The 130,809-nt window shown below is 38.9% G+C and overlaps 3 protein-coding genes across 3 annotated transcripts; 2 read left to right on the plus strand and 1 right to left on the minus strand.

The window, feature by feature from the left end:
* Positions 1 to 9,762: 9,762 nt before the first annotated feature.
* Positions 9,763 to 17,629, plus strand: LOC309405689 (alpha-1-antiproteinase 2-like; the record flags this gene model as incomplete). Its single annotated transcript, XM_082000532.1, has 4 exons — positions 9,763 to 10,863; positions 11,862 to 12,132; positions 16,652 to 16,799; positions 17,435 to 17,629. Exons 1-4 carry the CDS (start codon positions 10,215 to 10,217, stop codon positions 17,627 to 17,629), a joined length of 1,263 nt encoding a protein of 420 aa, XP_081856658.1. The 5' UTR covers positions 9,763 to 10,214.
* Positions 17,630 to 39,021: 21,392 nt separating this feature from the next.
* Positions 39,022 to 46,402, plus strand: SERPINA10 (serpin family A member 10; the record flags this gene model as incomplete). The annotated part of the gene is given in 7 exon segments (XM_082000379.1): positions 39,022 to 39,048; positions 39,052 to 39,076; positions 39,079 to 39,080; positions 42,574 to 43,312; positions 44,803 to 45,076; positions 45,772 to 45,919; positions 46,211 to 46,402. Coding segments are annotated over 7 exon segments (1,407 nt in total).
* A 2,598-nt stretch (positions 46,403 to 49,000) lies between these two features.
* Positions 49,001 to 119,457, minus strand: PPP4R4 (protein phosphatase 4 regulatory subunit 4; the record flags this gene model as incomplete). Its single annotated transcript, XM_081999943.1, has 25 exons — positions 49,001 to 49,025; positions 55,881 to 56,019; positions 56,784 to 56,854; positions 57,305 to 57,398; positions 57,740 to 57,814; positions 58,219 to 58,294; positions 60,598 to 60,672; positions 60,764 to 60,805; positions 61,699 to 61,843; positions 66,393 to 66,540; positions 67,341 to 67,446; positions 68,202 to 68,384; positions 69,686 to 69,769; positions 71,180 to 71,257; positions 73,097 to 73,216; positions 74,281 to 74,450; positions 76,974 to 77,096; positions 79,495 to 79,616; positions 83,842 to 83,949; positions 86,394 to 86,500; positions 88,676 to 88,749; positions 89,459 to 89,606; positions 95,203 to 95,305; positions 118,778 to 118,851; positions 119,344 to 119,457. The coding sequence occupies 25 exons, from the start codon at positions 119,455 to 119,457 to the stop codon at positions 49,001 to 49,003; spliced, it is 2,604 nt and encodes an 867-aa protein (XP_081856069.1).
* Between the last annotated feature and the right edge of the window lie 11,352 nt (positions 119,458 to 130,809).

Genomic DNA, 130,809 nt, shown 5'->3' on the forward strand with positions numbered 1-130,809 from the left:
GGGGCTCCAGTTTTGCCTCTGGAGAGAAATGTAGTGTCAAATCAGTGTCAGTGGAGCAGTACTCCAGCAGTCCCATCTCTGGCCAAAAAGTACAGCACAGCCACCTTTGTCCTGGCATTTTCTAACTGCAGGAGTTTGCAGTTAATGTGTCCTGCCGAGGTACCTGGCATGTAACAGCCCAACCAAAAGTCCCGGATTTTATCACCTGCAGTATCCCATGCTACCCGTTTCTAAGGTGTCTAAGTATATAATAATCACTACAGATGGTGGATGGGACAAAAAATGAAATTCTGGAGGAAGAGAAGACAATGCAAATGCTGGAGCAATCAGCCTAACACACAGGTGATGGTAGACTTAACGCGGTTCAAAATCAAGCTAAAAAATAAGCTAGTTTTCTGTCTGCTGGGTATTTCTGTAAGTGGCCAGTCTCAATTTCCTAGCCATTTCAGAGGCATCTAAAGGCATCTTGGCAGAGGTGATGTGATTTTTAAGGAGGGATTTGAAAGAAGAAAATGTTTCCACGAAGTTGGCACCCCCTGAGCAGCTTCCAGCATTTAAATCTTTTATGGATCATCTGACTCACAGTGCAGGGCAAGAGGAGTGCAGACATTTTAAACCTGCAGAAGCCTAGGACTTTTCTTTGGTGAAAGAACCAACCATTATCAAAATAAAGATCCAACACTGAATATGTTCAGACCACATCATTTTAGAGCATAGAAGCAACAGGTTCACTGAATCTTCCTCTTTCCCACGGTTCTCCAGAGGGAACAATTGCAAACAGACACAGAGAGGAATGAAATTTGCCCAGATAAAAGGTAGAGAACTGTCAACATTTGTTCTCAGACCCACTCACATATATTGTTTATTCATGGAACAAGAAAACAGAACATAAGTCTACTCGATAATAAAAAAAATGTAAATGTACAAAACAAATCAGTGTGCATTTGAAAATTTTCCAAACTCTGTTCTTCTGTGCTAAAGGATTTTGTCAATAATCAGACAAAGCTCTCCCCACTGCAATCACACAAGTTCATCCTTGGAGATGCTTTATCTTGTTCTGAGGCTAGAGAGCAGAGAATCAGACCTGCTGGGACACACACAGTCATGCTTCTTGTGTTTCTAAGGAAGAAAATGGAGTTAAATCTCAACAGCTTGAATGCCCCACAAAGGTCACATCTGAAAACTTACCATCTTAATGGAGATATGTGAAGGAAAATGACAATATCAAGTGTTTCTTTGGCAGCAACTTACTTCTAATTTTGAAATAGCCCTTTCAAGGTTGCCTATTCCAAGGTTCACCATTTTCCTTCTCCCCTCCCACACAGGCCTTTAAAAAGCATATTATTAACAGCTCTTAATTACAGGCAGGTCTAGAGAAATCAAGGCAGCTACATGGATCCCTACTGAGATCATGATCAGTGCTGGAAACTTTCAAAGACTCTGAGGAGAAAAGCACAGTCCTGTGGCAGCATCACGGAGAGGTGCGTGCCACCCGCCGCGGCTGTAGCGTGCTGGGAGCACAGCAGATGGTCCACCAGATTTGTTTGTTCCCGGTGTGCATATTGCGTGCTGTGCTCTGGCAGAGCCTGCATCTGGGCAGCCGGGGGAGAGGCTGTCTGCTTGCCTTGTGCTGGCTCTGCCAGGGCATGCCAGAGGACGAGGAAGATGACACCTTCCTCGGGGCCTGAGTGTTGTGGGGAAAAGCCTCTGGAGTCATGCGGTGAGAAGCAGAGGGAGGTTTCTCTGCAGGGCGTGGGCGCAAACCTGCAGTGCGAGTGGAGACAGGGACTCCTGAGAGCATGGTTTCACAGTCATTTTTATTACGGAAGTACAATAATTTAGGACGGAAGGCACCTCTGGAGGTCATCCAATCCCACCACCTGCTCACAGCACCACCAGGCTGGAATCTAGCTCAGGTTGCTCAGGGCCATGTCCAGCCAGGTTTTGGATGCCTCCAAGAATGGCAATTTGACAGCCTCACATGGTGACCTGCCCTTGTATTTCACTTCCCTGCGAACATTATTTTCCTCATACCTCATTTGCATTTAGCTCGCTGCAGCTTGCGTCCCCTGCCTTGCATACTACCACTGTGCATCTCTGGCTCCATCATCTCTCTAGTGTCGCCCATTAGGTAGGGGAGGACAGGACATACAGCCTCCCCTTTCGCCTTCTCTACTCCAGGCTGAACAAGCCAAGGTCTCCCAGCCTCTCCCCACTTGTCCTGGGCTCCACACCCCTGACCATGCTGGAGAGATAGCAGGGATGCAGGAAGATGAGACACCTCTGGCAGTGGCATCATGCACTTTGGTCAGGTTAAAGCAATTGTGAAATCACAGCCTGAGAAGAGGAGGAAGCGGACTCAAAGACAAATTTTGGAAGTGACAGAAAGCAAGAGTCTCCTTGGGACCTGGAGGGTCTTCACTGCACTGCAGAAAGAAACTGATGCTAGAGTGAACGCAAGGGGAGGGACTCACTGTGGTGGCTCAGGGGACAGTGCTAGGTGTGCGTTCCCTTATCAGGGCTGGAATTAGCATCTGAGCAAGACAGTCCCCCTTGGAGTGAGCCCGGACCTACCCTTTGGGGCTGGCAGGCAGCAAGACCAGTGTACAGCATGAAAGCAAGGAAGAAGCAACTTCAAGGTGAAGGTCTGCCATACCTTCGCTTAGAAGGACTGGAGCAAATTCTTGACACAGTTGTACCTGATCTGTATTGACACTGTGGGTAACTTGTTCCAGCAGGTCACTGCTGAACTGTTCATGTAACCAGGAATGCATTTCCCCTTGAAACACAGCAAGAAACAGAGCTCCACAAATCAAACACAGCCTGGCAGCAGAGAGAAAGATACAGCCTTCACCAGCTCCACGCTGACTTTTAATCTCAGCACTATCGTATGAGGGACTGAGTACTCCAGAGGTCATCATCAGAACAATGACCCATCATGTTTTAAAATGGCTTTCAGGGTAATTAGTTAAATATTTTAAAAAGATGAAAGTGTTTCTCTGCCAGAGAAGCAAGCATACAGTTCTTCTAATTTAAATAAATAATTCTTTTTGGACTACAGCCAGCCTGTTTCCAAGGGAATTAAGGCCGGATGACTCGTGTTAAAGTTGCCAATTTTCTGAAAATGAAATAGCGTTATTAAGATCTTGCAATAATAATAATAATAATTTTTTTTAACAAAGTAACTTGGTGTTCAAAGTAATAAGACACCTAATATTCCAGACCAAGAGGAGCAAATGGAAGGATTCCTAACAGCATTGCTACTAACAAACTGTCTTTCAAAAGATCAGAGAAATGCCTAGATCAGCCCGTTGCACACGTTGCCTGCACAGAAAGAGAGCTGCAAGTTCATATGCAACGTATCTTGCTATCAAATATTGAAAGAGAGTCTCTGCAAATTTCAGAATAATTTACATGATTGGATGAAACTGTTGTATACATGAGAGAAAAGAAATCGGGTATTACACTGCATATAACATTGGAGATTGATATGGACTAGATTTTATTTCATTCATTTTCCCTCTTGCAGTCCCATAGAAATGTCAGCAGGTAAAGGGCACTTTCAATTGCAAGACTAAAGTGCTCTTAAATGAAGTCATGTTAAGTTAATTGTTTCTTTCTTCACTTTTCTCAGTAACTTTACTCATAGCTTCACTTTTTTTCTTTAATTCTGTTCTTATTTGTCTCCTGGTGCACGTATTCTTCATCTTCAGTCTGCACATGTTCTAGGTAAGGCTCTGTAACTTCAGAGGCTGTTTTCATTTGTTACTTTAAGGAGAAACAGGCTGCAGGTACCCAGCCGCTGTTTTACCAGCTGGTAAACAACTCAAACATATGTTCTAGCAGCCTGGATCAAAACTCATACTGAACTGCTCTGCTTGCCTTTGCACAGGTGAAAGGCACCCACAGAGGAGAAAGAGAGGAGAATCCAGGAAAGAAAGGATTTGCAGCAGCTCTGACAGCCCCGTGTACATAGAACCCTCCATGCTGCACCTATGGGTAGTTTCACATGTGCAAGGATACGTGCTAGAAAACAGGAAAATAAATGCTTCCATTTGCTCCTAACCCCTGAGGAATGTCCCAGAGGAAAAGCCCACCAAAACAGTTATCCCGTTACTGTAAAGCTTTTCTTTCTGAAAGATTCTTCCCTTGAAGTACACTACAAAAAGAAAGAAGACATTTTCACTACGAGAAGGACATTGAGGTGCTGGAGAGTGTCCAAAGAAGGGAAACGAAGCTGGTGAAGGGTCTAGAGCAAAAGTCTTCTGAGGAGTGGCTGAGGGAACTGAGGCTGTTTAGCCTGGAGAAAAGGAGGTTCAGGGGAGACCTTATCAGTCTCTACAACTACCTGAAAGGGGGGTGTAGCAAGGTGGGTGTCAGTCTCTTCTCCCAAGTAACTAGCGATAGGACAAGAGGAAATGGCCTCAAGTTGTGCCAGGGAGGTTTAGATTGGATACTGGGAAAAATTTCTTCACTGAATGGGTTTTCAAGCTTTAGAACAGGCTGCCCAGGGAAGTGGTTGAGTCATCAACCCTGGAGGTATTCAAAAGACATGTAGATGTGGTGCTTAGGGACATGGTTTAGTGGTGGACTTGGTAGTGTTAGGTTTATGGTTGGACTTGACGATCTTAAAGGTCTTTTACAACCTAAATGATTCTATGATTCTATGATTCTACGAAGTATAGCACCTTTTCTCCTGCAATCCCCTAACTCCCAAGGGCATGCTCATCCTAGGTGGAAGGTGTTCAGCTGGGCACTGAGCTGTGAGCTTTTCCCAGTCCCTCAGTTATACCCACATTAGCACAAGCCTCTGTTGTTGCCCCTCCATAGGTGCTGCAGGAGCACCACCTTCTGCATGGAGTTTGGCTTTTAAGGGGAGATCATGTAAAAACACAGGTGGCCCCAACCACATGAGTCCACCTCTGTGTGACAGCATGCTCTGGTGTACCGGCCTGATGCTTCCTTGCGTGCATTTCAGCAGTGCCTGCACCTTGTACCAGCCCACACTCACAGAGCACAGGGCAACAGTTTGTCCTTCAGTCTGTCGCTGCATGGTACCAGGTGACACCAATCTGGCTGGGGTGTGCTGGGTACCACGGGCTCCTGAGTGACCACCTCTGCCACCATGTCGCCATCCCTATACCAACCCTCAGCCACTACAAACATCAGTACTACTGTTTCAATTTTAAGTTTAACTAGTGATGTCCCCAAAAATTGACCCTTATTAATGTCAATGTAGATAATTAAGAAACAGTGGATCATTTGAAACAAATATGCTAAATAAAAGCCATTAAAAGTCTGGTGTACAGGAAGCAAAATATCTCTCTGCAAAATACTAAGATGAGATCAGGCTGAAGCACGCATCCACCTGTCTTTTCCTTAGGCTCTTTGTATTATTGTATTATGTATGTGTTTAATTTTACTCATTTTAGTACTCCTGCTGTATGAATTAATGCAGTTTGCAGAGGTTAATGATGCATGTGAAGTGTTTGCTAGAGCGAGGGGCTGGATTCCCAGCAGGAGGATCTGCAGAAATGCAGGAGGACTGTTAGGATTCTTAAGACTGTTGTAAGCAAAGGCAGGGTTTGGCCATGCATATACAGCAAAAATCAGGTGCCTCCCCCAAAAAAATTTTCTTCACTGTTTACTCTGCACCATTCCTAAAGTAATAACATTCGTCTGCCCTGGTTAATGTTTTCTAGGGGACGCTTTGCTTTCATAATGCTATTTAACAGTATAAATAAGAGAGGGAGCTGCAGGGTAGTCCTAGTGAAGACAGCAGGACCCTTGGAAGCTGCTGTAAGTAGCGATCTTTTTGTTTCCTATAGAGACTTCAAAAATGTATCCTCTTGCTACATGCAATTGATTTTAAGTCTTGCCGAGGGTTGTATCTTATATTGAAATCTGTCTTAGGAATTGTGTGATAAAGAGGCTTTTATTGGGTCAGCTGGATATAAAGGACATAGGCATCACAATTTAGGCATGGAGTTGCGTGCATATTGTCAGGTGGCTGGCAAGAGGAGTAAGAATCTAAAAGCCAGAGTGGGGTGTCTAGTTGCCTTGGAGGGAAGCAAGGAAGCAAAGCCTAAGCACCCAAAAGTGAGTCTTTCCCAGATGTACCTCCTGCTAGAGGAAATAGGCTCTGCTTCATCAAAAGCCTGAGGATGGGTGCTTAGACCTTTTCTTTTTTAATGTATTGGTGATTCTTTTTAAGTAATTCTGATGATTTTTAAATTCAAGGTCTACAAGAAATACGTCTGCTTAGGGAATGGGATATCTAAGGTCTGCTTCCCTTTTAGATGAGACTTCTGCTTATTGCTCTCATCATCAGATTACAGGATCATTGAGAGGGAAGGAGAGAAAATTGTGTTCTCCACATGCTATGGGGCACTAAGATCACAGTGAGGCCAACATGTTCATGGAGCCAGAGACCGGGCAGTTGTCAAGTGCACACTAGAAAGTAGAAACTGGGAACTTGGTCTGATCTGTTCTTGGGACTGGTGCTGCTCTGTAGAGAAAAGAAAATCTCCTCTGTCCCACCTGACTGCCCTAACCACTGAACTGGTTCTTTTTTATCTTCTTTTTTATCCTCTGGGCTCAGTGATGCTTCATCCTTGAGTACGTACAGTAACTCAGGTTCAACAGCAAATGCTGACGGTGGCCTAGTAGAAGAGTGAGAGCTCATGTTCACCTGTTTCCAGGTAAAAGGAGGCCTAGAAATGGGTGATGTCACTCTTGGTGGGTGCGCTTCCCAAGTGAGCTCTCCAATGCTAAGATGTCTTACAGAAGATAGATGACACCGGGGACACATGTCAACAGTCACATGTATTTCTAAAAGATAGTGTAAACTTGGCTTCCATGTTTCTGCTGCAAAAGGAATTGCTTTTAATGAAATAGTTACAGTGACTGGATTCTCTGCAGAATGCAATGCCCTTGGCTTGTGCTTGCAGTGTCCTCTGGGGCCTCAGGCACAGAGGTGTCAAACATCTGAATGACAAGAAAAGTAAATATCTAGATGATCAGTCTGGAAAAGCTCCTGAGCATGTCCAGGTGCGTACAATTAGGTACGCAGAGACCTTTCTGGCCAGCCAGGAAAGCACATGTGAGTTTGTGTTTCTCCTAAGAGTAAGTGGTCCTGGACAGTAGGCTTCTGAGTTACTTTTCTCAGTCACAGATGTGGCTAGTCAAGCCTTTCTTTTGTGACTTTTTTGTGTGTTTGAGTGATTTCTTTTCTTTATGGCCCTGAGCAGCTGAGATTACTTCAGCAGCCACCACTGGTGGTGATGGGGCCATGTCTTGATGTGCTTGATGCCCCTCACAGCGCAGCTTTCAGCAACAGATTTTTCAGATTTCCTTATTTAGAAGCAGTCAGGAGGTAAGCAGCACCATCTGGTGAGCAAACAGCTTTTCTATTTCATGCCTGCATATGTTTCTGAGCAGTGCAAATTTTCTTGTTGTCTGAAATGACATTATCAGTGCGGACCCCTTATGGGAGAGGCATGGGATGAATACATATCTCCTGGACTACTACATGGGACTCTAAACACAGAAAATTGTCTTCAGAATTCTCTCTGCAAATCATAGAGATAAAAATCAGCCCTAAAGTGGACAAATTAGCTATATCCACAAAAAGCAAGTTCTGTCACTCACAAAACTTAGTCCAGCTCACTTCCAGGGCTTCTGGTGGAATTATTCTAGGGTAACTTCAGCTAATCTCTGTTTTCTCCATTTTCTTTCTAGGATATACTGTCCAAAATAAGTACTGCCATTCTGGATTGCATGGTAGGGAAGATTGTGTGATAGGGAAGAGGTAATATATTCAACAAGTGTTATCGACAAGTCTATTACAGATAAATTGCTTAAAGGAACACTGTCCTCCAGGTGTTGCCATGCTCTTATGCCATTGCCTGGTTTGACTGAATGTTCTTCATGAAAACAACATTTTCTTGAATGCCACAAATATATTGTCATTGCGTAACAAAGAAAAAGAGAAGAAAAGAGGCAGAGAGGTAAATGGGTTTTCTTCCAGGCTATTCAACAAGTCAGTGTACATTTAGAATTAGAATTGAAGAGCTTTTCACTTCTACTCCCATGTTTATGGACAAACAGTTTTTCTGGAGATTATATGAGTAAAGGTCTTAAGATCAGAAGCTTCCTGCAAAATTAGCCCCTTCAGATGATAGCAAATTCCCTAAGGTCTTTTTAGCACAGGTTCTCAGCTCTTTGCTTTTTAAGCAAGTATGCTTGGTAGGAAAATCCCTCAATAATTAAGACGATATGCATTTTCTACTTCATACTGAAAGGGTCTCTGTTGTCAGTTTATTACTGGCTGATCACTTGCTAACCTAGAAGCCACAATAATATCAAATGGAATAGTAAATATCGAGTATGAAGTAACAATCCCCAATCATATTCTAAAGGCTTACAGGACACAAATTCTATCACAAAAGTACCTTTAGATTTCAAAGAAGGGCCTAGTAGAGTGGGCCACTTGTATCTTCAAGGCTTAAACAACAAAAAAGACCTCTACAAACTGCAGCTGCTGAGTCTTTTATAATTCTATGATTTTAAAATCAATCATTATCAAGATTATTGTGAGGGTTGACTCATGAGTCTTGACTGTTTGTGATTGGCCAGTACTGAGTAACAGATGGATGATTCAGATTCAGATTGTATTTAATTAGCTGTGAATTCAGAGCTGTAATAAAATGAAATTAATTCCATGAAAGTACATAAATTAACCACAAAATGCAAACATGTCATAACTATATAGAGCAAAAATATCAGGATAGGAAAAAAACCTTCAGAAAACTGCAACCAATATTTTACAGAACCCTTACAGCAAAACTATGCTGTATCTATTAGCCATAATTTTGAGGCCAGGTCAGTTAACTTCCATGTCTACTCTGCGTTCCAAATAAATAGAAATTGGCAGTTCAATGTGTATATAGAAAAGTCCATCTACCCGTTATGTTTTGTAATAAATATTAAATGTGATGAGATAGGGAACAGATGGTGACATGTTTAAAACGAACTGCTTCATTCTTTGGTATTCATGTTATTCTTAATAAATTATGACTGCAGCTGAGTAAATAGTTCACAGTGAATAATTTATCCAGAGGCACCTTCTGAATTGGCCTGCTGGATACGTGGAAATAGATTAGGCTTAGTTCTGATGCTTGTTTGGGAGTTGATTTCTATTCAAAGTCTGACTAATGCATTGGCTCACTGAGCAGTTTTAAATATTCAGAACTGGAGCTCTTATGTTGAGTTACAAGTAGACAGATATGTTGAGAATTATCATTTCAATGTCAAAATCAGAGGAGGCCAAACTATAATTTAAAGCTACTATGCACAGTAATTGAAACTGTAGTTACCAAGAACCTTTATTGTTCTACCATTTGTCAGTAACACAGTAGGTGTTATTGCAAATAGGTCTGCTTTTTAGAAATACTTATATCAAACACAAAAATATTTGAATATTTGATTATAGCTCGAAAATGTTTTGCAGGTCTAACTGTAACTGGATATTCAACTACGAATACAAATTGTTCCCTCTGATGTTATGGAGAATGCAGGACTGTGAGCACCTATTCCTTAGAGACATAGGGCTTTATATTTGGTTTGCTACTGAAAAACAGCCGCCACCATTTGTCCTCTCTTGAAATAGGGTGCCTTATCAATCTGATCAAACGTTTACTTAAAGATCTCCTTTATGCTTGTTTGCTCAAATTCTGTTTGTATGTAGCTACTCATTGCTGCCCACTTGCATGAATTTCATCTTTCTCCCTTTACTCACAAAACATCCAGACATCTTCAATGATGTTCTTTCCAGGAATTATCTTAGAACTTTTGCGTCAAAGGCACAGGGGTATCGCAGCCCTCCAGTGATTAGCCATGGTGTGTTTTCTGGTGGGATATGCTCTGTTCTCTGTCCTGCTGAGGGTGCTGTGTATTCAGCTAATCCATGCTGAATTTTGCCTTTGCAGATATTTAGGATGAGGGTAGCAGAAAGAGTTGGCAGAGTCTTGCCAGGAGGCCTGGGAAAAAAAAAAAAAAAATCTGTCAGAGTTGGAGAACATGGAAACTGAGGAAAAAAGAAAAAGATAAGATTTCTTATTTGATGGGAATGACAGAATAAGTATTTCTACTCAATTAATTTTCTTTCCTTAGTAATAGCTTCTCTTTTTTTCATAGGATTTTAATACAAGAAGATGAAGACCACATTCTACGTAAGTTTGCTACTGGCTGGTCTTCATGCTGTTGCTCATGGTGAGCTCCCACCCAACCGCCACAATGGACATGATCCAAATGAACCTAGACATCACATGCATCACAGAGGTGAAGCTATCGCTTGCCTCAAACTAGTGCCGAACAATGCTGACTTTGCATTTCAATTTTTTAAAGAGGTTTCACTGGAAGCACCTAATAAGAACATTTTCTTCTCTCCTGTAAGCATCTCCACAGCATTTGCGATGCTGGCCCTAGGGGCTAGATCAACCACTCAGACTCAGATCCTGGAAGGACTCGCCTTCAACCTTACAGAGATTCAGGAGAAAGAGATACATGAAGGCTTCCACAACCTTGTCCACATGCTGAGCCATCCACAGAGCGAGGTCCAACTCAACATGGGGAATGCCATCTTTCTAACAGAGAAGCTGAAACCTCTAAAAAAGTTTTTAGATGATGCCAAAGTTCTGTACCAGCTGGAGGCTTTTACCACTGACTTTAACAGTCCCACAGAGGCTGAGAAGCAGATCAATGATTATATAGAGAGGAAAACACATGGGAAAATTACTAATTTGGTCAAGGACATGGATCCACAGACTGTAATGCTTCTGGCTAGCTTTGTTTTCTTTAAAGGTAAGTCCTCTAGGATTCACATTCATGTTATTTATTCTTATCAACAGATCTAATGTCAGCTACCTCCTTTGGAAATTGCTCTGGGGGAAATTTCAAATGCTCTTTGCTGGGCCAGAAGAGCCCCTAATGGCTTACTGGAGGTGGTGGAGAGGTGGCAGGACCCCACTTGGCATGGGGAGGCATCCAGGGGCCACACAGACTTGGTTCTCTTTGTGGCAGCCGTGGGAAGTCTGCTCCAAGCCGCTGGCTCCCGTGCAGCCTGAGCTCATTTTTGTGGGTTTAGCCGTAACTCCAATTGCCCCATGTTCTTCTAATTTTCAGTGAAGGTGCTGAGACACATGCATGACCTAATCCTTTTAATGCCTCCATTTAAAAGTATGCATGATGCAATGGCCTACTTTACTACATATTATTTTTTATTTCCCTATCAGAGTCCTTTATGTATACACAGTAACATATTTATATATGGAAGAAGCTATTGATGAACAGAGGAGGACATTTTAAGGAACAAAGTGGAAACACAGTGCGTTTTTGCTGTGGGTTAGATGATGTGCTCTTAAGCCTGACATAACAGCACTCAGATATGAGATCCTACATTAAATTTATCTACAAATTGAGGCTTATGATTAAAGTCAATAGAAATGAAATGCATACAGTATATGAGTATACAGATGATGTCAGGTAAGCCCTCAAATGACAACTTACAGAGAGTCCCCTTACGTTACCTGAATAGAAAAACAGTGGTAGGTACAAAGAAAATGCCTAATTATTTCATTACTGGTATCTGAAAAATGAAGTGAAATTGGAATCTAACGCACTCTTTTGACCCGTTAAAAGATTCTTTCCTTACTATGATACACATTTTAAAACATTATGTTTGAAAATTCTGAATTTAACAAATGGAGGAATAGGTGAATATTATTACAAGTTATATAAAATACAGTTTATGCTGGGATGGGACATGGGATATTCAGCTGCCTTCTCCTTCTCTGTATCAGGCAACTGGGAAAAGCCTTTTAAACCAGAGTATACTGAAGAAAAGGAGTTCTTTGTGGATGCTGAAACTACTGTAAAAGTCCCTATGATGCACCAGACGGGCAGATTCGACTTCTATTTTGATGAGGAGCTGTCATGCACTGTGGTACGACTTCATTATAATGGGAGTGCTACTGCATTTCTGGTTCTGCCAGCAGAAGGGAAAATGAAGCAGTTAGAGCAAACTCTGGTCAAGGAAACCATCCAGGAATGGTCAGACCATCTCTTCCAGAGGTAATCTTCTGCCAGTCAGCTGCAGCGGCACCTAGATTTATAGTCTTTTTTTCTTTTTTGGGAATGCAAACACAATGAACTTGCTGATTCTGGGAACCGAGTGAGTTATTTTTGGCTTGTGTGCCCTAGCTGTAAAAATCTTACAGCTGGTTGGTATTTAACTATTCTCTTGTTGATGCCTGAGTGACTTGCTTCTCCCCCCACCAGAGCAGAGACCATCTTGATGGGCTTCCAGGAGTCCTGAATAGCAAGCCTAGATTGGTTTCTAAAACAGTCCATTGACTGAATGGGAAGATGGTAATTCTAAGGCAAATCTCACTAGGTTCCAGCTAATGTGTTTTACCTCTGTCACTGACACACAGTGACTCAGACTTATGTCTAAACCTTAAATAAACCATAACTTAAATGGGTTGTAGTAATGCATACATACGTAGTATGTCCTACACAAATATCTTTCTTACAAGAACCGTTGCAGCACACAGTGGTTGTTAGAACAGGTTAGTGATTAACTGTGGGTGTCCTGATTTTCTGGCATTTTTGTTTTGAAACTATAAAAATCTAGTGAGGTTCTGTTAGCTCCTACCATAAGACACTAACATAAGCTAAGATGTTTTACAACCTTGTTTGTCTGGGAGGGAAGAGATCTTAGCACCAGTAGATGAGTAATATCAAGTTAATGCATGACTAATTTACCAGGCTCTGCTCTGATTCACAACTAATAAGGCTATGGAGTTCACACCCATGATTCTTGGTGCATCATTATAGAAATGCCAGCACAGTTAATAAAAACATAATGGGTAGCAAATTGGATGTGAGCTAATAATGTGACACATCAAATACGAAACATAAAAATGCAGAATTCTCAGCTGCAAAAGACTGGAATGCAGCTACCAATGGCTACAGGCTGTTCAGAAGGGACAGGCAAGGAAGGAAAGGCGGAGGCATTGCCCTCAACAACAAGAAATGGATAGAGTGCAAAGAGCTGTCTCAATAGCCACGAGCAGGCTGAAAGGTTATGGGTAAGAATCAGAGACCACGGCAACAAAGGGAACCTCGTGGTTGGTGTTTACTACAGGCCGCCCAATCAAGGGGAGCCTATTGACAAAGCTTTCTCACTCCAGCTACTCCTGTAGTAGTGTATGTAGTAGTATCATGCTCGCAGACTCTCGTCCTACTGGGGGACTTCAACCACCCTGATATCTGCTGGAAAAGTAGCACAGCGAGCTGTAGGCAATCCAGGAGACTCCTGGAATGCACAGAGGACACCTTCCTACGCGAGGTAATGGGCAGCCCTACCAGAGGGGATGCCATACTAGACCTGTTGGTCACCAAAACAAGTGAGCTAAATGGTGACATCAAGACTGGAGGCAGCCTGGGCTGCAGTGATCATGCACTGGTGGAGTTTGCAGTCCTGAGGGATAGGGGGCAGGTGAAGAGTGAAGTCAGGACCCTGAATTTTAGGAAAGAAAAATTCCAGCACTTCAAGGAGTCAGTCTATAGCACCTCCTGGGAAACTGCCCTCAGGGACAAGGAGGCAGAACAGAGCTGGCAGATCTTTAAAGGACTCTTTCCATAGAGTGCAAGAGCTCTCGATCCCCAGGTGTAAGAAATCAGGAAAGGAAGGCAAGAGGCTGGCATGGATGAGTTGAGACCTGCTGGTCAAACTAGAAGGTAAGAAAGAAATGCACAGGCAGTGGCAGCAGGGACAGGTATCCTGGGAAGAGTACAGGGACACCCCAGTTGTGTAGGGATGGGGTCAGGAAGGCCAAGGCATGGCTGGAGCTGATCTTGGCAAGTGACGCAAAGAATATTAAGAAGGGCTTCTACAGGTATGTCAGCCAGAAAAGGAAGGTCAAAGAAAGTGACCTGCTGGTCACAAAGAAAGTGATGTGCTCCGATGAGCACGACTGGTGAGCTGGTAACAATGGATGAGAAGGTTGAGGTACTCAACAACTTCTTTGCCTCAGTCTCCACTGGCAAGCTCTCTTTCCGCACCTCTTGAGTGGATGGACTGCAAGATGAGGACTGAAGGAGCAAAGTCCCTCCCACTATAAGAGAAGATCAGGGTGGAGACCACCTGAGGAACCTGAACATATATAATAAGCCTATGGGACCTGATGAGATGCATCCCAGAGTCCTGAGGGAACTGGCTGATGGAGTTGCCAAGCCACTCTCCACACTGCCTGAAAAAGCCTTGGCAGTCAGGTGAAGTCCCTGGTGACTGGAAAAAGGGAAGCATTGCACCCATTTTTAAAAAGGGTTGAAAGGAGGATCCTGGGAACTACCAACTTTTAAGTCTCACCTCTGGGCCTGGGAAGATCATGGAACAGATCCTCCTAGAAGCTATGCTAAGGCACATGGAGGACAGGGAGGTGATTCAAGACAGCTGGCATGGCTTCACAAAGGGCAAGTCCTGCCTGACCAAACCAGTGGCCTTCTGTGATGGAGTGACCACATCAGCGGACAAGGGAATAGCTACCAATGTCATTTATCTGGACTTCTGTAAGGCCTTTGACACAGTCCACCACAACATCCTTCTCTCTACACTAGAGAGAAATGGATTTGATGGGTGGACTGTACAGTCAATGAAGAATTGGTTGGATGGTCATGTCCAGAGGGTAGTGGTCAACGGCTCAATGTCCAGATGGAGATCGGTGACAAGTGGTGTCCCTCAGGGATCCATATAGGGACCTGTACTCTTTAATATCTTCATCAGTGACACAGTGGGATCGAGTGCACCCTCAGCAAGTTTGCAGATGACACCAAGCTGAGTGGTGCAGTTGACAGGCCTGAGGGATGGGATGCCATCCAGCGGGACCTGGACAAGCTTGAGGAATGGGCCTATGTGAACGTCATGAGGTTCAAGGCTAAGTGCAAGGTCCTGCAGGCGGGTTGGGGCAACGCCCAATGTCAATACAGGCTGGGAGATGAAGGGATTGAGAGCAGCCCTGCTGAGAAAGACTTGGGGCTACTGGTGGATGAAAAGCTGGACATGAGCCGGCAATGCGCGCTTGCAGCCCAGAAGGCCAACCATATCCTGGGTTGCATCCAAAGAAGCGTGACCAGCAGGTCGAGGGAGGGGATTTTGACTCTCTGCTTTGCTCTGGTGAAACCCCACCTGCAGTGCTGCGTCCAGCTCTGGAGCCCTCAGCACAGGAAAGACATGGACCTGTTGGAGCGGGTCCAGATGAGGGCCACAAAAATGATCAGAGGGGTGGAACACCTTTCCTGTGAAGACAGGCTGAGAGAGTTTGGGTTGTTCAGCCTAGAGAAGAGAAGGCTCTGGGGAGACCTTATTGCAGCCTTCCAGTACTTAAAAGGGGCTTCTGAGAAAGATGGGGACAGAGTTTTTAGCAGGGCCTGTTGCAATAGGACAAAGAGTAATGGTTTTAAACTGAAAGAGGGCAGATTTAGACTAGAGATAAGGAAGAAATTTTTCACAATGAGGGTGATGAAACACTGGAACAGGTTGCCCCAAGAGGTGGTAGATGCCCCAACCCTGGACACATTCAAGGTCAGGCTGGATGGGGCTCTGAGCAACGTGATCTAGTTGAAGATGCTTATTGCAGGGGAGTTGGACTAGATGGCCTTTAAAGGTCCCTTCCAACAAAAACTACTCTGTGATTCTATGAAAATCAGGAAAATCCTCATCTACATAGGAATAAGTTCTTCATGGGAGAGGTTGTAAGAACCAAAGGGCAATTTCAGTTCCACTATTATGTTGATGCCAGTGCTAATTAATACACTTGGTCCCATTGTCTTCTAGTGCGCTGGGCAGTATCACGTAAAGGCTACAGCAGTAGGGTTTGGATCCCATCTGTTTTGCTATTCAATCCAAGATGTCTCTGGGCGAGGAAGCAAAAGACTTGAGCTAACTACAGGGTAATCACTACAGTAGGTGACTTGGAGGCTCCGAGGCTCCCTAGACAGTGCATGAAGAATAATCGAACAGAAAGCATACTAAGCAGGAGCTGCCTACAGATAGCTCACAGCCAAAGGCAAACTTGAACGTGGCCAGCCCCTGGGAGGAAGACAATTAGAGGACAAGGTGTCCAAAGGTACAGGCAGCAGGGCACAGATCTTCCCTGAAGCCATGGCAAATGCCACAGTTATGCCAAAAACACTGCTTTTCTTTGAAGTGCTGGGGTTTGCTACACTTCTCCCTAAACAGAATCTGTCTATGCCTCACTTTATGTCTCCACCTGCTTGAGTGACATGGGCTGACACCTCTGCACCTCATCTTCTCTGACTGTAAAAAGGGGCTCTCATTACTGTCCTTTGCAGAGTGCTCTCAGATTTGATGAAGCAAAACACCAGATAGATATTACTATTATTATTAAGAATGCTAGTGCTTGTATCACCATGAGAAGCACCAGCAATTGAATTAAGGCTCACCGTACATTCAGGGTCCAGCCTCCTGGGGTTTGACACTCATGGGAATTACACAGCTTTCTCACCATCACTTACCTCAGTGAAAAGTACTTCTCACCACCTTCTGTGTTTCTCTTCTACCTAACAGACTGGTGAGCCTCTACTTCCCCAAATTTTCTATTTCTGGGAGCTATGAAATAACAAACACCCTTAGCAAGATGGGAATTGTAGATGTGTTCACCGACCAGGCAGATCTCTCTGGCATCACTGGCGCTCCAGAACTGAAGGTTTCTAAAGTAAGTCCATGGCTGTTGACCCTCTCCTTTCTTACACAAATACACAGGAAAATGCTTCTGCGGTAGCATCCAGAAACACCAGCTAAATTCAGCTCCCAGCTTGCCTGCAGTTGTGCCCACCCTGGCCTCAGCATGCAAGCCTACAAGAGGAGTTTAGCCCTTGGTGACAGTGGAGATCAGATTAGTTTGCTGCAAATTTCTTTTTTTCCAAGGCTGGTATTGGCCAAGATTTCTTGGACAGTATCTAGAACATGAAAGGAACATCAACCCCCGGCTCTTCGAGGGGAGCTGCTAATGCCCCTGGGCACACCACAGCCTGTCCTCCCACCCTGGAGACTCAGTTTCAGAGGTGCAGACAAACTCTTAGAACTGGAACCTCCATCCTTCATCCAATCTTTGGGACAGAGGAAAAACAGCCTGGGATTTCTTTTTTTTTCTTTTGAGGAGATTTCTGTAGCTCTGTCCTGGTCCTCATTTAAAGCAGCCATGACTACAACAACACAGCTCACATCTCTGCTGCCTCTACTCACTTCTCAGTGGATCCTTCAAAGCAGGCCTGCTTTAAAAGGGGTCTGATTCATCTCTCAGGTGGCTGTTGTCTGCCTAGAATGACTGTCTGTTTTCTTTCTTCCTAGGTTGTTCATAAGGCTGCTTTGGATGTTGATGAGAGAGGTACTGAGGCAGCAGCAGCAACTGCTGCTGAAATAATGACAATGTCTCTTCCTCCAACCATTGAATTCAACCGTCCCTTCCTCATGCTGATTTTCGATATAGCTACAAACAGTACGCTCTTCATAGGAAAAATAGTTAACCCGACTATCACTAGCTGAAGTGACATATGAATTCTGCGTGCTCTTACTGATTAAAGAAGATGTGAAAATGCATGATGTGATTTATTTCCATTTGTATCAGCTCAGTATATGTTCCTTTTTAGCAAGAGTTTTCATTCTATGCCATTATCAAAAACTATTGGTATTGACCATGACACTTGCTTAAGAGGAAGCAAGGCAAATGTTTTAAATTCAGCTAGCAAAGAATGCCTTTTTTACATGACTGAAAGCCAAGTAAAGACCTAAGATTTGCCAGCATTCAGAAAGAGACATTTTTATTACAATGGAAGACTCCTGCTTAATATGTGGTTGTCAGCCAGAATAGCAGATAACATGATTAACACTCTTGCAAACAAAGCAGAAGTGGTTGAATTTACCATAAGTAAATAAACAAGAGATGGGAGGAGTTGGATAAACAATGCAATATCATGGGAAACTGAAGCTTCTAGTGGAGACAGCACTGGGAATGTGAAAAGCTGTCTTCAATATAGAAAGAAATCTGCTTTCTCCACCAGAAACCTTTTAACATTTTTAGTATTAATCTAGCAGCAAATCTTCCTGAGTTTCTTGCAGCTCAAAACAGAGCAGGAGGATCAAATCTGCTCTTGAACCTGAAGACATTCAACCATGTATTGAGAATTCAACAGACTTAGATAGCCTGTGCGAGTAGCTGACTTCTCACACATGTATCCATCAGTGGTCAGAAGGAGGATGTAGCTGGATGGACAGGTGAGGTATTTGCATGGTGATTACACAGGCATACTGTCAGCTGACATCTGTGGAAAATATATAATGAACATCTAGAAAATTGTAGATATTTCAAGTGCTGTTCTTTTCCAGCCAAAAAGTAGGTAGAGGGCACCCAATAAGCAGATTGCCTGACCCAGGTAGGTGGCAGGCACCCAGGTAGGACATAGGGCAGCTTGAGGGCTGGCTGGTAACCGCTTTCAACAGACCTGCCTTGGCAACAGGTACCAGAAAGAGCACAGTTGCCCCTTTCTTAGCTACAGTTGTGTTTTTTGGAAGGAGATGAAATGGTGTCACAGCATCAGGAATCACGTTGGGAGAGTCAAATGGCTTGGGAAGCCAACACAGCCTCAGCAAGGTCTTGTGCTCTCTGTGAAATTAACAGCAAGTGTGGTTTTACCCTTCTGATGCAAAGCGCTGTCTCTCCTTTCACAGTCAAAAGGAAAGTCCCCTTTCTGCTCTGTGTTCTTAGTAAAAAGCTCCTGTTTATTCTCATATGTGGTGCTTGACGGTGTTTTTTGACTACATAGAGACAGTCTCTGTATAGACAAGCGTATGAACAACTCACAAGTATCAATGGCAGGACTCCTAGTGAAAGAGATGCATGTGCGCTACGTCTTCCCGGTTCCTTCCTGCTCTCAACTCCATCTGTGTGGGTGGCTTTGTGGCCTGACGCCCACACAGTGATAATTCATAAGGCACCCTATCTGACTGTGCAGGTTTCTTGTCTTCCTGAAATACGACTGCATGGTGCAGCATCGACAGGATCAGTCTTGGCCGTTATCACTCCTACTGTTAACTGCTGTTAAAGAATGGGCATTCAGAAAAGCAACAGTAAAGCCTTTAGGGATGGGGGAGCTTGAAGAGGTGAGATCCTTAGCTATGTATTGAGAGTCGCATCGATTTGCACCAGTTGAAAAACTGCCATAATTGATTTTAGTAGAGTGATCCTCAATTTACATCAATAAATGTGGAAGAAACAGAGGTCCCAGATGCACAGTTACCTGTGACAGCTGCAAGACTAAATATTGCTTGCTCCCTTGTAAACCATTTTGGAGTGGATATACATAGAAATACAGCATAGTAGGAAGAAGGTTGTCCCCATGTGGGTCTGGGAGAGATCTGAAGATCAAGAGAATCCCTCACATCAGATAAATCAGCTTTTTCAGGTTGTTAATCCATATTTTGGGAAGGAGACTCCTTTCTTTCCTACCCTCAGTATCTTGGTGCTCTCACAAGACACATGCCTCCTTCAGAATCAAGGTGGGGGAATTCTGTTTTCCTCCTGCACTCCAGGAACGTGAGCCCACAGGGCCATAGGAGGGAAGTGCAGGGGCAGACATGTTGCCATGCAGAACTCTCAGTCCACAGCTTGTGCTTCCCCTCTCACTGCACCTTCTGTACGATCTCTCTGCATTTGTAATACTGTATTAGAGGGGTTGTAGGGATGGTGGGAAGGCAGAGCAGTGGTGACAAAGGGTGTCTGCCATTCCCACAGGGGATTTCCTGCCAGTGTCAAGATTGGCGTCCGCGAGCCGTCTGCCAGACTTGCTTCATCAGGCAATAACTCCTGGTGTATTGACATCATGCCGTGATTTTCCACTGCAGGATTTGCCAGAGACAGTGTTGAAGAAGAGGCAGGCACCACACTTAGCACAAAAGAGCAGCAGACAGCTTGCTCCCTGCCTACGTCCGTGCTGCGCTGCGCCATTTGTTGCGTGGCCCGTTCTCATTTCTCCCCCCATCCACCAAGTCCTACTCTCCTAATCCTGCTCTCGTTGCCGCAAGCAACACCAAACAGATTTTCCCTATTACGCTCGCTCTTCGCATTTCCTCTCTGCACCAGATCTTTCTCACAGCCTCCCACTCTCCCTCCTGCAGACTAACATTTTATCCCTCCCACCCGGCAGAGCCATTTGTTCGTGCAGGAGGTGGACGCTGCCAGCTCAGCTGTAGCGCCTGCTCCACCAGCAGGTCCTGCTTTCCTCCTTCCCAAGAGATGGAGGGTGGCAGGAAACAGAGCTCCTTGCCTCCTGCAGACCACCTCAAGGGCACCTGAGCAGAAGTGGGGAAGGCTGAGCAGAAAGGCAGGGCTTCAGGCCACAGAGATATTCCCATTTGGTGCCATGGGCAATGCATGGATACAAAGGAGCCAGAGGTGCATCACTGGAGCAGTCAATGACCAGGTTCATTAGCCATTGACACAGCTGCGCTTGTGGCAATCCCAGGTTTGCCTGACCTGGTTGTTCCCTGGCCAGGCAGAAAGCCCTGTTTCATTGATTGCGCCAGGGCCATGCCATCGGCCGTAGCCCAACAGCCTCCAGGTGCTCCAAATACCACGTCCCAAGTCTGCAACAGCCTCCCTGACTCACACACCGTTTCTGGAAGGAGGCATTTGGGGTGTGTTTTGTTCTTTTCTCACCAGCATCCAAGGCTATACCTGGAGGAAGGGAACTGAAACTCCCCTCACTTCCCACCCCATGTCCTTCAGCCCCCCTACAAAGAGGATTCAAGGGAGAAACTCCCCATTTACGCTTCAGGCAGGTGTAACCTGATAGCTCTTGTTCAGCATGAAGACAGACATGGGTCAGCATAACCTTTAGCCTTGCAAATACAGCAGTCTTGTTGCTTGTAACAAGCTACCTGCTTTGTGTTAAACTAACACCGCAGGCCTCAGGTCTCTGCACTTGTCAGGCTTTGCTTGGACTTGACCTAGCCTGCCTGGGGTTTTGTTTTAGCTTCTTTGTTTGCAACAGTAATTATCCAAATATCAGGTGTTATTACCTAACTTGTTTGATTTTTTTCTTAGCTTTATATAATTGTATCGTATAATATTCACATATTGTTACAAATATAGGTATTTCTATAATTAGGAAATATTAAGAGCAAATACTCATTCTGCATAGAGTGAATTGTCTATGGCCCTAGAATTAAAAATGAAGGAATACAGGCATGTTGGGATGATAGCAGAGGACTTTGCAGGAAACAGTGAAGGACCTGTTAAGCTACTTGGATACCCACAAGTCTATGGGGCCTGATGGGATCCACCCGAGAGTACTGAGAGAGCTGGCGGAGGAGCTTGCCAAGACACTCTCCACAATTTATCAGCAGTCCTGGTTAACAGGGGAGGTCCCAGACGACTGGAGGCTTGCCAATGCGATGCCCATCTACAAGAAGGGCCAGAAGGAGGATCCCAGGAACTACAGGCCTGTCAGCCTGACCTTGGTACCAGGGAAGATTATGGAGCGGTTCATCTTGAGGGCCTTCACAGGGCATGTGCAGGACAACCAAGAGATCAGGCCCAGCCAGCATGGGTTCATGAAAGGCAGGTCCTGCTTGACCAACCTGATCTCCTTCTATTACCAGGTAACCTGCCTAGTGGATGAGGGAAAGACTGTGGACGTTGTCTACCTGGACTTTAGTAAAGCCTTTGACAGTGTCCCCACAGCATTCTCCTGGAGAAATTGGCGGCTCATGGCTTAGACAGGTTTAGTCTTCGCTGGGTGAGGAACTGGCTGGATGGCCGAGCCCAGAGAGTTGTGGTGAATGGCGTTAAATCTGGCTGGTGGCCGGTCACAAGCGATGTTCCCCAGGGCTCGGTTCTGGGGCTGGTCTTGTTCAATATCTTTATTGATGATCTGGATGAGGGGATCGAGTGCTCCCTCAGTAAGTTTGCAGATGACACCAAGTTGGGTGGTAGCATTGATCTGCTGGAGGGTAGGAGGGCTCTACAGAGGCATCTGGACAGGCTGGATCGATGGGCAGAGGTCAAGTGTATGAGGTTTAATAAGGCCAAGTGCCGGGTCCTGCACTTCGGTCACAACAACCCCATGCAACGCTACAGGCTTGGGGAGGAGTAGCTGGAGAGCTGCCCGGAGGAAAGGGACCTGGGGGTGCTGGTTGACAGCCGGCTGAACATGAGCCGGCAGTGTGCCCAGGTGGCCAAGAAGGCCAACAGCGTCCTGGCCTGTATCAGAAACAGTGTGGCCAGCAGGAGTAGGGAAGTGATCGTGCCCCTGTACTTGGCACTGGTGAGGCCGCAGCTTGAATCCTGTGTTCAGTTTTGGGCCCCTCACTACAAGAAGGACGTTGAAGTGCTGGAGTGTGTCCAGAGAAGGGCAACAAAGCTGGTGAGGGGTCTGGAGCACAAGTTTTATGAGGAGCGGCTGAGGGAACTGGGGTTGTTCAGTCTGGAGAAGAGGAGGCTGAGGGGAGACCTCATTCCTCTCTGCAACTACCTGAAAGGCGGTTGTGGCGACGTGGGTGTCAGTCTCTTCTCCCAAGTAACTAGCAATAGGACGAGAGGAAATGGCCTCCTCAAGTTGCACTAGGGGAAGTTTAGACTGGTTATTAGGAAAAATTTCTTTACTGAGAGAGTGGTCAAACATTGGAACAGGCTGCCCAGGGAAGTGGTGGAATTACTGTCACTGGAAGTGTTCAAAAATGTGGATGTGGCATTTCGGGCCATGGTTTAGTGGGCCTGGTGGTGTTGGGTTGATGATTGGACTCGATGATCTTGAAGGTCTTTTCCAACCTTAATGATTCTGTGATTCTGTGATTCTGTGATTCTGTGAGCTGAGAGTACCAGCACAGGATGTTGCTGGAGGCTCATCAGTGCTCAGTTACTGGTCATCAGAGGATTGAAGCCTTGGGAGATGGGTAAAACCAGTTTGGGGGATAACTAGGAGAAGAGAGATGGAGTACCCAGTGTATGTAAAACACAGCACAGGTAGTAAACTAAGGTGTAATGTGGATCTGCAAACCAATGAAGGAAGAGCAGGGGGTACAGCATGTGAGCAAATGTACAAAAATGACCCCAAGCAGACCCCAGAGCACAGAGGTTGCACCCACCACCCTTGTACTCCTCCTGGCAAGGATGCAGGATGTGGCCCTCCTGCATCCCCTTCCCTTATGGCTGAAGCCATTGAACTGAGGAACCGGTGCGACAGAGAAAGGGTGAGCTTAAGACAAGAGAATGGGGAAGATACTAAAAAGTTTGTGTGTGTTAATTTTAACTATACAAAATCTGAATTGTAAGTCTTAGTATTATAACCAGACTAATAATTCTTGGGTAAGACTGTTAAGATTTTAAAGATACTACTGATAAAACCTCGTCTTTGCATACAAGGCATGTTTTTTTTCAACATAACAGGATTTTGAGTATAAGAAATTGGTGGGAATTCAATCCAATTACTCTATTACTCGGATGCAAAAAAAATTGGTAATATCAGCGAGTCCCCTGCACACCTGGGTAGAGTCGAAGGACGGAACAGCCCTATTGCTTTCTTTTTTCCTATATAGTGCAAAGTAATCTCTGAAACAAGTGGATCTGAAGGAGGAGCATGACCAAAGCCCCAGCCTTTCAAGAAGAGATAGTGCTGCCAGAAAACATAGCACTGCCCTGACTGAGACTCAAGGTGGGGGCTGTTGCAGGCCACAGATATGAACAAGCATGACTAATATCTCACATGCTCTCTGCCATCATGATTACTGCGGGTTGTTAGAGACACCAATCAAGACCTGAGGACTGCAGAAAATGGGGGCTTTCAGCATGGAGGCATGAGCACCCATTACCCCAAAACTGTCTATAGCTTCTCTTCCCTCTGCCAAGCGACACCTGAAGGGCTGACATACCACATGCAATGATGTATGAGAGATAACAGACCTGTCCAACTCATCCCTTTGGCAAAAGGGGAAGGCAGCAGGTGAGCAGCCCCAGGGCGCACCAAGGCTGCAGCACCAAAATCCCTATTTCAGCAGTAAGTTGGAGGATGCCACCACCCATGGGGAAGCAGAAAACAGCACGCAGCACACCAGCCATGGGAGGATGACCCTGGAGTTTACCATGGGCACAAGCCCATGAAATACCAGAAGAGACTCACGTGTGGCCACATGCTGGGTCCAGAAAGGGAATGGTAAAACTTCCCTGGATGACAGTTTTTGTGGTATTTGGAGCAGGAGCAGGAGTACATCATGTGTTTACCCAAAGGGCAGTGTTTTAGCACAAGATCAGCTTCACAGAGTGATACCAGTGTCCCAGAGGGTCCCTTCCCTCAGTGTCTAGGTGGTGGCATATAAAGAACTGATGTTTTGCTAAGAAAACATCCCACCAAAACACACCCCGTTGCAGTCAGTCAGTGAGCTCTGCCAGCTGCCGTGTGCTTAAAACCTAGTGGACCAATATGGGACAAAAGGCAAAAGTTGGTGCAAGAGGAGGAAGAGGGATTTGAGGCAAGGAGACAGCCAGGTCCCCATTCCCCTCCAAGGAGCATTGCCCGGCCTGCCCTCCCATCGAGCTCCCTGCCACGTGTCAGACCACAGGATGTCCAGCTCTTCCCCACAGCTGGGTGGCAAGACTGTAGGGGAAGACTGGCATAGGGCCAGCCACGTCATGGAGGGGCAAGATCTGGACAGCTGCAGGGAGGAGACCCTGATTGCCCCCACTCCCTCTGGGTGCAAGGGGACAATCCCAGGCAGGAGGCTGTGACCAGCAGCCCAGGGACCTGCTGGGTGACCACTCCGGTGTTAAGAGGCTCCCATCCACTCTGTTGAGGTGGCCAGAGGAGACTTGTCCTGTGGTCAGTATTTCAAACTGCTTCATTAGTTTGAAAGGAAAAACCAAGGAAGGCAAGTACAACAGGCATCAGTACGGCTCCTTTTTCTTTGCCTCCTTATCTTATCTGTTATTACTGATACTGTTATTCAGTCACTAGATATTTAGCAACTTGACCAAAAGCACTTTTTTTTTTTTTTTTCCCTTGGATAGCCATAAGAAATAGGATTTCATCATTATTTATTCTGTCTTATCTTCAGTAACTGAGCCAGTCAGCTACAGGTTAGTGGAAGGCATCAGCATGCCGCGGGACAACAGCTCACCGAGAGGAGCTGAAATCACAGCTAAAAACTCTAATAGGTTGCTTTCTTCATGGTTACATGGAAAAACTATTTAAAAACAATAGCTGTATATGACTGCAACTGTTCTTCTGTGACAGCTACACAGAAACTGCTGTGGCAAAACACCTATGTGCTCATTCACGTGTGTCAAAATCATCACTCCCAAACCACCCAGCCTCGAACCAGAACTGATATTGAAACACACAGTTCTGTTGGTGTTGGGGCACTGATGACAGCCAGCATTTTTAAGGACAGCTTGTTGCAGGCCAGGTGCGAATGTGGTTGTGTGGGTTATTGCTTGCAGGATACCAGCATGAGAATCTGGTTGTGTTTCTGATCTCTCTCCAGGCAACCTGAGTATAAGAATTCAAAGTATTTGTGTTACAGCTTGATGTAGTTCTATCCATTATTTTATATCCCTGGGTTTGCTATCATTTTTTACACAGAGAAGCTATTTGCCTGCTAAATGATGCAGCTGAGAGATTATCAGACTACCTAGAGTGTTGAAATAGCTGGCTTCAAAGTGAGGGAGATAACTGTTTAACTAACATAATGTGTTTGGCCACAGGTAAAAGTCTAGCATGACTTAATATTTGTGTAACATCCGAAACATTAACAAAAGCTTTAGCAATATAAACTAGAGGGATTTATTTTTCATATATTCTCAAAATATATCCTGAATTCCTCATACAGTAGTGGGGAAAAGATACACTTCTGGAATGGCTTTGCAGTGGCAATGAGCTCAGCCTGCCACGCTGGGCAGCAAGGGTGCTGCCGTGCCACATAGCCCACCAGCATCAGTCAGGGAAGCTGACTGCTGACTCAGCAGTCTTCCCAAACTGGCAGATATTGTACACATTTTTCTTTGTGAAGTTGGCTTCCTCTGGTCACAGAAGAAAAATTTTCTAATGATTCCAGATTTTAGTGAAATTCAAATGCAACGTTCAAGAAACAAAGGGTGTGTTTAATCTGGCGGTTGCAGAAAAGCTCAACCTCCCTGCTTAGCACGGGAGTTTAGCTGGGCCTGCTTCTGCCCATGGTCACCAGGACTGGTGGTGCTGTGGCCAAGCCTGGCTATGTGAAAGGCCACTTGGCTCAAGAAACAGGGGGTATTCCTAGAGTGAGGGCTGAGGATAAACAGGAGCTCAGGTGGAAGGAGCCATGGGGTTGTGGCTCCTAACCTCAACGCCAAGTGGAGGGCCACTGACCATGATGCAAGAACTCCAGTGTCATCTGCCCCGTGCCCCTGCCCGTGCTGTCCTTTCCCAGGTAGCACAGATGGGGATGGCACGGGGAAGGAGAGACTCCCATGAAGCTGGAAATCTGATGTCAGGAGTATAAGTATGTTTGCTGCCATATTCAGAGCAACAATCTCCCCTGCAGAAGAAATACCAACTTCCAAATGGCCCCTTTAACTCGAGATGTGCAAAACCCACATTTTTAGGATATGACAACTGGGATCACCACATCATTGCAGAATCAAAAATACACACTCCAAGACAGCCAGCACATTTTGTTTCAGCTTAGTTCTGCCTACCATGTATATCATACTGTAACCAATGCAGATTTTATTTAGCAACACAGGGCAGACCTCAAGGGCTCGTTCAGTGCTTCAAGAAGAGGTGAGCCCCATGCCCCATGCAGATGGGGAAGTGACCAAGACCATACGACAAGGTAGCACAAAATCTGGACATTTTTGAGATTACTGGGAGACTGGCATGACAGCATTTTATAACAGAGTTTTCTCCCCAGCTTAAATGCATCACTGTTGAGATTACAGAAGGAATGGTGAATTTTAGAACTCTGTTCCCTCCTGCCTGCTCCCCCCCCCCCTTGAGCTGTGCTGGTGCTGCTGGGTATGCCAGCAGGGCTGCCCTGGGTGCAGCATGCTCCACCAAGGCGTGCTTCTCAGCTCGCTTCCCCAGACCCATTCTCGGGTTGACCGCAATTAGCCACCGTTCCTGAGCAATCCTGGCTAACGGGCAAAGGGACGCAGCCCAGCTCCTGCCAGCTCTGCACCTCCTCGCTTGACGTCCTGGCATCCAGCTACGTTCAGTGTTATTGTGTTTCTTCCCTACGGATGCATTCACACGGAAATGCACACGCACATGCACACACACACTCATCTCTGTTGTATATTTTGGGGTCACAAAAGTGTTAACCGCTGTTACTATAATTAAACCAAATGACTCTACAGGAGATTGTGGTTAAGACACTCAATGCACAGTGGAGATTCTATGAGAAAATGCTTTGCCAGCTTATATCTTTGTTTTTCAGTCTCCCAGGGTAAATTTAAGATAACCCTCATGTTTGCATTGCAGCGAGAATGCTGACTTTGCACACTTCTTCCACCCCCGCACCCTATTGCTTGATTTTAAACTAGGAGATAAAACTCTGGGCAAAGACTCCATTGCACAGCTTATTTTCCTTTTCAGCAGAACCGAAAAAGAGAAGAGGCATTTACATTTCATGAGTACTTAGGACCAAATTTCCAGCCCGGCTTCAACTTTTGTTTTTGTAGCCTCGTCTGTCAGGGCTTGTTTGCTTGCAGCATCGTGCTGCAGACTGGCCTCAGCACCTGCATCTATCACATCTACTTGAACTAGATGTGCTGTTACCAACATAAACTGCAGCACGTGCATAATTGATTACCAAATTGGTCCTTGCCTGAGCAAGGACAGTTAGACCCACAGCCTGCTCAGTGAAGTAATACAGTCACGTCGTTATACAACTGCTTCGTACCCCGACTGCTTATGCCACTTCCCCCGAGCAGCACGAGCTGCCCCGCCGTAAGCACAGCTGTACCAGTGTAATTGCTCCTACAGTGTAATCCTCACTGGCGCAGCTCTCAGTGAGAACTCAAAACCCATCACACCATGGCAGGTCTGGGCAAGCTTAGGTAAAAGCTGCTCCGAATGTCAGGTGTGTATGGGGGTCACACAGACGGGTGATGTATCGATTCCTGTGGTGCTAGCTAGCAGTGGAAGGTGTGAGTTTTGCGACGCTTCACATGTTGAATTTTGGTCAAAAAGGCAGAAACAGTTGCATTAATTTCCAAAAATTATGTTTGATGAATAATTCCACCTTCACATTAACGCTGTATGCACAGAAAAACAAGGTTCTGCTACGATCCAAAGGATTAGTTCAAAGCAATATAGTTCCAGAGTGAAAACTTGCTGTGCAGAAACTTTTGTTCCGGCATAAGAAATCCTTTTTCATTTGTCACCTGGCAAAGAAGTCACTCTTATGCTGGACTGAAAGTCCACACAAGGATTTAGGGTAGTAACTTTTTCCCATCACAGTTCCACTGCATTATTTCCTCATGTAGACAGCCCTATGTCAGTAAAATTTTCCTGATACAATGATAAAACATATCCATACTGAAAAGACTGATAATTCTCTTCTCTTTATTATTGTAATGGTCTGTATCTTATAGGTTTCTTTCTTCAGATTAAAAACATCAGTTCTCTATTTTTCATGTTCTCTTTAGTGCTGCTGATGCGTCTGCTAGGAGAGGTCCCTCTTCTGTAGCCCATCACGTTCACGCATTACCTGCGAAGAGCAATTTGATCTGGTACACAATAGCAGGAGTCTGAACATCTGAGCACATCGTCACATATGGTCCACATTACTCATATACAAGTCCGAGAAGGAGTTGAGACCTGATGTCTGGAGCGTGTTAGAAGCAAAGACAGACATTTGCTTATACAGTCCAACATGTACGGAGAACAGACAACGTGGATTATCGCTGTGTCTAACATGCCACAAGTATCAGAGTAGGTCCAATGACTATATTTTTATTATAGAAAGGGACTGCAGAACATATTTGTGTCCAAACTCAGATCTTCCAATGCATATTTATGGATACGATGTGCCCAAGATATGAGTTTGGGTGGCAAGTATATGAAATATAATGCTAAAGACTAAAGTCTCTATTCAATCACTCTCTTGATACAGAGCCCTCAATTTCATGCAAATACTGCACTGGTGTTCACAAGAGCACTTGTTTTCCTGCTGGTCAGAGAAAGGAGTCTTGTTAAATATAGCCACTCGATAAAATGTAGTTGAAATATCATATCCACCCTACGTTTATCTTCTACTAAATAGAAATGTTGGCTGACAAGAAGTCTGACCACAGGACTGGCTGTCCTTTAGAAGGACAATGACTGGAACTTGAAGACACCACTGCTCACTGAAGAATGGGTGGTGAATTGTAATTTAAACCTCCTGTCAATGCAAATGTTTCCACACTCATTACAATGCCAAAAAGAGAAATGAATACCGCCATCAAAGGCAAATTATACGATGCAGAAATCTCACATTCATTCTATAATCAGCCACTGACCAAGGTTACTATCATTCAGTATGGAGTTACTTCAGTGGGATCCGAAAATTGTTTCATTATACAGGGAGCAAAATAGGTGCTTTCAATCAAAAATGACTAAGAAGGAACAACTGAAGATGCTAGATGAGGCCTTCTGGGAGGCAAGACGGATGTCTTCGATGTGTTCAGTGACTTATTCTGATCTGGCCACAGACCCAGGAAGTGTCTGAAGTGAGACTGCTCCCATGCTGGAGACACTACTCTCTTTAAAGGAATATATAATACAGTGTATTACAGGCTTTTAAATGCTTCAGTTTGGCACAAAATCTTGACTGTAGGAGACCAGGAATCTTTCCAAGAAAAGGCATATAGAGCAGTGCTGATACCGTGCTTATGGCTGTAGCACTGAAAAGCAAGACTAACCTACAGCTGAATCTTCACAGAGGCCCTGACAGTGAAGGCACTTTAAGTTGGCCCATGCTCCACGTCCTGTGGGAACACAACTTTTTTCTCCAAGTGAGTCAGCATCCAAAGAGACTGCGTTGCCAGTGCCAACCATGTGGCAAAGTGTGGTCCCCAGCCAAGTAACGGACACTGAATGGCCAGTTATGCTTCATGGATTGATGAAATCTTGGGCCACGTTTTGAGCGTCTCCAAGGACAGTTACTATTTCTGAGCACTGTTCAACAAAGTCTCAGCTTCCAGCTACTTTGATTGTCTTCCTTTTCTTCTCCCCTCCTTCCAGTTGTCCTATCACCCTCTGTTTGTGGACATTTCTATAAAACTGCTCAGCTTGAACACATCTCACTACTCTTTGTTATCCAGCAAGTGAATATTAAGGTTTCATTTACGTCCAACACACTGATGGGCCTAATTTAACCAGCATTAAAAAATATCCAAAAGCAAACCTGTGCACTTGTTTTGTATATATAAATGGTTAACTGGCCTACAGATTCAGTGAAACCTGGTTTCCATAGCTACTCTGGTGTGGATTCTCTGACGTCCAGCAAAGACAAGCTCATCCGCTCCTCCCACAGTGCAGGCTGGAAAAGTGTCTCTGTCCTAGATTAGGTCACTCAACTTCATGAAATTTGGTATGTTTCAGACCTTCATCGCTTTGTCAGATTGGATGCAAAAAAAGAATATTTTCAAAATATATAAAATGGAATGGAGAGAAGGCGAGAGAGAGAGAATGAGACAGAGAACGTGTAACCTGAATTTCCTTAAAAAAAACTAGCTGAAAATTCACTAAGTCACAGTTCACAGAATCACAGAATCACTAGGTTGGAAAGGACCTTCAAGATCATCAAGTCCAACCATTAATCCAGCGCCACCATGTTCCCTAAACCATGTCCTGAAGCACCACATCCACACGTTTTTTGAACACTTCCAGAGATGGCGACTCCACCACCTCCCTGGGCAGCCTGTTCCAATGCCTGACCACCCTCTCAGTGAAGAAATTTTTCCTAATATCCAATCTAAACCTCCCCTGGTGCAACTTGAGGCCATACAGTTGCAAAGTTGGATGGCACTTTAGCCAGAAAATATCAGGAACTGGGAAGAGCAACCAAACGCTGTAGTGGTCTAAAGGAAACCTCTCAAAACAACTACAAACTTTTCACCTTGTTCCCACGAGTGAGAGAGATTCATGCATTTGCTCCATTTCCCAAAAAATTTTTCTAATATAAATGGTATTCTCACTAGTAATATATGTGCAACCCTAAAAACTTCCATTTCAAAGATGAGTAAGGTTGCTAAGTGACATTAGTGCTTAAATCAAGGAAATGAATAATTAACACCTCACATCTGGCACTGCCCACGTATTAAATGCAATATTCTTGTGAAACATAAAGAAAACCATATCTGAGTCGCCACACAGCTCATACACAGGGATTACTGTCCATTTAACTATTTCACTGTCTAAATATTTTTCCTTATGGGAAAGAAACAATGGAAATATTAGTTACAAATTTTCAACTGCAGTAGATTTTTAGTGTAATATGTCTGTTTCTTGAAAATTAATATTATATATATGATCAAGTGATAGACACAAGTATCCAATGTCTCTGGCCTTACATTTGAGACAGATCATTACGGATGTCTCTTATATGTAGCAGTGTGTAATTTATTATCCTTTTAAGTCACACTCGCAAGAACTGTGCTTACCATATGACAGCTTCATATGCTATTTGAAGAAAATGCTAATGTCTTCTTAAAGACTTGTTTATCTGCCCTTGCTTCCTCACTTTAGTTGTATTGTTTTCACGTAAACTCAGATACTGTCTTTAAAAAATGTCAAGAAGGGACTGGTCCCGAGACCGGCATGCAGAAATTAGTAGGAGCACATGGATATCTACTTGTCTCACTGAAGACCAGGTAAAGTGCTGCAGCAGTTTAAACAAAGACACCAAGTCCCGTATAAAAACTAACCCTGGTTTAAATACTTTGTGAAAGCACTGCCAGATAGAGACATAGTTTCTCTAGGAAGCAGAGTTGCTTTTGAATACCCACCACATGCAGCCTACAGGAAGCCCCCGCTCAAGCCATGAGAATTAGTACCAGACCTGTAGCAGGTTACTGTATTGACATCCATGCTTAAAATTAAAAAACAAACAAACAAAAAACCCAACCCCACAATGCAGAGCTCTTTGCCAGCCACTCTGGGCACTGTGGACAACACTAACTTGCACTCGTTTGGTACTTAGTAAACCTCAGCACATTTCACAAGTGCAGGAGGGCATCTTTTGCTTGTCTTTTACAGAGGCCAAAGTGCAGAGATTTCCTCATTACACCAGGTAATGGCTTCAGGGCAGACAGTCAAAGAGTGCAAGTCACAGGAACTCAACTTGATTATCGTAGCAGTAAGGAGATGCATGCGCAGTGCATGTAAACATGGAATTTAGATAAGGAATAGTGGGAGAATACATCATATTCCAAGTTCAGAGATTCCAAGATCAGAAGTCATTGATGTCAATATTTTCTGCCACTTTGAAGATGCAACAATAAGTATTTTTCCCCTTAGACATACCAATCTCTTAGACACTGTAATTCCTGCCTTTAGAGTTGATTTTTTTCAGGAATTTAAAATAGAAACACACTTGCATTTCACATCTACTGGAGAAACTTTGAGATGCCCTCCAGGAGAATAGAAATATCTTCCAGTGTCGGTTTTTTAAGTTTGTGTCTCCTGCCTGCTTAAGTTCTGCTTCATGATACAAACTCAGTAAGGCACAGAGAGGCAGATGTCCAAACACACAAAATTATCCTTCTTCCCACCAGAGAAATAAAGGTTCTGATGACACCTGCTGGCTCCACGGGGACTAGGCAAACACCAGCCACCCCCTGCTGCAGCTCTGGAATTCTTGTATGGAAAAACACAGGCCAAATGAATCATTGAGAATGAAAATGTTCCTTTGCTGTGAGTCAGAGAATCACAGGAAACAAGGCTGGGAGTGACTTTAAAATGTCATTGACTCCACCCCCTGGAATAAAGCAGGATTCATGCTACTTCCATCATACCTCATGGATGATTGTTTTACCTGTTACTGAAAATTGATAATACTTCTCTGGACACACTGTAACAGTGTTTCATCATTTTGCATTCCCTATAAAAGCTTCCATAGCAAGATATCCTATTAACAGACAATTATAATTTATTTTATGTGTTCAAGGACAATTAGACAGCGCTTGACCATGAAGTTGAAAATGTAAAGGAGATACTTCAGCCCTACGTTATGAAATACTACAGCTTTACTGCTTTGTCCATCTTGTACAGTAAGGCACCCATCCCACCCCAGGTGAGGTGCAGGAATTCATACATTTCAGAGATGCTTCCGCTACAGGGATCCTCCCATAGGGACAACTGCACAGGCCTAGTTGTCTACACAAAGTGTCGGGTTTACGAACAGTGTAGATATGGAGCCGTCAGGGTGTCTGCATCCAGCTGATTTCAGTTATAATGTGCACTCTTTGAGTGGGAGAAGCAGCAGCCACCTTGATGAATCATCTCGTTGACAAAGTAAGTATGTTCAAGAGACTGTATAAAGAGCTGTTTTATAACTGTTAGAGCATGTTAGTTTATGTCTTATGAGTAATTTCACAGTAAGACTTAGAAGAAATACAGCTCCTTGAAAATCCTCTCTGTGTATATCCTGCACTACTCCTGCTATGCTGGTATTTTGTTTAGTCTAAGAAACGTGGAAGAGGTTAGATCACATTCAGCCCAAAATATTTTCCTAAATTAACACTTTTTACCTTAATTCTTCTCATCAAACTCCTGGACAGTATTTCTAACTGATCTCAACTAGCTCCATCAAGACAGGGGTAAATATCCTGCGTCTACCCTTGAGAAAGCAAATGGGTAGCCACTAGCTGGGGGCAGAAATTGGCAGGGCCTTGAGTGAAATTTATCTCTTTGGTTACTACCTTGGGGGAGCAAGGCAAGAAACTCCATTCCAGAAAATCTCTTACTGGGAACCTCATACAGATAGACTTAACTAAATCACCAGTTTCCTTCCCAGAACCTGATCTCTTGGTAGTGCAGTCATGCCCATCATACCTCATAGCCCATTTTGAAGCTCAGCTGTGGTCGAGTTACAATGGCTAAAATGGGGCACAGCATGTGAAAAAGAGGCATTACTTAAAGAAGCACTATTGCTATACCAAGGAGCTTGTAACTGGAAGGAACCATAGTTAGCACAGGGAACCTAAGACCAAAGCAAACCAAATACTATGATGACTGGTTGCTGCACGGTCACTGAAGGTTTCCTAAACCAGACTGGGGAAAGTAAGAGGAAGAGCAGCCACTGAAGCAGAGGCGTTGCCAGCCCCACAAGAAGAACTGAAAAAGGATGAAAGGAGCTTTTAACAGAAATCCTCTGAATATTTGGAACAAAGCAGCCGAGCCTGCCTCTGCAATATCTACCCCCAGGCACCCAAGAGTCACAGGGCCTTTGACAAACAAGTTGGTGAGAACCTGGGCTACATAATCACTGCCAAGTTTTGCAGACCTGTATATGCATCCAAAAAAAATTGTCTATTAGGGAACAGACGGTCTTTAGCTCAGCTGCTGACATATCAGTTGCCTATTGCCCAGCCTCAGCACTGTGCTGGCACAAGCTCCCAGCTGAGACGCAACTGGGCAGCAATACACATGTACTGCCCTTGCTTGTTCTGGTCCCAGGGGCAGTTTTGTCTTAAACTGCAGAAAAGTGCAATTTTGCCAGTGTGACACACTGGCAATCCTCTCCCAGTAAATCGCTCTGCGAGTATGTATAGTTTGGCAGAGTGTTACCCATATGCTGTGTGGTGTTTTACAGCTCAAAGCTCTGTTGAATGCAAGGGGTGACTGACAATATAAATAGTACTTGGTGGAAGGAATATGTTACTCCCAATAGTGTGTGGAGGATGCTCTCAGCAAGGTGTTACCCAGCATGAAAAACTAGCAAGGGCTTCGTGAGTAACTAGAGAGGAAGACAATTCCCTCAGATTTCTTGTACACAGCCAATACATCTCACAAGCAGCCTCCTTTTTCTTCCGGATAAAATACGATTGATTTGGTTTTTGTGGTCCAGAAAAGATTTACCTGAGACTCTAATACTTCTTCAAACCCTTATTTTCACTACCATCTATATGCAAGACTTCAGCTTTTGCATATTAAATACCAATATTGTTGCATTTAACACTGTCAGAGCTTCCAGTAGGCACCATGCGTGTCAGGGTCCTGGAGCGAGGGCTAAGAAGATGCTTGGTTGCTATTATCACTGCTAATAACAATGCTAATTTTGCTGAGCACAAAAGCCGGGTATGGTTTTGTATGCAATCAGGTTTTCCTTGTATTGTCTTCTTGGGCCACAGTTACAGTACCAACGTCTCCAGAAGATGCACAGATTCAGAAGCACATTGCAGCAATGCAGCTTTGTTCGACCATATCCGATGCAAATCTCTTCCATATAATGAGAAGAAATTTGAATTTAAAATCTAACCGAACTAACCAGGAATAAATATAGACTGGGAAGCAGAAAAAAAATATCCAGTCATCTGGACAGAGAACTGAAGTTCTGGAGTTACTGGTACATTCACAGCAGAGCTTTTTATGCTTAGGGAATAGGCCACGTCATGTTAATAGAAGGCCTTAATTCAGTAACTCCGTTTTATGTTCCTGTGTTCTTTAATACAATGCCTACACTTGGGCCTGTTACGACAGTGATTAGGAAGAACATTTTAAAAGAATTTAAACCAAAGAAGAATTTAGGTAGCATGTGACCCTTCACGTCTCTGTTGAACTTCTTAAGTGCGTAACTCCCACAAGTGCCCTCCAGTGACGTGTCCCTGCAACGTGGGTACAAACCTGGTCAGACCATGGACAGGCTACATTCAGGTCTTAAGCACTTCCTAAGCAAATCTTGCACTTTGTAAGCAAACGCTGTTGTCACTTCTACAGAAGTAATACTCATCAGCAATAAACAAAAGTCTTTTTGCATTGAGTTTTGTATGCCCAAGTCCTTTATGGGCTTTCTAAAATTTCATCCTTTTCTCTGACAATGCTACCACTTAGACTGCAAATAATTTTCTTTTTCAGTTCAGTTGAAAAATAGAGACTAGTCCCCTTATCTCAAGTTTTAAGGCCACATTCTTTTTTCTTTTACAATCCAAATTGGAATGAAATGTTCTGTTTCATTTGGGGGTATTTTAAAAAGTAATTTACAAGCATGAGGGGAAGACAAGGGGTTCCATGTTTATATTTTATTTGAAATTAGGCCAATGATCAAAATAATGAAGAGTTTAGATCACGCCCACACTACAGAAATTGTTCAGTAAACTATCTGTCTTAAAGAATGTGCCTTGCCCAATTGATAATGCTCAAGACCCAAGACTGGTCTGTCAAATCCGTCCAAACAAGACCATTTGAAAGTTTAAAAAGTTTATTCTTATTTCTCTTAGCTCTGTACAACATTGGCAGGAATATCAGCTTCCCCCATTCTGTCTTTTATAGGAGAAACATCACTCAGTGCTTATCATCAGTTGGCTGATTTTGGCATACCGATACGTTACTGACTAGCTGGCACGCTCTTGAAACAGGGAGTGGAGGCCTGGTCTCTCCTCAATAAGGAATGGCCGAATTGCAGGGCGAGGGAGCTGACAACACCCCACAAACGCGCTGTACCTGCTCCCTCCCTCCCTCCCTCGTGTTCCCCCTGCCTTGGTGAATAGCGACCTATTCTTTTACGAAAGGGGGTATTTTAAGCAGGATTGGATGCTGCTTCCATCACCAAGTAGCTCAGAGCCTGCTGGAAAAATCATTTTCATGGGTGATTGGATGTGTGAGGCCAAATACTGTTAGGGTGCTGGAGGGCTGGATGCAAAGAGTTTACTGTTCTGTTGTTTCTCATTAAATATATAATGTATTTACTGGAATAAAACCCTCCCTCATTATGCCATTTATGGGAAACACAACACACAGTGTTTATAAAGCAGTTAATTTGTAACAGACAAAACCAGATTATCACTCTTTGGAAGAGCAAATATTTGTTGAAAAACTTCTATATGGGACAGACCTCTTCATCTTATTTTTAAACATAGAAGATTGAGAGAAGTAACAGAGGAGCTACCTAAAAGGTAAGACAAGATTTACATGAAGCATTTAGATTGTAAAGGGAAGCATTATTATTCTTATATATATACACACATAATTGTATATATTTATCAGCTATTTTCTAGATATGTTTTAAATTGTTCTAGATCTTAATCAGCATTCTAATATATTTTATTTTTATCTTGCTCAAATGACTTCAGAAGAAAAATGCATTTGAACAAGAAACTCTTCTTTGAAAACTGAGACTACTAGAAACAAAGATTTCTTAGAATGGCAAGAATGTTAACTTTGCTCTAACATGTGTTTATTAATGAATTGCCTACTCTATGCATAAAGTGAGCTTTCTAAAATTAGCAACAAGCTTCACTCAGGTTTAAAAATATAGTCTAAAAGACTATAATGTGCAAAAAGATCACACTGTTTCCAGAACTGTTTTTCCTAGTCACATAGGACATGCCTTATTTCTACCTGTTACTAGATGTGAATGATAAGGCTGCTGTAATGTTAACTTCAATTTTTGCAATTTCAGATTTGCAGTGAATGCTTAGTGCAATTGTGAGGTTCTTATTCCTGTGATGTTCATAACACCTAAATCAGTGGCATTGTATATGCCTGAGGATGGAGGACTCTTTTCTTGAATGTTGAATAGTCTGGGATGTGCACGTAAACAAGGGCTTTTGCATCTGCCTCGTCCATTCAGTCTGAAATCTATTTGTGTTCGGAAGGTAGAGCCCTCTGGAAGGCAGCTCACTGCTTTCCCCATTCAGTCCCTTCACATTTCCCTCAGAGGATCTGGTAGCACAACTGAGGCCAACCGTATCCTGGGCTGCATCCAAAGCAGCGTGGCCAGCAGGTCAAGGGAGGGGATTCTGCCTCTCTACTCTGCTCTAGTGAGAGCCCACCTGCAATACTGCGTCCAGCTCTGGAGCCCTCAGCACAGGAAGGACATGGACTTCTTGGAGAGGGTCCAGAGGAGGCCTCAAAAATGATCAGAGGGGTGGAACACCTCTCCTGTGAGGACAGGCTGAGAGAGTTGGGGTTGTTCAGCTTGGAGAAGAGAAGGCTCTGGGGAGACCTTATTGCAGCCTTCCAGTACTTCAAGGGGGCTTCTGAGAAAGATGGGAACAGGCTTTTTAGCAGGGCCTGCAGCAATAGGACAAGGGGTAATGGTTTAAACTAAAAGAGGGCAGATTTAGACTAGGTCTAAGGAATAAATTTTTCACAATGATGGTGGTGAAACACTAGAACTGGTTGCCCCAAGAGGTGGTAGATACCCCAACCCTGGAAACATTCAAGGTCGGATTGGATGGGGCTCTGAGCAACCTGAGAGAGTTGAAGATGTCCCTGCTCATAGGAAGGAGGGGTTGGACTAGATGGCCTTTATAGGTCCCTTCCAACCCAAACTATTCTAATGATTCTACGAAGTACTGTCCCAGACCTCTCAGAAAGAGACGCAACAGTGACATCTGCCAAATGCAGCACTGTCAGATGTTGCACAGGAATTGTACTGTCCCCAGAAAAGATGGGGAAGAGCTGGTGCCCTGCAACGTCTGGTGAGCAGTTAGGCCTGATGCTCTTTTAGTGGCACTGCTGCTGTTGCAGAAAGCCCGTTCTCTGTGACTGAATACGATCAAAAGCAAAATTTTCCAATCCCTGTCTCTATGCTAGAGCTGGCTCTGCAGTGTCCAAGGATACCTCTTTGAAGCAGGGATAATTCCGAGGGGAAAGGACCTCCGTCTTTGCTGCCAGGGCAGGCACAGCACTGTGGCAGGAACAGCACCTCAGTGCCTATGTGACTTCCCACAAAAGTGGGTCACTACGTAAGGAGCAGAAATGCCTTGCAGTTATTGTAATAGCTCTTAACAGCACCGCTTGCAATCCCTCAGGGGAGAGTAAGTACCCTAACCCTGCAGAAGTGGCTGGTGCACCAGCTGGCCCACAAGGCAGCAGCTGAAATCAAGTCCTATCCAGTCCTGCAGAATGCAGACATTGGGAATCTCACTGAAAATAAAGCAGGAGTTAACGGGAAAGAAAAATAAAGAAGAAATATTCACAACCACAGTGATGCATATTTTACTCTGTTCCCTGGCTACCATGCACTGGAGAGGAGGCATAACATTCAGGGAGTTCACTGCCTCCCCATTAAGTCACTACAGCCCACCTGTGTTGCACCAAGTACAGAACGTGACCTATTATCTCAAAAGAAAATAGCACACCACCTGACTGCCAAAAGCACCCTGTGACTTGGGACCCAAATGTCTCAGTACTCACATCAACATACCTTTTCAGGACTAACTCCCACAGCCTTAATCAGGAAAGAATGAAATTCAGCTGAACTCTGAATAAACGGCAATCACATAAAACCAGCTTTCCCATATGCCAAATCACAAATGATACAATGACCGTAATTTGCTGTTACAGATCCTTAACTTAAAAGGAGTAGTTAATAGTTGCCATGTGTTTTCTAGGTTGCTGAATCACTTACTACTTTAATGATGGGCCATATAATCCATCTTCTCATCTCATTTATCCATTTGCGTGCCACTGCTATACAAAAAGGATTCTGTGCAGGCACGGTGGTCTTGAACATCCTGTTTAATTTACAATGGGAAAATGCGCCTCCAAAGATTATAGCCATTCCAGATTTTTCCATAAGGTGCAATTCAACACTGCTGTATGGGAGAGAAATTAATGTATTGCTTTGATGGAAAAATGAATGATAAGCATATTTGCATTTTATGTTTGAAAAGTGCATTTGCATGTGCAAATTTACACGAGCAATGTCTGATGCTAAAGTTTGCCTGAGGATTTCTGTAAGATTGTCCAGTTCTCTCCAAACATTCTGTTGGACAGATGTGAGACCCTGTATTAACTTTGCTCAGAAATCACAAATGTGTAAAATACTGTATTTTTAAGCACAGAACAACCGTTTCATCCTTGTACTATTTGACATTGAAGCATGGTATTTTCAGGGACGAGATGGCACTGACAAACCTGCTTCAGCATTTGCTGGACAGTGCAGTATAAAAGAACAGGGAATCCTACGGCATGTGATCAGGCGAATGATCTGAATGGAATAATACACAACCTACAGCAGAAGGATGAAAAGTAAAATGAAATTGTGAAAGACAAGCATTCCTCACAGTGACACTGTATTTTCAGTCCTGGGCCCCATAATCTTTTCAGGGCTTGGTAAGTATGGGCTGTAACACAGAAATTTCACATCAGCTTACCAGAAACAACAGTTTACACCAGGCTCTCACCAGCAGTACATCAGCAGCTGCAACACCTTGCTCTGCACAGAGACTGAGGTTAGAACTTCAGCCTTGCTCTCTTGCTGAGCTAGAGGCTGGCCCTCTTGATGCAGCCATGTATTAAGACGTTAACCCCAGGGATTCAAACACAGTAGCCCTAATGTTTCCTTGACCACTGCTGAGTACATTGCATACAAAACTTGGTATGTCTTAACAATATTTATGTAGGCTTTCACAGAACTTTGACCTTCTTTTTGGGGTTGCTTTTGGCAGTGGAGTGTCGATCAGGTTCGCTGGCAAAAATTTCCTACGTATAAATCTTTCCTGTTTCTCCAGGGTCACATCAGTAGAGTCCTTCACATTTGTGGAAATGCTTCACCTATTGCTTCTATACTAAGCTGCAGATGTTTTATCGATACTAAAAATGAACTAGATAGAAGGTTTTTTATACTTGTCAGGGGAGTATCTGAAGCCCAGCTCCACAACAATCTATGAACGCAACGTATCAAGGGAAGAGTTGACCGGGCAAGAGGTACAATTACAGATACCATTAAAATCTGCAGTGTGTCTCATTTTTTCCCCAAATGAACTTTTCTGTAAGTAAGTGAACCAAAGAGCAAGATAAACTATAAAAGCACTTAACTCCGGGTTTTTCTAAGCACATCAATCTTTCAATAATAGTCAGTATCCCTGAAAGAATATTTTCTTGACAAAGAGCTACTGGTGCCACATTAACATTAGGATCTTTGTTTTCCTTCACATATGTGAAAATAGCTCACCTTGACTAAATGTCATTACTGGTGTAGCTCCCGGTTATGCTATGGTTACACAAGACCGTGTTTTTCACTTGGTTAGATGAATGAATGGGTCAAAGTCCCATAGGCACAGATTCTGCCTGCCTTAGACCAGCTTTGTGCCATTTATATGTCAGTGGAGTTAATCCTGATTTATTCTGATGAGTTTGCCTTAAAGCAGTCTCTTAAGGAGAGACTAGTTTCATCCCATTTTGATTTTCTACATAACCAGATAAATACATCCTTCTAAAAAAAATTCAACAAGGCCTAAGTTAGATGGCAAAAGTCTGTGTTTTGAAGTTTGTAAAAGTAATTTGCAGCATAGAACTCCAACATTCTCTGAGTCACATCTGAAATACTTAAAAAATATTCATGTAAATAAATATTTTTCTGCATGGTTCTTGGAAGTTACCATTTCTGAAACAAAACCTAGTGGCTGTAGTTTGATTTTTGTGTTTAACGTACAGGTACTTAAGTGTCTGTTTTAAAAAGACAAGTTTTAATATTATGTTCTCTAACTCTCAAAACCAGGTTGTTTTCTGGGTTGGCATTTATCATTCTAGAAAATCAGATACTTTTTGTGCTTCTCAAGTGGTTTTTTTTTTCCCTAGAGAGCTTGTTGATACAGCATGCCACTAATATAAAATATGTAAGGTTACAAATATTAAGGGTCAACGTTTCTACGGAAGGGATGGTAACTGTCAGGCCACTACTGTCATCCAGGAAAAGATGGATCCTGTAAGAATGGCAATCATGATTAAGGTACATACCATGGAGAACACAATCCACCTGCCAGTGACAATGAAGTGCAGAAAGGGAGCTACAGGTCTCCCAGCTCTCAATAGGTTGCCATCTGAATTTTCTAGGATTAGTCTGTGTCAGAGCTCTCCAGGGAAAATGCCATTTCCACCACCGGCTGGCCAGAGTTCTCGTGATTATAGATGACATCAGTTTCACAAGAGCGAAAGCTGCCACACAGGTCCAACAAGGCAATTTTTCATCTTTGAGCTGCATATTGTACTTAAAATCTGAATTTTATTTGGTAAAGAAATTATGAGTTAGCAGGAGAAAATCAGTGAAATACTTCTGACAGGAACCACTAATACTAGGAGATCATGTCATTTCTTCTGGATTCACTTAATGATGTTGCAAATGACTCTCTTTCACTATCTAAATTAGAACTTTCAGATAGGAACCAGATCTTAGAGTGCATGCACTGAAGACGCAGAAAGACCACCTTGCTACATCTGTGACCTTTTGCATCGTGAATAGAACAACAAACTAAAAGTCATTGTGTTGCCTGTTTTTTTTTTTTCTTCCTCAATTTTCTTTACTAGAAAAAAAAGAGCTCATTACTGGATGTCAATATGAAAGCAGGAATTTACCTACTTCTCTTAAGTGAAATATGTGTTGAAATCAGCAAGGCTGGCATCAAACCTAAAATTCCAAAGAAGGAAAAAGAGAATATTTTCTTGGAAAGAAATAAAAATGTCACTATTTCTGAAGACTGGCATTATCCTAAAAATATCTCTAAGCCTTTTGAAGAGCGAGGTCTCGAGGAGTTCACTCTTTACAACTTCACTGAAAAAACTGCGAATTTTGGATTTAACCTCTACAGAAAAATTGCAATGACACATGATCACAACGTAATCATCTCTCCCCTTTCCATATCAGCTCTCATGTCTGCATATATGCTGGCAGCCAAAGGGGAAACACACAGACAAATAGTAAAAGGTCTAAACCTCCAAGCTTTGAAGGACAGAGTGGGTTGCCATCATCTACCAGCTTTGTTCAAACAACTGAAAGATAACATCACAATGAATGAAGAACTTCTCCTTGTGCAAGGTACTCTTTCTTTTATCCAAAAGGACTTCAGACTCAAGGAGTCTTTCCTCAATATATCTAAGCAGTACTTTGATATGGAATTCCTGAGAGTGGACTTTCAAAACTTCACCCAGGCAAAATTTGTCATAAATCAAAATATTAACAAAAGGACCAAAGGAAAAATTCCTGAGCTTTTTGAAGAGCTTGACCGCCATAATAAACTGGTACTTGTGGACTACATTGTCTTTAAAGGTAACTGTTGTTTTTCTATTTCAAAATGATTATTTATTAGAAGAAACAGGACTCTGACTTTATCTACTTTAGGGGAAGTTTAAATGAATTCAGATGTCCTGTCTTCTCTACATCTCTGCCTAGATTTACTTTCTTCTATCAGGTTTATTTAATAGTAAATGATTTTTCATGATAGGGAACTGCAATTCTTCTATGCTTTCTTCCATACAACAGATTCTCAAAGAGAACAAAAAGTCCTGCATCAAACTCTCTCAATCCATCTCTGAGCGATCCCTCTTTATGACTAAAAAAGATGCTTAATTTTTACTCACCAATTAAAATAAAAATCACGGAGAGTTTTTTAAATGCTGAACACTGGCCATAAAAGCATTGAATAATTTTACACAGTACACAAAATCATGAAAAGAAAAATAATTTCTCTATTTCAGTCCAGAATTTTTTTCCCAAGAGGAACCAAAGCAACAAAGTACCCCATTATATTACCTTACAGGGTGAGGGAAAGAAATAGTTGTGATGGACAGAGACTGTGCTGTGGAGAGGTCCTCTACTGCCAAATATCTTATGCTCCTTTCCCTGCTGTTGGGGTCTTTCTGACCACTGGCTGAGAAGATAGATAAGGGACTCCAAAAGGAGGTCCCAGCAATGACAAGCCATAGCCCACCCTTTACTCTGAAACAGCCATACAGAAGCCAGAGACACCTGGTTAGGTAAAAAGCAAAGACAAGGAGCTAAAGCGATGAAGGGGGCGAGAGGAATGCTGTGCATAGAACCCACAGTCACAGCCACTACTCCAGCCCACAGCACTCAGCAGATGCCATCCACAGAAACCCCACTAAAATGCATGCAAACATGAGAACAAAGAAAATTACCCTCAGCCATAAAGCCTCCTGATGGACTACGTTTATTCTTTCATATTTACAAATGTGCAGTTTGTCCAGTGCCAAGGTTACTTTCCCTGGCAGAAAATCAGACAAAAAGAGATAAATGTCTGCGGCTACATTTGAAAGAATGCTAGACATCAGAATCATTAGTATAGAAGAGGTCACATTCCAGTACACCTTACAAGTCAGTGCACTGTTGAATCCCCATCCAAAAGATTGTGTAATTAATTTAAAAATAGGATGTTGAACAGCTGGTAGAGAATTTCAGAGAAGGTAGCATGTTAATAAAAGATGGATGCTCGCATGGCATTCAATAAACAAAAAGGCTATCGGTTCTGAACTTGACTGGCAACTAATCAGCCTCAGAAAAAGATTTCTCTTCTTTGCCTGCAAGTGAAAGAGTTTATTTTGTGGATTATTTCTTTTTCCTGCTGTAAAAAATTTAAAGCATATACACTAAATATCCTGCAATTGCCATCCATTTAACCCAGACACAACTGACATCCACTGCAACTAGATACAAAAATATCCTATACTTTTTTTTAATGGTTTCTGAACATTTTTCTGAACAAGTCTGAATGCACATAATTATTTAATTTCTTTCCTCAGGCAAGTGGGTCTATCCATTTAATTCCAAATTCACAGAAATGGAGACCTTCCACATAAACAAATACAGAAGTGTACAGGTACCCATGATGTTCAAGTCAGATAAAGTTAATTCAACTTTTGATGAGAACTTAAGATGCACTGTGATAAAGCTACCCTACAAAGGGAAAGCCCACATGCTGATTGTCATCCCAGAGAAGGAGGGAGATTACATTTCACTTGAAGACCATTTGACTACAGAGCTTGTGGAATTCTGGCTTGGACAGATGAAGACCAGGTATTGCTTTGACATACATTGGCCTTAATGTCTTTTATGTCTTGCAGCAAAGCAACAAAGCACAACAAAGATTAGCTGCTCTTCCTAGCCCCTTTAACATGCTGGTGTCTCTGTTGCATTAGGTAGACAGAGTAGAGGTCCTCTAATGGCCTACCCACAGCCCAAGTGGCATGTGAAACCTCGTGCTCTGAGGTGACAAGTCTGTGGCTCATCTCAGTTAGAAATATCCTTCTCTCTGAGGGCATAGTCAATCTAGTCTAAGTTCTTCCTTAGGCCTTCTGTCTCCCTAAATTCAGCACTTCCAGGCAAAGCGCACAATAAATCTAGACACACAGTATATATATGAAACATTTCCTACCAGTGGAAACCCAGAATAATGGGTAAATTTGAATATGAGAATGCAAACCCAAATTATTCCTGTGAAATGTGATTCTTGAAGTGACAGTTCTTTTCACTGGTCAAAAGGAAGTGCTGGTGGAAGTATTTTATATAGAGAAGGAAATGATTTCTAGCATCTTTGGCAATCAACAAGTCAGAGATGATATTCCAACAACCTAAATTCCAATAGAGACTGTGTAGTTTTTGACCCTTCTTTTTCTGTGCAAAGCTCAATTCTTGAGTAGCATGCACTTCAGCAGCCAAGTGATCTACTACATAGTCCAAGTTTGCATTGAACTTTTTTTTTTTTTAAACAGAAAAGTGGATATTTCATTTCCAAAGTTCAAACTAGAGCAAAAATACAAAATTAAGAAATTGCTTCATGCTCTTGGAATTAAAAATCTCTTTACACGTATGGCAGATCTTAGTCATCTCACAGATCAAGGATATGTAGCAGTTTCACAGGTAAGCCTTCTAGAATTATTTGCTATTCGGATTATAATAGTGTATAATTGGCCTAGCCAAGCGACTATGTCATGTACACTTATGTAAATATTTAACAGATAAAATCACAGTGATTTTCAGTTTGGTATAAACTATTTCACTTTTGGGAAGTACGACGGCACTCTGCAGCACTTTCTTCCCTTCCTCTTGATCATAAAACTATTTCATGTTGATTCTCAGCAGTTAACTCTCTTGTGTTATTCTGTTAACATTTACTTCTGTCACATACATTATTTCTACATTGCATTTCAGGTTGTCCAAAAGGCAGTAATTGAAGTGGATGAAGAAGGAACTGAGGCCACAGCTGCTAGTGGGTCAGAAATAACTGCATTCACAGTGCCTCCTGTCATCAAAGTGGACCGACCATTCCTTTTTATGATTTTTGAAGAAACCTTTAAAACATTACTGTTTATTGGCAGGGTGGTTGATCCAACAGAAATGTGAATAAAGGTAACAGTTTCTATTCTGGGGTATGTAAGAGGCTTTATTTCTATTTTATTAATTTACATTAGAATAAAAAGACAGTGAAATATGAAAATGTGAAAACTTGTTTTGTCTCTCCACCTAGGAGCAGGTCATCCTATTAATAGATTTATTAATGCCCAAGTAACAAGCTAAATTCACTAAGGCACAAAGTGGCAAAAACATGTCTTCTAAAAGCTACCATGCAAATTAAAAAAAACCCAAAGAACTGAACTTTCAAAATTCAACATTTTAGTGATCTGTCTGAATGAAAACCAGAGATTCGTATGCGAAAATATTCAGGAAGCTCATTCCCAAACACTGCAGCTTGATAGTCCTCCATGTTATCTTCTGTTGTGATGAGACTTAAGAGCCTACTGACCTCAGTGTTAGCAGAATTTCACCACTTACAGAAACATAAACAGGATGAAGCCCTAAAAGAGAATTTTATTTTATCACTGTAGAAATTGCGCTGAGTCTATCATAAAGTCTGCATCATCTGGGAGTGTGACTTCTTTATTCAGAGTATCAAATCACCTAATTTTCTCAGGTTACATGATGTGCCTGCTTTTAAAGTATTATTTGTATTAAAGACAAAATAATTCTGAAAAATAACTTAGGTATCAGGGTGAACTATGTAACAGGACTCTACGCCTGAACTAAGACAGACTTTGGTAGGAAAAACATACCTCCATAAAAGTGGAATAAATCTATTCACAGAGTTGATCCTAAAATCCAAAAGGTGTTGCCAAAATTAATCAGTTAAAAATGACAGACAAATGACCGCTAATAAGAAACAAAAGACAGACTGTATACAGAACTCATTACATGCTTATTAAGGGAAAAAATAGCTTGGATTCAAGTTTCTGAACTTACTGGCTGTTCTGCATTGCTCTAGCAAGGGCATCTCAGGGTCAAGCACAGTTTTGAGTCCTGTTCGGCAGCTGGGTACTGCTGATCTGAGTTTGGTCCCTGGCAGAAGTCAGACTGAGAACAGACTGAGCAGCCTCCTGTGGTCCATGGGAGAGCAGCTGTAGCTGGCATGTTGAGTTAGTTGTCCCTGGGGAACTGGGAGTATCTGTTTTCATTAATGAGATAAAAGCAGAACCTAGGGGGAGCCAGTATAGGTCGTCTGTATATCTGTATCAATACTGCATTTTAAACATCATAATACTTGAAGAAGCTTTTAAAGAAATCTGTGATTTACAAGATCCTACATCAGGCTGCAGTACAAACTGAAAACTTGAGTGTTTCCACAGAATTCAAACAATGTCTGTGACTAAAGACAGAGAATACACCTAAACCCAACTGCAGTGTAAGAAGCTTAAGAACTCAGACTGTAAAACACTGCTAAATCCAAAGACACATTTTGTACTCCACACAAGACAGCATACATCTACCATTATTACTATTTAAAATAAATACCTTCTATAGGTAAATGCTTTTATTTATTTTAGTTATAAAAGATGCCCTGAGAATTTTTTTTCAAGAACATGCATGTACAGAATTGTCCTAGCTTTTATTCTGAGTAAATCATCACTCATATTTTTACATTATAAAAAGTAACCACACACGCATATGCATTCACAAATCAGATCATCTTTATCATACACCAATAGATTTTAAAAAACACATATTTCTGATATCAATATATTTATGCTGCTTTCATTTTGAAATAGAGAAGCTGACAATAGCTTCATAGACTCTCTCTCAAGTATTGGCATAAATAGAACTTTTTAAAATAGAATTGCATGTTTTTCCACAGACAAATTTTGATAGAAACATTAGCATTAAGACAAACAAATGCAGATGACATCACTGAAGCACGATAGTTTGCTATAGCAGCTGATTAAAAACTAGATTCATCATTAGAAATTATTCAAGTGAAAATACAATCTGAAATACTAAAAATTAAAACAAGTATTTATACAACAAAACTTATGAAATAAAAGTTTTTTTGTATCGTCTGGAAACATATATTTTTAGATTGCTTTGAAACTTACACAGGAATTTATGAATTGTACTGAGGACTTGTAAAAACATTACCTCCAAATTCACAGCACAATGCTACTGAAGTTTATGTTTTCTATAGACTGATCAATGGTTCTGGACTTTGGTCTTAAATTAGGTTTGAAGTTTCTTTAAAATGTGGGATTACTTTTTCATATTCATAACAATTCCTTCTATTTCTTACATAAAACATGGGTGCTAATAATTGCTAAAATTTTAAATAAGCCAATTAAGTAACGGATATGCACATTCTAAATCCAAGAATTTGAACTACAAAGGCATAACTGAAGAAAACAAAATCCTCCCTTTAGCTGCAGCAGTTAAGAGCGCATAGCTGGAGTTATATTTCATAACATTTCACTACAACGTTAGAATTCTGCAACCATTACATTACTTATCAGAACATATTTTACAGCTTGGGATTTCATTTAAAAGAGAAAAAGTTTTAACATTGCAAGATGCCTTTTATTCATTCCAGGCATTAGAGAGTCCCATCTGCTGCTTCCACCTTATTGCACCAGAAAGTTGCTTCCACCAGTCTCTGGTTCACTTCTTTTTCTGTCAGAAGATCTACGAGTTTGATTTTCTGTTTTTCCTTCATATAAAAGAAGAAACACACAAAATACATTGTTGCTATATTATTAAAAAATGTAACATAAGAAACTGCTATTGCATGTGACATTTTGATATAACTCTTAGTTGCTGTACTTAAAAAAATTACTACTTGCCCTACTGCACCCACTGAAAAAGCCATATGGACACATTTGGAGGGTATTCTTCACAAGAAGGGTGTATTACTCCTTTAAGTTTTCTACAGAAGGTCATGTAGAGTTCCCTCTAAGTGAGACAGTTAAGGTAGTACAAGCAGCCTACTCATGGCTACAAATGCCATGATAAAATCTATAGAAAGCAGAGACAGGGAGAGAGAGAACCTTAGAGCTCTTTATAGAGTTTTTTCTAGGTCTTCTGTTGACCACAATATCATCTGGGCAATTTCTGCATTTTTTATTGTCTTAACTTTTTAATCTTTAAATACACTGTTCTCCAACTTCACAGAGCTATAGATATGTCAAATAACAACTGTTTGTAATGGTCAGAAATATTTTGAAGAACAGTGCTTAACTTTTAGAACTCTGTGGAAATACTAATTTGTACCAATATTTTACAGTGTCATTTACAAACAATGCAAGATACTGTTCTGTTTCACCCTTTTTAAAATAGCTGATGGAACCTATCATGGTAACATGTCAGGATACCTACTAGCTTCATTTTAGAAATGGGACCCAAATCACATGCCAGTCCCACTGGACCTCAGAACTCTTACCATCTTAAACGGCAGGATGAAAACATGGTTAGAAGCTCTAAGTAACCAACTCAAAGTGTAGTAGGTCAGTAGCAGAACTACTTCATATTGTGCTCAACTTCCTAAGCAATGGTATGACTGGATGAAAGACACTAAGATACTTATGCATTTAATTGTTACAACATGGTCACACACCAACGCAGCTGTCTTAAAGGTCAGTTACGGACATCTTATAAAATCCTGGTATGAATTTACTATTAGGAAATTTATTTCTATGCAACAGTAAATCTACACCCGCTTTTTACAAGATGGAAAATCTGTACCCTTGATTCTTGAAGTAAGTTTTAATTGAAAGTGAAATAAAATGGGGGTTGTTCAGACTGGAGAAGAGAAGGCTCCAGGGAGACCTTATTGCAGCCTTGCAGTACCTAAAGGGGGCCTATAAGAAAAATGGGGACAGACTTTTTAGCAGGGCCTGTAGCTATAGGACAAGGGGGAATGGTTTTAAACTGAAAGAGGGTAGATTCAGACTAGATATAAGGAAGAAATTTTTTACAATGAGGGTGGTGAGACACTGCAACAGGTTGCCCAGCAAGATGGTAGATGCCTCATCCCTGTAAACATTCAAGGTCAGCTTGGATGAGGCTCTGAGCAACCTGATCTAGTGGACGATGTCCCTGCTCCTTGCAGGGCGGGTTGGACTAGATGACCTTAAAGGTTCCCTTCCAACCCAAAGATTCTATGAAAATCAGGCACTATCTGTATGTCTATAGGCAAGATGCAAAATTCTTAAATGCTGTTTCTGAAGTTGGATATTTTTATTGATGAATCTATAAAGTTCTGGAAAATAGTTTTAACTGACTGCATACTGAAATCAGTCTTATTACAGTGATGTAAACTCAAACAAAACAGCAAGTCCTGTCCTAAAAAAAAATATCTTAATCTCACAGAAATGAAAACATTTAAAAGAAGATAATAAGGCTACACAGCATAATCATACAAGATTGGGCTACTTGGTGGAACACAGTGTTTATGAATCAATTCAATTTCTGCGCTAGGATGATTCATGATCTAATGGGCAACTCTTCAACAAAAAGTCAGAAAAGCATATCTGCTCTGCATATCTCTCATATAAGGTCTCTTGTGGGATGAAATACTCAACCAGTGCTCTTTGTGATTCTTTCCTATTTCATAAGGTGCTTAAAATCAGGTACTCCTCTCTTTTGGGATTCCACCATTAAGTTATACAGGTGCATCTTCAGTGTAATTATTGCATTTTCTATTGACTGAGTATTACCTAAGGTCTAGTAAATGACACCAAAGCTAATGGTCATTTTCTTGTCACCTGCTTGTGAGGATCAGGATTGACTGAGATTTTCTTTTTCTTGCATCTCCATGATTTTTAAAATGAGGGAATATTTTAATTGGCACACACATCTCTGAAATAGGACAAACAAAATGTTTGAACTCATGAATATGGTAAACGAAGACCTCAGTTCTTCACCTAAGTACCTTTGGGTGTTGAAAAGTTCCTGGAACAACATGAATATATGAAATCAGAAATTATTCATTCCTGTAAACTGCACTATATTGTCGAAAGTGAACACTTGCCAAGATTCAGTAGAGCCGTTTTATAGAAAAGATTACACTTAAGCAATTAAATAATATTTTGTCCAGACATAAATCCCTCTGAACTCAGAATCATTAATTATCTGTTGATATTTTAGTTATTAAGCTGCCCAATCTTCCACTCTTCACAACCATACATAATTACATAGAAAAAGAAACATTAGAAGTTACCTTACTCACATTGCAGAAGCAATACACTAAAAGCTAGGACTTGCCAGAATTAAGATGGTCAGTGCAATACTTAACTAGCACATAGGTAAATTTACATGATGATATAGTCTAAATATATACTCAAATATTATTTTCTCACAAGTCTCCTGCCTTAGTGAGTGCATAGATTGAGACACTCATTCATGAGCATCTGTTCAATTGCAACTCTTTTTGTACAATTTTCAAATTCTTCTCTCAGTAAAAGTAATTTCTGTCAACTGCTCATATATATTTTGGATATTAAATTTTTCCATCATTCAAGTCAGACAATGTTTCCTTGCAACTGAGTTTTTTGTATTTTAGTATGTGTACATGTAGCACCAGGACTGACTTTCTGAACAAAAGAAAGATAAAAGATGTAAAACTAAATATATCTGCGATCACCAAGGATATGCATATGAATGCATTTACTGCCAACCACCCCTAGATCTGTATCTCTTACTATCTCCTTATTGAGTTGCTCCATTCTTTTAGGAAAAGAATTAAATATTGGGCTAGATTACAATAGAGAAATTGAATCTGCAGTGTAGCAGACATTATACCAACTTGAGATATGTGTTTTCCCGTAAGAATACAGAAAATTAAAACTCTTATTCAGAGCTAAATGTAGGTCATCCTAAGCCTGCTCTTCTGTTTCCAAAATGTTTTTCTTCCCCTAGTATAACCTCTTGGCTTCTGACACTATGCAGTTTAGACACCTTCTGAACCAGAGAGAGCATCCAGATCATTCTGTCTCATCAGAAAGATACCTACTTTCAAATAGTCTGCTATTAAGGTATTCACTTGGGAATGGTACATTGAGACTTGAAGCTGAGTCTCTTACGTTCCACTTTCCTGCCTGAAGACAAAGGTACAAACTGCTCTGTGTGCATCTTTTTCTGTCCCTTTGAATTCAAACAAAAGATAAAGTTTTCTTTTAAGTGACAGTTAGAAAAACCTTTGAAATCTGGAAAAGTTTTATGTGATGCAACAAATGCATCTAACTAATCTTTGCATCTAACTGCTTTGTGAATATTAATCCATTTATTTTCCCCAAATCCTTATGAAATAGATGATTACTTGGAATTTCTATAACGGTTGCTAAAAAGCATTTACAACATTTGAACAAATTTTCTGGTTTTAGAGAGAGGGAACAGAGGTGTACAGCGATTAGGGTGAACTCAACATGGATTTTTGAGCACACCTAATTTTTGAAAGTATGTAGCGCTGTATGTCATTTTATGTACACAAGATACTTGTCCCATTTACTTTATAGATACCTGAAAATGTCAGTATGTCTATAAGCTAAATTTTGTTTTGTTGAGTTTGAAATCATGCACTTTGAAATAAGTGACCACCTAATGAACGCCTATAAAAAGTTGGAAGTACTGCGGGTAATATGTAAGAGAAGGCGTTAGACTCTGGCAAAGACAGGGATAGAGTGCAACTTGACTTGGCACCTTAACGTACTTCTGCTGTGAAACCACTGACTGAACACAAACAGTCCACCTTCATTCACTACTTACGTTCAAACCTTTTCTACACAGAAAATACATTTTTAAAAGCAACAGGTCACTATGCAAGCTTGATTTAATTCCATAAGAAATTTATCTTATACAGTGAAGGTGGTAAAATTCCAGTAGAAAAAATCCTATGTGATCACACAGCAAGAGACTATATCATAATATAATGTATACAAGTAGTAGTATGCAAGCTGTTCAGAGAACTTCTTTTTACATTCATTAAACCTTTGAGTGTTTTATTTTAAAATTTAGGAATTTTATTAACTTAGATCTGTGAGTAAAGTTGGGGGGTTGTTAAGGTTTGTTTTTTAAAGGAACCTGAAAATATTGAAGTGGAGAAATATGAGTTCATATGGTCCCTCACCTCTGTGTCTGGAAAGATCATGGAACAGATCCTCCTAGAAGCTATGCTAAGGCACATGGAGGACAGGGAGGTGATTCAAGACAGCCAGCACGGCTTCACAAGGGGCAAGTCCTGCCTGACCAAACTAGTGGCCTTCTATGATGGAGTAACCACATCAGTGGACAAGGGAAGAGCTACCAACGTTGTCTATCGCAGTCTATGGACTTCTGTAAGGCCTTTGGCATGGTTGCCCACAACATCCCTCTCTCTAAATTGGAGAGATATGGATTGCATGGCTGGACTGTTGGGTGCATGAGGAACTGATTGGATGGTCGCATCCAGAGGGTAGTGGTCAACGGCTCGATGTCCAGATGGAGATCGGTGACAAGCGGTATCCCTCAGGGATCCATGTAGGGACCAGTACTCTTTAATATCTCCATCAATGACAAACAGTGGGATCGAGTGCACCCTCAGCAAGTTTGCAGATGATACCAAGCTGAGTGGTGCAGTTGACATGCCTGAGGAATGGGATGCCATCCAGCGGGACCTGGACAAGCTTGAGGAAAGGGCCTGTGTGAACCTTCTGCGGTTCAACAAGGCCAAGTCCAGGATCCTGCACCTGGGTCGGGGCAATCCCTGGTATCAATACAGGCTGGGGGATGAAGGGATTGAGAGCAGCCCTGCTGAGGACATGGGGCTACTGGTGGATGAAAAGCTGGACATGAGCTGGCAATGTGCGCTCACAGCCCAGGCGGCCAACTGTATCCTGGGCTGCATCAAAAGCAGCGTGGCCAGCAGGTTGAGGGAGGGGATTCTGCCTCTCTACTCTGCTCTGGTGGGACCCCACCTGGAGTACTGCATCCAGCTCTGGAGCCCTCAGCACAGAAAAGACATGGACCTCTTGGAAAGGGTCCAGAGGAGGCCTCAAAAATGATCAGAAGGATGGAACACCTTTCCTATGAGAACAGGCTGAGAGAGTTGGGGTTGTTCAGCGTGGACAAGAGAAAGCTCCAGGAAGACCTTATTTGCAGACTTCCACTATTTCAAGGGGGCTTCTGAGAAAGATGGGGACAGACTTTTCAAAAGGGCCTGTTACAATAGGACAAGGGGTAACTATTTTAAACTGAAAGAGGGCAGATTTCAACTAGATAGAAGGAAGAAATTTTTCACAATGACAGTGGTTAAACAGATTGCCCAGAGAGGTGGTAGATGCCCCATCCCTGGAAACATTCAAGGTCAAGTTGGTCGAGGCTCTGAGCAACCGAAGATGTCCCTGCTTATTGCAGGGGGGTTGGACTAGATGACCTTTGAAAGTCCCTTCCAACCCAAACTATTCTATGATTCAAAGATACTTAATTCACCAAAAAGGACCACTCAAGAGATATCATTACCACTATTGCTTCTTTTTTCTACGTGGCAAACCAGTGTAAGGTGTTTTTTCTTTCCTGTCTCTTGCAGGCTGCATATCTCAGCTCCATTATCTTTGACCAGGAAGTCGTAGCTTCACATTCTGGACTCTCCTTTCATTCTTGGTCTCTTATACCTATTCAGACTTCCAAGACCCAGCTTGCAATTCCCCCTACTTTTCAGCTTCTAGTTCTAGTTTCTATTACACCTAAGCCTACTTTCTCAAACAACCTCCCTTTCATGCTATAGCTGGCTCCTTTCCATTCTCCATTCTGCCTTGGCTAAGAACACAAATCTCTGATAGCAAAGAAAAATCTCAGTTTGAGCACCCAAAATTTACAGCTAGTCCAATGACAGTAATTTAAAACTACAAGTTACAGTGTAAAAGGAATCTGCCAGAAATTAGCTGCTAGAGTCTACAAAAATTTAACTAAGTACACATCACAGCAATTTTCTAAGACTGTTGCACTTTTATCATAGGAGCAAACAAATTAATCTTTGATTTTGTTCTTGCAAAACGTTGAACAGTTTAGGCTGATGTTTAAACAAAACCAGCCTGAGGCAGATGCCTAGCACTGAATTTTTTTTTATCTAAATGGTTAAGGTAAGGCAAAAAAGGAAGCCTTAATAACAAGTAGCAGTACCAGTTCATCATAACTCTCAAAACTCATCATGACATTGTTACACAATAATACATAAACATACATAAGCATATAAAAAGAAAGAAAAGGAAAAAATAAATCATCTAACAATACATACATTCTATTTCTCCAACTACAGGCAGCTAAATAGCTGTGACTAGTTACTACGTATCAAATGCTCTAACTTTCACTTTGTCCCACTCTACCAGGAACAATGTGAAAGACTAATTAAAACGGAACACAATCGTAAAAACACTTGTAATTGCACACATCACATTCCTACCCTGCTATTTTAGTATTTCAAAATCTGGGTGCAGAAGTATCATAAATATAGGCTTAATTTTACATAGGTTTTTTGAGTTCCCTTTGAAAATGTTACCCATAAGCTTGATTTAAGCTCTTGTCAACCACCTACATGCTCATCTTTCGGGACTGACTCTCCTTATTTCCATTGTTCTTTTGGTCAGCTGAGTTAAATAAGTTGCGAGAAGAAGAACTGGAAGGGAAGGCAGCATTCCCACTATTACCAGTAGAATGAGTCCGGAATGAATCATCTGAAATAAAGAGTTGCAATTTAGACAAAGAAGAGAGTAAACAGAATGAGCTGTTTTTCCTTTGGCAATAGTGGCATATTTCCTATGGCAATAATCCAAAAGTTTAACTTTCTATAAGGGAATGGTTTCAGCTTAATATTTCTTCAAGGATTTTTATGGGGGGAAAAAAAAAAGCTAAATAATAACAATCAGAAGACACATTTTGGAAGATAAGACTAATACATTTAATATATAAAAATAGTGGGATTTAATTGGCCAATCCTTAGCTGCTTAAAATTTAGCTATTTCATCTAAGCTAGTGTCGAACAGAAAAAGACAGGTTCCTCTACGAAACAATTGATGTTATTCTAATCTTTAATCATCCAAGCTCTTCAACAGCAAATGGAGAGAGGGGCATTTCCAGGGAGCAGTTTCTCTCCCGTAATTCAGCAGAAGTTGTACATAATACCCCTCTCCTCCCATAAAATGGGTGGACACAATTTGAAAAACCCTTTTTATGACATCCCAAATGCCAATCAAGAAATGCTGAACTCATTTTACTTTTACCACTTTTAAATGTGACTTTAAATGAACTTGTAACAAGAAAAAAAAAAATCTGAAAAATAGACTAGACTATCATCAATTAAGTGCTCAAACGATTGGATATCTATTATTCTGCATTCCTTAGGAGTATACTGTATTACAGTATGCCTGTTTAATGGGGCTCACATATTCAACATCCACACACAAAACTAATGTAATATATGATGCAATAACCTACTTACCACTAAAGGATAACATACAACTCTTTCCCATTCCTGATACTGAAGATGTATATCCTGTAGCAGAGCTTTTACTTAAAAAGCAAACAAAACCAAATCGCTTATTACACAAAAGTGTTCTTCACAGTTGTATCATCTTGCTGTTTAATAATATTGGAGGGTATTTCTGAGTTTATATGAAAAAATTACATGAGAAAGTTATGCTGAAATTTCTTTAAGAAATGTATGAATTTAGATTTAGGAGTTCATATTGAAAAATATTTTTAATATATGATAAAAGGTTACATATATTAACTTAAAAGGAATTCATAACAATTTGTAGGCCTCAGCATACCTTAAAATGTATTTCTTCCCTCAGTTCAAAACTGTATACCTTAATGATTTAAACAGAAAGCTAAAAATTTAGATCATGATTCAGTGAGCACATCACTACTTTCATAGATTGATGTGCATAAAATTTCTTAACAGTTGCCTATTAGGAAAACAGTTGCCCATTAGGTAAGCAATGAAGATAACAAAGATACTTAGGACACTTGTCTATGTTGCAGTATTTTGGATGGAGTGCTTGAGTACTGAAAGACTGGCTTCGAACCAACTTGGATTTCTTGTCTTCTTTGCCTAAAATTGTAAGTAGCAAAAATTTTTAACATGGATATCATTGTATTTCCTCAGTAATTAAGAACATCTTTAAATATAATTTTATGTCAACCTATGCTAGCTGAAGGAACTGATTTAAATACCTCAATAACAATAAATAAACCTTATGTCATGTATTTATACACTAAAGAATGAAATAAAACTCAAAACCATAGTAAATACATCCAGTTCGAGGAGTGGAATGTTTTCCTATGTGCAGTAGGTGAAACTCTGACCCACAAAGGCCAACAGCAGCTTGTCTGGGTTCTAACCAGCTGGTGTGAGATCAAAGCGTTCTAGAAGATTTTTTAAAGAGTTCTTACCTGCTGCTGTACCAGAACTTCCAGGAACAGACAGAGTGATACTTTTTGCCAGCACTGATGATTTACTGTCTCTACCTAAAAAAAAAGTCTAGTATAAATACTTCTCTCTTAAAACTTAACTTTAAGTAAAGAAAGAGGACATAACATATCATAGGTCTGGGGTAAACAGTAATAATATATAAACCAGTACTAATAACACTTCAGAAATACCACAGACAAGTACTTACATTAGATCCCAAAATGAAAAATACTAGAGAACTAAAACTGTTATGTATTTTACTTATAAAGCCAAAAGTCTTCCTTCTAATACAAGGCTAGTTTTCATAAATATCTTTAGAAATATACAGAAAAAAAGTTTTATTGCCACTTTCTAAAACTCCGCTATTCATTGTATAAAGTGTCTCTTTTCTGCTCCCTTCTATTCTACCTTTGTAGAAGAGTAACACATGCATAAATGATATGTACACAAATAAACTTACGCTTCTTTTCAAACATTTTATCATTAATAGTTGTAGATCTTCCTTCATTTTGCTGCTTCTCTTTTTCTAATTGTTCCTAAAAAAATGAATAATTTTCTTAGGCATTAGTTAGAAAAAAATTAAATAAATTATGTTTCAATTAGGGATGCTTCCAAATCATCCAAATAACAGTTAATTTCTACTCTCACCTACTATTAGTACAACCCTTAGTGAATATCCAGAGAACCAATTAAATAGTACAGAATGAAATCAGGGTACATAACCTGTATAAAAATGACACTAAAAAATGTTGATTTTAATTATGAAGGAACCTCAAAGTTGAAGTTCGCGTTTATAACTTATTAAAATTATGCCTGGCCTTTTCTTTTTTAATTAAAAAGATACAGAAATTGGCAGCTGACAACGTAAAAATTTTGTGCTACTCAGATAATAGAACTGGCAATTTTTAGTTTCAACATAGAATTCAATTAAAAAGTTTTTCTTAAATGGTAAGGTGTGTCACATATGCTTGAACTTTTTAAAGGTCTAAAATTAACATCTACAGTTGGTAAGTCTTTATGCAAAACGAAACCAAGTATTACAACTTGAGTTTAAGGAATTTATTTGCCTTTCTGTAGTATCAGCTAGCGTTAGAATAACTTTTGAGAGCACATCCATAGACAGAAGACCGTGCTAACACAGCTACATCAATAATTTCAAAAGCAAATACTCGCTTCAGGATTCTTGGTGAATAGGTATCACTCCAATTTCAAAAAGGTATATAATATTAGCTTATTTTCTGTACTATGTTCATAATAAAAAATGCCAAGTAAACCATAATTGTTCTACCCTATCTTCCTGTTTCACTTTAATTACTACCCAAGTTAAAAAAAAAAGTAATTAATTCAGGTCAAGGTTTCTGGAATATAGTTTCCACTAGGTCAATTACTAAAATTAAGAAAACTTATTAACATATTCAGTATTAAAATCTGTAGCAGTCAGATGCATTTAACTAGTTCAATAGCTCTCATCTATCTGGGGCTGCAACATGTCACAATTTATTGTGTACATCTCCAGATCCTCAAAAGCATGCCTCACAGAAAATGCTTAATGAGACCTTCGTGATACAGAAAATATGCCCATATAAATGGGATATATCATAAAAATACAGGTGCTCCTTAAAGTTTGTCTGTAGAAACAGGGTAAAAATCAATGTTATCATAAACTGCACGGTAACACAGAGTGCACTGGAGGCTATTTTACGACAGCCCCAAATGCTTTCACTATAAAAACATTAATTGTATATACCTAAAAAACACTAAAGCTAAGTTCAAGTCTTTGAAAACGTGTATGAAGGTCCTGAGAACTAATCCTGAACCTTTGGCTCGAGCTAATGGGAGGTGGCACATGAGACAGGTATCATGAATTTGAGAAAATCAACTGCCCAAGAGAAGGCCTGCAGTACCTACTGACATCAAAGTGGGCAACAAATGTAGGCTCTGTAGCAATCCCAAAGAGGAAAAAGTGACATTTGTGGACAGTCCTGAATCTGTTCTGATTCACTACAGAGGAGATCAATTACTAAAATTCAGAGGAACCATGCTAATGAAATTTGGCATCTTCTAAATCCTATTAGCTTCTCACCTTCTCCCACCTCAGGCTGGGGAGGTGGCAGCAGAATGGAGGACTGCAATAATCTAATCTAGGCTTTGTGAAAATGTAGGCTATGTGGCGAATTGCCTGCTGCAGCTTTTGCTTAGTCATGACTGAAAAGAAGTATTTTTATAAGTTGAAAAAGCATTCTGCAGACTTCTCTTCCAAATCCTAAGTAACCTGTAGCTCCTTTTGCCCTATACAACCTGCACTAAGTCTCCCTCCTGCCAGGCTACAGATGTCAATGGCCTTTTTTTCTTTTTTTCTGGCTAGCAGGACAGCTTGCAACACACAAAGCCTCCTTCAGCTTCCTTGGCACAAAAGAAGTTATGACATTAATTTCTTTGCCTATCAAAGCCATATGTGAATTCTGAGGTGTTTCATTATTCAATTTATTATGTTATACACACCTGACAAATTGCTAAGCTCCCTCCAGAAGATTTCATAAAGGTGTGCTGAAGGGCTTGGGATTTTAGAACTAGAGAGGTATCAAGCACAAATATTTTTCAAGAAATTCCAGTTTGCCCTTCTAATTGATACAGCAAAATTTAGGTAGTAAAGAAAAGGAAGTTATATGTTACTTTGAAGGACTTAACCCTATTGTAAAGTGTAAAATGAAACCACACACATATTATGAACCTACCAGGTCTTTCCATAAAATGCACTTCCCCTACCTTAAAACTATTGCCTCATTAATATTTAGCTACAAGCTATTAAAAAAGGACAGATTGTACTGATAAAATATACCATTTCCAAAAGGAGATGTTCTTGTCTCTCTTTTTCTTGATCCAATAAATCATTTTCGTAAAATCTTTTCTGAAACTTTAAAATAAAATCAATAAAAATAAAAAATCACTACATGAAAATGGGAATAAAAAGTACTTAGTAAGTATTAAAGTTAGCAAGTACTTACAGCATCTACAGAGATCTCCATTCTGTCCAATTCTAACACTGTCTATAAAGAAAATCAAAACATTATTTATCATCACTCAACAGCATGCCACACTTAACTAAAAAAGCGTCCAGATAAAAAGCTGAGAATAGTGGTATTCAATATTAAACACGCCTTTTCTTCCTAAACATTTTAAGCCTATGTTTGTGTGTTTGTGCTACAAATGCAGTTAAAAACTGTCAGGGAGTATTCTCAGAGCCCTGCAGAGATGTACGATGAAGGACTATTAGACTATCCATATGCAACTCAAAATGCACTCAAGGAAAGCACAGAAGCCTGAAAGGCTGGAGCACGGACCCAGGAACCAAGAGTGAAAAAACAACTCAGGAATCTGTGAATAAGCCAGGATGCTCCTGGCAGGTTTCACCCAATGTCTCCTGCAGACTGGTCCTACAAGGGAGCCACCTACTTTAGCTAGTTCACTTCATGCCTTCTTTAGGACTGAGCATGGGCATCCCTTGAAGATGTACTTTTTGTGAATGTTCACATTACAAAGACATTTCTAACAACCCTGCAAATCTTTTATCTGTATATTGTAAAATAAACAGATTAACAAGATCTCTCTCCCTCAAAGACTTGATCATTTTTACTAGGGTCAACCTCTAATTCTATCTTTAGTCATCTGTTATTTTTTCATAAGTGGTCATCCAGCCAAAATCCTGAATTCAGTCACTAGAAAATAACTGCAATGTAAGTAACCAAGGAAACACCAAGTCTCTTAAATTTGACACAATCCACTATACTAGGTCTTCTCTTAATTGTTCAAAATTACATAATAGACAATAGAAATCTTTAGTCTCCTGTTCTTACATGAAGAGAATCAACAGAAAGTATAACTTTGATCATCTTAATGATAACCCCAAGACAAAACGCTGCTGGAAAAGAAAAATGCTTACTCTTTTTACAATAGTCAGGACATCTTTGTCTTTCTCTTGACACAGAAGTTTTCTTATACATAATTCCAACTGCTGAAGTAAATGTTTATCAGTGGGAATCTTCAGAGTAGATTTAACTTTTGGCAACAAATAGCATAGCTTCATTCTACAAAAAAAAGTAAACATTCACCTTTTGATGAGATGTTTAATAAACATTAATTTTTGCATTGCATGCTAGCATTTGACATAAAATCATTGAGTTAGTAGGTCTTATTTTTCAGAAATGGTTGTTGCTTATGTGTTGTTTCCAGACATACCATAACAGTTTCAAAAACTTCCCCATACATCAAGATTACAGTCCTGTATCTCAAAGTCAATAAAGATTTCTTTGGTTTGTTTTTTGTTTAAACCTAGAAAGATAAGCAGACCTCTAGATTTTCAAAATTATCTGCGCACCTAATTCTGTCAGGTACCTAAATACCCTGGAGGTCTGGTCCATCAGTACAAAATAGCCTAAGTCTCACCAAAAATCATGTGACTGCAGTTCCATACAACTGCAAGGATGAAGGTGTATCTAAAGATAGAGTAAAAGGATTTAACTATTTATTGGCTCCTAAAAGTAGAAAGCCCTTCTTCCCCCTACCCTATTTCCCTGCTTCTGTCTGGAGGCTCCCCCTGCTTGTGCTGTCTCTGTTACTGGCTGGACCTTTCATCACTCCAATCAACCCAACCCTCAACTGACTAACATAGCAGAAAACTAACTTACTTGAGAGAAGGGCAGAAAAAAGTGGACAATTTTATGATGAATTACTGAGTTTATTCAGACTAGCCAAAAGTCCAATAAGCACTCCTCACGGCAATGGAAGGGGTGGACAGTGTGGTTAGGAATCAGGATGAAAGAACAGTAGTAACAGGCTATGATGTTTTCAGAAGTTGTGAGCTGTTATACTGACTGAGGATGCGATTTTAAATACAGGAAATTCAGGGAGAAAAATTATTCATATAAAAAATAACCAAGAACAGAAACTTAAAATTTAGTACCTTTCTGCTCAGACACTGTGTGGATATATATTTATTTGTTATTAGAGTGACCCTGTGAAGCTCAACTATGCCTGCTTTCAGGCTGAATGGCATAAAGTACTTAGGTGAACTTAACCATGTCTTTTCTGCACTAAGGATTGAAACTGTTCTCAGGGTAACCAGCGCACTAAGCTGGAAGACAGGGAGCAGAATGAAGCCCCCATAATCCAAGGGGAAATGGTTAGCAACCTGCTACACCACTTAGACATGCACAAGTCCATGGGGCTGGATGGGATCCACCGAAGGGTACTGAGGGAGCTGGCAGAAGTGCTCACCAAGCAACTTCTCATCATTTATCAGCAGTCCTGGCTAACTGGGGAGGTCCCAGTTGACTGGGGGTTAGCAAATGTGACCCCTATTTACAAGAAGGGCCAGAAGGAGGATCCAGGGAACTACAGGCCTGTCAGTCTGACCTCCATGCTGGGGAAGGTTATGGAGGAGATCATCTTGAGGGCACTCACAGGGCATGTGCAGGACAAACAAGGGATCAGGCCCAGTCAGCATGGGTTTATGAAAGGCAGGTCCTGGTTGACTAACCTGATCTCGTTCTATGACAAGGTGACTCGTGGATGGGGGAAAGACTGTTGGCTACCTAGACTTTACTAAAGCCTTTGACACCATTTAACACAGCATTCACCTGAAGAAACTGGCTGCTCATGGCTTGGACAGGTGTACTCTTCGCTGGTAAAAAACTGGCTGGATTGTCAGGCCCAGAGAGTTGTGGTGAATGGAGTTAAATCCATCTGGTGGCCAGTATCAAGTGGTTCCCCAGATCTCTGTATTTGGGCCAATTCTGTTTAATATCTTTATAAATGATCTGGATGAGGGGATTGAGTACATGCTCAGTAAGTTTGCATACAACACCAAGTTGGGCAGGAGTATCTGCTTGGGGCTAGGAAGGCTCTACAGAGGGATCTGGACAGGCTGGATGGATGAGCTGAGGCCAACTGTATGAGGTTCAATAAGTCCAAGTGCCGGGTCCTGCACTTTGGGTCACAACAACCCCATCCAACCCTACAGGCTTGGGGAAGAGTGGTGGCCTGTCAGAAAAGGACCTGGGGGTGTTGGTTGACAGCCGGCTGAATATGAGCTGGCAGCATGCCCAGGTGGCCAAGAAGCCCAACAGCATCCTGGCCTGTATCAGAAATAGTGTGGCTAGCAGGAGTAGGGAAGTGATCGTGCCCCTGTACTCGGCACTGGTGAGGCCGCACCTTGAATCCTGTGTTCAGTTTTGGGCCTCTCACTACAAGAAGGACATTGAGGTGCTGGAGTGTGTCCAGAGAAGAGCAACGAAGCTGGTGAGGGGGCTGGAGCACAAGTCTTATGAGGAGCAGCTGAAGGAATTGGGATTGTTCAGTCTGGAGAAGAGGAGGCTGAGGGGAGACCTTATCGCTCCCTACAACTACCTGAAAGGAGGTTGTGGCGATGAGGGCGTTGGTCTCTTCTCCCAAGTGACTAGCAATAGAACGAGAGGACATGGCCTCAAGTTACACCAGGGGAGGTTTAGATTAGATATTAGGAAAAATTTCTTCACCAAGAGGGTGGTCAAGCATTGGAACAGGCTGCCTAGAGAGGTGGTGGAGTCACCATCTCTGGAAGTGTTCAAAAAACGTGTGGACATGGTTTAGGGGACATGGTGGCACTGGATTAATGGTTGGACTTGACGATCTTGAAGGTCCTTTCCAGCCTTAGTGATTCTGTGATTCTCTTCTCCCAAGTAACATGTGATAAGACAAGACAAAATGGCCTCAAGTTGCACTAGGGGAGGTTTAGATTGGATACTAGGAAAAATTTCCTTGCTGAAAGGTTTATCAAGCATTGGAACAGGGAAGTGGTTGAGACACTGCCTCCAGGGATGCCTGGAGGTATTCAAAAGATGTGTAGATGTGGTGCTTAGGGACATGGTTTAGTGGTTAACTTGGCAGTGTTAGGTTAACGGGTGGACTCAATGATCTTAAAGGTCTTTTCCAACTTATTATAGAATCATAGAATCATATCATTGATTTGCCTTGATTCCTAGATGTTTCTAAACTGGTTATATAAAAAAATGTATTCATTGCTTTTTGTATCATTAATACCAAAATACTCTGCAGATTAAATAAAAAAGTATTTCATACATTTCAGAAAATTAAAATTAATGCATTTGATCAGATTGTAATAGCATTTAATAGTGAATCATTTTAATCTATAGCAATAGATTTAAAAAAAACTCAATAATATATGCTGATATTCTCTGCTGTTCTCAGATTCCACTGGCTTGTGATCAGAGACAATCCTGTGCGAGAGATGGTAACTTTGTGATTAATAACATTCAAAAAGTTTTCTTAGATGAATTCATCTTACTGTTTTTATATCCTCAAAACATTCTAACCTTCACAACTCCCCATTACAAAGAGTTACACCACTCTATAGAAAGCTAGAATATCAACTCCCTAAATTTGTTTTAAAATCACAAGCTAACAGGTATGTCAGACTTCTAAACTTCAATTCACTACAGGCAGTGCATTCTTTTTGTAAAAAGTGTTAGGAAACAATCCAGCAAAGAATGATGACAAAATTAATTTTAATGTCAGTTAAGGGATTACAAATTATTTCAACTTTCCATTAAATTTTAATATGGTATCAATAGAGCTTTTAATTCAAATGCTTGTTAAAAGCAATAAACTACTTCAGATTATATACAAAGTTAGTTTGTTGTTGTAATATAATCCTCTTCACTTAAGGACATGCAAGATGAATGTTAATCTATATGAACAAAATGGCTCAGTTTTTGTTTGGGATTCTGCTGAACTAAGATGTTGGGAGTTATACTAAACACAAGGTCTATTTAAACAGTTTCACTTGGTAATAAACCATACTTAGCGAAGCTTACTGAATGTGCACACGTACATGCAAATTATGCTTATGTAATTAGTATTTAGTATTCGCATTAGTACTAGATGTTCAGACATGTGTGTAGTTCATGTTGTCATCATTAACATCAGAAATAAGATTAAAAACATAAAATCACACAAAATACATGACCAAAAAAAGAACTATTTTCTCATTGGAAATAAATGCCTGGTCACTATCTGTTCAGTGAAGAAAAAAATTGACTACAAAAACAGTGGAAAAAACATTGCATAAAAACGAATAGCATACCAAATTTCCTTATATTTTTCTACTCTTTTTCAATTCACTTTAACAATGAAGTAGAAAACTTTTACATAATGTAAAATCTATGCTAACTTGCTAAACTCAGACCACTGAAAGAATTTCTTGGGTGTTTTACTTTACGTAGTGACAGTGAAATGGATGGAAATTAAAGGAAACTCTGAAGTTATCTTTCTCTCTCTACACTCATGAAACAGCATATTACTTTCTTCTCATCTATTGCTGGCTCCTCTGCCTCAGTGTTCCCTTCACTCCCAAAACTTTCGATCAATCCCCCAAATACTCAGACTGACCTGCTTCTGTGGTTTCCTAACATTATTCCCATAGTCCCCTACAATTTTAATACTGGTCACTCTGAAGGCTCTGTACCTTTTTCCTCAAGTCCCATTATTTAAACCAGACATAAAACCTGTAACAGTGTTTCTTAATATATTATTTAAAGATTTTTTCCTGTACACTGCTACATACTCTTCATACAGTACCTCACATTTGCCACTGGATCATGTGTAAGTTCAAGCACAGGCAGAAAGAAGTATTTACAGAAAAATGATTTTGAAAACAGTTCCATAATGAATTCACAAGTATCTAGAAAACGAAGTCTGTTCCAGTAACTTTTTCCTTGGCCCAGTTCTGAAAAATAACAATCCACAGATATTATCTATTACGTTTTCAATGTCAGCTGGAAAACATTTCAAAGGTTAACCTTTGACTCAAAAGATGATAATGACACTCATCACAAGGCACACCTTCTCAGCCTATCTCAATTCTTTCTTTCAGTGAAAACCTAACCTTCTGAATTCAATGATCACTTCTGTCAGTGAGCTTTTTTTTCAGAAATCCAACCTGTCCCTTCAACAAGCAAAAATAGCAAGTGAACTAGTTACTGTGTTGAACAAAGCCCTGTATGCTTTTCAAACCATGTCACAGGTGCATCAAAATTAGTGTGTACACATTAAGGACTGCTAATGGGAACTATTCAACCTTCTAATCTATCTTTAGAACACATAGCATAGACCAGAAAGTCCACTTAGGTGACTAATTCATTCATAAACTAATTTCTGAGAAGATTGATTTGCCACTTCTTATGCTGAAGCCTCTAGAGAATTTTACTTCTGTAGAGGAACTCCACTTTATATATTGCAGCACCTACAGCTAAGCAATCTCGGATTCAAGAAGTAGGGTTGGAGGGGTCTTGGCATATTATCAATTTCCCACATTCCCTCTTTCCCAATTCCTTTGCATAAGCTTCAGATACATTCCTCGCATATGCACAGTATGTTTTGCCTGGTGATAATATGAGCAACTGAGTATCTTCTAAGTGTAATCCCTCCAATGATGGCAGGAAGTTACACTGAATAAATGTAACCATAAATAGATCTTCAGTCAAAACTCACTTGCATGTCTATGTAATCAAGGAAAAATTATCTTACGTTCAATCAGTTTCTGAATAACTTCATGCCTCTGTTCTTGTTTGCGATTATAACGTAAATAAATGCAGAGAGTTCGAGCAGCTGCTTTTTGGACTGGCAGGACATTCTTGAAAGAAATAAAGGGAACACAATTAAACATACCTGAAGGAATATGACTAAAAACATTTAAGAAATCTAGAAGTAGAAAAAAATAGCTAAAAAATAGCCTAACTTAATAAATTTTGCAATAAATGACATAATGTCAGGGAGAATAAGGGAGGTTGGTCAATTCATGAGACACCTACTTCTTTACCCCTTCTGCCTAACTTGCTTATTCAACTTTTTCATAAACATCTAAAGTAATCCATGGTTGGAAGGCACCTTCTATATTGTAAATGTTAGAAAATAAAACTTACAACAGTTTCTCTTAAAGAGAAACAGGCAGTTTCATTCTTGAATTAATTCAATAAAATTTCAGACTAGTAGCTCTAAATGATCACTGATGTTCAGAATAAAGTGTTATTTCATAAGGAATGGAACACAATGCAAAGTAATGTATGGAATCAGGAAAAAGCAGCCATATCTCAGAGGAAAAAGTTTTGATTTACCTAGAAACAAACTGATAATAAGCACAAGGGAAGGAAAGAAGTCTTGGGGGGGAGGAAAAACATGACAACCTGTCAATCCAAATTTTGCTCCTCAAACGGGGGGAGGAGTTCTCAGAGCAATTTCTCAGTCATAAAAAACACAGCCTGAAATACCATATGCATGAGATACAATACTTCAAGGTTAATACTATATATAAAGTACTACACATAGCGAATATCTTGTGGTCATTATTCTAAATAGCATAAACACATTTAAAAGAACAGGCAGGCTTACATTTGTCAAAATGATTGTCAACATTCTGTGAAGAAAACGGTAATAAATCTGATCACTTGATATGATATGAGGGAGACATGCATATTTTTGTAGTAACTTCTCGTGAGTTCTCCATTTTAAAGAAGTTGCTGCTCTCTGTTCTGCTGTTGTTAATGCAGGAATCAAGTCAGGAATAGACAATAACTAGAAATAAAAATATAAACATTAAAATAATTTTACATCTTCTAGTGGTATGTCATGTTATGATGCTTAAAAAGGACAACAATGTAAGAAGGGAAGAAATTTTAAGGGGTCAATTCATTCCTCTCCTGAGACAGGATCAGCTACACTGTGACCATTTCTAGTAGATACTACTCTAACTTGTTCCTAAAAAAATATAATGGTTGGGAATAAACAAGCTCCCCTAAGCAGTAAATTCCACTTAACTAGTCAAAAAGCTATTCCAGCGCCTAACTAAATACACTTTCATTTCCAGTCCCTACTCGTGACAAAAAAAAGTAATCATTGTTCTTTTTGTAATACCCTTTTACAGATATGCAGACCATTATGACAACCATCCTCAGTCTTTTCTTTCTCAAATCAAATAAATCTCATTCTCCTAACCTCTTAGTCTTTGCAGTTCTTCTCAGTGCTCTAATGAGTTTCAGTGGAAATTATGCACTTATTCTCAGTATGAGGCAAAGACTTTACAGTAGCCAAACTAAATTCTCTTTAGCACTAAGCAAAATGAAACACACTGCCTCACTTGACATGGCACTTGTTACATGTTATATATATTTACAGCTGTAAACATCTGACAAATTTACATTTTAAATTACACTCTCAACTTTTGTCCATATAAGAAAATAAATTCATTCAGTTCTTATATTGTTGGAATATCTCAATTTCTCTATACAATTAGGAAGTATGCTCAAAAAAGCATCTTGAAGCAGGAGATGATCTTTTACGTTCCATTTTACAGGTGAGGAGTCACTGAATAAACCATCATCCACAGCCACATTCAATTAAATTAGCAAAGTTGGGAGCTCAATACAGATCTCCTAAATCCTAATTCAGTAGCTTTACTTCAGGAAATAGGCTTCCTTCTATCAGAAACTGTGTTTGAAAATGGCAACCACAGGCAGTTGCCACATCAATATAAAAAAATACATAAATTAGGTATTAGCTATCACTCCTTCAGCATGAAACCAAATTTTGTTTTAACTTAATGCCTGTATTCCAAAATTTGACCTCTTTCAATAAATCTGTGGTTAATTAGAAGAAGAACATGAATAAATTGTTCATTTTTTGTATTAAGTCTAATCTTTCAAAATCTTTTTTTTTATTTTAACATTTATAAAGTCAACAATCAAAACACCATGGAAACTTCATATTTCTCCAAAGCAGAAACTAGTCATGAAAGCCTTTTCATACAATATATGTCTGAACAGCATTACTACTACCTTCACTTAGAAAGCAAATTAAAAAAATGAAAGAATACCCACCTTGCTTTCTGATCCACTGTTTTCTCCTCCATTAGTCATTAGTTCAAGGATTTCAGGAAGGTGACCTACAAGGGCATCTAACACCTATTTAAAGAAAGGCTGCATGAATGCAGTCTGTAATTTAACTTGACTCAATTTTTATCTCTCACCAACATATCCCTGCTGACATCTCTTATGTTACTGTTCTCACATTCATGTTTAAAAAAAAAAAAAAGAGATGCAACATATTACATTGATTAGGACTGGGATTTAAAATTGATGTTTTAACGTAGTAAGTCATGTAAGTATTATGGGTTTCAGTTTAGGAAACCAAACTGTAGTTTTGATTTATGTGAATACCAGAGTCAATGCTTTCCTAAATATTGTTTGCTGTGAATAGTTTAAAATGAACATTCATTCTTAAGAAAGATCTGTATTTCCTAGACAGTTAAGTTAGAGCCTCAACACACACACAGAAACATTTTTTGTCAGCTGAATCTTAAAAGCAATATTCCCTGCTTTAAGAAAAACTACAGTAAAATAGACTAAAATAGCCTATATTAATAGAATAACCCTACTTTCAAATGTTGTAATACTTGAAATTAGACTAGAAGAGTACATAATTAAATATCTTTCACACCAATTCTGACTGAGGTAGCATATAAGATAAAGCACCAAGTATTTTTTATTATTTAGGTAACTGTATAGGGATCAATCCAAGGAATTTTTCAACATCACCAGCTGCTTCCGAGTCTCAACTTTCAGGTGTTCAACTTGAGAAATCTTTTAAGATGGGTCAGAATTTCATAGACTGTAAGTAGGTGTTCTATGAACACTTTTGATTTCCTTGAAAATGTCTAACAAATGGTACAAAAACAAAAAGGAGCACTTGAAAGTAAAACTTTTTTCCTACACAGAAAACAAAAAAGATCAACTATTGGAATAACTGGTATCAGAAGAAATGGTAATTTTGTCTCAAACAGAAATATTTGTCTTTTTTTCAATCCAAAAAAGTCTCACAATGTGTTATGCAGGTTGAAACAGAGGTACACTAAACTGCCTCATGAACACTCACAGATTTTGTACATCATCTTGGACAAAAACTCTTTCTATAAATCTTGATCTTTGAACCATACACAACTTCTTCTATCTCCTCTTCAGTTAGAGAAATGAAAATAAAGCAAAAACCTTAAACGCTATCAAAGATTATTTTAATATAGTATCAAAACCTAATCTTTCCACAGAATTTGTAATGTAATAAATATAGCAATTAAAACAATTTAGAATGAATATTTCTAAAAGGAATAAATTCAGGGTGGGTTTACTGAATTCAAACATCTTCCTATTTTCCTCCTCTTTATTAACAAAAGGCTGGCATCTTTATGAAGTGCCCGTGAAACAGAAGTAAAAGCTCTTGATCATTTAAAAAAACTACTGTACTGTCTTATTGCAGTTATTAAACATAATCTTCCTCAATGTAACAAGCAAAAGAAAGTTCCAATAAAAATATATTACCTCCAGTGACTCATCTTGTAATAGTGTAACCAGTTCTTTATGTATTGTATACACACCAGAATTTAAAAGCTTAGCAACCTAAAAGATAGCAAGGTGAAACATTCTTTACTTTCGTGGCACTACAACCTCTATACTACATGCGTTTACAGCAAGCATGAAGAAGGGATGCAGAACAGCTGTATAATATCAGCCTTCTAAAGCTGTGTACTTTCCCATTGATCACATTAAAAATGTGCTTATATAAAGAATATGAGTCAAGAAACAGGCCTATTACCTAACCATGAAACATGCTTTTAGAATTAACTCTTTTTCACATTTAGTAAAAATTTTTAAGACTGCACTGCAAGGCTGGAAAAATTCATTCTGGAATATTCAAATGTACTTCATTCTCCTTCAAAACATTAACAGTCTGCCTGCTATATAATTTACAAAAGATAAAATATAAAAATTGACATAGCCTGTGCTGGATTTTAAGTTTCCTCAACCTTTCCATGTTAAGTTTTCACTCCTCTATTCTTTGGCTTTTTTTTACTGAGATTCACATATAAATTTCTAAAAAAACCACCAGCAGTCCATCTCCACAGAGTTAAAAAGGTTTTATAGCAAATACGAGAAAAACTTGAGGAATGAGATTTTTGCCATATAGAATATATACGTTATGTTTTTTAATGGTTTTCTTTGTTTAGCTAAGCCAAGTGAAAACAAGAGCTTACTTCCAATCAAGATGAAGCTTTAAGGATATGGCTACAGGGAATTTGTTTAAAAAAAAAAAAAAAAAAATCCACCTAGCCATAAATTACTCGTTTTTGGCTGTCATGTGGTTGCCTAGTTATGGTGTTAAAATTATATCAATCACCACTGAATGTACATTCAGGCCAAGGTTTTTTCAAATGAGCTAAAATACTTTGTTTATATTCAGGCAGTACCTTAAAAGTGTTATACATCTAACACAAAATTCTATGTAGAATTAGATGCTAATTTTACAATTTCAACAATTACCTTGGATTATCATTCATTAAGACAAGGCATCAATAGGTAACAAGAACTGGAATCCATCCATCTTTCTTACTATGGTGGAAATAAAGCCACCTTAGCTTAATTTATGCTTCTACTACTGATTTAAATGCTTTCAAGCAAGCTGCTTAACTTGCCAATTTCCCCAGCAACAAAATGGGATAAAAGGGTAGCTCAAGGACTGAAACGCAAAGATTCTCAGCAAAACGCTACTAAAGCCTTGGAGGTCCCTATATGGGTTACTACAATCAGGAGCGAGTGTATTTTCATTTCTGGAATTCACCCCATATAACTAATAATATCTATGCAGCTGTACATTTTTTAACTTTTACAAAAATAATACAGTGGAACTTATGTAAACTGTATGGAATAACAAGAATACATATGCACTTACATCTGCATAAATTTCCAAGTAGTTTCATATTAAATTGAGCATTTAAATTAGATTTGATCCATATAAATATTCTCCACAGAACACCAGCATAGTAGCAAACTGTACAGCTCTAAAGAAGGTTTTCAGGACCAGAAATGGCAAGTTCCTTTCTCCCGTTTGCCTTGTTATTTTCTGATAGCATTGAAAACTTTCAAATATTGTAATTTCTACAGTTGCTTACGTTTGTGGTACTAGACCATTATAAGTTTCTTCTAGCTTTTGCTCCTTAAAAGCTCACCTAGCAGTAGGCTCTTGTAGCCAAACATCACAGAACTTAAATAGACTAATGTGTGTATATGGGCTACATATACAGGTTAGAAGGGACTGAACACCTTTCACAAACTAAATCATTTCAACAAGTTTTCTCAAGTCTTTTTATTTTGGTTGAACAGCACAAATGCAAGCTTAAAGAAGAAAATAACATAAAATAAAAATATGCAAGTACTAACAAAGAACTGTTGTAGACTTACTTCATAGAAGCTTATGGCCATAGTATATCTGACGGGAACTTCAGGGTCATGACAAAGGCAGAAGAATATAGAATATAGTTCTAAATGGAAGTTCTTTGGATCCACAAAAACAATCATGGCCTGTGGAAAGATAAAGTCTTTTATTAATGTATAGCTGAAGGATCACACTATCAGAGATTATCAGATGAAAACATTGAGTTACAACCAGCAAGACACTTGGGAGACAACAGGTTGTAATTTTAAAGTAGCGTGGTATTTTTGATGGCCGTGTCAAAACACAGGCACCACACAAGTTCTGGAGTTGAGAACTAAACTGTATTTACATATCTTCAAGAAATGCTGCAGACTTTTTTTTTGAAGACATAGATTAAAAACACAAGATATAAACCTTAGTTTTATAAATATTGTTAATGTTTCCATATGCTAGTGGAAACTGCAACTGGAGACTTCAAAAACAAAGAACATTATAACAAGCAGCAAAGCAAGCATCTGAATTTCAACATAATTGTGTGTGTACATACCTTGGTTTGCTCAAATAAATCAGCAGATGTCTACCTACATACAGTGTGTTTGTCTTTAAAAGGCAGAATAAAAATAATTGTCTACTGCCGCTTGGTACAAACATATTTTCTTTAAATATAAATGCAGAAGGTCAAAATACAAAGCAGATTTACAGAAACATGAGTGGTAAGTTTAAAGACCTCACATAAACTTGTAAAGACTTCCTGTATTCTGGCAGGAACATGACTAAAACACGAATCTAACTGTTCAGATTTGATCTTAAACTCCCTGGAATGCCATGACACACAGTAAATGTGAAAACCTAGCTTTGAGAGGTCTGAAACTGGGGACTCTATTTCACAGGAATTTCTTCAAAGCCTTTGTGCTAAAGGTTTGGAGAAATTGTGCAGGAAACAATGAGACCAGTGATCTCTTAGTCAACCAGTGACTCTTTCAGCCAAAACTTAACAGTAATTTGCTGAGACTCTGCAAAAAAGAATCTCTTCTGTTAACTCTTTTGGACAACTTCTACTTTAAGCCATTAACTTCAACTTTCCAGAAGCAAGCTAGAATCTAGCTAACAATGTACAATTTGTGAATAACTTCTCTATCACTCATGCAGTCCTATTTAGTGAACTATATGCACAAAACAAATTATTTAACCTTAAATTAATGTTACTTACTGGAAAATTATAAGCACAGTTCTTCCTCACTGAAATATACTTCTTTTCCTGTTCCAGAGTTTGAAATTGTAGTTGATTATCATTGTGTCCATTTTCTTGCTGTAAACCCAGCATGGAAAGCTTCTTGTAAAATTCCAAAAACCGTAAGTGCTGTTCAGGAGTAAAAATGCCTCAAAAAAAAAAAGTTTACTTTCTTCATTACAAATGCTATTAATGATGTGCCAAAACAAATCTTATTTACAAATCTATCAAATACATTGATTTTCATCCCTCCTCCCCCCCACCTTGAGTCTAGCAGAGTATCAACAGTACACATTATACAGAAAAAGCGATTACAGAAAAATTATAGTTAACTATAACAGAGTGAATCATAATTTATGTTTACATAATTCTTGAAATACTCAAGACTTTAACTACAGGACTGTGAATATATTTGTGTGTTCCACTAACACCAGTTTGTGTAACAAACCAGTTTCTTCCTGATTAAATTTTTAGATCTTTATGGAACTCAGTCACATGAAGAATGCATGCCTGCAGAAAGTTGAAAAATTAGGCCATGTTGCTACAGGTAATAGAGAGGTGTAAATAAAATTAGAAAACTCACAACAAACTGGAATGTAACTAGCAAGATGACTTCAAAAATTACAAGTAATTTTATAAGTACATTAGTAATAAGAGAAAAATCAAGGAAAGGCTCAGTTTTCTACTCGAGAGAGAGGAAAGCTATCAGTGATTGGTACCAAGAAGGTTGAAATGCTTAATGCTTTTATTTTCTTACTCAAATTCCACTAGTGTCACCAGGCTCAGTACAATTAACAACAGTGACAAAGATTCAAGCTTTAAGCAGAGAAGGAACAGGTCAGTGAATATTTAAACATGAGAGGTTTAAAAATGTGCAGGGTCAGATATGCTTCATTCCAGTATTCAAAAGTATTTAAAGTACTAGTTCCTGAATCTTAAATATCAGAATGGAAAAGGACTGAAGTGGTACTAATATTTAACAGTTGGAGAGGGGAGGACAAGCCATATAATTACAGATCAGTCAGATTACTTTTATGTTTTTTGAAAAAAGTGGAACAAAAGTAAAATATCTACTTGTAAATATCGAAAAGAAAACAAGAAAATGAGCAGCAGCCAACATGGCAAAAGCAAAACTTCTCAAACTGATTCCATTTCCTTCTAGTACTGGGTAACAGGACCCGTGACTACAAAAGATGCAGTAAAGTCATGTTTTTCACAAGCAAAATAAAGGAGCAGGAAAGAGAGATGAAAAACCATAAAGGTGTTGCAAAATTGCTTGGAAAAACAGTTAAGAAAACGTTACCCAGGGCTCACTGACATGAGTCATCCTAGTTCTGGTACTATTCAGTATTTTCATTGCCTTTTTGGATGTTGGATTAGAGACTTTGCTTATTAAATATTCTGATAACATCAACATAGGAGGGAGACCGGTTATTCTTCAGAAAATAAGAGTTTAAAATGGTCTTCAGAAACTGGACATATGGTCTTAAAACTTTAGACTATTATTGCATTAGAAAAGAGGTAAGGTACCATGCTTAGCCAGATCTGCACCTTTCTCCTTCCTGCACAAGGCCAGGAAAGAGAAAGACTAACTAGCTGTCAAATTTATTAAAAAGAAAAAAAAAAAGTGCCGCTTCATAGGCTGCACTTGAACCAGTAATGTCAAATTATTGCAAACTGTTGACAAAAAAAAAAAAAAAGGCAGTTTTTCACACTGAAAAATGGTAATAGCAATATAGCTTGCAAGACGCATGAAGGAACTCTTCGTTCAGCTCTCCTAAGGCGTAACACTTCAAGAAAAAAGACGAACTTGCCAGACAGAGTTCAGAGTTGAAAAGAGATCAGCAATTAAAGTCATTCAACCTACAGAAAAAAAGACTGGGAAGACATGATAAAAACAGGATAGACTGTCCTAGTTCTAGGTTTCTGTAAATAACAGTTTGACACTGTGTTAACAGGCCTTTTGAGTTATTTGTGGTGAAGCAACAGTCACTTTGATAGTCACTACCACGATTATAAAGGATCATTTTAAAGATCTGTAAGTCAGATCAAAGGGTTTAAGAGTCGAAGGGTAAATTCTCTAAAATTTAAAACCATGATTCTGTGCTGTCCCCCCCAGGTAAGCTCTGTGTAGAGGGTATATCATGGGCAGAATTATCAAGGAAAGATTTGCTGTGTTCAAGTGAAAACCACAAAAATTATGGGTACGGATTTGGCCTCAGCTGCAGCTGAGAATCCACATGCCATTAGGTCTCCCTTCTCCCCTGAAGCGCCTTACGGGCCATACTCTGTACTGTGCCTCAAAAAGGGTATCAAACACAGAAGTGAACATACACAGTTAACATCATACCAGGGTTTCACAAATTCAGTCATCCAACTCACAAGCTCCAGAATATCCAAGAAGGAATCAAAATCAATCAGTCAAACCAATAAACATAAACCACCATCTCTGACCCTGTCTAAACATAAAACCCCCAAGAAACAGATAGACACACAAAGAGGAAATTCACAATATCCATATTTATGCAATAGATTATTTCAGACTTTTACTTCTATACTTCCCTTCCTATCATTTAATTTCATACATTCAAATCTGGATATTTTCCAATGGCCTCAAATTCTCCACTCTTCCCTCATTTTTAAGATTTTTTTAAAAGAACATTAAATCATACCATATAATCCATTACACAGTTTCCCTAAATGGAAAGATAAAGAAACTAGGATAGATTCATCTGCTTTGAAGGATTTTTCACAGAATGATTTCACTAAGGGGAGTACAGTTTGACTCCTATCATCTGAAAAACAAAAGAAATTTTTAAAGTTAGCCATTGGTCAACATCTAAAAAGAGCATCAAACAGTGGACTTCCATAATAATTTATGAAAAATATAATTTAACATGCTCAGGAGTATTTTTGTCAGGCACTCACTGCAGGCAGAAAACAAGAATTATAAAGAATGACAAACATAATACCATAATACAGGTCCTAAAATTCTAACAACTTACCTGTTTGTTTGGTTTTTGGTTTGTTTGTTTGTTTTTAGGGAAAAGGCATCCCCCAGTAAAGGATGAGACAGAGAATAAATGAACTGTCACTAATTTCTCCATTCACCAAGAATACAGGGAGAGAAAGAAGGGCAGAGGAAAGAAATGAAATAATTTTAAAATTAAAATCAAATCCAAGCACTCTGCCTCCTTATAAAATAAAGGAGGAAATGTTCAAAGAAATGTATGTGTTTTGACTTGTTTTAAGTAAAAGTATTATATTTTAAAATGTTCAAGTTTTAAAGGGATTAGGATTTTTTAATGGTAGATCAACACCAAAATTCAGCAAATAATTATGGTTGAACAAAATATTTACGTTGACCTGAAGAAATGTTTTGATATTGTGGCAAAGAAACCCTAGGATAGAATTTTGGGTCATCTACCTTCAAAATGTTCACTTTCTAGTTCAGCCATGAAACCAAAAACTACACACACCAAATTTCTAGAAACACATTCCTTACAAACCTGTAAATAATCCCCGATTCCTTTCTCTAAGCACTTTTCAATAGCTAAAAGCAGTAGTTACAGCAACTGGGGGTGGGAGGTGGAGGAGTGAAGACTGGGAGGTGCAAAGAGAAGCACAAACTTGATAGCATCAATGCAAAGGCTCAATAATTTGAAAAATAACCTACTATCATACTTACTGATATAAGCACTAACTGCTAAAAACTCCACCTATGGTATTATCCCCAAAACTATCTTATTTCTTTATGTATTCCTCCATATGGCTTATATGCAATCATGTATTTTAGTAATTCATCACTAAGTTCCTGTACAGTAAATATTTGCTCCTCACTTATGCATCAGGAAGAAGTAGTGGAGTCAGTAAGATGGGAGTGGGAGTGGGAAATGTGGTGCAAAATACAGAGTTGCTAATGAAGATAAACAACTGAAGAATTTGGAAAAAGACAGTATAAAGAGCAAAGTGGCAAATAATGAGCAGTGATCAACAATTTTTTTTTCCATATACACTATAGCAATGATCTATCATGTACTTTGCTGCTTTATACTTTTCCAATTGTAAAAAAAAAAACCAACAAAACAAAAACCAAACAGCAAAGAGCACAATTGATACAGAGCCAGAAATGCTAGCTGTTACTGTCTTCTACATCCCCCTGAAAAAATCTAGACAGAGCAGCTGACTGGAGGACAAAGCACAGCGGTTACCCAGAATGTTCCCCTATACTCGAGCAGTCACAGTAGCTCTCCTTAAAGGTTGCCCCAATCAATGTTGAACTGAACTTGTGATGAGAACCCAAGAGCCGTGCATGTAGGTAACCCACCACCACTATGCCAAACAACCAGATACAACAGAGAATTTGTCCTTCCTCACATGAAGACACACTCACCCCTACACCTAGAGAAGCATGAAATAGGCATGTTGATAGAGGAAAGATATTAAGCACAGAGAAAAATACAAGCATTTATATTTTCTCTTTTAAAGAAAGAAAAGCTTTATAAAACATACACACTTTCTCATTGAAAAGAAGAAAGCTCTCAGTGCCATAGAGCCACAAGCTTAAAGGGATTTAAATAGTAATTGCTGATGCTTAGTACCTCTAAAACAAATCAACGGTGCACACTGCAATTTATGGGACCTGAAGCAATATTTTCTGTTTCAAAGTTTACAAATGTATTTGACATATAACACTGGATGTTAAAACCTGCAAGGTTGACTGATACACACACAAGTATCTTATCATTGCCCCAGTCTGGGTTCTTCAGCTCAGAAGGCAGGCTGCAGTCTGTAGTCAGGACTAGCTTTACTTCACTTAAGAGCAAAAAAAGCACAAGCAATGGCATCTGTTGAGCTAACATTTTGTATTCTGTGTATTGACAGCATTAAGTAAATACTAATAACCCAATATTCCTACCATTTTTACAGTAATTTTACTCATTCCATTTAACCACATTACATTAGAAACTTGGAATAAGATAACTGATTTCGTGGACAACTGGTTCAACCTCCGTTAAAACTTACTATGTATAAAGCACTGCAAGACATGAAACAAATAAAGGATAAAGAAATAAACAAAATAAAATCAGAAATGTCTGAAAAATGCAGACAGAACAAAAAGCATTTAAATACATTTATAAGGTGTATTAAAGCATTAAGAACTGGGCTAGTAACCCTAAATTAAATTATTACCTGCATCAAACTTATCAAGCAGATTCACTAACGTTTCAAAAGCTGCAAGACGTACACTGCTGCCCTCATCTCTTGCCAGTTCTACTAACTCAGGAAGCACCACAGTTTTTGTTAGTTCTGTCCTGCAAAGTGAGGCAAGCAGTCAAGAGAAAACATACAATGAAACAATATTGCCACAGCAATTTTTCCTTGAAATACTCATATAGATTTTTTTGGAGGGTATTCAAGAAGCAAAAATTGACAAAGTTGTAAGGAAATGAAAAATAATTTAAAACCTCCAGTCAATCTCAGGACTTTTTGCTTTGTCAACCAAAGAAACATGCAAGTTTAAAATGCAAAACTTCACCGCTAAAAAACATTCAAATCAGCTTGAAATAAACCAGAGAAAACGCAGTCCAAAAAACCTCAAAGGAGTCCAGCTGCTTCACTGTGTCATTAAGAAAACTCTTCTCATCAAATATGCAGAAACTGCTCAATGCTGTGGTCCAAAGCCAAAAATTCTTAAATATGAGTCATGTTGGATTGAAGTGTCTGGAAATTTTACGCTTCAAAGATAAGCATTATTTACAGAGGGTAAGCAAATACTGCTCAGAGGAAACATGGTTTCCAAGTTAGTCCAAACACTAGCTTTTAGACTTGTTTTAAAGTAGTAAAGAAAGGGTTCCGCTTGTCTCTTTTTGCCTTGGCAATTACTAGCACTGTCTGCACGTGTGACGGTCCTGACAACTTGAATCTATATATTGGCAGCAGATTGCTGTATTAGGGACTAACTTTGAAATCAGAGTTTAATCAGAGAGGTGATTAAGGAGTTATATACTCTTCACACAGAAACATTTGCACAGTAAGGCGACTGGCATAAATAAGTTGAGAAGAGATTCGCTTCTTGGAGCAAAAGTGCAGCTTCTGTAGAAGCTACCAACCAGCATAATTTCCCATGTCCCAGTGTATAACTGATTCCTGTTTGCTTTAAGAGATTAGAAAGATCTTTTCTGCAGCCCTACTACCAGCAAGAACTGGGAAGACATACCTAGTATTTCCACCTTTCTTTCTATGTTCCTTTTTTTAATTTATAGTAGTCAAGATTTCCACTGTTCGAATTTGTCTGCATTTGAGTTAAGAAGCCCATTTTGTCCAGTTCTCATGTATGAGCTCTTGGTGTGCTCGTCAATTCATGAAAGCTGTTGTAAGCACCACATCTCAAGAATGGGACCTCAGCAGTTTATAATAACCAGAGATTTGGGCCTCAACGTTTATGCTGCCCAAAACACAAAACTGCAGGGAAACACTCTGATAAAGTTACACTACACGAGCATTAAACAAGATGACAAAATGGAAACTATGTTTGACACTTTCAGCAACCGTGTATGAAGAGTTTACTCTGTCGTTTCAATCACAGTTTTTAATACAGAACTGATCACAATCTCCAGGATGACAGATTTTTACTGAAATAAAAATGCCCAAAAATACCCCTTCCAATCAGACTAAACAACAGCTGTCCCTTTTCTAAGTCAATATGAACAATAACACTTTCCAATGTTTATAATAAGCATCAAAGTGATTTGCACCTTACAGAGTTTATCATGGTTACTAGCAAATCAAGATGTAGCTTAACAGTATTCTTGCAAACAGATGATTAATCATTCATATAAAATTACAAGAAAATGACATGATATCATTTAGTGGTAACATCACTAAATAGCAAAAATAAGCATTAGGACTGTTGCCACATTATGCCGTCAACGCTTACCTAAAAATGTGCTTATTTTTGTGTATTTATTTGTCTTTATTTTCCTACTACCTGTTCATCCTCAACATGAAACACCACAATAGTTTACGTAACAAAAATACTGACAGTTCAGCATTTGCTATGAGATTAAAAATTAAAGCATCTAAACCATTGGGAAGAGACTACACAAAAACCTGAGGGAAAGCACAATGTATATGGATACATAAATGCTAAAAATAAATGTTGGTGATAAAAGAAAGAAAAATATACTGAATGGACCACTAATTGATAACTATGTATTTAGCCCTATTTAACCAGTATTCTAAGGCTGGGTAAATTGGCAATAATACTGTCATCTTCCACTGCACAACAGCTATCTTCTTTTAAGACTTTCAGCTCCCAGGTATAATACATTCAATTTAGTTAAAAAACAAAACGGCTGAAAGCAGATTCACACTAACTGTGAGTGCTCCTAAAAGCTACCACTAACACCATTTTTTGGTTCTCAATAGACTGAGCTGCAGAGCAAGGCAATCTGTCAGCTGTACATTTTTAAAACATAAAAAATGTTTCCAGTTATATCTGAAAGGAATATTCTTTAACTATATGTATATCCTAGATAAGTTATTTTACTCAGAATAACATACTTACATTATTGTAAAAATTATTTTCCTGGATTATGTGTCACAGATCATTTTCAAAGACAAATTCATATGATTGCTTCTCAGCTCTTGACTATAGCAGAGGTTAACTAAGAAGGTTAGAGGAATCCATGGAAATGCAGACTGTATCTCAAATAAGGCACCAAAAAAAAAAAATCTCATGGGGTTGAACAATAACAAATGAGAAAGGAGGAAGGTGATTGAGACAGACAAGAACATACTGCCTAGGAAGGGTCAGGGGAGCAAAGGATAGAACTACATCCTAAGATCAAGACCCAGAAATCAGGAAGCAAAAAAGAAAAAAAAAAAGATGCTTTGGAAACGTGTTTCTGTGGATTTCCATTTTGGTGGCATAAAAAAACCTTCAAACTAATATGATAGAACCGTCCCTCCCTTCAAAAGTCAGTAGATACGGGGGGAAAAAACCCAACTGGTCATTCTCTGAAGATAAACAGAACTCCCTCTATCACTCATCTTTAATCTCTATTAAAAAGAATTCAATTTTCAGATACATAAAGATACATGATATATGTGCATACAGTAAAAAGAAATGCAAGCTCAAATGCAAGCTCAAATTATTCAGTAATTCAGTTTTGTAAAATATTAAACTTTCAGTTTTACAAATATGAACCATATCGACAATTACTCCTTTCTTTTCTATAATCACAAATTCTTTTAAATCCAAAGCCATTCAATATGGAAAACGTTAAAACGATTTACTGTGATAACCTACATTTTGTTATAAAAGAAAGTAAGTACAAAGACAAATTAGTAACTTTACTGAGTTGAGTAATATTGTGTTTTCACATTATTCACATCCACTGAAGTTTTGCAGGACAAGGACCTTGTAGAAGAGCTGCCTAAAGCACATATATAAAATTATTTTGTATGCAATAAAGGCAAGTTTATCTAGGAAATTACTATCCTACATGACTTTACCAAAACAAATTAAGTACATGGCAGTAATGCTTAGTTCTTGATGTGAATATTCGTACCCTATATCTGAGTAAGCTAAAACACTGCCTGAACATACACTTTTCCAGTATTCCATGGTTGGAAGGTAAATCACATAGCTTCAGAAATTTCTGGTGTTTTGTTTTTTTAAGTAACTCAGAATCTAAACCACAACACAAATCTCCATTAAAAAACACATCATTCCACAGCCACAGGATTCTACAAACACCAGTACTAACAAACTGAAGTGTGTATTTACCATGTCTTTCAAATTACATTTCAGTTTCAGCATCATCCTTGAATTTGCTCATAAATTCAGAATTTTGAAGGCCAGAGGGACTCTTAAGATCTAATCTATCCCCATTGTGTAACACAGGGCAGGGAACTATATGATAATTTCTTCAAGTCTTTAAGGGAAGTTACTGCTTTTTTTTTTTTTTTTTTCTTCCTGACACAGTAACAGCTTGCCAGACCTGAAATTTTAAAATATTTGTTCACTCAGAGACCAGTCCTTTGTGGGTAGTTAACATATTCTATTTATTAGAAGTTCCAGACTTTTTCTATTCCCATATGTGCAACATTGAACATCTTCAAGCTTAAGAGCAAAAGTTGACTGAAATTTGCTTACAAAACACATTTAGTATCCTTTTGCAAAAAACTGCACAGTAATTATTAGAAACTGCTAATACTTGCCATAATCCTCTTCCATTTTTAAATAAGCTTATGACATCAATGTACAATTTAAATGATTTCAAGAAGCTATAGCTGAACTCATTATTCACAAAAAACTGTTGTTTGTATGGTTCAGCAATTTTACTATCAGAGAGAAACAAAAATCTGAAAAAGTGCCAACAGCCAATTCCTAAGAACACATCCGTACACTCCAAATTCATTATGGAGTACACATGAATTAAGCTAGAAATCTTAAAAGGAGTTTTTAGGTTGCCATTAAATATTTTAGAGAAAGATTTTGTGTTCAGAAGCAGTTACGCAAATTGTACTCACCCTATTCCTTGAGCTATATGTTCCAGTTGCCGACACATGCAAGTTCTCACTTCGTACTCCACATCCTGGCATAGTGATTTTACCAATGGAAGAATCTCTCTTTTAATACTAAAATATGAACATTTTTATTAAAATACAGAACAAGAATATATGAATTCCACTCTGTAGTACTCTAATTTTACCCATATATTACTTCTAATGGAAATTTTTTTTAACTGCTTTATCACACATGGCAAATGATTTTTCTGAAAATTTGTGATTATAAGAGAGTACTGTACATCAGACACAAATATGTGCTATCAAGAAACAGCAAAAGGATTATTTACAGCCACTATAATTTGCTCAGATTTTATCTTTTTTTTTAACTATGAAAATAGTAGGTAGGCTTAGAGATGTTGTCCTCATTTAATAACCATGTTCAATACAATTTTTGAACAGCCACTGTAAGAATACAAAGAATTATGTAAGTGGAAGGGCAAATCCCAATTAATACCTCATTAATACTCTAATACCTCATCTTTGGTATGCATGTAGCACCAAGGAGATTTTTGGGAAGAAAGTAGAAAAAGAATTTAAGATTAAAAGTTTCAGTACTGCAATGCCTTTATGCAAGCAGATCCAAGTATTCACGTTAAATCAATGGCAGACACAAAATAACTATTCTGAATTCTATTTAAGTAAAAACACATACTACAACTTGGCAGAATCAGCCATTGTGTTTCCTTTCAATGCCCAAGATGCTGTCATGAGTATTCATAAAATATCTCTATCCAAATCCTTATGTTGTTGCGAAACTCAAGAGAAATAATATGAAGACACAGACAAGCAAATTTTCAAGCCAGCTTGCACAGCCTCCACTCATCCTAGTGAAAACTAATTTACTTCTTACAGCAAAATTTGGCCTCAAGTTTCAAAAACTGTACAAAGTCTTGGGGGTTTGGCCTTTTAGAATACCCTGAAGTAGGGACTACTTCCAAAAAAGACTTGGTTTTAACCAGCTGTTGGAACAAAGGGTAGAAAAATTAATGTTCTATTGCAGGTCAGAGCTTTTTCAATACTATATAAAATAACCTAGCAGTCATGTGAAATACGAAATAAAGGTTTTTAATTATAGTATAAATTTTATGAGGAAAATTGGTGGTATTCTGAAGAAGAATGTGAAGATATGCTTGTATAATGCCTGCTCCTGAGGCCAGACACATCTCCCGAGCCTAAGCTACATTCTAAACCTGTGGATCCAGGTGTCTCTTCAGCCCTCAGAATTGCCCTCAGAGCCCCCTACTAGAGGATCAGTATGTCCCAGAAAATTCTCAACTGTCTTGTTAGTATGTAGCTTCTGTATAGAAATGGTGCTACTATCTGTTCACTGAAATGAGGCGCTTCCTACTTCTGAACAGCAAGGAATCATATTAAGGAAACCCAACAAAAGAAGGTATGATTATTTGAATTTCTTATGGCTAACACTATCATAATTTCTCATGAGATTCCAAATTATCTGGAAAGTCATTTTATTTTCATGAGAATGTAACATCAAATAAACAAGAGGAATTGTGATTCTGCCAGAATTCTACAAATTTTGAAGATAAAGATTTGAAGGCTTTGGTAACATCCTCAAAAAATACTACTTTACCATACTTATTAACATTTGCGTGTCCAACAAGTGTAGTGTACATACCAAATGCAGGTATAGAAAGCTTCCTTTTGGTTGCTTCTAGTTCTTTTTTATTGAAGAAAAAATCATAATCTAAAGAAATTTATTCCTAAATAACTTGTCATATGGTCCTGTTGTTCACCTTTTCTGTTATGCTGAATTCTTGCATTTTGGGGCAGATCAAAATCATTATTAGAGTAGACTTCTTCAGCTAGACATGATTTCTATGCATTTAGTAACCCTCAGTGGATTTCTTTTGTAATGCAAAAATCACACGTGGACAATTGCCTGAACAGGAAAACACACTTGGTGAATAAAGAATGTACCGTACCAACTGCTTTAGGCACGTAAGTTATTCAGATTTACTTTCATCATTGCTTCCCTCTCCTGCACCACTGTCCAAGAATCAAAGAGCTGGATAATATCAGGCTCCTGTGACTCCTGATACATCTCCATATAATTAAGGATAGAAATATATCTACATGTTAAAATTGGTTAGAAAAATAAAAAGTTAGGAAGAGGATTCTTCTCTTTATGACAACAAACTCTAAGGTGATGAAGTTGTGTTTTGCCTCTGTAAGTTGCAAAGAAATCCACTGTTTGGCTTATTTCCTAGTAAGAAAAACAGTATATAAGAATGGCATGAACATGGTACCCATTTGAACCTGTGAAAGAACATACAAACTCAAGTTATAAACTGATGAACATCAACAAGTCTGAATATGCTAGTTACATAATGAACATTTTTTTATTACTGATTAATATCCAGATAAAGGGATCTGTAAAAAGAAAGCATTTAATTTTTGCAATAAATTTTACTTTTCTTGAAGTAATTTTTGCCCACTAACAAAGAAATACCGGTATATAGTGTGGAATGAAAATATATGTACAGTCTACTTACATATGAGCTTCAAATTTGTTAGCTAATTTTCCCATGATTTTACAACTAATTAAGCGGGACTGAAGCGTTTGAGAAAGCTGTGCTTTGGAAACAAGTGGATTCAGGATCTGTATGAAAGAAAAAAGAAGAAATGTGAACAGAAGAAATGTGAGCAGTAAAATAACGTATTCCCCTTCTTAAAAAAAAAAAAAAAAAATCTAGAAAAACGTATCCCAAATGTCATCTATCCCTTTCATGGAATTAATCAGTACTAACAATAATGATGCCTATGTATATCAATAGTCTATTGGAAACCCATATGTAATATTCAGTGCTAATTATAGCATATTAAACCCATATCTTGGCCCAAATAGCAATTTATGATTCACATCACAACCAGTTTTACATCTGTCTACTTGTGTCCTTATTTTGAGACTAAGTTGTATATGAATATTTATAGCTATTAGCTGGTAATTTTTACAAATATGTTCCTGCACAAGAAAAAAAAAAATATGCAGAGAAAGGCAAAGGAAGCCTCTCTGAGGTTTTTTCTCATAGGTTTTCACAGGAAACACCGCTTCTGATGTAAAGTTTTGAGGCAATAATCCCTCTCAATTATGCATATTTTGGGGATCTGTGGGGAAAAGGTTTTATTTCCATACAGACACAGAAAACCTGCTCTGCTGTGATTTGTTGGATCACCTCTATGATGCCAGAAACAAACTAAGAAAGGCCTGCAGAACACCATATTTAGATATATTATTTTTTGCCCAGAAATAATCACAGAAGTCCAGGTGACAGGCCAAGAGGAACATTACAGAGCAGTATCTCCTGTAGCCTGCCACAGTTCCTCATTCAATCTCTTTTGCGGAGCTCCACAAAAGGATAATATACGGGGCAGGAGAGTCCAACAATATTCTAAAAGCATTTCCTCCTCTTAGCACATGAAATGAGGTGAGAGAATCTTACCACTGCAAGGACAAATAGATCACCCAGACTAGAATTAGTACCCAAGGTATGCTTCTAACTGTAACACTGCATAACAAAACATACCATTAGTTAGTTATCTACAAAACTGTACATTACTTATTTGGCCTTTGAACTATGACAGTAAACACACCACGTCTAGTAATACTAGACATTAACTACAATTACTGACCTAGATACAGTCTCTCCCATGAAGTGGCCATTGCCAGAGACAGGATACCGGGTTAGGCTGACCTTTGGTCTGACACACATACCTTCCCTTATGTGCTTGGAATCTATGATGGTCCTATGGTTTTTACTTACAAAAAGAAATGAACAACTAGAATATTCCAAGTTTTCTGATACAAAGATCCTTCAAGCAACACTGAGGGCCCCTTTTCAGAATCAGGATTCTGTACAGCTGCTGAATCAACTCAGCTTCATCAGTTGTGACCTTCCCAAAGCAAATTCTGGTGGAGACTTACAATTGTGTTCCTTGAGACAAATCAGGGGAGAAACTCCATCTTGTTTAAATAGAATCTTTAAAATTACATTGCAATTAGATTTCGGAGGTGACTACAATAATTTCTCTTTTCTTCCCCAATCTAACTTTTCACCCTTTAGCAGTTTATTTTTTAAACAGTGCTGGATTTCAATTACCCACTAATTTTAGTATTTTTATAGTACACAAACGATCATGTATTTAAATGTCCATATTGTTTTACATTATAAACACAGTAAAATGCACCTGTTGCAGAGCTTTTAAACTCAACCATGAAATATGAATACTTAAAACAAAACTTAATAAATTAGCTGAGTAAAGGGGAGTGACATTATGACAGTGACAGATTTCCTTCCTCTTTCTTGAGCTACACAGTGAAAAACAAAGAGTATTTGCAAGGCATTAGGTCTTTGGTACATCAAGAACAACTGAAATACGCAATGAAATGGATCTCTTGCATTCAGTCCTGTTTAGCAGAAATCAGAATTTTAGTCCAGTTGCAAACAAAATGTAGTTTCTTCACGAAGACACAGAATGAAATACTATCCTGTAAACCAAAATAGGATACATGAAAACATGCTACTGAGAATACTATGTGCAGTGGAACTGTTACAGTAAATGGTCTTTGTTTGCTGAAGAACACTAAAATTTTTTAAGGTGACCTTGCTGTCTCACCTTTTAGCACATTCCTTTCTTACAATATGTTCCACAAGCATTACTGTTTTTACAGGCATAGAACTGCCACAAATCCTACTGAAGCAAGACTTGCAGGGAAATACACAATCTTACAAAATATTATTATTTTGTTGTTAGCATAAGTGGGAGACATTATTACCTCATGTCTGATAGTCTCTTTTGGTAAAGCTTCTATTACAGCAAGAAGAGTTTCTAGCCATGCATTGCTGACACCTGTTAGAAAGAAATGGGTTATATGTCATATGTTATGTTGTACATACAACAACTATAACAAAACACACATCAGTTAGTCCACATTTACAGTTAGTTCTCACTTTTTACACGCACCTCTTCAAGGAGCTATGTATCTAAAAGCCACTAAATTAACATTCAAGGCTTTAAACTAAGAAGCAGGATAGGTGAGAAGCAAATTCTGTCTCCATTTCTTTTACCTTTAAAATTCCTGTACAAAAATAATAATGATCCTGTTTGTTTTGAAAAGATAATTTCCCTCATTTAGAAGTATATTCTTTTCTTATGCCCACTGAAACTTCCTAGTTTCACAAGAGGCCATTGTTTTTCTCCTTTGTATCCTAAGAATAGTGTCAAAGAAGTTACGAAAAACTCATCACCACAGAAGAAATGTCAACCATCCTCACTCCATTTTTTTCAGCTACAAAATTCTGGTACCTCAGTTAGAAGCTTGTACTCAGTAACAACTTTGGGATTTAGTCCTTCAGATAAAGCGTTTTGTTTGCTTCCACCAGAATTACATTTAAATATCAGTATATAATTAGTCAGCATGCAAAAATTTTTCATTCATGCAAGTCTAGATACAAAGTGACAGTGACTGCACTCACTGGTTTACACAGTATTGTATGGTCACTACGGAAACAAAACATACAGAAGTAATCAGGCATCAGCATAACTGTACAGCCCTGACCTGCATCTCTGTGTTCCAGGTTCTGGAGAATGATGTGTAGGAAGGAGTGGGAGTATGTATGAATGGACACCGACTCCTCTTGCAGAACAGTCAAAAATGAAACAGCAGCTGTTAACTGCATTTCCACTCCTGCAACATGCAGCACCTCCTGTATAATTACAAATTATACCAATTAAGAGCATGAGGCATAAATGGACTGAAAGAACATTCAAATTTTTAGATTCACTTTTAAGAGTGCATATGCAACAACCTGGGTAAACCACAAAATTGGCTGTAAAATTATTTTCTCTTAACAGCAATTACTTGGAGATATTAAAATCTCTTATATTATAGCATGAGCCTTTTAAGAAAAATAAAGTTAATTATAATATTTTTTGTGACTTCCAGTTTCATCAATGCATATGTGTGGATTCTTCTACTTTACATAATGAGAGGTAAAAAGAGACCAGACAACAACTGCATTTCTGCTGTTTATGCACATGAATTAAAAAGAAGTATTTCATTCATCCAGTGAGAGACACTAAAATAGCAGAAGGCAATTTAAATTTCATCCCTTGCCACCTGACATGGAGCACAAATCGAAATGTTTGTGTGTGTATACATATAGTCATAAGAATAAAGCAAAATGCAATAGAATATTTAATTAAGTAACTCAGTATTTACTAGTACTTAGCTTTAACATAGAAGAATATAAATAATTAGTCTGTCTTTAAAAGCATCAATTCAAAAGTTAAACAAAGATAATACAAGAATGAAATATTATTAAAATTTTTGAAAGAAACAAAAAGAAAATTTAAATTTCAGATTTATGCACACACTGAAAAGCCTGCAGGAGGCAATCTTTGACATAGCATTCACTGTAAATATCTATCAGCTAGGTGAATATTCCATTCATTTACTTCTCTAAACGTATCTCTAACTAATGAGAAAATAAAGTACATTATGCTATTACTAAAGCATTACACTCATTTTACATGTGATTCCAAATTCAGTAAGAGTTTAAAGCCCATACTTCCTGTTTAACACCTTAAAGATGTGGTTTTGCTTCTTTTTTTTAAAGTGCTTGAGATGAACAGTGTTTTCTCAGATCACATATCAAAAATCAATGATAAACTGGTATTTTAATTTTTTTAAAGAATCAGCCTAGACCACAGTAAGAAAATATCCATTATGGACCTAAGTATTATATAGCAGAGGAATTTTGCTGAGAAAATACAGTTTGCAGAGAACATCTGAGAAATTATTTAGTAGACTTTGCTTACTTCAAAGTAAAACAACAAGAAGTTTTCATTACACAATTGTCAACCAGTTTGTGTGTGCAAATGTGCATTTTTTTAGTTTATCCGATTTCAAAGATAAACATTACTTAACTCTCAACAGCTGTCTTGGTTTACAGCCATGTGTGTATTTCTAAAAGCATTCCCTGTGCCCCTGCTCCCCTAAATGAAAAGAAGAAACAGCACTGGGCAGCTTACCAATCCAAGTGTGATAAAATATTTGCATTCAATAGCCATGGAAACCACCCTCTTGTTATCACCACAGCTTATCTCTGTGCTTGCTCCTCTACTGTTATTACAACAGCCATAGCCAAGAATAAGGACACCTACCAATTTTGTAATTTGAATGTTTCTGGGATCAGAATACTGGAGTTCTGGGATATTGGCTTACACCTGTTCAAAAAAACATTACCAAAATAATCAAGAGCTATCTACACACAGTAGATGCTAAGACCAGAACATAATGGAGCTAAATTCAATTTTATGTATGTATTCAAATTAGCATCAAATAAAGTTTCCAAATAGTCTCCTCCACAGATCCACAACTCTGGATAATCATGTGTGAGAACACATTCTCTGGATGTGCCTCCTCATGGACCTCGGGAGACATTGAAATGTAGGTTTCTAGACTGCTTACACACCTGCCCGCATTGATGTTTGCACTCAGAACTGTACAGTTCCACATGTGAACATGTGTGGGTCTCCCCTTCTCATTCCAATTTCACTGAATTCAAGTTGAATGACTTAAATTTACTTAACATAAATTTATTTATTTAAAAAGTAATGTATTTTTCTATACGTGGATCCTCCACAGATTCTCATTCTGGAGGAAAAAATCTTCTCCTGTATGTCTTATTCAGACAAAAGTATTTAATGGAATTTAAGAGTATTAGCATGTTCTTGAAATATCCTAATGTCTACAAGTTAAACTCCGGCATCAATGCTTGCAAAACTTAGAAAGGATGGCTTATTCCATTAATTGGAAAACAGAAAATTCACCTCTGGTTTAATCCACTTTATGTCCCGCAGCAACAGAATTTTCTTGAAAGACTGCTGCAAGCAGAAACATAGTCAATCGTTTCAGTAACTGACAGACATCTTCATTTAGGACACAGAAATAATGGAGATTACAGAAGCTCAGATACAGTAAGGACGGACCAGGGTGAAAATCACCCCACCCCTTCTTAAACTATAAAATCAACTAGGAAAAATGAAAAGCTTTCAAGGGGAGACAGATATACTGGGAAAATAAGTAACTGTGAAAATGACTTTGGAACTAATAAGACAGTGCCGAGTAAGGCTTGATGTATACGTGTCAATAAGAGTAGCCATAGTGTTCTGCAAACACAGCATTTGGAAAGATCTTTTATTAGTCCATCAGATAGACATCTGCAGTCTCCTTCTGCTGTTTGTGAAGGCAGTGCCCAAGGATGGAAAACAGGGAGAATACTACTAACATCATTTGAAAGGAGCCATTTGGTGCACAAGAAATGCTAGGAAGACTGTCTAAGCTTTCCATAAACATGCATTTCGACAACTTCCAAGGTTCATGAGGAGGTGCATGCAGAAATCCAGAGAGTGGGGATCTCTATGCAAAAGAACCCATACAAGGATGCCACTTCATTTTAATTGTAGAATTTAAAAAAATATTTAATAATTTCATTCCTACATTAACATCTAAATGATACAGAACATATTTGTTTTATCAGCATAACTAAAATACTGACACCCAATTTAATCATTACTCAGATCTGGCATATTTATTGATGTATTTTATGTTTGATTTTGTTCATCTCAGACCTAAAACACTTATGTTAAATATATAAAGGGTCTTTGATATAATTTTAATTTAATCAGGTTTTCAGGAATTATAATAAATCTGCATATATAGATTTCTGTATTTATTTATACAAGTAACCCCATTTATTAATTTCTCACAAGTGGAATAAAAATTTGCAATGTATCCAGCCAGAACATTCCTTGCATTTATTTCTTCCTGTATCTGTTTTATCCTCAGCTCTGATAAAGACAGTATTTATTTTTGCTTTTGGGTTTCTGCAAGTATGCTAACTAAGTACACTGTTTTCCCTACCCAGTTATATGGTGACAATACTGTCAAATAAATAGCACCCTGAAACTACTATACAACTCATTTGTTATGTGTAAGTTTGAATCCACAAATGATTTTTCCCCATCTACAGAAGTGAAACGAAGTGCAGTAATTTAAGTCAGTTTACTTCCCTGCAATGCCAGACTACATTTGCAAGACTTTAATCATAGTTGAGTTCAGTTATGCCTTTGTAGATTATAACATTTCCCATGTAATGGTCAGGACTATTCTTCCAATAAAAACAAGGATAAGAAAAAAAAATAGGTCAAGTGGTTAATGATGCCAAATACTGTTTTGCAGTTAAAAGTTCAGTGAACATGGGTACAACACAATTGTTCTTCTATTACAGATTAAATAAATATTAGATAACAGAGCATCATTGAAGAACCTGCTTTATAAGAGTATAGCCACAGAACGAAATTTAACTCATATACATTCCAGAAAGTTTCAATTTATAAAGCTTAAACCTGAAAGGAAAACTTAGATTTAGACTGTCCTCATTATATGTCACTCTTTTACCTCTGCCTTGAGCTCATTAACTTAAGTTTCATTTAATTTATCAGCTAGGAAGGCATTCAGTTTGGATTTAAATGACAATGCAAGATGAAAACACACTACTTTTCTCAGTTATTTGCTCAAAAATTGATCAGATTTATTATTAAAATTGTCTGTTTCATGTCTAATATTTCTGTCTCCAATTCCTAACTCTTCTTTCTTCATACACTGTTTTGAGTTGAATGTCCTTTAATATTTTGCAGTAAGATACTTTGTAGAAGTAATTAAGTACTGCCTGATCTACACAGAGCTACACAGAACACACTGAGCTCCAATTCCCACCGTACAAATATTTTCCAGGCTCTAGGCAGTGATCATGCTAATGATCATCCTTTCACATTTTTTCTCCAACACTATAAAAAACCTAAGACTAGAATCAAAAACTGTATTTGCATATTAGACTTTTTATTAAAGACAGAGAGGCAAAGACTACCACTTCTCAACACCATGACAAATAAGGATAAAAAACCCCTGCGTTTCTTATTACGGCTTTATTTCAGGAAGAACTCTGCTCTCAAAAGAGAAACACCAGAGACAAAAATGGATTCAGTATGTTAAACAGATAATAAAAAAAAAAAAAAAAAAATTTCTTGAAGCCAGTAGGTTGGTTTAGGAAACAATGCATTATGAATGTCAGAATAGTATGTGGTAGTAACTGCAGAAACTTGGTGCAAGTATAAAGGGTTTTAAATGACTTTGCAACTTCAAGTCATTCTTTTTCTCAAAGCTTTTTTTTTTAATACACATATATATATTTAAACAAAATGCCTATTGACCTGTATCTTATAGCAAAGAACATGATAACTAGGAGTATAATGTTTTCTAAACAATCTGTCAGTCTATACTAGTCCTCAGTTCTGACGACAACTATTTTTTGGCCATTTGCAGAATTTAAATAATCAGACAAAAGTTGGAACAGCTCCTCTTAAGAAACAGGAGTCTCCTGGGATCTCAGAAGTTTCAGGAAATAATATGAACGGTGATGTCTGATATTCACAGAATCACAGAATGGTGATTGGGTGAAAGCCCCATCCAACCTGACCTTGAATGTTTCCAGGGATGAGATATCTCCCACCTCTCAGGGAAACCTGTGCCAGTCTTTCACCACCCTCACTGTGAAAAATTTCTTCCTTACATCTAGCCTGAATCTGCCCTCTTTTCATTTAAAACCGTTACCCCTTGTCCTATTGCTACAAGCTCTATTAAAAAGTCTGTCCCCATCTTTCTTAGAAGCCCTCTTTAAGTACAGGAAGGCTGCAATAAGGTCTTCCTGGAGCCTTCTCTTCTCCAGGTTAAACAACCCAACTATCCTTTATACAAACATATCTGCATATAAAATTGCTGTATAACATTACATGGCCAGCATGCATCTACCACAGCTAGCAGTGACTTACTAAAAATGTGGAGGGCAGCACATGAAACTTCAGACAGCTAAAAGCGAAGTATACTTTTCTAGATAGCAGCATGAAAATCCTAGTGTTTGGATGGAAGCAGATTGAGAACATCAAAATGAACCATTATGACTGGCTGATCCTCAAAAAGAGCACTCAAAAAGCTGTCAAAACACTGGTAAATCTTTAGAATATGCAATTAGTGTTAATTCTGCTTTCTCTTCCTGTTGTAACATTTTTCAAAAAATATAATACCTGCAATACTTTGTAACTAGAGTGAATTAATGTGGAAGATCTACTAGGCATACCTCTCCTAGAGAGAGAGTTTGCAACAGAAGTGGGATTTTTTTGCCTTTGTTGAAATACACTAGTAGAAAAAGATACATTGAAACCTTATTACACACAACTTACTCTGATTTTTGGTAAAACCCGACGAAGTGTTTCTGCAGGATTCTGTCGCATCAGGACTGGAAGATTTGCCACCACACTTGTTCCTTGGATATCCTGGCCAGAACTTACAAAAATATATACATAAAATACATTACTCTCTCCAATGGTTAGAAGCTCACAGCTTTCATTTAAAAAAAAAAAAAACCACACACCAAAAACAAACAAACAAAAAAAACCCCCAACAAACCCAAACTACCCATGTTACTCATATAAGTCAGGAAAGGCATTACTTTTTTAATATAATATGCAGTAGAAAACAATATTAAAACAACATCAATCATAAAAGCTGTTATGTATCATTTCTCATATGGAATATTCACATTTTTAGTGTAGTTTTGGAAAAAGATGTAAAATGTTTTATCTTTTCAAACTGGATGATCAAGACAGAGGTTTTGTGGAAGCTTTTCTATTATAACAATACAAGGGATAAAGCATAGGAAGGGGACAAATAGAAGATATCAATGAAAACTACACTCAACATATAACATTTTAACAGAAATCTACCATTCTGTTCCTTTTTGTAGGGAAAAGTGTCAGATGGACAATCAGATATGTATTGACAAACATGATTAAAGAAGGATGCAAAAACTTGGTTAGATCACAGATCTTGTATGTTTCTCCTCATCCTGACTCTCAGTGAGTCAGTGGTATCCTGCAATTGAAAAAGGAAAAAAACAGAAGCAAGACGGGAGGGAAAGGGCAGGCAGCAATGAAGAAAAGGCATGAGGTGAAACCAAAAAATACCCAAGTGGATTAACTTCTAGAATGGAATCAGAAAGAGTCTGGATGCCAACATAAAAAATAAAACTAGATGTCAACACATCCTTTTTCCTGTTTAAACACCTAAAATCCATTTTGCTAAACAAATTCAGATTTGTTCCAACAGCTAAGCAGCTAATTTTTAAATAAGCACACAAAGCTCAACTGCACATATGCAAGCATTTTTTCAGTGTGAGATTGCAATTAAATGTACAATACACATAATTTTAAAAGAAATTCATACTAAAACTACTTCTAAATACTTCCATGTACCAGTCCCCATTCCATCATCATTCCAAGTTTTCTTAGTGGACCATATGAGTTGAGGAAGGGAACTAGGTACATAAATGGGTCACAGGACAGTAGATTTGCACAACCACCTTCCAATTCTGTTCTGCCTTTGAAGTACATTAGGCAATTCACAAATAAGATGCAAAGCAGTTAGAGCTGAAAAGATCTTTACACATTCCATTAATGCTCTATACCATGCTCAACATCCATGTCTTTCAGGGGATCAGATAAATTATAGGTACAGTCAAGCAGGCCAATTCAGATCTATTTTGTTAAATGTATACAAATGTGCTTTTAAAAATGAGGATATGTTTGTATAATAAGCAAGAAGCAAAAGTAAAAGCTTTGGTTAAAACCAACAGAGATTAAACTACCCCAACAGAAATATTGTAATATCCTACTTTAAAGATTTTTTTTTCTTTGCACTGTATAATTTCCCAGTGAAAATATTCAAACAACAATTAAGCATCACCAACATTAATTTAATTAACTGCAATTTTAGTCTACTTTCGAAAGAAAGTATTCACAATCCTCGCAAAGGTAATTTTCCATGTTAGAAGACAGTACATTCTGGAAGACAGGAATTCAGGAATTCAAATCCTCTTTGCAAGGTATAAGGGTCTTAACATGGGAAAACCTCTGCCTCAACAAAACCTTCCCCTTCCAGAAAGAGTAAAACTTGCCATGGTAGATATGTCCCATTTTTTTGTACAGAATAACACAAAGTGCCTATAATTTGAAAGCATGTGTCTAAAGCATATATGATGGAATTAACCTAATGTTAGATTCTGCGTATCTGCCTCTAAGATAATTTCCTTTTAAAATCAATGGAGAGGAATAGACTCAATAAAAAGCAACCTATCTCAACCTCAATAGATGAGACGGACAGGGCCACTGAAGTGCCTGTTTCCCTCTACCACCTATAAAGGCGGACACAAAAACTAGCTCTCCTGCATGTACCTATACTGTGATTAAATGATGGCTCCTGCCCACAGAAACACATTACAAGCCTTAGTCCTACAGGCATTCACGTTTATGTACAACTTCACCACTTCAGGTAGTCCTGTTGATTTCTCACCTAGTAACATATTAACGTCTTTAGAAACGCTTGCGTGACGATAGCACCGAACTAATATAATTAATTTGGGACAAAATAAAACATTCCTACTTCCCTGAGTTCCAGAGCGATCAAGAAGGATCCATCACAAACTTAGTCATGGCAATAACTGTTCTAAATGGGTGCTACATGCCACAAATACCAGGAACCAGTATTTCTGTCTTTTTTTAATAGACCATATACACCTTAAATATTACAAAAGGTAAGAACCCAAACAGAAGAGTTATCATAAATTCTAAAATAAGTAACAAGTGAGCAGAAAGCTGCGAGCACTGTACTGAGGTTATCACACATTGCTGCCATCAGGGCTGCAACATTCTGACCTGCTGAACAAAATTTGGGAATCATTCCCAGAGCAGAGAATTCACCTTTTTTGTGCCTATACATTGACAGTAATAAAGAGCGAACAAAAAGCACAGCCAGGGTGAAGGTCAACACAGATGAAAAAAACAAAACAACACTGAAATTCACAATATCAGAGTGTAACAACAAAAATATTTACAAACAATATTTAACAAGCTGAAATCAGGACAAATTTAAGATACGTAATTTTAAGGTCAAGGAGAAAAGGCTTGACAGACCATAAAAACAATCACCTACATTTTTTTAATATGGGTTATCTCTTGGTATCTACCTTGCTTTAGAAATACAGGAAATTACTAATCCAATAATGCATTTTTTTAAATATTGCATTTTTTAAAATACAGCATGTATTCCAACTGAGAAAATGTATCAGTATTTTTGTAGGTTTTTAATCTTCTGTTAAGTCTCCTACTGATATGAAATTAAGCTAATGTGATTTTCCTAAAAAGTATCAGGAACCAATTTTCTGGCTAGTTACCATATACACCATTCTCTATTTTTAACTGTTGTCTGTAAACACAAGAATGTTGACAAGTTGTGACAGGGCAAAGCTACACCAAAGCCCTTTTTAATGCTATTCAAAATGAGCAAGTATGAATGAGACTACAGATTTTCAGACTGATTTTGATATTAGCATCCCCGCAATCTTATTTGGTAAACATGTATGAGCTCTCTCAATAAAAACACATCTCCAACTAACATCTGAATTCAGTGAAAGGACAGTATTCCGTCAACTACTGAAAATGGACTTAAGTTAATGATTAACACCTGATCTATTTACAGCTTCCAATCTTTTTGCATTATTGAAAACCATTTTATTATCTCATTTAAAACCATGAATATTAAAGCCTTTCATGTTTATGGCAGATTTCTCTGAGCATCACATACTAATTGCAAGAAAGCTTTAAAGCAGAACTGAGGAATCTAGAGCTCCCAGAGCAGAAAAGGGTCACAGGGTGTACAAGGCCCACAACTTCTCACGATACAACTTGCAAGGGAAAGATGCATACCTTTGTGTTATCCAGCAATAACGCAAAAGGTCAAGGTAACTTGGAGAAGCTATTTAACTGACAATTTTATTCACATTGTATCAAGATGGAAGAAATCCTAACTGTTAAAAAATGCAACCAAAATGCAACCTTTATCCACCAGAAATTTAAAGAAAAGGGGAGTATTTCCCTTTAAACCAGAAATGCTTAGCATCTGGCTTGCTGCCAATTAAGAATGTGAAGCAGAAGGCATTTCAACACCTACACAGCCTGTAATTTTCCAACTGTGGAAGATTTTTCTTCTACTTCTACCAAAGAAGCTGCACTGTATATTTTCTTTAAATATTAAAGACTTCAGGATTATAGTGAATTACTGCTAAATGCTCAGATTTAGACATTTTTGTACTAATAAATATATTAAAATAAATGCTAAATTTTTTCTTCAGAGTCACAGTAAGCTCAATGCAGTGAAGGTTCTACTCCTTTATTAACAGTGCTAACTATAGAAGAACTCAACAGAGCCCTATACTTAGAAGCAATTTAACGCAACCTCTTTTGTGCTAGCAAAATCAACATAGATAATATCATTTAAATATAAAACTTCAGGACTCATCTTCTCCTACAGAAGATCCCAGTGACTTTACAATTCTAGGAATCCTCAGTCAGGGGGGAAAGCTCTCATGCCTGAACACTTCTGTACTAACACTTACTGCCTCTGCAACACCAGCAGCTCGCTACAAGCCGGTGGTATCAGAGCTGGTCTAGCTCCAGGGTTCACTAAAGAGCTGGTACTTCTCAAGCGCAAGCGTAGCACTAAGCCTCTCCCTCTAGTCCTTGCATTTGTTTTTACCTTTTTTTCTACCCTCATAAAACAAAGTCTACATTGTATTTGCGACTGCCTTGAGACTGGAGCAAATCCTCCTAGAAACCATTTAAAAACACATGAAGGACAAAAAATGACTGGGAGTAGTCAACCTGGATTTGTGAATGGGAAACCATGACTGACCAACCAACTTGACAGCCTTCAACAACGACATGACTGGCTTGGATGGTGGAAGTTGTTTATCTTATTTTGTTATTGACATTGTCTCCCATAATATCCTCATAGATAAATTGATTAAATACAAGCTAGATAAATGGAAAGTGATGTGGACTGAAAACTGGCTGAACTGTTGAGCTTAAAGGGTTGTGATCAATGGTAAGGCAGCCAGCCACTAGTGGTTTACCTCAGGGATCTACACTGGGGACGATACTGTTTAACACCTTCATTAATGACCTGGATGATGGGACAGAGTGCACCCTCAGCAAGTATGCAGATGACACAAAACCAGGAGGTTGTGCTGCCTTAAAAAGCTGGAGAAACAAAGGGATAAACACTAACAGTGATCTTACGAAGTTCAACAGCAGGAAATGCAAGTCCTGCAGCTGTGGAGTAATAACCCATGCACAGAACAGGCTGGGGGCCCAACCAACTGGAAAGTAGCTTGCAGGAAAGGACTTGGAGTTTCCCATGGACACCAAGCTGACTTGAGGCAAAGGCAGTTGACAGCATCCTGGGCTGCACTAGGAAGAGCATCACCAGCAGCTCAAGGTAGGCAATTATTCTTCTCTATTCAGCAGAAGAAACTCATACTCAGATGGGATTGAGTCCACCAAAGGGCCACTAAAATGATTAAGGGATTACAGCATCCAATATTTAAGCAGACACTTAGACAACAGAGATTTTTAAGTCTCAAGATGATAAGGCTTGGGGGCCTTATTTAATATGTATAAAATCTGACGTGAGGCAGTAAAGAAAATGGAGGCAGATTCTTCACAGTGGTGCCTAGTGACAGGACAAGAGGTGATGGGGACAAACTGAATACACAAAAAATTCCATTTAAACCTTTAAAAAAAACATTATTTAATGTCAAAGTGCTCAAACATTGGAATTAATTGCCCAGACAGGTGGTGGAGTCTCCATCCTTAGGATTCAAAATCCTCAGTTCAGGACAAGACCCTGAATATATTGTTCTAATTGACACTGCTTTGAGCAGGGAGGTGGACTAGATGGATCTCCAGAGGTCCCTTCCCACCGCAACTATACTATGATTCTCATATTCAGGATAGGTATTTCCAGGTTTGCAAAATTTCAGCAAGCTCAGAGCAGACAGCAAGATTTCTTATATTAGAAAAAAAAAACCCAACCTACTTAAAGTAGATACTTAAAAATCCAACTTAAGTTTAATTTTAAAAGCATTTTTAAAAACATATTCTGCAAAATAAGAACAAAAATGTTTTAAAAGTCCCGAGGTACTCAGTTAGGAAAATTTGTATCTGGGAAGGGAATCAAGGACTACAGCTCCTTCTACAGCATGAAGAAAGATTAGTCACTGAATGTTCCCCAAAGAGATTATTAACACAAAGGAGTTGGCAAAAGAGACAATAGGTTTACATCTCTCTCTCCTTCATTTGCACTAGCCTGCAAAACACGAAGCAGAATATAGCATTGTGAAGAAGATGGAGGTACGATGTTCACCCAAGCTCTAACTAAAGCACTGTCTTTATGAACTGACTTCTCTTTAACACTGTGGCTAACTTTATCAGTTTAGCAAAAATGATTTGCTAAACAGCCGTTGTTGAATCAAGGACTGGAGTCTGCTTTGCGTAACTTAGTTTTACAAACCTGGAAGTTCTGATGGATGGCTTCAGGGGATTATGGTGTTAACTCAACACCCCGTAAGTGATATTATATTCAGTGCAAGGTTCCAAAATGCTCTGTGTTGGTCTAAATCTGTATTTGTTGAAAACAGAATTGAAAATTTACCAACTTCAATGAGTGAGGGATTAAAATAAGATGATGAAAAATGAATGAAGTATTCAATAACTAATTAGGTATTAGGAAAAAGAAATTTGCAAAGAACTGTCAAACATTAAAAAGGGGTGCATGGAGGTTGGGGGATCCTTGGAGACATTCAAAACTCATCTGAACAACGTCTTGAGCAACCTGACCTAACACCAAATTACATTAGACTTGGAAGTTGGCCTGCTTTGAGCAGGTCATTGGACCAAATGACCTCCAGAGGTCCCCAACCACCTAAATATTCTGTGACTGTAATTCATAAATCCTAAACTTAATTACCTTTTTGTGTAAAAGCTCAGTATCTGACAGGATTTAGCTTATTCAGAATGACTCAATATCAATTCTCCTTCCAGGATTTCTGTTCTCCTGTACAATATACCGGTTGCCAAGGCAAACTAGACATACAGATAAATATTTGTGTCAATAACATGAAAGTGCTTGGCCTATAAGACTTCCTTAGAGAATCTTTACTTTCATTGTGAAGATTTTTACATAGCAATCTTTCCTATGCAGATGGGTAAACATGGACTTAAAATTTAATAAACTGCTTTCTACATACTCTTGCTAAGTAAAAACTAACACTTTTAAAACTTTTATTTTTAAATCTTGTCTTTGATTGTATAATTCCACATTTTAGGTAACAAAAAGGTAAAAAATCTAGAAAGTAGAAAAATGTCTTGAAATCATAAATATTGATGAGTGATTTTAAATCTAATTTTTATTTTATTTCAAGGTGAATACTCCTTTGGTAGAACACAATCTGGTATTTTCTGTAAAAGTACAATCCTTTCTTAACACTGGTGTAAAGCAGTAACTTTCCTCTCAGTTCATGTTATACATGCTTATATTTTAATTATACTTCTGTAAACATAAGTTATATAACAGGAGTGTCTGAATATCTATTTGACACATATCATAATAAGCATATTATAAACAGACACAGTCCCATGGAAGGTTCTGTCATTTCATTAAAATAATTTCCTTTAAGAGCCTCCATTGAACAGACTGAGAAGCATGAACTGTACAAATATTACACAGTCTTGAAACTATGTATTACAAGTGAGATTTTATAGACCATAAGTGCTGTACAAAATTGTTCATACATTACCCTCCACCGTGTTGCAAATGACAAATAAAAGTATCTGGAATCAAAATGATGTTTTATCTGATAATTTGCCCTAGGATTTGAAATTTCAAAGATACCAGAGATATCTGGGATATGTTTTTAAAATCAGATATCTGATGTATCAAACTACTTACATTTCCAGCATTGTACAGTAACTGCTAAAAGAAGAGGCTTCCTTCTCAAAAAAAGCTAGTACAAGAAATTAAAAAAAAATCACTCATTTAGACACACACAATATATATAATTACAGATCTATGTATCATATTAACTATTTTATATATTATAACCAATCTTATGTATTAAAATACAGTATTGGGGCTCTTAAGCTGAATGCTGCACTTTCTTCACTGTCAGAACACTTTCTGATGACCACAGTTAGCTGGGCACCATATACAACAACCTCAAAACTCATTCAAATTGTCCTAGAAGCCAGTGGCCTTTTTCTGTATAATACACTACAGCATTTATGTATACAAGCCTTTATGTATATGATAATATGCAACATTCTAGAATATATATATAAATCAGAATGTAACTAAGTCCAAGACTGTACTGGGGCCAAAGAAGCATTAAGGAGCTTTGCCCTTTAACCCTTCCCTCCCTCCATTACCTGTCTAACCAGAGCAAATAAAGGGAAGAAACTTTATCTTCAGGCTTCTATAATTTTGCTGAAAGTAAGATAGAATAAAATTAATCTCAAAATGTAACACCTGATTAATATCCATTTTCAAGAAGTCAGAAGTCCTGATAATATCACAGCACGAACATCTCCTTGCAATTGACATTGTAACCCTTTTCTATTGAAATCTCATTTTCAAAACCACTCTCTCATCCTGATCTTCTAGTCAGATATATATGCCCATGGTCATTTTTCAGCACATCTGAGTAAAATCTACATGATCTATATATTAAAAAAAAGAAGAAATTAATCTGTTCTTAGTACGTATCTGAACATGCACCACTACACATGAAACTTCTAGTGCAATTCAAGTAAGAAAGGGAAACCCAGATTTAGCTGCACAGTAGTTTTGTATTCATAGTAGCCTTGCCTACGGGATCAGTTTGGTTAACTGAAGTTTCTTATTTCTGTTTGTTTGCTGAACAACTGTCAAAAAGAGAAAGGATTTCTAATTCATATACTCCTTTCTTGTTCCTGAGCCAAAGCAAATGTACTGTAATGACACAATAACTTCATTCTTCCTAATATCATCAGTTTCTGTGAGTTTAGACACTAATTACTATGAGGAAACATTAGGCTTTTCTCCCTTGAATTTTAAGAATATAAAAAGTGCCTCAAAGAAACTCATTTTTCCTCTCAAATATTAGTATCACCAATACTATCTCCTAGAAGATAAGTGTTTCTTCTTCCTTAGATGACTTAGAACACATATGGCATTTGTATGGTCTTTGGGTAGCATTCATCTTGGTATTTTTTATTTTTAGTCTAAATTTGAAAAGCAAAACCAGCCTTTTCATACCAAGATCAAGATAATGCAATTTCTAATTCCTAGGCGATATACAAAACCAAGCTAGTAGCTGACATTATTTTTCCCTCTGCCCAGTCCTCATGCAATGACTCAGAATTTATAATTTTCACTTTCAACAAGATTTGTCATTTCACAGCATGCATTATACAATATAAGAAGTCTTATGAAAAAGCACAAGGCCTGTAATTTTTCTAGACAGAAGCGGGGGGGGGGGGGGCGGGAATCAAAGATGCTAATCAAATTCTGGAAGGGTAAATTACTTCTGCTGACCTAAATTTATCTTATAGTCTAATTTAGACACAGGATCTCTTTTCATTCACCAGTCTTTATTTTTTGTATTGGTATATTTCATCCACAGAGTTGGCTATTTGTGGCATAGAAGAGATTAACACTTCAAATGACCTAACAAGTACTAAAATCTACTTAGAGTTTTCTTCAACTCATGGGTCTTACAAGTGTGGGGCATTATGAACAACAGATCCAAAAGCTCCCAATTTATTACTTATCTATGTGTATTTATCATGCATTTGCATCCTTTATGACCATAACATATTCCATCCTGTGCTAATTCCATTATTTTTTTCATAGCAACTCTGATCTAATAGTTGTGGAAGCTGATGAAAATCATCTAAGAAATATTTAAATGTTCTTGACCAGAAAGCTGTAACTGTACGTTTCAACCTCCCCTTTAGAAAATGGACTCGCAGGCCTAAAAAAAAATTGTCTACTTTTTCAAGATTTATTGACTGCTCTAGCAGGAGGTATCACTTCCCTTCACCGCAACCCTTGCTATAAGTCTCTTTAATCACTTAAAAATGAACTATGCTATACTGATTCCATTAAGAATTCCTCTGTATACCACTAGGAAAAGCACATTAAAGGTTAGGAAAGCAACTGTTACTGCTCTGTTTGCCTATATCTGCGTTACTTCATAAAAAAGCCTTTTCTGTATAAGCAAGAGCTTGTTTTATATTGAAGATTATGGTAAAAGCCTGAAATAACCATAACCTTCTAAGACTTAAAGTAGAAGTAGGACTTTTGAGTCATCTTCCAAAAAATTCAAACTTTTTAGAATAGGCTTGTAAGATCCAGAACAATAAAATCCAAGTTCCTGCATCAACCACTACAACATGAAACATACTTTGTACATGAGTTGACCATCCATTTTCAAAATCACTCAGACTGGATCAAAAGAAAATGCAAATGTAAAAGACCAGTAAAGTAGAGACATTGTAAAGAACTCTATGAAAGTACTGTGTATGAATACAGTGAATCAATGAAAAGCCACAAGAAAAATAAAAAAGGGTGAAGAGACTGAAGCCAAAGGTTTGAAGCTATTGCTCACAGCATCTTCCCTCACATGCTAGAGAAATATACCTATATATTGCATATAGACATATCTATATATATAGATATCAGAAGTAGACAGATATATATAATAATATAAGCTGAGCTGATGTTTCAATTTGAAAAACATAGAAGTAAAATTGTGAGCAATGAAAAATAATCTGAAATTTTAGAAACTCTTTTGAAGCTTTAGCTGTAAAAGCAGTTATTTTTTCCCAACCAAGGAAATCTGACTGTGACCGCAGAATGACTTCAAACAGTTAACACTAAATTTCTACCCAATTATTGCTGTCATACTCAAAGGGCCTGGTGACTGAAAAGAAAAAAATAATTAGAAAACAAACACAAAACTGTGAACTTACTCCTCATATAAGCTAGCTTTTAAATAGCTTAGAAATCAAAAGCCTTGCTTGTCCACCTTCTGTTCATTATTTAAATATTTTCAAGTAGTATTGGGCATTATTTCAGACTGGTACAATTACATGCATCAGCCATACAGTGTCAAACAGCTAACTCTAGCATTGCTTTCTCATCCATCAGAAGCAACCATAGATCAAAGGCAGCTTTCTGAGGTAAACATGCAAATAACTAAAAATTACTTCAATTCCAAGCTGTTGCTGATTCACGTTCTGTCAAACAAAAAAGTGCTTTACTTGATTCATATTCACTTTGGGTAGTAGGAGGAAATTCAGCTACTTAATTAAAATGAAGAAGGAGTCAGAGATATGTCTCAGAAATATGAGATTTGTTCCATTGACAGTGTACAGCTCTGAGTGGACAGATAATCAAACCAGATAATACAATTAACATAATAAACAAATTGAAGTGATGACACAAGTTTTGCAAATTTCCAGCTCTCTGGCAGAATAATTTCAAGCTGTAGATAAAAATGAGTATTATATACACCGACAATTCATCTCTATTTACATTCTTGTTAAAATCATTATGAGCGCAATGTCAGCATCCTCCTGCCTACCCAACTAGGTTTAGATAATTATAATCCAAATAACGTACCCTACCTTCAAAATCACTACAATGATCTTAAATAGCCTTTTGTTAAACCACTTTTTCCTCACATACGCATATTTTAACTTATTTCTAATGGTACAGTTATCTCAAAAAGAGTTTGACATTCTGCAATGGAAAGAATAAATAAAGCATTTACCAGTAATTCCACCCACATTTACTAAAATTAGTTCAGAATCATCTCTGGAAGAAAAGAATCTCTCTTTCCTTTGAATGCGTGTCAAATATGCTCAGCTGCATAGATCCTTCACAGCATACCAGTCTTAACACCAGAATATCTGGCTTCTCTATTTACTATGTTGGTATCAGTATCCTTCTATGGAAGCAAAAGTAACACGGAAGAAGAAAAATTACAGTAAAAGGCAACCATTGATACAATACCATTTGCACATTGCTTTCCCACTCCCCCGCTTTGGTTGGTTTGTTACTGAAAATGAACAGAATTAACTGATCACTAAGTGATTTGAGACAGTAAATTTTTTGTCTAAATTCATTGTGGAATATTAACACAATTTATTATTTTCATGAATAATATTTTTATTAGGTATTTGATGTGGTAGCCATGCAAATGGATATCCACAGGTAGAAGTTACCTTAAAAACAGCACACAGTGCTTAGAATATCAATGTTATTTCAGTGCATCCAGAACTCCAAGGTTCGTATGAGTATCACAGGGCCAACATAGTCTTTACAGGTGTCACGCAAACCATCTCAACTAGTATTCAGTGTGTAGTGTCCTGAAGATAATGAGCTTAAGGCATAGCCTCAGTCATACGGACGATGCCAAAGAAAAGGAAGATAAGTATGCACTTGCAAGGGAAGGAATAGCATTTGGGGAAAAATAAAAATCCTGTATGTTGGACTCAAAAAGCAGGAGCAACACAATTAAAAAAAATACCTAGTACTTGTGTCCTTCACCAAAAAGCACATAAAGTGAGACATGAACACCTCAAATGACCTAACAAGTACTAAAATTTACTTGGAATCTTCTGCAGCGCGTAAGTCTTATCAGTGTGGGGCATTACAGACAATAAATCCAAAAGCTGACACTTTCCAATTCTTCATTTAAAAAAAGTCTTCTTCAATCAGGAAGTAAGATGAGGACTGGAAAAGTAAGTACTTAAAGACTTCAGAATTGGCAATAAATACAGAAGAGCAATAAAATTAATATTTAGATCTTTCTATCTACTCTCTAGCACATCCTGTTCAAATAGGTGGGACAGTTTAAGTGATCAGAGCACAAGTATATTTATCTGCCCTTAAGAGCTGACTTTTCCATACCAGCATTCACCTAAACATTTATTACAAAATCATAATGCAAGTATTTTCTTCATGTGTAATATAACAGGCATGCAACGTTCAAAAGAAATTATAAATAACCCTTAAAATGCACCTACAGTTGGCCTTACATGGTGATAAAAATAAGAGGAAATAGACATACTCTTGGGTTAAAACCTGTTCTAAAGAAGCAGGTTAATTTTAGTAGTTTTCATTCTTTTCTCCATTGATTTAGTGGTTAGCACTTGATGCAGTCATGAAAAGCAAAAATAAAAATAAATCTTGCCCTGAAGACTATACCCTAACTTCTAGCTCCCAAAATGGCAGAGAGATAGGTATCCTAATCCTGAGCTTTTAAATGAAATTACATAAAGGACATTAACTGTTTATAACAGAAGAGTTTTGGTGCAAGCAGCAATGAGGCAGTGACTCATGTTTTGCTATTTAATATGGACATAAAACCTCCTCCTCAACAAGCTCAGTTACAATTTCAGCAGTGAAAATGGCATCTTTTCTGTTTTTTCCTTTAAAGCCAGCATTTTTATCCCCAGGCCTGCACCGCAATATAAGTGATATTACCATGTAAATATATATATTAAAGCAGATGCCTTTCACATTTCCCTTTTACTTTTATTCTGTCAGAGACAATACAATCAAGTCATATTTACAACAAAAACATAGTTAGCATTTTTAAAGCATTTCCTTACTGTCCCTAGTCTAGCCTTCTCAATATACTCTTCGTAACAGAAGTTACCAAGAAATTTCATTGCGGGGGGGGAAGGGACGTAAGGGGAAAAAAAAGAAAAGAGTGTAAACTACTTTGGAAAGTGAGACCACAAGCTGGTCAGCTGCGCTTCTCATGCAGTACAGGCAAACAGTAAATCAGCCCATTTTGCAGACATAACCCCTTGTAAGCTAAATGTAATGACATTACTGAGTGCAACAGTGCTGCTTCTACTGTGCAGCTCTGTTTATATCCATTGAGTATCAGTACTTTGACCCACCTTGAATCCAACTTTCCTGCTCTTCTGCAACTGGTAAAGAGAAATGTGTTGGAGTTATACAGGCAGCTTTGAACAACTTACATTTAATCTTGGCATAAATAATGGCTCCAGTGCTTAACAGTTCTTCGCTGTTCAACAATAGTCATTGGGGGGAAAGCTAACTGATACCTACCTAAATTAACGCACTGGTTTTACTTCAAGAAATATGGACTCAAAGCTTATTAGTAAGGGCATAATTGACAATTTGTATGTAAAGCTATTCTCATAAGCAAAAAAACAGAGGTTCCAACATTTTCTGCTTATACCCTTCCTCATGCTCCTGGACTGCCACAGAAAACCCTGGGGCAACTCTTGCGATTTTATTCAAAGTTACAGTTCGTTGTCATTTAAAAAAAATTTTTTAAAAATTATTGTTCTGATTTAAGATACACTGGGAAAAGAAAAAAAAAATTTCACAATCAAATGGAAGATTTAACTTTAAACACCTATGAGAAAAATGCCTTAGGAAAAAACGTCGGTACTAATCAATTTGCAAAGCCAGAAGAATTCTCTTAAACTGGATGATTATTGAAAAATGTATAAGGACAACAAGAAGGGATAAGTTACTTTTTTTTTTCCCCTTTTAGAAAGAATTTAAGACTATGCTCTTAGAGGCTTCAGTCTTTCTTCATCATTATACATTATTTTGATTTGCGATGCTGGTGACCTTTATTCATATAATCTTACAGAAAATCTAAGTTTAAAAAAAAAGTCTGAAGTCCTACAAATACCCTCCTGGCTACTCTAAGTAGATCAGGTCAATAAAACAAGACCGCTAGTTACTATACTCAGCTTGGATTCATGCACACAAAATGATGCAGTTCCATTCATGTCAGTTCATCTATCCCTGCTTACACATAGCCTGAATCTGACTTTCTTACGGTATAGTAAATTTAAGAACAGTGGAAGAACAGGAAAGTAGGAACTACAGAAAAACACTGGGACTAAATACTAAACACTGTAGCATGTTTCTGTAAACAAAGAGTATGTAATTTTGGAATTATACAATGACTAAGAAGTATTGTCCATCCATAGGGTCTGTTAGAAAAGGGGTCAGTAGTCAAAATTCATCAGCATGTTAGGGGGAGATGAGCAAGACATTTCCAACAATAGTTAACAAGTTCAAGAAGGACAACAATTCCCCTCGGTCCTGCTGTGAATTGATACAACTAACAAGGAATGACTCAGCTAATCTGCACATGAGAATGTGTACAACTCTCAGACCCACAGCCATACAACATGGAATAAAGAAAACTGCTCCTGAAACAACCGCTACCAAGATACAGAGGAATATATGCAGAGCCTGCTATTTTTATTCCTTAACATTAACCCCTCATAGGGTAATGTTTTGCAAAAAGAAACATGCAGAAACATTTATTTGAATGCAAAAGAATCTAAAAGGTAGAATTTAAATAAGAATACCTGCATCATCAAGAGTCCATTCAAATAATAACATGGATATGAAATATGTGTTACATTTTCCTGCTTGTATAAAAGTATCAACAATAAAGCATGCCGCAGACAGATGTATCTAAGAGACCTAGCAGAAGTTTCCAAGTGGTTCTTTGTCTCTTTTCTCATTCTGTTTTATTATGACTCATAAAACAGAAAGACGTTTTTCTTCCACAGACAGGGGTGTTCATCTTATAGGCTACAGGGAATTAACATTCAACGGGAAAGACTCCATCTTGTCAAAAATTGTCTCCATGAAACCAACAAGGCTATTCATGGAAAGAGGATAGACTTTAAGAACAGCAATGAATGTGATAGCCATGTAAAACTAGTTTTAACAGACTGAGGCATAAGAGGTACAGAATCCTTATTTTCAAAGCCTGCAAAGGATACTGTTATTGTTCAGACTGGAAAGACTCACACACAACCTGATCTAGGAAGCTAATTATACAGTGGGGAGAGGGGAGAGGAGGAGGGAACCAAGATGTATGAATGCCAGTGACATGTTAGTTTTCAAAGTGTGAGTTTCAAGAACAACTCGGTTACATAGCATTCCCATCACACCATGTTGAAATTAAAAGATCCTTGCTACTTTTGCATCACTAGCCTACCTTTAAAAATCTTTCCTTGAGGACATAACTCTGTCTTTGGCTAAAGATGCCACTTGTGGCATCAGTTTTGGGATCTGAAGCGACCTTCTTTTTCAGGTACAGAGTCCTAGAAATATGTATAATTTAAACATTTGGTTCTTCAGCTGTAATATGGGTTTTGCCAGACTATGTCAAGAGAAAGCCTTACTACAGAAATCACTTCCAACTTCCTTTTCAGTTTTCAAGACCTAAAGAGAACTTCTCTTATCTAAAAAGCTGCCCCTGGAAGACTCAATAAGATGCCCCTACTAAAGCAGGAGAACTTCTCAATGAATAATGGACACCTCACTGAATTGCTTAGTCTCAAGAACTGTCTATATTCCCATTCTGGTTTCCTGGTGTAAAAATTTCTGTTTCGCTGATGAAATAATCCTGGTTTCTTTCCTGTGGCATAAAGCTTTGGGCTCTGAGGCTTGACGAAGATCCAGTGTAACCTCGCCACAGTGTTGGCGTTTAGACTACCAGCTGGTGGAACAAAGACAAAAACATTAATATTACTAAAGTTAACTCTAAAAATAGCTAAATAAAACAGTTCTACAAGTATACCCCAGAGAACAGGATTAATTTTAAATCTCAATGAAGCTATTTCTTGTCTCATTCCAAATTATTCCTGTCATAGCATACCAGCTGAGGCACAGACACAAGCCCAAGCCTGCAGTCCTAGTTCCTGAAGTCCTAGTTCCTAAAGTCCCTAGTTCCTAAAGTCCTTAAATTATAATCAGAATTTCACCTCAGTAAAACAACTTCCCTTCACACAAAGTTTACAAAGTGCAGCAATATGAACCAATACTTAATGGAGTGTTATCTGCCTTGCTTTGTGGAGATTCAGAGGAGTACCTAAACAGTTCTGGATGTAAAAATATGTGGTGTATCAGAGCTAAGAATCATTATTCTGAAGAGTCTCAGAGTACTCAGATTTTTGGGACAGGTAACTGTGCATGCTACTATCCTGATACTCACAAAACTGAAATGTCTACTACTGCTTTTAGGGGAAGAGTAGGTGGACCAGTACTAGCTGCTGCCGCTTCTCTCTGTCAGCAATAAACGAAGTAGTCAGAGTGCAGGGCCATGGAAGCATCACACCTTGACACGTTGAAGGGCTCCCTATGCCTACAACAAAGTAGACTTCAAAACACCAGAAAGAATTTGCAAGATAATCCACTAGATACTCGTTTCAGTCACTAGCATGCAACAGCTATCACAGTACAGGGCACCATCATGTGAAAGTGTTCTCAGACTTGCTGTAAATGGACAGCTTGACCTGCTGTGAGGAGTTTGTAACTTTGATATGTTTTAACATAAAACATTAAATTTTCCCATCTACATCCTCATGCAGTTTCCATTGGATGCATCTGCAGGTCCTGACATAAACTAGCAGATTATTATTGTGTCTTGTCAAATCAGGCAAAGGATACAAATGTAAATTAGCAATATTGAGCAAGCATGAGGATAAAAGCTCCTTACAAGTACAAAATGTTGTTATAAACACTTGGAGCTTTCTAAGGAAGGTAGTATAAAGGAGAATTATTATACTTACACATTAATTATGTGCCATCTCAAAATGAACTGTGCAGCTGTTAAAGTTATTTATTAAATGTCAGTGCTCATCTAAACAAAAACAAAACAAACTCAGCCTCCTGCTGGGCAACATGCTATTCCTGTATGGGATTTGTCATGTAGAAAGAAAGAAACATAGTAAATATTTAGCTGGATATTCCTGTGTAGATCTTTACTGGGACAGCATGATAAGGTTTTCTCAGGGCAACAGAACAATTTTCAGAAGTTAATAAAACCCACAGTTCTATCAACTGTGTTTGCTATTTAAAAAGGCATCCACACAGTTACCTAGTTTCTGCTTACTACGTCATGCACAAAGATGCTCTGAAACATAAATATATTTGACATCTCCAGAGGAGAATATGACAGTGCATAAGGAAGAGCTACCACTGATCTCATACATTGCAGCTCTCATGTAGACTTACAGAAGTCCATTTAATGTCAAAGGGTTCATTAAATACACTACAGCTGATACTCTCTGGTCATTTCAACCAGTACTTGACTTCACAAATGCAAAGTATAGATTCAAGATTAGACTAACCCAAACTAAATCTGTTCTGCTATTGATGATCTACCAGCTCTAACTTCTCTGCTCATGCTCCCACTTACAGCAGCACGAGCAGTCATGCAGTTGTATGTTTTGTTGGAAGCAAGTACCCGAAAAATTTGTTAGAATTAGCATCAGTTCCCCAATCTAACCAAGACTGCATGGCTGCAATAGCATTAGTGCTGGCACACAAAATTTATCAGTAACATGCAGTCACATAAGGAAAGGAGAGAAGAGCTACTCTTTCTGATATAGGAAGAGCTTCATTCAGACTTAGCTTCACGAATACCATAAGCCAACCAAACATAATGCTAAGACTCAAAGCCATTTCACTCGCTCCTGAGCACTGTTCCTGTGCTACCCAGTTTCTTCGTGCTGGCACAGGCCTTGTAAGGTTCACAAAGTCCTGGATCACACAGTTGATCTGTTTTAAAACTAACCTGTATTTTCAAGGTTTGCCTCAGATAAATTCCGCAGTGTGCTGTGCAGGCACAAAGGCAAATGCAGCACAAACGCTAAAAGGGGAAAAGGATTGGCAGTGCCATCTTCCTGCACTGACTGTGGCCCAAGAAAGAAAACTGAAATACAGATTTTTCTCTCTCCTCTTCCTTTTTTTCAGGTTTCTGAAAGCACTATGTTAACTCTGCTCTGTATATTTACAGCTAGTTCCTCAGCTGTAGTTTCACCTCAGCAAATATGATCAACAGAACTATTTGCACAAATATAGATTTTCATAAAAGTATGTGACAGCATCATTTCAGAAGATTTCAGGTACACTTTTCACTGTAAAGTGAAAGAAAAAATTTCAAGCAACTGATTTAGCTGTCGAACTAAGTGAATCAAGAGTGAAGCTTTTATAAAATTTAAGTTGTAATTTACAAAACAAAAGACAGGGAAAAAAAGACTGAAGAAATACTTTTTAAGTTAGTATTTACAGGTAGCCAGTGCAGTTGGAAAAATTATTTTTCCAATGTGCTTAGCATGACAGATGGATCTTTCAGTATACTATGTAGGCATCAGGACCATCAGTTCAGAAGCTGTATAATCAGAATAGAGTAGCCAGTTCTCATGATTATGTAACACACACAATATTTATATTAGAAAATCAGCGTCTAATATTACATTTAAATTAAAGCTTTAAATTAAAAGCATGCCCCTACAGATAAAAGAAAATCTAACATGATGAAGACTAAAAAATAGAAGGAAAATTAAAAAAAATCTTTTAAATAGTACTGGTTTTGACACTCACGGTTAACATATTTTATAAAAAGATGTTTAGAATTTGAGAATACTCTAGCTAATCAAAGATAGCTACAATAAAGTACAACTTTTTTTTTTTTAACAACATGCTAAGTTAATAGGCATTGAATTCTTTTCAATCTAGATAAAGTACCCATTGTGTCTTCAAAAACTGCGCTAAATGTTTTGGAGGGAGATTGTGTTGTTTTCTAAACTGATAGAATCACTCCAAAACCAAAGTACAGTATGTTCCCCAAAGGGTGAATAATTCAATCTTCCACCTTGATAGCTCATTATTACCCTGTTATTTTGAGTATGACAGAAACATGAAGGCCTGGAAGCTGTAGCACTAAGCAGGCACAAATAAAAAGTAGCTGGATACAAAATAATACGATACACACAACAGTGTAGAACCCCTAGGGATATCTATCAGAAAAGTCCTCAGAAAACAAACAATTCTGCAGTGTACATTCCAGTAAGCATCCTTGTATCCAAACCAGATTCATGTCAGGCAAAGAATACATATTTTGCTATTGGCTGTATGCCATAAAAGGGTGAGCTTCAATAAAACATCAGCAAACACGGAACCTAAGACTACAGGCAAAAGTTCATAGCAGGAATAAAAATTACTGTCCCTGAGCGGTGTATTGCCACTGTCCTGGTAGAAGTCACAATGCCCTGAAGTAGAATGCAAACTCTGCAGTCACTTCAGCGCAAAGTCTGGCAGCTTGTCTTAATCTGCTGATGGTTTTATGATAAGCCATCAATCTTGACACCAACAATGTTGAGCTGTGCATGGATATTTTGCTCTCCTTGTTCTTCTATTGGGCCAGCAACATGCCAAACACGGTCAGAATACAACTCTTCAGTGATTCCAGTTAAACCCTCCAGAAACCACCAAGAACTCGGGCTGAAGCTCTAAAACATAGATCCTAGAGACTCAGATGCCTCTCCCTCTTTAGGTACCTAAATCTATTTTATTTCAATGGGAAGTGCATAAACATCCCTGACAACCTGGTCTAAGGAAGCCCAGTTCCTCAACCAGAATCAGGGTTAATTGAGATTACAACAAATGACAGTCCAATTTGCTACCGCTTTCATAATAAATTAGAACTTGCTCAGTCTAATTGCAGAATGTTACCTAATTAAAACTGAGTACTCTGGGCCACAATGATCTAAAGCTGAAGTTCACCCATGCTTATCTCATATTAAAGTGACTCTGGCCACCAGGAGAGCTACTGAGTCCTTTCCTTTTGCTTGCACAACTGTTTTTATAACCACATAATGAGCCAAATCAAGGATTTTATTTAGCTGAGAACTAATCTGTCTAAAAACAATGATCAGCTTTAGCTAGATCATGTTGTCAATCCACCTCATTATATAGTTATCTGAAGAATAGTACCGATGGAAAAGGAGAGACTGAAAGCAAACTCATCCCCTAAAAATAGTAATTAAAAATATGCACACAGAGAGAAACTTGTTAGGATTATCAAAATTACAATTAGCACTTTAGAATGTAAAACCAAACCATGATAGGTAACAATAGAAAACCAATTAAAATGAAGCTACATCCCTGTGAAAGTGAGGTCTCAAATGGGATTAACGTGTCAATGTACTCACCGTGTGCTAAAAACATTTTTAGACATATATTTATGTCATGCTTAAGAGAAGACAATGAACAGAAATTTACAAAATCTATGACAATACATCATGGCTAGATACAAACGGACAAGACATTGTGGAAAGGGAAAATAATCACTGATGGATATGAATACATGCTAGAGTAAAACAAATAACTTCAGAATATCAAGAAGTAAAAGAGCATGCCAGAAGCTCCATAGTATTACTGGCAAATGAGAAGTAACACAAGAGGTGAAAAAGGAAGATGAAACTGATGAGAGTTGGGAAAATAAAACTTCATCATATACACAGCATAGCAAGAACCAGTCACAGAAAAAAAAAGAAAAAAAATGGGGGAAAAACAACAACACAAACAAAAAACACTATTCAGGCACCAAAAACCTCAGACAGTAAAAGGCTGCATTATTCTCTCCAACTAGGATGTCATGTACCTGTTTTCAGACTACAATAGTAAAAGACTTCAGAAGCAGAAATCTAGAAAAAGCAAGTACCTACTAAACATACAACAACTCTTGATATAAGCAGACCAGAGTATCCAAGTTCAAGGGTGGGGAGGAGAAGTTGGGAGCAAGTTTTGGAGGAAAAGGAAGATGCAAAAATAAAGTGGTTGGGCTTTGTTATTCAGAATGAAAGCCATTCAGATGTGAGCGCTCTTTTTGGACTTCCACAGAAAATAATTACTGAACATTAGCTTTGCTGTATCATACAAAGGTTTCACTCAGTATTAGTCAGCTCCATTGTACTGTAAAAGCAACACTAAAGATATCCTCCTCAGTACATTAAAAATCTCCAACTTGCAGATTAGGGTTATACAAATAAGTGACAATATAAAAGACAACATGACACAACATTAAGTATTTTGATACTATTTGTAAATACTTAAGATGAAAGATTTGCTTTCTATTATTGTTCTTGCCTCTTTTTTTTAATGTATATGGAGATACCATCATCCTGTCCAGATGGAGCACAACACAGACATCATTAACAATTCATTTCAATCTCACCAAAGCAATTTTTATAGTGTGATTTTCAGAAAAGGCAATGTCTTTTTGGATAACATGAAGGAGAGTCCCACATAAGGGACAACCTGAAGGACAGCAAATAACGAACCTGTGTGAGAAAGTGAGGCATGAGAAGACCAGACTGACATTATTGTCAAACAGGAACAGGCAGGCATATTGTATTATAATAGATTAAAAAATGCCAGGCAAGCCAAAAATACATACCTTTGTACATCGTATAAAGGATACTACCTATGTTACAGGCAGCTTTTCAACCCTGCTTATACTCCACTCAGTACAAGGCAGACAACATACTACTGAACAGCAAAAGCTTCCACTGGATTATTGTATTAACATACCTGGACAATCACAGCAAGTGATTGCCTTACAAAAAGCTTATCAAGCAGAGATGAAGCTACCTTTCAGAAACGAGGACAATGCCGAGGCAAAAATGAAAACTTCATCACAAGGAAAAGAGTATTATGTCCCCAGAACAGCTGCTCAAGTAGAAAGCAAGCAGATGAAGATGTCAGGAGAAGTTCAAGGCCAGGTTGAAAAGCAATTAGTCAGATGAAAGATATGAGGTGGAACGTTTTTTCAACATTGCCTTTTAACAAGGCAATGATTCAGTAAAGACATATTGCTGGAAACATGATCTTTAATTGGGAGAAGAGCAAAGAAATGTGCTGCCACACTGAGAAAGGGGGGAAAAAAAAAATCAACTATGCCGATTGCTGTGAGGTAAAAACCAAAACTGATACACATCCTTTGCAACGATATGCTCCACATGCAAACTCTTTTCCCTGAATTTCCCAAGAGTCAACAACCAGCTTTGATTACAGAACCTATTAGCAAAGCAAGTTTTAAAGTCCACTATTTATTAAAGTTCAGCATTAAAAAAAAACATAAACAAAACTCAGTAACAAAAGTAGTATAAGTGGACAAAAATGATTACCTAAAAATAATGCCACGTGCCCCAAAAGTAGAAAATTAAGGCACTGAGAATATCTACTCTAAACATTAAGGACAGGCATAGACTAGAAGACCACTTAAAATAGCAGAATAAGCAAACTGAGAGGGAGCTGCAGCTGGTTCTCCAATTAGTAGGTATTGTTTAAAAATGCATATTTAGATCAAAATCCCTCAGAACGTTTGTACTCTCAAAGATGATTTGCACAGTAGTTGAAAGATCTGTATTTTAAACTATCAAAATGTAAGTTATTCAAGTAGCTGCAAATAAATACTTTAAAGACCAAGAAGGAGGTAAAATGAAAAAGCAGAACACAAGGAAGTATTAATATAGTATCTTCTACAGTATTTCCTAAGGACTGTAAAACTAATGTCTCAGAGTTTTCTCTTCTGAAAGCCCAAACATACACAGTATGCTCAAACAGCTCTGTTATCAGCCTGTGTTAACTGCTCATGCCTTAGAGTGAATATGAAGTCACTAAATGATTGGCGTTATTAATGTTAAGACTCAGGGAATCTCGCAAAATCAGCTGCAGGGGAAAAGAAGATGAAGTACAACTCAGTGTTGGTGAGGGCCATATTAGAAACTCAGAAAATTAAAGGCTTATACATGTACACAGGCATCCTATTCCATGCATTTTTTTTAAATTACAGTACCTATTTTTAATCTTGCCTATAAGTTTAATGCAGCAGAAAGTAAAAAAACTACTACTGAAAGGCAGAAAATAAAAGGAGAGAAGAGTAAAGCACTAAAAGAGCTGTATGTAAGCATGATGGTCAGCAATGTTTCACAGTAATATTTTAGGAAATACCTGAGTAGATAAACAGCCCTTTCAATATCACTGAGTTCTTCATCAACTGTCAATCTTTCTATTTCTTCTGGTGTCTGTCAAGCGTGAAATAGAGATTATGAGTTTACAATGCCTTACTATTTCATCATTTTAATCTTCTTAAAACAACCTCTTCCTCCCCACTTATCCAGGGATAGTTCCACGAGTAATTTGAATTTAATCTTTGAAATCTCTAGCCAACATTTCAAATTCAATAAATCTTTCACCAGGAAAAGATGGAATTAATAGAAGTACAGTTCCATGCCAGACACTTTCACTATTAATCATTTTAAGTATAAACAAGTCACATAAAAATTAAGCTAAAGACCTAAGTTAGTCTATTTTCTTTTCCAGCTTAATACTCCTATACTGAAAATATGAGTCCCAGCTATACAGAATTTTAGACTTTTGTTCTAAAATGACTAAAACCAATTTTTAGTATCCTGGTGCTGTAAAAAATAAACTGCCTATTCGGTTAGCTGTGCATAAATAAAACAGACACAATTTCAAATTGATTTTAAAGCATCGTTCTATTTTGAAGTATATACCTTCAGGCTCCTGCGTACTGGCCTCTCTATAATAGTTAGTTCCTGCAGGTCTTCTATGTATCCAAATAAATTGCTCTGACTAAAATCCATTTTGGAGAAGATTATTGGATGCATGTAACAACTAAAGCCAGTGGCAGCCGACGCTCTCCCCGAGCCTCACATCGCACCGAAGGGGGCAGGACCGGCACGGCGCAGCCCTCGCCGGCCGCGCCAGCCGCCGGCAGGCCGCCGCCGCCAGCCGCCTCTCCTCAGCGCGCACACTGCGGCAGCGGCCCCCGCCGCCGCTCGCCCCTGCCGAGCCTCCAGCCGGGAAACTTTCTCCGCTTGGCCCGGGCGGGCAGGGAGCAGGACCGGCGCCTGCAGCCTCCGCCACCGGGAGCCCGGGGCCGCCGCTGGCACCTCGGCGGGGGCTAGTTTCGAGCCAAGTTTCTCCTCTTCGCGGGCCGCCCCTGTCCGCGGAGGGAGGGGGCGAGGGGGCGAAGCTGCCTGCAAGCGCGGGGAGGCGGCGACGGCGGAGCCTCTCCGCGCAGCGCCCGGGCTGCGGGGCTTGCTCCTCACCGACGGGGCAGCGCGCGGAGCGGAGCAGCGCCCCGCCGCCGTGCCCAGGTGCCGCCTCTGCCCCCCCACCCCCACGCACCGAGAGGAGGGACGGTCGCTGTGGTGCAGTGACGCTCTCCGCCCCCGTCCCGCGGCGCAGCCCCCCAGGCGCCCTCCCCGGCAGCGCAGGGGCGAGCGCCACGGCACCCGGGCCAGGGCAGCCCCCCGGCCCGCACGGCGCCGGGCCCCGCCGTGGGGCCGCCCCGGCACCGCCGAGCCGGTCGCCGGGGCAACGCGGCGCCGCAGCGGCCGCCGCGGGGCAGACCCGCCCCCGAGCGCGGCAATTGCCGAACGCGCGGTGAGCGCGGCCGTTATCTGCGCGCGGGGTCTCGCCCCCGGCCGCGCGCCCCGGGGCGCTCCCGGCCGCCGCTCGCCGCAGCCCAGCCCGCCCCGCCGGTCCGACCCCCCAAGCCTGCTGGGGCTGCCCGCGGGGCTCCTTTTCCACCGCTGTGGCCGCCATGGGCTTCCCCTCCCACAGCCACAGCCTCCCTGAAGCTCCTCTTCTACTGCTGCGGCCTCCCCCGTGGGGCTCCTCGTCCGCTGCTACCATCCCCTCAGCTCGGGTAGAGTCCCTTTCAGCTGTGCTAGGACTCCTCACCAGGGTCCTGCCCCCCTGTCGCAGCTATTTCATAGCAGAATTACACAGAAGAAACCTATAAACATGCCGATTTTAATGAAAAGTCAAAAGCAGGTTTCTCCCCCAATGACTGCTTTCATATTAGTCTTAAAAGAAAAAAACAAACAAGGAAATGCCTTTGACATTCTTGGCAGCGAATTGTGAATCTACACCAAAGGCATCGCTTCTACTCTTCTTCTTACTCTTCACCTGTACACTCCTTTCCCTGACGCGGGTTACATACCGCTCATACAGCAGGGCAGATTGCAATATGTATTTTCTTCCCAATACAGACAGTTAGGCCTTGGGTGCTCTAGGGATTTATCATACCGGCTCACAAATAAGAGTACATTAGAACCATAGAATCATAGAATCATTCAGGTTAGAAGGGGCCTTTAAAGGCCATCTAGTCCAAACTCCTCTGCAATGAGCAGGGACATCTTCAACTAGAGCAGGTTGCTCAGAGCCCCGTCCAGCCTGACCTTGAATGTTTCCAGGGATGGGGCACCTACCACCTCTCTGGGCAACCTGGGCCAGTGTTTTACCACCCTCATAGGGAAAAATTTCTTCCTTATCTCTAGTCTAAATCTGCCCTCTTTTAGTTTAAAACCATTACCCCTTGTCCTGTCGCAACAGGCCCTGCTAAAAAGTCTGTCCCCATCTTTCTTAGAAGCTCCCGTTAAGTACTGGAAAGCTGCAATAAGGTCTCCCCAGATCCTTCTCTTCTCCAGGCTGAAAAACCCCAACTCTCTCAGCCTGTCCTCACAGGAGAGGTGTTCCACCCCTCTGATCATTTTTGAGGCCTCCTCTGGACCCTCTCCAAGAAGTCCATGTCCTTCCTGAGGGCTCCAGAGCTGGAGGCAGGACTGCAGGTGGGCTCTCACCAGAGCAGAGCAGAGGGGCAGAATCCCCTCCCTCGACCTGCTGGCCACGCTGCTTTGGATGCAGCCCAGGATACAGTTGGCCTTCTGGGCATTGGGGGTACAAGGAAGAGTATTTATTTCGAAATAAATGTATGCCTTTTTTACCCCTGATTGGTGGACAAATAAGCATGGAAAATGCTCTCTTTTTTAAAATTTAGTAAGACAGCTTCTTTTGGGGTGGGTTAGTGATGCAAAATGTATGCAGCACAAGCATCAACACACACAGTTGCGCTTAGCACTCACTGAGCTAAGCAGTTCTCCAGGCCTCAAGACAGTGGCCTTTGTAATGATTATATGGAACACAACTAAACAGTCAGACTGACACCAGGCGTTAAAAAACCCTGTCAATATTTTACAAAGGCTTATTTGAGTGCGTGCAACGTTTTGCCATTACTTTGAAATGCCCACATGACCCAGGAAGTTTTGCTGATAAAGTATAAAAATAATTCCAGAAATTGTAAGGATTATATAATACTATGTAGTATACTGCCCGGAATTTGATTGACTTTTTTTTTTTTTTTAATACATTTATGCTATTTTTTTAGTCTATACTGGTAAGTACCTCAACTTTCAGGTAGCAAAAAATAAACATAGTCCTTTGTGTGTTACTTCTCTGTGTACCAGTTAGGCCAAATCCTGTGCTCAGTTAAACCAGTAAAACAGTAAAAAATTAAAGCACCCCCATTAATTTCAAATGTACAACAGAATTACTAGCAGAAAAATCTAATTCAAAGGACACATCCATAATTAAATTGTTATGTAATAGAAAGCCAAAGCCTTTTGGAGTTTTCAAGGCCTGATGATGAATTAATATGAGAAACACTACTTTGAACATATCCTTTGCATTATCCTTTTAACCAAGGAACATCATCAGACAGCAAAGTTAATAGTTATAACTGAACCTAAGTCCTCTCAGAGTAGTTAACTAACTAGCTCCATGAGGAAAAAAAAAAAAAGTTGTATCAAATATTCTCTTCTCAAATTCAGGATCCTGACATGCAGTCTTCTGCCAATGATAAGGAAAACATGCTGAAATCCCAATCTCAATTAGTTAGGAAAATCCTTTTGCAAGTCCTTTCACAGCCAATCTGTGGTTCTCATGAATCTTAAACATGAGACCAAAGACATTTTTGTTTGTGTGCCTTGAATTAGGAACTCATTGCAGTTCTCAAATCAGGTACTTCATAACTCAGTTTTAAAGACTGAAGAATGCGGAGTTTAGATATACAGTTAACCTGGTTTTTCATATTATGTTTTACATAAATTTTGTAAAGCACTAAACAACTGGGTTTTTTATAAATGTGCAAACACCTCCCTTAATGCCTTTAAAAATCTGTCCTTATAACTCAGTCCAGGAAACACTGTGCAGGCATGACTCCCGTTAATTTTAAAATCAGTAGATATGTCAGAGAGATCTACAAATATCCTGGAAACGTGAAAAGCAGAATAAAAATAAGATTTTTTTTTTTTCTAAATTCAATAGTGGACCAGAATAAAGATCACAGAAGGAATTAGCTTGCCCAGATTCAATATAAACATATCGCCTTTTGACACACACATTTGCCAGATACAAAAAAAACAACTTCCGTGTTCTGTTCCAAAAACACATATATAAAAATTAATCCCCTCTGATAGTAAATATGCAGGCATACTTGCCCGAAGTGGTCTGTCATTCCCAATCTGTGATGAGAGTCATGCATGACTTCCACTGTTTGCTGCTTTCAGCTCCTCCCTTTCCCACTACTCTCTTCTCCCAAATAAAGCTCTACTTTCAGCTTCATTCTCAACCTTGTCATAGCTATTGTAATAGAATGAAGAGCTATTTCATACTGCTTTTGTGAAATCCCGAGTGAACTGGAGCCTCCATTTTAACACAGGAGCTATGTAAGATTGCGAATCAAAAACCGGGCTGATTCTAAGTAATCCTTCATTGATGGCGACAACAGCAGAGCGCCTGCGAAAATGGCACTTATACGTAGTGGAAGAAGAGAAATAGTGTTATTCATGCCTTCTAAACTCTAAATGCAATACCGACAGACCAAGATCAAAAAAGGACAAAATAGATGGGAGGACTTTGCAGTCCTTCAGGTACGCTAACTCAGCCTAAGGACTCCTGGGTGAAGGGGTTTGTTGTGTTGCACAGATGCACAGTTCTCCTTTGCTACCCAGCAGTTAGGTGTCTGCCTTCTGGAAATTGCTCTGAAAAGGTTGCAATTCTTACTTTACCTGTTACACGTTCCCAAAGAATTAACCTGTAAATCAAATAATTCACAGAGAAGTTCAACATTTAGGAAGTCTCAGCATGTATTGCAATGCCTGAATCAGCTGGAATATGAAGGAACTGGTTTGGAGGATATAGAAAGACATGACAAGAAATGGTTTTAGGCAAAATGTGTGCAACTCCAGATTAGAAGCTAGAATATCTTATGCAATGGCCAAACCAAACAAGGAGGAAAAAGCCAGCAGAATATTTTTGGATTATGTTGCGGGGAGAAGGCAATACGTTTTGGGCCAATTTGAAAGTAATGCTTTCTTTCCCGGGTGGGTTTTTTGGATGTTTTTTTTTTTTTTAATTTGGACTCCTGAACAGTTTCCATAAGGGTCAAATTTAAATTAAACATTTCATTTTTCATTTTCCCTTTTTCTCTGTTATTTTACTATTCCACAAAAAATAAATATCTTTTCATAATGTACACTATGTAGATTATGCAGTGTGTAATCACAGTTCTGCTCAGGACTCGGCACCTAAACTGTGCAGAAGTTCAATTTGGTCAATTTGGCCTTGTTCACCACCATCAAGAAATGGCCAGAGCTGGATCAGCTGTTGCTCACCATTTCCAAACAAGCAACCTCTGACTGGAATGGTTTGCCTTTTTTTTTTTTTAACAGTTCACCAGCCCCTTAAAAAAGTTCAGCTTTAATGTTCCATCTAATGCCTTAGCCTTACAAAACAAGATTTTTAATTTCATTCATACTCCAAGTAAGAATGTCTCCAAGAACCATGGTTCTTCAGAAAAACCCCATGTCAAGGCAAACCTGTAAGAACATTAAGCTAAAATAACCAGGCACAAAAATCTGTGTCTACCTCAGAACAATGCTTGGAATGTAGCATTCGCAAACCTCAGCAGGAATAGATATTATTTAGCATATTTTCCAGTTTGTTGCTAAGAAACTGTTGCTTCGTTTTCCTATTGTCATTTGCAGAAAATTGCTGATTGTTCTTTTGCCACTTTGGTCATCTCATTGTAACAGCTATATAATTAAAAGGGGTGTAAAGGAAAAAACGCTGGAATGTACTCATGATTTCATCGTCTGTAAAGTGGTCTCCCATATTCTCTCCTGTAACTTAAAACCCTCCAATAAGATCTAAAAAGCCAAAAAGATTGTTTTACAAGAACACAGAAAAGATCCTTAAATTTGTTTTTGGTTTTATGTAATATATAAAATTTGTAAGATCGCAATCACTGCATTCTTCATGTCTTTCTGTAAGAAATAGTAATGTTCGCCTCCTACAGCATCTAATCTGTTACCTTCTCTCCAAAACTAGTTAATAGCACATGCACGAAGACAGAGTAGCAACAGAGCAAATAGAGAGTGCTGGTTTTCCTCATACCTTGCAGCTATTTGTGGGATTTTTCACCTGAGAGTAGGATCTAATAGCAAAATACTTTACGAAGTGTAAGTGAATTATTTACTATTGTAAAAAAGAACACTTTTTTTTTTCCCCCAGGTTTACTATTGTTTTCAAATATCCACATAAAGTGGAATTTATTTACATTTTAGAAATAGGAACGATACTGGCAAATGTCTCAATGACATCAGTATTTCAGTGGAGAGGTCTATGCAACATTATATCAGGAATTTTCTCAACCCTTTACAATGAGCAGGGGAGGGAAAATCTCTCTGGAACCAGTAACAGATCAAACGGTACTGGGCATGGTACAGAGACTGGAGCTCAATCTTTCATACCGTGAAATCGCCAGTGCGGTCCCCGAGGCCAGCCTGCACGCTCCCACACAGTTCCCGGGTTCAGGCCAGGCGTTAGCACCAGCCCAGACTCTTCCCCGCAGGCAGTAAGGATGGAAGTGCCCTAACTCCGGAGATTAAGCCCCTTTACCAGATCAGAGATGGTCAAGCCACACCAGGCTGCCTCAGAGCCAAAGGCTAGCACTGCTATATTCGTAACACAGAGGTAGCCAATGAGCCCAGTTCCTTGCTATGACAACCACGAACACTATCTGTCATATGCATGTCAAACTTTATATTAAAACTAACAACTTTTTGCCTTCAAGTATTCTTTACTCATTGGTTGCCATAGAAACTTCAGATTTCCTACCTAAAATTACTGTTGGCCAGTTTACCAAGTTTCTTCTTGTGCCAGTGTTGTCCTTTACTTTAAATTATTCTTCCTTTCCTGGTATTTAAAGACTGCAGTCATATCTGCTCTAATCCTGGGTTAAACCAGCTGAGCTCAGCATTTAGTCTTCTCTCCTAAAAAGAGGAGACTTCTCTTCTCTCCAGGCTCTTCGTTACTCTGATCACCCTAGCAGTCCTCTCAGCACCTGCTACAGTTTCACTTCACCTCTGTGACCAGAGTATAGTATGGCAAATAAAAATTTTGGGGAAGTGATGCCTCCTGTGAAGAATGAATGTATGTACAGGACTTAGTTTACCAAATATACTACGCTGGCAGCTTACAGTTATCTTGTGATCAATTAATACATGAGGTCATTCTCATCCCCAGTGATCTAAAACTAATTAACTTCTGTCTTAATAGTATAAATCCTCAGTATTAGCCTTAGCTGAATAGTGCTACACTTTGTATGAATAAATTCATAAAATTATTCTGGTCCTCAAGGTTCTTTCAATCTGCCTGATATCATAATTCCCCTCTGTATTAATAACTCTGTCATCAGCAAATGTAATATTGTATCCCAGTTATTAATGAAGTAAGATTAGTCTTTAAGAAACTCCTTGAGTAAACTCCATATACCTGATAGGTTAATCAAACGATACACACACCAATGTGCTCCCTCAAATGAAACATGCATTTCTCTTCTGCTTTAGCCAACTCCTTTCACCTCGAAGTTCTCTCCTATTCCTTGTTATTAATCATTTCTCATCTGGAAAATACTTTGAGGATGCCTAGATAGATTAGATAAACTTTATTTTTCTGCCCACTATCAAGTGACATGGCCTGACCTCCCCTTTCCTTTCGGTTAACCGATACAGCCTTTTATTTCATTCCCTTCTACCTTCATAACTTCCTTTATCATTCTTCCCTTCAAAATACATTCTGAAATATCTATTGTATCTGACTGCATTTGCAACCATTCCAAATGTTTCCGTCGTCTTAAATGAAGGTGTCTTTGCTATTGTTCAATCATATAGAAACATCTTCACCTTGATATATCTGTACTTGAAACAAGTCTTTGCTATTGTGACTAGAGTTAAACATGCCAGGTACTCGTAAATCTCATGCCTGGAGATGATCTTGTTCTCCTGGCTTTGTGAATGCATTAGCTGAAGAAGCAGCACTATGCTGTTGATAAAGCATACTATATACCAAAAATGCTTCACAGAGATAAGTAAACAACTCATCTGCAAAGTTAGAAGAAAGAATAAAGAGAGAAAAAGAAAAAAAAAAAGCAGTGCAGGCAAAGGGGTGTATGTTTTCAAATAAAGTTTAACAATAGAGAACTAATAAATTGGAGAAACATAGGAAAAATGTTCCAGAGTGTTGCAGAAGACAGAAAGAAGAATCCAACCTAAAACTCTCCTCCAGTTAACAACCCATCTCCAGAGTTTTTTATGGTATTTTTATGATGCTATGTATTTTTATGTATTTTTATGGTGCTATGCCTTAAAATTTTGTCAGTCCTAGAACGATATTCCAGAACTTCCTAATCTGAGAACAAAGGCCTTGAGCCCAAGGGAACAAAGATTTTACCTCCTCACTTTAGGACCAGGATGATGGGCCTCATCTGTCATGCCAGAAAAGACAGAAGAGCAAATTCTACAGCCTGCAAAGCACAAGTACCCCACAGGCCAGTGGCTGCACCTTTTCATGTGCAAAATGCACCACAAGTATCAATATAAATCACGGTATAGTAACATTCTTTTATTAGCAGTAATGGCTATTAAAATCAGTAGTTAAGCAGACAAAAAAAACCAAAAGAGAAACCAAAGAAACTGATTACTCAGTGAAAGCCCACGTGAGCTGCTCACATGCAGATTCAACTGTTGCTGGTGCTGAATTCCAACTTTAATCCAACTGAATCCCCAAATTAAAGGTATTGGTCAAAAAGATCTCTGGCTTGACCTACCTTAGAAGAAATCTTTTATATTTCACAAAACATCAAATATTAATTGATAAAACATATATCTAGTATCTAATACTGCACAGTAGGGACCAAACTATGATCTCTGGGCTACTGATTGCAGGACTGTAAGTTTACAGCTCGGAAGGACAGAAGGATCTCTTGTCAGCTAAATTTCTGTAATAAAGACATCAAGCCTCTCAATTTCTCTTAGAGCCTCAGACATATTGGCTTAAATCATTTGGAAATTATTGATAAAATAATCAAATATGTAGGTACTGACATGAGTTATGCAAGCATACAAATAGCATGACTCATTAACTATTATTAATACATATTATTATCTTCAATTCACGATTTCCTGTTATTCAAACAACTGTTGATCTAAAGAAGTCTTGGAGAGGGAGTAAAGCAGACTTAAGTTTCATTTGTTGTTGGTGCTTTAAAAAACAGCTCGCGTTGCACTGTCAATAATGGAATTGCATTTACCAAGAGCGTAACAGCCGACTCTCTCATAGGACACAAATGTACACTTCTTGTTGACAAATCCTTGTCACAACATACCAAAGCTGTGTCACTTTTGGGTTATAAAAGCTCAGGAAGATTAATGTTACTCTAAAACTAAGCAAATGTTCAGTTCCCTTGGTGATCCCTTTTCAAAGGAACTCAGAAAATTAATGCCTCTTGTATAACCAGTTCACACCATGGCAGTAAGAAGAGCTGCCACCTCTATGTAGGTAAGACCGTTCAGAACATCTACACTCATTACAAACAGGCATGTGCCTTCTTTCAAATTACTATTTAGGGACTGTAATTCAGTCCCTTAGTCTATAAATAGTATATAGAGCTCAATACTGATCAAGAAGAAAAGTCAGCTGCGTCTGCAAATGGACTCTTGAAGAAAAAATCAGAATTCTCTGATGACCTGAAAAAACATGTCCATAATTACATTAAAGAGCATAATTCAATATAATTTGGCAAGTCTTTTCCCTGTTAAGTCTTTCTTTCAGGACAGAGCTGCAAACTCTGAAACTATGTAAGGACAGATTAACAGCTAAGAATTCTCCTGTCCACTTTTTTTTTTACTCTTTATTCGGGATCAGCATTAAGTCGGCCACACCAGAATTTGAAAGTAATCAGTTTCTTTTGCTTTTGCAAATTTCCTTTTGATAATATCCAGTAACATGAAAAGAGATAAAGTGGAAAAAATGTAAACTAGCAAAAATGTCACTTATAAATTTGAATCTACACAACCTGGAAGGAAAGATCTTTTTAATGAAGTAATGCATAAAGACTGCTGAGACCGCTCATTAAACTTGACCATGAAGATGCAGTCACAGCTCCTATCAGCGAGCTAGCACTATCAGTCATTGCTATCTCCAGTTCAGCACTATGTAAATAAGGTTTGCTGATTGAAGCATTTAAAACTACCATAGCAAATCCCACTCCCCAAACTCATTTTGGGAGTCTCACTGATTTCAACTCATTTCTCACAGAACATGAGGACAAAGCATCAAATGCTCTTTAGCCTTGCTCACGTGAGGATATGAATTGGAAGCAATTCCTCATGTTGTGCATTGGCAGATCTGTGTTAACGATGATTACCTGGAAGTGAAACTCCTTGAAAACATTTAATATGCTTATTTCTGCCCTTAGCCTTAGCACATTAAAAACAAACAAAAAAACGCTCTCCATTTTCCCATCTTCTCACAGAACCAAGAAGCACCTGCAGATACCACAGAGAATAGATAACTGTAATTGTTGCTAGAATTGCACCTTATTTTACTGTCCTAGTCTCTATCACCTAGAAACCTCCTGTTTTATCTTCTCTTCCCTATGTTTCATAGGAAAAGAAGCTGTTCAGAGCATCTGGCAATCTCTTAGCAAGACAAAAATCTTCCATTATCATAGTATATAATTTATGACGTCCTCTTCCTACACCAAGATCAAGCTGCAAAGAGCACTTGATCACACAGGAGGAAAAAAAATCATGCTGTGACCTCAGTGGTATGCTTGCTTCTATTGCTATTTGCAACTTTCTACAAATTGCATTACGTTACCCACAATACTCTTCTAAACAGGGAACAATAAAGAACACAGTAACATATAAGCAAGAATGAATAACAAGTTTTTTATTGAATAAGCAATGCTCACGACATTCAACCTTAACTGCTAGAGTTGAAATTTAAGACGCCCTTTATGCATCCTTTCTTGAATGAGATGTATTATGCACACAGTAATACACAAATGATCTATAGATGTCAATTATATTTTGAAAGAAAATTTTCAGTTGCAAGAAGGTAAACAATTTTTCCTACTCCTCCTTTGTCACGGCTGCAGCAGTATGTCTAATCTACACTTTAGTATTATTTATGTAAACACTACCATAGCTACTAATGTACTTGTGAAAGATAAACACACTGCCCAATTAGAAAAAAGGTATGTCCTCTTCCCCGCTGGTGAAATAGCTGTCACAATCAACACTGTCAGTCTAGAAGGGATTGCAAGCCACAGCTAGCTTGCTGCTTGCTTTGACTAAAATGTAGGTTGCAGTAACAAGTTGGTAGTAACGCTAGCAAGCAGATGTTACTCTCCAGTAACCCAAAAACTAGAAAGAAGAGGGAGTATCCTTGTGCATTCGCGTCAGTTGCTTACATATTAGGAGGCTTGTTTTCTCAAGCTTCACTTCACTTCTCACTTCATCAAGTGCACCCTCAGCAAGTTTGCGCATGACACCAAGCTGAGTGGTGCAGTTGACACACCTGAGGGACAGGATGCCATCCAGAGGGACCTGGACAAGCTCAAGGAATGGGCCAGTGCAAACGTTCTGAGGTTCAACAAGGCCAAGGGCAGGACCCTGCACCTGGGTCAGCAAAACCTCCAGTAGCAATGCTGGGGGATGAAGGGATCAAGAGCAGCCCTGCCGAGAAGGACATGGGGGTACTGGTGGATGAAAGGCCGGACATGAGCCAGCAATGCGCACTCTCAGCCCAGAAGGCCAACCATATCC

Source organism: Phaethon aethereus (genome assembly GCF_964289735.1).
Source record: "Phaethon aethereus genome assembly, chromosome: 5".
NCBI lineage: Eukaryota > Metazoa > Chordata > Aves > Phaethontiformes > Phaethontidae > Phaethon > Phaethon aethereus.